At 42.0% G+C, this 144179-nt stretch overlaps 1 protein-coding gene across 6 annotated transcripts; it reads left to right on the top strand.

Moving 5' to 3' along the window:
* The first annotated feature begins 7144 nt into the window (after positions 1-7144).
* Positions 7145-101143, top strand: ZNF462 (zinc finger protein 462). Of its 6 annotated transcripts, none has more exons than XM_056324180.1 (14): positions 7146-7972; positions 47151-47402; positions 47995-53480; positions 54362-54526; positions 56334-56437; positions 59579-59697; positions 63845-64036; positions 79317-79581; positions 81693-81821; positions 83731-83867; positions 89275-89498; positions 91904-92033; positions 97087-97201; positions 98442-101143. In XM_056324180.1, the coding sequence occupies exons 2-14, from the start codon at positions 47183-47185 to the stop codon at positions 98641-98643; spliced, it is 7488 nt and encodes a 2495-aa protein (XP_056180155.1). In that variant the 5' UTR covers positions 7146-7972; positions 47151-47182; the 3' UTR covers positions 98644-101143. The 6 variants fall into 6 exon arrangements, with proteins under 6 accessions (XP_056180158.1, XP_056180155.1, XP_056180152.1 ...); XM_056324176.1 differs by lacking the exon at positions 7146-7972 and adding an exon at positions 30126-30292 and having other exon boundaries at positions 56163-56437; XM_056324177.1 differs by lacking the exon at positions 81693-81821 and having other exon boundaries at positions 56163-56437.
* Positions 101144-144179: the final 43036 nt, after the last annotated feature.

Here is a 144179-nt window from a genome sequence, read left to right on the forward strand (position 1 = left end):
AGGGCCACGAAGATGATCAGGGTGCTGGAGCACCTCCTCTGTGAGGAGAGGCTAAGAGAGTTGGGGTTGTTCAGCCTGGATAAGAGAAGGCTCCAGGGAGACCTTATACCAGCTTTCTAGTACCTAAAGGGGGGCTACAGGGTAGCAGGAGAAGGACTTTTTACAAGGGCTTGTAGTGATAGGACAAGAGTTAATGGCTTTAAACTGGAAGAAGGTAGATTTAGATTAGATACAAGGAAGAAATTCTTCACTCTGAGGGTGGTGAGACACCGGAACAGGCTGCCCAGAGAAGCTGTGGATGCCCCATCCCTGGGAGTGTTCAGGCTCAGGCTGGATGGGCCTTTGAGCAGTCTGGTCTAGTGGAAGGTGTCCCTGCCCATGGCAGGAGGGCTGGAACTAGATGATCTCTATGGGCCCTTCCAAACTATTCCATGATTCTATATGCGGTTATCTTTCACGTTAATATGACTACCCACCTCTCAGTAGATGTGTATTTAATGGGCATTGAAAATATTAATTCACATTACAAATGGTGTCTCTTCAGTTCTAGAGAACACAACTGCTAGCTGTAAAGATGAAACCCAGAAACAATGTCTTCATAAATGGCACAACACTAGCATCGATGAGATATTACAGAAGAAAGGCTCCTTTGAAATATAGCATATTAAAATACATTAACACAGAGAGAAACTCAGCAAAATGCTACAGTTTAAAATGCAGAAAGTCAAGGTGGGCATTAGGAAACTGAAGAACTCTGGAGAGATCAGAAAGGGAAGCAGAGAAGAATTCTAAATTTTAAACACAGAATTAACACTTTATGAGATATCAATGTATCGTAGTGAAAATATCAACAGAGAAAAACATGTGATTCAAATACATAACACCTACATGTAAAAAAAGAAATATCTAAACTACTGAAAATAATTGGTAAAGATTATTAACCCAATTAGATGCAAGAATGAGCCAAGCAGAAGGTTTAAATTAGCAGTATATCCATTGAAGTCAATGAAGCCAGCCAAATTATATCAGCTGAGGATTTGGCGGGTCATATGGAGATGTGGAACAGAAAAAAAAAGTGCCATAAATACATAGGGGTAGGAAAAAAAAATCTTTTAACAGAGAAGAGATAAATGGACAGGAGATGGATGAGGAAGACCTTCATTTTATGTTGTCACAAATCATTAGAAAAGTTTAATGGCATTTGTTGAAACATGTAGTAGATTAGCAGTAGCAGCAACAAGCTCACAGATAGGAAAGGTGTGCCCAAACCAAATGACATTATTTGAAGAACAGTGTTTTAGCTTGCACTTCAGCATCAACTTTCTGCAGTGTCCATCCCTGTGCTCAAAGAGAAAATTACCTGGAAATGACCCATATGTACAACCGGGTCTTCAGCAAAAGCTGAAGAAGAAAAACTTCATTAGGAAATAAACTATATACTGAGGTAGTTCAAAAGTAGGAGATAAAATGCATTGTTTCCTTTTTATATCTTCAAAGACATGCAAGGTGGGAAATCAACTATGCCTGAAATGTTTCCATGGGAAATGAAAACACCTACTGGAGTTGCTTCAAAAAATGAAACTTGGGCTAAATTTGTAATGTATCAATAAAAATGTCATCAAACTGCATATAGGAGACAGATTATTCAGCAGTACCAGGCACTTCCCTAGAAAGCCAGAGATGGCCTTGTTCAATTTTATGGTGGGTCTAGAAAAATTAGGTATCGCAAACACTGACTAGGAAGTGGAACTCAAATGTATCAGAGGCTGTATATTATACAGGTTGATTAGGACATACAGACAAAAATTATTTGACTGGCATTTGATAGCTTAAGTTTTAAAAATAGTGGAGTGCTATAGACACAGCTCAAGAGATGCAAGTGTTGCATTTATATCTTAAAAAAAGAAAAAGAAAAAAGGGGGAAATGCATTTTTCAAGGGTATGTAAGCAAGAATAGCTTTGTATTGAATTGCATAAATCTAGTAAAATATGCAGGGTGGGGGACTGAAAAATGACCAGTAAATATAGCCAGAAAGCATTTGTATCTAACCAATAAATTCAAAACCATTTCACAAATCACTCAGTACCCATCTCTTCTGAAGACAAAATCAACCTGCTTCTCTCTTGAAGTCTTCTTAGTAGCGAGTACAATATAATGTTGGGATATAATGTTCCTATACTCACTAGCAGTTGTCATGATCCAGAAGGTCAGATGTTGTAAAGTGACTGCAGTTTCAATCTCATTGACTCTATCTAAAACCACACTGAGGTTAAATGAAATCCAGCTGTGTCTTTAGGACTGAATTTCATAAAACTTAATTTGCACTTAGAGCAAAGAATATTTTGCTTCTAAAGATTTCAAAAGTGCAAAGTGAATTTAATTAAGCTTCATGGTCACTATTTTTTAACAGTAAAAAGTGAAGTCAAGATTTGCCTTTAGTTGCTTAGCAAACCCTTCTCATGGTAAATACGGATTTCCCCAAAATCAGTTTGCTGCCTGTCTTCTGGTGATGGATAAATCACTCTTTCAACTAGACTGCATTTTATTCTTTTACTAAATCAAATTGATCATTGAAAAGAGTATATATACTGATGAATTACTTACTGGAGATCTAGAGCCATTTGTAATTCACGTTTCAGTTACTAAGGATGTGCTCAAATTCCAACTCAGTTCATTTTAACACTGAAGGATTTTTTTTCATTAACTGTTCTTGGGAGTTTGACTGGGCTCTAAACACAAGGTTTTCTGCTCCCTGCACTTTAGACATGTTAGGCTGGAGAAGTGATGACCTGTGGGACTCACCAAATCCAACCTGAAGTCTACCATAGCCTTCCAACACCATATACTCATTATTCTTGACTCATGCCTAAATTAAAAGGTGGGATGGTTTTCTTTATAAATTGACTTCTGGACTCTCAGTCCTGGTGTACAGTTTCTGAGCAACCTTGGGGACAGGTATGAAATATAACCATGAGTTTACCCAAACATCTGGCTGCTGAAGATTCAGTCTTCTCAAAGAAGCAAAAACTGTATTTCTAACAGTTGTGACCTATACATCTGCCAGTTAAGGAAGTGACTTCCAATAACCAACCTGGTCCTCACCAGTATAATTCTCTTAAACACCCCCAGCAACATTAAAATGTATCTTTCTAAGGGTCTGCAACATGTGCATGACATTCTGAAATGTCCTCGCAGATAACAAAGTGATCTTACAGCAAAGAGCTTGCTCTTCGTGATTTCAGTCTGAGCTCTGCTAGAAATGAAACTTTTCAAATTTTATTAGCAGGTTAAAAGTTATAGAGTTTATTGGAGGAATTTTCTGAATGGTTCTTAAGAACCTAGGTTTGGACTATTTACATGTAAACCCTCTTGAATCCACTGTATTTGCTAAAATAAAATGTTGCTGATCAGATATCCCTTGTCTTTCATGGATTGGAGTAGCATTTCTCTGCTTCCAGCCAACCAGTTTCTCCTCAATGTCCTTCATAATAAGGAAATCCTTGGAGGTTAAAGAAGTACGTTGCTAGGGTAAAGGTCAGCACATTTCTAATTTTCTTTAGACAGGACAGTGAAATTCTCTCAATAGCTGCAGAACATAATGTTCTAGAGAGAGAGAGTGATATTCAGTTCTTCAGTGAGCTGATACAATACTTGCCTCCTGCATAAACACATCAAAACCTTGCTCTTAGGTAGGATAAAATAGCCATGAAAAAGTGTAGAATAAATAGGAAGTTCATCCAAACTTGTTTCAGGAAAAGGAAGAAACTTCCGAGTCTGGGGAGGACAAAGACAAGCCACTTTCAGTTCTGTGAAGGCACATCATTAACAACACTGCCTCACTGTTGATTATGTAAAGTGTGCTTTCCGTGTCTTTCTTTCCACATTGCTTTCCTCCTGTCTCCTGCTCACTAAGGCTGTGTTCACTGTTGGTGCTAAGAGTACCAGTTTCCCAACCTGAGGAGCTAATTACAGCCCAGGGAGAAATGGTTTTGTCGGAAAAAAAATGGAAATAAAAAATGGGAAGGCAGAATAGCACCATCTTGAGCTTTCTGCTGTCGGTTCACTCCTCTGCCTGTGGCCTTGCCACCACGAGGCTCACTATGCAGTCCCCATGGGCTTCCAGTGGCTGCAGGAGTGGGATGCAGGTGTCAGCCAGGGCCATGCAAACCTGAATCACTGCACACCAGTAGAGTCCAGGCCCGTGGATGAAGTGCTCGGGCCCAGGTTGGTCAGATCTTCTGGTTGAGGAAAGATGTAACCAGGTGGAGAGGCTGGAAAATGTTTTTTTCCCCCCACTCCAGGCCCCTGTCCCCTGGATACATGGCAGAACATCGCCCATCTAACCCAGGTCGGTAAGGGAGCATTTAATTTTTCATTTATAACCAAGAACATCCCCTTCCTACGGCTTCAGCCAACACGGCGCTGGAACACAACCCCTGCTGACGAACAGAAGTTGAAATCCCGTCTCGCCCCCCCCGCCCCCCGCCCCGCCGCGGGCTCCGTCCCGGCTGCCCCACTGTCGTCCCGCGGCCGGGCCGCCTGGCTGAGGGGACACCGGCGCCTTTGTCAACACCCCGGCGCCCCGAAAGCCCGCACCCCGAGTGGTGCAAGCTGTCTTGACTCCCCTTAATGGCACTGTTAACCCGCCGGGGTAATTCCGGCCAGGGGGCTGTCCGCAGGGTTAACCTCTTCATTGCTGGGCACGGCAGCGGGGCGAGACAGGGTGCCTGACCCCAGCTACAGCCCTCCCGCCCGCCCACCACCCGTGGAGGGTCCCGCACCCCCGGACTCGCCCCCCTCGCCTCCACTGGACTCGGCAGCCAGAAGCTCCGGTTTCTGCGCGAAACCAGCGGTCCGTGGATACGGGGGGCTGCGGGGAGGCTTCCCCCTCGCTTTTCCCTCGTGGCTGCTTCTTGGTGGGGCTCTCCCAGCACAGCGTGTCCAGCTGTCGCTTGCCTTTCCCCGGCAGCGCTCGGAGCACCGTGGGGATGGCCGAAAGCCTGCCGCAGGAAGTTATGGACCGCCCGACCCCTAGGGAGAAGCTCTCGCCCCGTGCCCCCCATGGCACTGCCCTCCAGCGCCGGGGTCCCCCCGGCCGCCCCGACCTCCTCCCCGGGACCCCGGGCGGGTGCCCAGACATCCACACTCCACGCCGGACCACGGAACAGGGGGATAGGGCGAGAAAATGTTTCCAGGCTACCTCCATTAAGATTTTTTTTTCTTTTTATCTTTATTTATTTCTTTTTTCTTTTTATCTTTTTCTTCCTTCCTACCTTTTTCCTTTCTTTCTTTATTCCTTCATTCCTTTCTTTTCCTTTTCTTGCTTATCTTTTCTTCCTTTCTTTCCTTTCTTTCTTTCTACCACCCCCCGCGGCCCCCGCCCCCACCCCCCCCCACACCCCCCGGAGGTTTGATGCCCATTCCTCCCAAGACCCTTCATTTTGAAACAGGATTGTCGTTTCCCTGGAGGGGAGGGTGGCTGGTCAGAAGTCAGGTGTTTGGGGGTTTGTGGTTGTGGGGTTGCTCTATTTTCCCTTTTTTTTTTTTTAATTTAAAATGTAATGCTGAGAGACAAAGAGGTAAATTATCTGCCTCGGTGTTGATGGTACGTCAAAGATTGCAAAGCCCAGGCGCTCTCTTCCTGCGAAGAGGATGATTTATAGAAAATTGCAGGCAGAACACATGCACATTCTGGCAGCCGTAAAGACAGTCACTCCCTTTTCCTTAATGTTCTTTTATCAGCTTCTTAGGAGGTGTCCGCTTCGTTTGTCTGCATGAAACCAGTAGTCTTAGCAGGAATCCCCAGTTTTGATGTTTTTTCCCCTTTTCCTGAGGAAGGATTCTCTAAATTCAACAGTGCTCCTTCTGCCCAGATATTATTCTTCCTCCTATTTCTCACAGCACTTGTTTGGGGCGAGGAGGGGGGGAGCGGAAAGAGGGGAGAGGAGGAGGGAGAAGATCTTTCTCCTGTTTAGTGATTAACTTGCAGGGCTCAAAGAAAGAGAAGATTTAATGGAGAGATCCTGCCTTTGTGCTCTGTACTCATGGCAATCTGGCGGATGGGAAGATTGGAGAGTGCATAAGTTTAATATTTGACTAGTACCTGGGCAACCGATTTTTGTTGTTTTATTTTATTGCTATTGTTAACATTTCTGCATTTGGTCTTCAGCTGAGCTGGGAGAGTTCAGGCAATGAAGTTCTAACATGCCTGACCTCTCCCAGAGCCAGTAAAATTGGACTCTTAAGAAGATAATCTCAGCTTCACCACTCGCATAAAACTTCCTCAGAGCAGGGGAGGGATCTCCCCCTCCACTCGAACTGGTGCTTTGTGGTTCTAGTCTCTCTTCCACCCATGCAAACTGCAGCGCTTGAGGGCTCGGGAAACCCCAGTGATGTTCCAATACCAGTCATGCCCTTGTGCTCAAATTGATTTTGCCTCACTCCCGTGCATTGATTTACTGAGTCTGCATGTAACCCCAATCACCCCCACCCCACCCCACCCCCCCACCCCGATGCTAGATATAACACTAGGAGGAATCTGACCTGGTGCTGTAGAAAGATTGGAGGAGGAGAGGGGGGCTGTCGAGCAAAAGAAGTAGCTTAGCACAATGCTTAATAGAAAGGAGACTAAATAAAAATGCAGGTTACAGCAGCTTGTCGTTGCCTGCTTGCCTTCATCACCAAGATACCTTTCTTTGTGATCCTTGATCGTTAGTTTCCAGGGTTTTAAATAATCATTCACAAAGGAGTCGACAAGTAGGTGTTGGAAGGCATAAAAGTTATTTTAAGTAGAATTATTTACTTTATTTTACAGCCAAAAACGTTTCACCAATGTAGTAAGTGATTTTGGTGCTCAGCAGTACAAGGTCTCTTTTCTCCTAAATGCTTATGAGAAATAAAAAACCTGGAGATGACTGTCTTTATTTGTGGGAGTAGACTTCAAAATACGTGCCAGAAATGGACAATTCGAGTGTCCTTTCTCCACATCAAATGCGAGCTGGAAGGGGGATTAAAAACCAACCACGTGGTAGATCTGGTTTTATACTTTGCAACCTCCAGCTCCATTTATGTTCTTTACCCTGCTCAGGGAAGATTAGCCTTTAGATGGATGTGTCTGAGGGATCACCTCAGGGGCAGATCTGCATGCAGAAACCCGTTTTTGTCATGGATGGAAGAGAGCTATGACCTAGCAGAGCGCTCCATCCGAGCGGCTCCCGGAGCACTGCAGGAGCTGCTGGGCGCTCCTGCACAGGAAGCTTTGTGAAGGCAACAGCTTGGAAGGGGAAGCTCTTCAGATCTTTCCCCCTTCTTCTCCTCCTCCCTGGCCTGTGAGTGATTCAGTGTCCCAAACCTTAACTTTTTGTTACCACCTTCCTCCTCTTAATCTCCTTAATCTTCAACACCTCCTCCTCTATCACTACCATCTTCTCCTCCATCTGTCTGCCTCCTAGATCTCTCTTGTTTGCTTGCTTTCCCCCTCCCTCTTCCACCTCCCTCCCTCTCTTTCTTCTTGCCTTTTCTCTTCTTTTCTTTTTTTCTTTTCTTTTCCTTTCTTTTCCTTTTTTTCCTCCTCTTCCCCTACACGTTGTTGTTGTTGTTAGAAAGGATTCTTGCACCCCCTGGTGCTCTTGCGTTTTGTGTGGTAGGAGAGGAGATTGTCTTCTTTCTCTCTCTCCCTCTGGTTGCTCATTATTCAGAGAGAGACACAGAGGGTGAGTGAGAGAGAGAGAGAGAGACGGATATCTCAGGTCATCTGCAGCTGCAGCAAACCAGTGAAGGAGAGAGAGAGAGGGAGAGGGAGAGAGAGAGAGGGGGGGGAAAGCAGGGAAAGATGGCGATCCTCCATTGCTGAGACCTGGCAAAGAGCACATGAGACTCACAAAACAACTTCCACAACAATAACAAGAAGAGCTAGGCAGAGAGGAAGAGGAGAGGAGGCAGCAGCAAGAGCAGCAGTGCCGGGACGCTCCTGTAAGTTCTTGCAATTAAAACCCATCTCCGGTTTGGCATTGGAGGGATCATCTCTCGTGTGTGTATGTATATATTGTTTGGTCTTTTCTGTCTCTCTTTTCTTTCCACCGCCTTCCTCTGAAATCCATTCATTCGGTCAACGGAGGAAGGAGGAAGAAAGAAAGGAAGAAAAAAAAAGAGAGGGGAGCGAGAGCGGGGTGTTTTGTTTGAGGGAGAAGTCTCTTGCATGGAGGAGGAGAAGAGGAGGAGGTGCTGGTGGTGGTGGTGGTGGTGGTGGGAGGAGGAGGAAGGCGGTTAATTAATTTTTTGTTGTTGCATTGGGGGGGGGGGGGGGGGGGATATGGGGAGATAAGTGAGATATCAGCCGAGCTTTCGGGGTGGGGGGTGCCCGAGAGGGTATGTGTGTGTGTGCGAGGTCTGGATGGTGCTGTGCGTGTGGACTTGGATCAGAGACGGGAGAGACACGGAGGAGAGAAAAGCTCCGTGCTGGCACGACCCAGGCAATCGGGTGACCTCTTTCTTCCCTTCTTTCTGTCTTCCTGTCTGTCTTTCTCTTTCTTTCTTTCTTTCTTTCTCTTTCTTTCTTTTTCTTTCGTTCTTTCTTTCTCTTTCTTTCTTTCCTTCTTTCTCTCTTTCTTTCTTCTCTTTCTTCTCTTTCTTTCTCCTGCCCCTCTTCCTCTCCTCTTTCTCCTCGTCCCCTCTCGCTGCCCTCCTCCTCGCCGCTGGCGAGGCTGGTCCCTCACCCCGGTGGTGGTGCCCCCACCGCGGCTCTCCAGGAGTTGGGATGCGGGGGTCCCCGGCGGCGTCGGGGCTGGGGGGCTGGTGGTGCCCACAGGAGGTTGCTTGGAGAAGGACAGCGTTCAGCTGGAGAGCAGGAGCCATTACACACGCTTGTGCTCTCCTTTGAGAGAAAGCGAGAAGGGAAGAAAGGAAGGGGAAGGAGCCCACTTCTTGCTCAGTTCCCCGATGTCCCTACCTTTAAACTAGGTGAGGGAGAAGGCGCTTTCTCCCTGCCCCTTTCTCAACCACCCGGACCAGCTTTCTCCCTATCTCTCCCCCTCTTTCCCTTTCTTTATCTCCCTGTCCTCCATTTGCAAGCTGTCTGCTTTGGTTCCAGTCCAGGCTCCACAACACAAAGCTTCTCCTCGCTCTCACATGCACACACACAGTCCACAGGCTCTTTATGTCTTCTGGAGTAACCTTCTTCTCCCCCCCGCCCCCGCTCCTCCTAGCATTGTGGTTTCTATTCTCCACACAGAGAGATCCTCCTGGAGCTTCATGTAGTTGTGATCTGATAGGATTTATCCCCCCTTACGTCCCCCATTTGGGGGAGAAAAAGGAAAAGTTTCCTTCGTTTTTCTGGTGTTTGGAAGGAGAAAGACCTTAAAGTTTGAGTGCTTTCTGCTGCTGCTTTTGTGTGTGTGCCTGTGGGGGTCTGTTTGTCTCATGAAGCTGCTTGCATGTCTAAGAGGAAGTGACTAGTTTGGCAGAGAGCTGTGATCTGAGTCAGGTAAGCCATGTCATGTTCTCTAGCTCCACCAGAAAATGGAGGAGAGAGAGAGTAGACAAAGCTGAGATGGGAAGTGCTTCTAACATCGTGGATGTCTCTCCATGTTTTGAAGCTTTGCTGGCAGTAGCTGGCTTAATCATGATTTTTCCCCCTAAGGTTTCCTTCAGTTTTTTGAATGTACAACATTGTGATGGGTCTTCTCTCTGACTTCATGCTATCAGGAAATGAGGATTGGAGGAAATTGCTCAGATTCTCCTTCACACAGAGAAACACATCCTCAGGCTTTTTTGCTCTTATGCTTTCATGTGGAGGTCACCTTTCTAGATATTTTTCTTTGATTAAAGACCACAGAATTTAGGAGGTTGATCAGTTGGCCAAGGAAATAGTGTATATATGCATATATTTATAGATTTTTTAAAGTATTTGGAACTAAGTGCATGCAGCTTGATGCTGCTGAGGTTCTTCCAGAGAACATCATGAAATGTCATTTTTTTTCTAGGTGATGATGGTGATGCCTGATTTTGGGGATTTTTAACATCTGATTTTCAAGAGCATTCCTTCTTTTGGATGTATTTTAAGTTAAGATGGAATATTTCTCCCCACTCACTAGGTTGCATTAAAGTGATACTGGGAAGCTTTTCGTAGGTTCCTCAGAGCATCATAACTATTATATAATTTATCTTGGAAAAAACAAAACTGTTTTCACAGCTGTCTTTTTGGTGTCATAAAATATTTTTTTTCTGAAAACCTATGGCAACATTCGTGTTGTCATTTTAATGTAATTATGGAACCCTAAGATCTTTAAAGTGAGATAGCAGTTGAACAGGAATTAGTGTGCTGGTTTTTAACCTGCCTTTTAATCGGAAATAATTTGAGTAGACTCAAAATGCACCTCACTCTTTTTCCCACCATCCTGAATTTGCACATCAGTTGCAGAGTAGATGCAGTTCCTCAAAAAATTCAAGCTGCATGCTAAAATGCATGAGGAGGATACCAGAGTGCAGTGCTACTGAGCTTGAAGGCACAGCTCCATAGAAGGGTATCAGTAATGTTCATGCATAGGTTATTCTGAAGAGTGTAAGAAGTAATGTGTTACATATGGGAGGTGTAAGTGGCAGATAGGGGGCTAGTGAATCTGAATTGGAACACACACCCAGAATGTGCAAAAAGAATAGAAGGATTTGTGAATTGCAATGAGTAGCGATGAACTTGAATTCCAGCTTCTACAAGGTTAAAATCCATGCCCTTGTTTTATTTTTGCTGTGGAAGAAATTATTTAGTATGTAATCTAATATACTTGGGAAGGATATTGCATTATCAACTGCGCATTTCTTAAGTTCTGGTTACTGATATGTCACCCAAATTACTGAGATACTGTGGTTGTCTCCATCTTTCAGAAGTGGGCCATGGAACACGCCATTTCAGGTATGTTTAGTCTTACGTCTTTACAAAGTAAAGAGGGAGGTTAACTGGTTTTTTTCCCCTGAGGTGATGTTCTTTCATGCACTTTGCAGTCGCTGTATAGGTCTAAATCAGCAGCCACCAAGGAATCTGACAAAGCCCCCCACTGGCCTTTGCTTGTTTTAGTCAGATCCTAAATATCCATTCCCTGTATAAGACAACTGTACGCAGTCTTCTGAAGTTTCTGCTTGTATTTCATAGTTCAGAATTTTGAATCTACTTCTTAAGAGGTCAACTCAGTGCTTGCCCTGTAGTGTGCCATACAGGTACATTGCTCTTGAATTTGGCATATGCAATCCAAGAATGAGTTTGAGATTTAAGCTGAGGATCTTTATGGGAAGGCCTTCTACCGCTCTCCTGTCATGACAGACACCCTAGAAGACCAAATATTGCAATAGTTTGAGCTGGAGTGAGAGCAGTGTTATGTCTATGGAGGGTGTCTTCCCTATGAGATCTGTTTTATGAGACTAAAATCCCTTTAGAGATAATACTCTTGTTATTAAATATTTCTTGCTGTAGTTCTGCCCAGACAGACTGAAGTTCACCTTGCTGATAAAATACTACCTGAGGGACTTCTTCTGTTTTTAACAACAAAACAAATTTAAAAAAAAAAACCAAAAATCCCAAAACAAACCCACAACAGCCGTTTTAAAGGACCTCTAGGAAGACAATCTTAATTCATGAGATGGTGGTGACTTGAATATTTCTTGTAATCAAGAACAAATTTCTTCATTTGGACAATGGCTTTCATTTGATTCTGGTTTGTGGGCACCCAGAGCTTTCTCATGGTGCAAGCTCTAACAGAAACTGCATTCACAGCTTATTCTTCCGTATAGAAATTTGGTTTTTTTACTTGCTTTCTCAACCCCGTTAGACATAGCCTATGAAACACTGCTTTTAAAATGTTTAAACAATTATTTGATTTCCTTACATGTTTTTACTAGATTCATAATGGATTACATTTTTGAGGTTTAAAATGTCATTTTAGAATTTCCTTCCATAATCTTGAAAAATTATTTTGATACAAGAGAAAACTAAAAATATGTTGTGTATGCATAGACTGTGAAGTGTATGAGTATATAGTTGGATGCTGGAAATGTAGAAGAACTGCAGGTAGAAGTGGAAAGAAAAGATTATAATTTCAATTTAGTAAGTTTATAACAAATTCTTCAGTATTGTGAACTTTGACTTAAAGGAGAATTGATTTTTATGAAGACATGAATGATTGGAAAGAGAGTTGGTATGTAGATAAGTATTGGAGAACTGTGTTCAACAGAGATGCCTGGACATCTAGCAGATGTTGCTGTCGGCCCCAAGGAATGGACAAGTTTAATTTTAGCCTTAAAAAGGAAATGGGAAGAACTAAAGTCTTATAATAGTACAACTTACAGTTTGATGAAGGTTGCTTCAGAAAAGCCCAAAGATCTCTTGAAATTTGGAACTCACAGAAACAAGTGTAAATTGAGTGTTTCCTATTGAGTTTTCCTGTTATGCCAAACAACATGGGTACAGTTACAATATACATTGAGATTGCACCAGTTTGCTGTAACACTTTCTCTGCATGGTGTTGTGGATAATTTCTTAAATTGAGCAGAAGAATACAGCTTTGTAGTAAGAAACTGCAGAAAAAAGGACTTGAAAGTGTGAAACTGGTGAAAAGCAGTGTAGTATTAACTAACATTGCCTTGTTATGAAGCTATCACTAACCAGACGTAGGGACAAAACCTGTAGTATCCAAGAACCCATAGTGAAATACTGAGAAGAATGATTTGGAGAAGCATACTGAGAGAGGAAGGAGATCCTGTTTTGACAGATCAGGAAAGGTCTATGAAGGCAAATATGTCTTTGTGCCTTTTCACATACTTTACTTCCTTATCCTTTGTTATACTTCCAGTCCACTGTAGTAGAAAAATAATGTAAATGCTCTCTTCACAGGTATATCTCTATTTTGAAATGAAATAATATGTTTTGTGAACTTGTTCTGGATGAGAATGGTCTGCTAGTGCCGTAACTGTATGATTTGCTTAACTTCCATACTTGATCGAGATGTGATCAAGTATAAACTTCTGATTGCTGGTTTCAGTAAAAATGTTGAACTTCGTCAGTCTAAATGCTTGCTTGCTTTTCAAACAGTAGCTTCATTCTAGAGTAATCAAGCAATCTGTCCAAAAGGGTTTGTTTAATGGAAAACTTTCAGGTAGTGTTATAAATGTGATAGGGGCCCATAGGAGGTGAGCAGGACATCTGTGAAGTGTTAATTGTGGAGGGGATGAGAAATGCCACCTTGCTCTTCAGAGACTGAGAATAATTTTGAAGGGAAGAAAAGGAGTATGAGGAAAGTGAAGGCTGCTTAGGCGTCTGCTAACCTCTCAGAGAGAGGAACTCAAAATTGTTTAATCAAGAGGTGCTGGAGAAGGTGGTGTGATGCAAGTCTTCAGCTGCTGGCAGAGACACAGTTAACATTGTAAACGGTTGAACTTCAGCATGGCACTTCTCCAAATGAGTTGACTGTTGAAAATAAAATGTTCCAGAAGAACTGGGAGAACAGGAAAGAAGTTAAAATAGCATGGTTTGTATGCCAGTGCTGAAAGAAGAAAAGGGGGGAGGAAGGGAGATAGCTCAACTTATGATAATTATCTTGTTGGTTGTAGTGAAAAGGCTTTAGTAGAAGTTTCCAAATGGGGGGACTAGATTTAACAGAATGCAGTCTTCATTTGTGTCCTGAGTTTTGGAAGTATTCTGCTTTCAGCTTGTGTTTGGGAAGTTGAACACATGGGTAAATAAAAAGTCATATGAGATTGTTTTGGGGTTTGTTCCGTTTTGTTCTTCTAACTTTAAGAACAATACCAAAGATCTAAAGTCTGCCCCTCTCAAGTTTTATGAAGCTGTGCCAGATGTTGCAGTACAAACAGAACTCTGAAGGGGTTTGAGATGGGAAAGGGGTCTTTGTGTCTGATGTCTTATGTACAATTTTAATTTTTCCTGTGTTCCCTTCAGGAGTTTCAGATCGTGGTGCAGTTGCTTTGTTCAGCTTGAGGCAATACATGTTGCTGCAGTAACTCAAAATATCCTTGCCTAATCACTACCTGAAGGAACTTTTCTTTAAGCAGTGTTTGGAAAACGGGTTGTGATTTCTCTGTAGTCATTTCTGAGACACATTGGTTATCAGAACATCAGCCCCAGACCTAGCAACAGTGCTATACTTTTTATTTTCCCCTGATCTAAAAGCCTTTTCGGTTTTGGCTAGTCTTTGCAATATAATTACAGACCTCCACAGCTGCTGTCAAGGGGGAATGCAATAGGTTTGTGGCTTGGGCAGCTTTTTGGGTAGAAGATGGTAAGGTCCCTCAAGAAAAACAATCAGTTTACATTTATTTGGTAATGTAGAGAAGATGGAAATGAGACATCTCAGGGTGTGCAGTCACTATTCTTGAGTGGAGTCAATTCCAGTCTCTTTAAGAATAGATGTTTAATAATGTCAGCATAAAGAGCTGTAGGCACAGCATCAATGTCGTGAGTGATTAGGAAGGACTTACTGAGAGCTTATCGGGGTAGCAATCATTGCAAGGCCAGTGTGTTGAGGACAAATAATTCTGAGAAAACACTTGATTCACTGGACTACCTCTGTTAGTTTTGAGCTAGTAAAATTAAGAATTCAGTTGTTGAACTGTGTTGCTTGTTACTTCATGGTGGAAGATAAACCAGTCTAATTTGGATTATGCAGAAAATTGAAGAGTTATTTCATGCCTTTGGGAGAAGAAGTTGAGTGCTTGCATTGTGTGCCTGTGTTTTTTCTTCTCAATGCCAGGAATACGCAATTAGTAATTTGCTAGTCATTTAGATAATGGGTGGTCAGCAGCACTGGACGGTGTATTCACAGAACTTGCTACAGGTACATGCTGTATGCTGACCTGAAGATTAAGAAGTGAGATGTTCAGCGATGGCATTACTGTTGCTATTAAAAAGCTCTGGAAAGAGGCCTGAGAACCCCAGCTGTTATCATGGTGGAGGAAGTCAGGCCTTCAAAGGATACAAGGATTAGAGTGTCAGGAAAAGCAAATGGTAGCATCAGCACAAGTAGAAAATAGGCAGAGCTATTCAGCAAACAGAAAAGTAGGCTAAGGCATGCCATAATTATGTGTAGTGGAAACTTGCTGCTAATAGAGCAGTTGCGTGGGGTAGAGGCAGGAGAATGATTTTTCAAGGCAAAACAAAGCAGACATTGCAGAGAACTGTATAGGAAGACTGAGGATTCAGTGTACTCGTGATAATGTGAAAGAGAAGATTTTGTTTTGAAAGAGGCTAAAAATGGAATCTTCTGATGTACATGTGGTCACTGTTTCCGTGGCCTTGTAGGACAATAGGGGCTTCTTTGCACTGCCCAAATGAGCAAACTCTTCCTTCCCGCTTGCAACTCTCAAGGTTCAAATAGTGCTGCTTCAGGGTAGTGTCAGTGGTTGTGGAAAGAAGGCATCACAGGATATTCCTTTTGGGAAGAAGATGGGTCATATTGGATTGGACTGTTGTCATGCAAATGTATTCGAAATACAACAGCTACTTATCACTGGAGCCAGGCAAACACATTCCTCCCACACACTGTCCCTAGACCTCTCATTGCTGACAAAGAAAAGAGCAGAACGGGTAAATGTGACACACAGAACCTGTGCTCCAGCAGCCCATATTTTGAGTTTTCTCCTTATTTATCAAATAAACAGGGTAGCTAAGGGAAGACTACATGTGCTGGAAGATTTTGACCCAACATGAGCGTGACATGCAGGGTGGTGCATTACCTTCTAATGACTTTGACTTCCTGAAGACTTTAATTTAGTGTCTAGCTGGGAAAGGGATCATTGATAAAGGCTTTGCTGTGGTCTGAACACCAGAATTCAACTGTCTGATGCTGAAAAGTGTGGTTTCTTTCCTTTCTGCCTCCCTCTTAAATTGTCAGCTCAAATAGGTCCTAGGTCAGAAGTTCTAGAGGGATTGGTGAAGGTGTCTTATGTTGATGTTGGTTGTTTAACAACTTCTTTGTCCTTTCCTTTTTTTAAAGAAGAAAAAAAAAAAATTAAAACAACATGGACACTCCAGTCTGGGCTAAACCTGTGGGACAGCTTGGAGGAGTCCTGGTCTTGACATGGATGCAGTGAATCAGGCATGAGTGTTCACCTCTTGAGCAAACTGCTTCTAGAGAGGATTTAGAGAGGCCCCTAAATATTTATTTATTTTAGCTCAGACTTGGATTCTTCAATTCCAGTCAGACTTGGCTAGATCTGTGGACATGTGGCTCTTTGTAATGGGGTTTTAAGCTTCTTTGACCAAACACCGAGGAGACCAAAGAATTAGTGTCCAGCCCTTGAAATCTTGCTCTTAATTTTTTTGATTCTTTCAAACCATCCTTCCCACTACCCAGTAAAATAGTCATAATTAGGGTTTAACAGGAATTAATTGTAAATTAAGACCTTGGTGCTGGATTCTATTGCTGTGTGTTGAAACAAACCAGTAAGTAGATAAGAAAAGCAAAATCTTCTTTTGGGAGTGGTTCTGGTGTGAAACTGGAGCAGACTTGCTCTGCTGTTGGCAAGATCTTGAAAGATGGGAACTAGAATTAACCTGCCACTTTATTTCTATGTCACTGCTGTCATTCTGACTGATCATGTGTTCTCAGGTGTTGCTGCCTGTGGTGAGTATGGAAGAAGAGACAAACTATATATGTGGTATCCAATTAGTTTAGTTGGTAATACAGCAAAATTTGGAAGTCAGTGGCCTTAAGGAGTCATATTGTTGTGTGTTTTGTGACAAGTGGTACTGACATAAAAATAAATAAATACCAATATGAACAAATCTGGCATGATTTTTCTCTTTATTTGACTGGAACCTCTTATCTTGCATTTCAGTTTTTCCCTTTCTTGTCTACGTCTGGGTGGTTGCCTGCAGGATATAGGACCTTCATCACTGGTGGGCTCCGAAACTGTGCTTCTATCATGCTCAGCTAAATACCCTGACAAGTGTAAAAATGTTAACAAATGGCTGGTGGAAAATTCAGAGCAGCCAGACAGCCCTTGGCCTGGATAATTAGCTTCTTGACTGCTGAATTGTTCCTGCCCTCTATAGCTGTGGCTTGCAGCCCTGCAAGAAGGGGTTTGGGTTCCTCGCCAGGTTTGCATCCCAGGAGTTGAATTCATGTAACGTGAAGTCAGTGTGGACCGATTCATTTTGGTCTAAATGACCTTTTATCTTCATCAGGGGAGGGCAGTGGGGAGAAAGCATATCAGCTTTCAGCTATGTCAGGTTGTGTAGAGGTCAAGTTCTCATGTCTGTGATCAAGCATATGGTGTGAAACAGCCCAGTGTGTGATAGCACCAGGACCTGGGGAGAGGAGGGCTTTGTCAGGCCTTCTGGAGGTAAATGTGACTGAAGGCCATGTTGTGAATCAGCATATATGATGGCTTTCAGCTTGGGGTTTGCAGAATTTGTGTATTTAACCCTCTGGTGGTGCTGGCTCCTGGTGTGTTTTCACCATGGTAGGTTCAGAAGAAGCTGTTGTTTCTCAAGAACATGCAGATTGCTCCTGTGCATGTGTGAGACCTTCTGAAATCCCTGGCTCCAAGGCCATAACTGCATTACTCACTGGAGCTGCTGAGTGAGTCAATATATATGGGTCTCTCAGCTGCATGAATAAATGAGTAAACCTGAATTATTTTTAAATGATCCGATTACAGAGGTGATAACATACTACAATGAGTTTTCCATTCCACACCCTCTAGAAATGTGTTGCTCTTTTTCCACTGTGTAGCAGAGGTGAGAGGGGGATACAAGATTTTCAGTATGTTGCTTTCCCAAGGAACCACATAAAAACTGCTGAAGTTGCACTCAGAAAATGTCTTTCAGACCAAAAACCTTGAGTTAGAAGTTGCTTGGCAAAATGACAGACAGGTTGACCAAAGGTTGCATGTGGTGTGCTCTAGCAAAACAAACATGAAATGCTTGTTGCCCTCTGTGGTTCTTCAGTGCTTCCACAGGTTCACCCACGCTACTTCAGTGGTGTAGAGGAATATAATTTGCTTGCTGGTATTCTGGTCTTATCTCTGAAGATATTTATTTTAAGAATTCATGTCTACATAGGTTTGTTAATACTGTACTGTAATATCAGATGGGCTGCTGAGACCTCAAGGGGGTGAAGTATCTATTTTTAGTGTGTTTGAAGGGTAGATGATGTTTCAGGTTGTGGAATGACTTTCTGGGGAGCCTGTCACCATATACTGAAGTTTTGTATGTCATGGCAGTGAAGGCCAGTCATATGATGATGAGTTAGTAACTTAAGTGGGACATAAAAAAAATGCTGCTGTTTGGGGAATTTTTAAAGATAGATGGAGCTAAAATGCCACACAGTCTGTTCTCATGCTTGTTTCCTTGATGTGCTGAAGACATCTAATCCTCTTCACAGGTGAAATAAACAGTCTGCTTATGAGCTGAAGGCAATGCCTGCTGATCTGTTGACATCCAGATTGGAGGGTTAGTCATGTCTGAGTAAGAATTTTAGTAATGGGTGACCAAAAGATGTTTTAGTTGCCCATGTGGTGTGAAGAAGATGGTTTGTGATCTTCCGCATCAGAAGTTTTTCACATGTGGAAGGCTGGATAATAGTAGTGCTGTTGTATTTAAACATATTTGACACCCCAGCCTGCAGAGATTTGGAGCTTTAGGTTGAGAAGACTGCCTCAGACAAATGCGTGCATGCTCCAGTCTGAACAGTGAATCCAGCCTTGCTTTGGAAGCTCTGCACTGTAGTGGTAGCCACAAAGAACAGATTTTAATGATTTATTATGGTTAGATTTTATGTGAATTGGCTTCCTATTTTCTTTGGAAGGCAGTAAAACTGCAACTTTTACAGGATTCTTCATACATTCCTGGGATTTTGTTTTGTGTGCAGGCATGTATGCTTTATTTTTTTGTTTAATAAATCCTCACTGCCACTGTTAGGAAACTTAACGAAGGCTTTGTAATAGGTCAGACCTCAGATACCATTGCGTTTTCTTGTTACTGCAGTACATTTGGCAGATAATAGAAGATGGAGGCTGAAGCCCTTATACTGTGTAAAAGCTTATTCATGTGAATAGTGACTGTGATCTGATTTCGAATTTTACTGCAGCTACTAGCTGCATGGACTAATCATTGTGTTGTTTTCAAGGAGGTGTTTGGAAATTACATCTTGAATAGAAGATGCCCTTTGCTTTCAACAGCTACCACCTACGTACATGAGATGTTCATTTGTGGTTGCATGTGAGGGCATGGTTGTAGCTGATTTGCAAGAGCCTATGGGAGCTTATGCATTAGATAATTCTTTCACTTTCATTCATTTGCTTCTTTTTTTCATTCTCTTTGTCTTTTGACAGGGGGATCATCTATGTTATAAATACTCAACTTTGACTTCAATTGATGCTGGGATGTCCCTGAAATATGCTTTCTTAGGGGTTTTGAGTGTTCCAGTGAGAGCATTCATGTTGCTATGCTGTTTGTAGATTTTGTTCATGCATTCTGGAGTCCCATTACTAACTGGTGTTTTCAGAAGCCATGGTTTTTCACACTTTTTTAAAAAAAAAATATTAAGGGATTGGTTTGAATAGACACTAATATGGTAATTGCCTGTTCAAGACAGGTCCTCTGGATCAGGGAAATGGCAGCTTAGGCCCTTTTACGATGACAGGAGCATGTACCTTTGCATATGTGTACATAATACTAGTTGCTATCCATGTGGTTTATACTGCTATGGTAGTTCATCTGGCAGATCATTTAAATATTTACTCGAAAAGATCTTATTCTCTGTTGGTGTGAAGCAGCATTTCCAGTTATTTTTAGGTCATTTTCATCTTAGCAACCCTGTTGGAGATAAACCAGACACAAGTGCTGTAAACTGGCCCTGAATTTTGGTAGAAATTAATAAAATAAAGTTTAGTGATTTGATCCCAAGGGGAGAACAGACCATCTGGTTAACAGAAGGTTAGGCCAAGTAATGCAGTGCTGAGAGTGCCACAACCAACCCAGAATATCTGGTAGCATGTCCAGTTGCTGAATGTATTAAGCATTGAAATGGTGCTTTCAGATCTGCAGAGCCAGCAGTTCTGTTACCACTGCTGTGACGCAGGAGATAATTCTGTTGGGCAAGCATCAGCATGGGGGTGGATCTACAGTACAGGATGTGTAATGTCAACATGAAGCATGGGAGCTGGCAGTAAGAAGGAAAGCAGCCATTTCATGCCAGTGCGGGAAGCCTAAATAGATTTTCCTTCTCTGCATCTTGCCCTTTTATTCTGCTTTCATACTTGGTATTAAATGATTACCTTCTGCTTTGTCATCTGAAAACTTCAGCCCAGCAGGGTTTAATTTCTTTCTGGTTTTGAACATGTTTGTTTTTTTTAAACAAGTGAAGTGCACTCCAAAAGCATGTCTGATGGATTATAAAAAGGGCTGGGGGGAGGCTGAAGGGCTAAGCAGATCTGGAGAAAGAAGAGTTCAGTCATGTGAAAGTCCTGAGCTTCAGATGAAGTTTCATTGTAGATCCTTTTGGCTTTAGTGCAGAGACAGTTTGTTCAAAAGCTGTAACCATTTGAGAACATCGTACTGCAGCTGCGAAATGCAGAAAGGTATGAAATACTGCAAGTGATACTGTGTAGACTTTGAAACTGTAATTACTAAGAAACTGTAGAAAGCTACTGTAATTGTTTCTGCTTTCTTTTTAGCAGGTATGTCCTATTAGAATTTCTTTTTTGTATTTGGTTAAAGCTAGTGGCAAATTACTGTGGCATCACTTTTAAAGAGCCAAATACTGTTATATGATTGTCTAAATCTGCATAAAAATAATTTCTAAATAAGCTTGCTAAGCATTCTGTGGACTCCAAAATCTTGTAATAAGTCTTCTGTCAGCTCAGTCTCAGACTGGTCAACTGGTTTGGGTTTTTTTCTTCTTGGTTTTTTTTCCCCCAAAACATTTGGAGATACCTTCCTGTAGCTGCAGCCTGAGCTCTAGAATACCAGTTCGCTTCCTGATGGGCAGGGGAGAGCTAAACTTCATAATCAGAGCTCTCATGGTTTCTATTGCCTGTTCAGTGGGATTTTCAAAGAATATTACGTCTCCACTTGAATGAATCCTTGTCTTACATGCTGTTCTGTGGTAGCCCTGCAAAGGTATGACTTTCTTCGTATGTTCCCAAGAACTGGATTGGGAGTACTCAACCCACAGGTATGTTTTCCCAGTTGCAATTTGTTGACGGGAGAAGGGGATGCATATAAAAGTGGCTTGTGTGTGAAGACTGTTTTTTCTGTTCTGCAGTAACTTCACCCTTGCACGGTCCTCCTTGCTCCATTGGCCCCACTCAGGACATTTTTTGGCTGGTACTTCTACATAGGGCACTCGAAAAGAAATGGTACTGAGGAATTAAATGAAACTTGAACACCATCTCTCACGGCAGAACTTTTTCTAGGTTCCATAGGTAACTCCATGTTTCGGTAGCTATTTCAGCATGAGAAGTATTAAAGATGCAGGCAAATCAAGAGGCTTTTTCTAAGGTATGGTTGCTCTGTTGTGTCCATCCATGTAATTACCTTTGTAGGTTTAATTTTCTAGTAGCTGGTAATTTTGTGGGCTTTCTGGTGGTGTTGAACATTGTTTAGAACTCACTGGAGAACATTGATGAGAAGTGTTCATTCATACGCAAATGAATAATGCTTCTAGATTTTGTCTGCACCTTTTCTTATAGAACATCTTTATACAGCCAAGAAAATACATTGTCCTTGACTTTTTCATACCGAAAAAGGTGCTACTTGCTGAAGATAGTTTATTATAAATAACTACTAAGATGATAATCTCACCACAGCATGCTTGGCAGTCTTCCACTGAGTTAGCCTGTTTCAGCGAGGAGCTGTCGCTTAAGATACAAAGCAATCTGCAGGGACATATGATCACACACACTGACTGTTTTCTCTGTCATCATGGATGCCTCATAATTTCCTGTGTCTGATAATTACGAACTGGAATTATTATCTGGTAGACCAGCAGGATCTAGCACCAGAAAGATGGACTTCAGTTCCTGTCTCATAAATATCAGGCTACAGAGAAGTTCTCAGTTATGGAGGCACTAGTGGGAGAATGTCTGTTGGACATGGTTGTGGATATTTTTTGGGGGTGTTTTGTTTGTTTTATTTTTGATGTCTCAAGGATAGACCTGAGATACTAGGGAAACAGCACGCGTTCCTATTAGAAATAGTGGAGAAACATAAGCCTACCACTGGCAATGGTGTACAGAGGATTTTTTGGTGTTGACTTTGTTTGGGTAAATAATGACTTCAAGATCTCTGAATATTTTGTTTTGTAGAAATATTGTCCAAGAGAAGGACTGTGATAAAGAGGTAAGAGGCTGTACCCATTTTTCTGAGGGTATTAGAAACCTAATATTAATACCCATGTATGCTTAGTGCCAAGATTTGACTGTAGTCATATGGTGATTTTTCTGAGTTTGGAAAGTTGATAATGGTTTGTGGTACGTGGCTGTTGAGTTACCATGTTATTGCAACAGTGACTGTTGATTGCAAACTTCTTTTCAAATGTTTGTGTTTTATTTGTTTAGAAACAATGTGATCAGGCTACCTCTACTGCTTTGTTAACAGTATAATATGAATCAAATGTTTCTAACCTCGGTGTTAACTCGTGGATTCTATTCCTTGGTGCCTGATGCTTCTCAGAGTCCTAACAACTTTTATTTTGAGCCTGAGCATCTATGGCTGCTTAAAAGTATGAAGTGTGGTATTTAGTGGAAGCAATTGTTAAGATTGAGATGGAACAAGTGAAGTTATCAACAATGATTTTAGATTTTTTTTCTCCCTGGTATGACAGGTCGTGTTAAATCATATACATATCTCAACAAGATCGAGGGGAAAATTGGAGGTGAATTTAGTCAGACACTGACTTGCAAGCCTTAATATCAGTCCTTTTCTCAAACCTTACAAGTGTTTGAGAGTCAACATGGAGTTGACTATCACATGGGAAGTAATTTGCCATCCTCTGAAAGGAAAGCATGCAAGGAGGCAGAGGGATGGCAGCTCTTATCTAGTGATGGTATCCCCACAAGCTCTACAAAGGCAAATTCCTGGGTTCTTTGTTGAAATTGTGGAAGTAGATTAATGATGGGATGGGTTCTGCTCACAGATTAGATGAAGAAATATTTGGAACCGGTTCCTGATGTTCAATGACCCATGCATGATTGTGGAGTGTTCTTCATCTCTTAACAGCTGACCTACATGCCTTTACATGCTGGGATGGCTGTTCAGAGTCTGTCATGTCCAGAAGTCGCCTAACTTGAGTGACCTTGTGGCTTTAAAGAAAATCCTGTGGAACTGTTAGTTTCAACTTTACGGAAGGACACATTCTGAAGAGCTAGTTCATTAAGCAAGCTTTGAAGGCTGTGCTCTGCAGAGCAGCTTCCTGTTATTTGGTTAATGGTTGACCTAGTTCTATTGCCATATGCCTCCTGGAACACATTCTAATATAAAATATGTGCTAAAGCAAGACTGGGATAATAGAAGGAAACTCAAAGCCTTTATGAAACAGAAATCATATAATGCTGTTGCATTTTGGAAGGTATTGTGGTTACTAAAAATGGCAATATCTTCATGAAACTATTGATTCTGATTGCAAACTGAGGAGTGTTAATCAGACCCATTTATGTATTTTATAACTGCCCTTGTACAAAGGGGTTGTATCATTAATTCTCCATGCTCCATATGTGAAGCTAAAGTTAGGGAGTTAAGCACTCAGAGTGCTGTTATAGCTGTGAGGAAAGATTAGATTAGATTTGGCTAAAGGGAGGAGGATTTTTCCCCATGATAGGTGTTTTTTTCATTGCAAACCATGGATTAGCAAATTTTTTTCCCTCTTTAAATCCTGGCTAGAAGCCAGAAATGAGGATTCAAGCTTTTACCTGCTATCAGAGATGACACAGCATGCATACTTACACTTAGACAAAAATATAAGAAATTTGGAGGTACTACATGAAGTTCAACCTCCAGCCTGAATCAGTACTTTCTGACAGGCTGAAGTTCTGGAGAACCTGTAAGCTGTGTTTTCTAGTTAGTTTGATTTTCTGCCATAGGAAAAGGAAGGGTGTGCAGTAACAATTGTTTTCATAGGTAATGTCCATTATGGTAGAACAGGGGGAAGGGAAAATTAAAGCCATCCTTCTTAACCTTTTGAGAGCTCCTGACTCTTATCAGTAGATGTGGTGATTTATTATTATTCTGTCGGTGTGGGAGACTGAACTGCTTACCAGACATACTGCTTTGCATATTCATATAACTTGGCAGTGGCTAACATATGTCTCTTCAGTTGCAGATGGCTTGCAAGCAGTCCAGGTGTGAATTCTGGGCAAAGGTATGTCACCACAGTGGTAGGGATGGCTGGGGCCAGCCCAATTTGTCTGTGTGGGATGAAGTAAGCTGTTGGGACCTGTACAGGCAGCTGTTGGGGATCAGCATGGGCAGTGCCTAACCTGCAGAGAAGTGGTGGGATGTCTTGCGAGTCATATCTATCTTGTTACCCCTGTAGCTCCTTCAACTCGAGGCCCATGGTGTGCTTCTTACGACTCTGGGGTCATTTGGTGAGGCTATGAATGTTTTGGCTTATATGGCTAGGATACATGTAGTGACAGCATTACACAGTTTCCCCTTCTTCCTTCGTACGTAACACTGAATGGTATTTTTGTAAGAGAACTCCTGGATCTGGTGGAAAACAAACTGCAGCGTTTTTAGGAGGACACAATGTGTTGTGTGAGCAGTAATCATACTGGTCATGAAAAAAAATCTCTGCTCTAGGGACTGAGACAAGCACAGCTATTTGTGCAACCTGATCAGAACAAAGGATAATGCTTCTGCTGCAAGATCAGACAGATCTGACGTTTCAGCAGGCTGAGCAAATGAATGGAGGAAGTGGTCCACCTCCTCTTATCCATTGTCTCAAAGATGCAGGCTCGTAGAGACGAAAGGGAGGTTGAATAGAGCTTCTGAAGGAATATGCTGCTCTGTGTTCTGAGGGAAGAGAGCAAGCAGGAGTCCTAGAAGTTCTCTGCATTGGCAGGCCGACAAGCCTGTAATAGGAAGGTGTGGCAATGGACTACTGGTATTGAATGAGTACTTTCTCTTCTGTAGCCTGCCTAGAAAATCTTAACTGTCATTAGGAAGCTGATGAAATGTTCCAGGCCTGTAATATGGGACCAAGCCTACCTTGAAGGAAGCTGAGTGGGTGTAGAAATCCAATTAATGTTAACCTCCTAGTAAAGAATGGTTTAAGACTTCCGTATATGAGGAGATTCATTTCCCCCTGACCCCCACCCCCTTTTTCTCCTCTTCCTCTTTTCTCCTTCTGTTTCTCCTCTTTTTTCCTTCTCTTCCTCCTTCTCCTTCTATTTCTTGGTCTTAATCTTCTTCATTGTCTTCATTTTTATCTTCTTCTGTTTCTGTCTCCCCTGAATAACACATCTGTGTGTTCTGGGGTACCTTTCAGTTGTGTTCCTGATGCAATTTTTATGTAGGGAGAGCTGGGCTAATCAAATTACTGGGACAGTCAGAATCATCTTCTGCTTGGGAGAATCCTTCTTTTTCTCTTGCTCCAGCTGTCAAGCTGTCATAGCCCAATTAACCCAAGTGGGCTTTTAGTAGCGTCTCCCCTTTTAAAGGCGTGATGAGGCCAAGGAAGTGTGAGAAGAGAGGGAGGAGGTCAGGGACTTTTGATAAGTTGGGCAGAATTGCGGGTTACTTCACATTCCGGAGCTATAATACTTGAGCTTCCAGACTCAAGGGCACTTTCAGCTGAAAAAATTAATCCTTTAGAGGGAGGGGTGTAGAAGTTCTATCAGTATCACAGCTGGTTAGATTTCTGTATATTACCTTTTTGCATGGTCACTGGGACTAGAAATTGCTAGCAGTTAGGTTTCTGATGATCAGGAGACTTCAATATGGTACCAGTTTTCTTTCAAATCAAGCTTTTCTTGGCTCAGGGACCCATAGCTGTAATTTCTTTAGCAAGGATGCTATTTTTCTTTCTTTAAGTTAATGGGGATTAGATTTGTGTTTGTGATAACAGAACCAGTCTTGGTGATCCATGAGATCCCTTCCATCCTTTGTTCTCCCATATACTGTCTAGAAGGTTATGTCAGTTCAAAAGAGAAGTATTTAGTTCCCCAGGATGCTGACATAAGAGTCCATCACTAGTGTGCAGTGGGGATAAAGATGCTGCTTTAGGAGCCTGCTTATAAAAGCACATCAGAAAGTCATCAGACTCCACTGGAAGCCTGTGTTGAAACTTTCAAATGTGTAATGATTGGGCTGCCATGATCAGCATGTTTAGTTTCCAAAAGCAATTGTGAAAATTCACTGTTTATTCTTAGGAGACAGCTAAACTCCATCCCCAAAGATGTGCCATGCTGGATTTGACCCAAGAGAACCTCCAGTATGTGTTTCCAACTGCTTTGATCTAGTGGAAGTACTGTTGGGAGAGGAAATGATGATACTAGTTACTTTGCCTCCTTTATTCAACCATGGTTACACCATATCAAAATTAAATTGGTGTTATATAGACAGGGTGCCAAAAAATGCATTTATTCCAAAAATATCTAATGGAAAAGCGTTTAGTGAGCTTTCAAACAATATTTGGGTGTGAGGACAAGAGGAAAAATCTCCAGGGTGGCCACAAATCTCACAAATAAACCAAGGAGCATTCTCCCAAGTAATAAAGCTTTGAGTCTGAAAGTGAGGGCTTTCTGAAAGAATCCTATCAGCCTGCTGCTAAGCAAAGATAAAAAGATACAACATTGAGTATTGGTGAAGGCTGCAAAAGAATGTTTTATCTTCTGCTTAGCCACCTCTTCAGGAAGCAAGAGGCACAGCAGAGGATCTTGGCTAATTTTGGAGATCTTCAGAAAAGCATCCTTTGAAATTGTTAATGTTTCCTAGCTTCATATTAAGCAGATCTTATCTTTGTTTTGTGGGATGTTTTTATTACTTTCTTAATGATAGAACCACTTAAGATAGAAGACAGTTGGACCAATCACTGTTTTTTGAAAAGTCAGAGCACTATGCCAATCAGAAAGCAGATAATGTTTTCATAAAAAAGACTACATTGTGGCCTAGATAAAAGAGGAACCATGAAGGGTTGGCTTGCATGAAACTTTGAACAGGAGCAATGTGCTTGGCTTCTCAGTCATCCATCAGGTCAAGCTAGGTGGATGTCTGAAGTTCCTGTGGCTGAATGTTGAATTTTGGAATTCACCTAGTGTACTTAAAAAGACAACAGCAAATTTTTGGGCGGTTATGAAATGTTCACAACGGAGTTGAGCTGAAGAAGGGAATCATCAGAACATGTATTAGTATAGTCTTTAGATCTAAGTCTAATGCCTTTTGTGCTTTATTATTTGCAAGTAAAAGGGACTGAGAATAGGGTCAGCCTCAGGGATCATCCAGATGAAGGCACCTGCTTTCACAGCTCCAGGAGAAGGGGACTGTGGGAGAAGAAAACCTCAGAGAGTGCAGAGGAATCATAGGTCTCATTGGCCATTGGCTTTTCTGGTGTATCAGAAAAGACTTTTGGGTCTTTTCATGACCAAAGTAAATAATGACCTTGCTTTGATAGATCAAACAAATAACACCAGTGTTGTGCCTTTGAAAGCCCTTGATCCCGAAGTGAAAAGCAAGGCTTTTCCTTTTCATTTTGGACCCATTCCATTGCAAACAAAAGCATCCCACAGGTCAGACAAGAAGGGTATCTGACAGGATTTAAAGAGATTTTTCCTTTTTCCTTCTGTTCTCGGCACCAGTAATTTATATGTAAAAATATACCAGACCTAAAAGCTCCTCATTCACTTTATATCTGTAATGGATAGAAAATGTGGAACAGAAAATGCTCTGTGAGTTACTCAAATGACTTGGCTTTGTAGCCTATATGGACTTTTAAGGGTCCTGTCCTTCTTTTAAATCAGAAAACAGTGATCCTGCGAAGTAGTAGGTATAATTCAAAATGGTTACAATAGCTAAGTGGACTAGTACAGCATTAAAATGTATAAACACAGGAGATACTGTCATCATCCCTCTGCTGATCTGTGCAAGTATTGCTCTTGGGATACTAAACCCATTCCTGAAGCTGGCATGTCTGTAAAAATGAGTGTGGAAATGCTGGGGATAGTAATGATTTAAGTCTGGAAAATTGTGCTTCACAGTGAAAGCTTTCAGGTAGTCCATTCCTCCCTTTCAGAGGTTTTCAGAAGCGAGATGTAGAAGACTAAAAACAGTTAATTTGCCAGCCTTTGTCCAATATTATAGGAATCTGGAATCTGTACCAAGCTGTAACAGGATGCAGTGGCTGGAATCTAAAACTAGAAAATGTTTGCTATATAAATAGCAATTCTTTATTTCTAATTTAATAGTGGAATAAGATTAAGAGCTATTGGAATAACTAATGGACTCTGTAACAAAGTCCTAAGGTGCCAAGCCTAAGTGTAGTTTCTCTTCATATGTGGTGGGAGACAGGCTTTAAACTGTTACCATTGAGTTGGACTTGGACAGCTGTCTAGGTGCAGAAGGTGAACTTTCAGCAAGATGACTCCCACTGCTGTTATCTCTTGCTGGGTCAGGGATTAGTTGTCTTAAAAACCAGCTGATGGGAACACTGCAACTTGGAGGTGTAGGAAGTCTGAAGAGGTGATTGAGTTTTACCAGGATGTGCATGAAGACTTTTTCTCACGTGGCAAAGAGGAGGGAAGCAAATAACCAAGTTAAATTAAATTATAAGGCTGACTGCAGGTTTGTAGTTAATAGTTTAGGGTTGATTATCTGTAGTGGGCTTTCCTCCATTTCCCTGTCATAGGCTTAAAGCTATGGAGAAGTGATCTGCACGTTGTTTTCAAAGTGGAATCTGTGCACAACGTTTGTGGAAGCTGCCCTCTTCTTAAAAATTAGGTGTATTCTTCTGTTGTCTCAATAGAGGAAAAGAAGAAATAGAACAAGGTTACTGTAGTTCTGACAGAGGTGCTATAGACGTTCGCATTGTGGTTTCTAAAGGATCAGTAAAACCCCCAGACAGAAGACCTCTGGTTTCCTCTGGGCTCTACAACCCAGCACTTTGGTCACCCAGAGCTTTAGTCCTGGTTTTACAGAGAGAAACTAGAGACTTTGGTCGTGCAGTCACCACAGAGGTGGTTGTGGCATAAAAACCCAGTCAGAATTTGTCAAAATGTCAGTTTCTTAGAGTAACCTATCTTTCTACTAGAGATATCCCACCAATTATACTATAAAAGCATTTCAGTGAATTCAAGGGTCTCAGCCCTTTCAGTAGTAATCTGTTTCAGTTTTCTGTTAGACACCTCTCAAAATACTAGACTTTGGACTATCAAAAAGGATAAATCTAGGAAACTTAGAGAATCTTTTTGTCTTCTGTGCTAACCAAAGACATTAACTTAACAATAAGCATGATCATTACATCCTCTCTTTTTGATACGTGATGCACAAGTCAGTTTCTGGGAAGAATAGTACATTAGCTTGGTTTTGAAGGTCATGCTGCAGTAGAGGCATCACTGTAAATGCTTTTCTATTTAACTTCATAAACCAATTACTACAGCTGGATGAAGGAGAGTTTTGATTCCCTAATTGTTGACAAATTGTTTTCAGTTCTTAATTTGTAGTTTCAGTTTTGGAAGACTGCTTTCAAGATTCAGAACTCTGCATTGCAGTAGTCTGACTGGAGGGGTTAGAAGACAATGGGAGAACAAAGTTGAGTTCAGGAGTGAAGAAGGAGAAAGAAGTCTGAGCTGTTTCCTCTGTTTCTTGGTTTTGAAATGAGTGACTGTTTTAACCTGGAAGTGATGCTGAGATTAGTGGCTGTCTTCCATCATGAAATGCAAGTAAAGTGAAGATAAGAAGGTATCTTCTTAGCAAACTGTTCCCTTTTCTCCCTTGTCTCCCATGTTCTGTGTAAAATCTGTCCTCCCAGGCATGGGTGCAATGGAACCTTCTTGTCTTCAACTTGAAACATTTCCTTTCTTCTAGTAATCAAGCCTACAGATACAGCCCCTGTGTGCTCAGCTGAAAAGGAAACCACTTTTTTTTTGACAGTGAAGCTTCACTGCTAAAATGATCTTGTACTGCAGGTGGCTAGAGGTATATGATACAAGTTAGTTTGTCAGCTTTGGAACACATCTGAAGGGCAGGCTCTTCAGGAAGGGTGAACTGTAGCACCACTCCTATGATTAGGAAGTCTGGTTCTTCCTCCTTCAGCTTCTGAGACCTTGAAGATCCATTGCAGGTTCTGCTTTCAGGTAAGGAGAATCTTATTCCTATTTTGACCCTCCACTTCATAATAAAAGGCTGTACCCACATAAAGGTCTGGTCCTCAGTTGGGGAAAATTGGCAGGACTCCAGCAAATTTCTAGAAATAAAACCCAGGAGAAATCTCTAAAAGCACAGCAGTTACTGGGACTTGCACAATATTCTGTAGCTTGTAAGCATACAGCAGCAGGAAGTTGGAATGACACTGATGGCTTAATATTTCTGTGTTCTCTTGTTTTTTTATGAGGGGATGAAAATCTTTAGGAGAGAACTTTGCTCTTGTTCTTTTGGTGGTATTGGCTTGCATGGCTTTGTTTTTCTTTGAAAACCGATAGCAGAAGACTATCCAACCTTCAGGAGTGGAGCCATTATATGTGGGGCTGTGCAACAGGAGCCAAAGTTTAAAAATAAAATACCAGTCTGCCTTCCTGAGGATCCAGACATAGCATACACACATGCACACACATGCGCAATATCTTGACTTACCACAGTTATATCAGTTACTGAGTTCAGAGCAACGGACAATGAGAACCAAAGAGGGAGTCTTGTTCCTCAAAAAGAAAGAGGAAGAAATGTAAGACTCTACAGCCTCAGACAGCAGTTTCTAGAATGCATGGGAGGCCCCTCAGCAGCAGCAGCGTTCACAGACAGTAAGACCAGATGACTGTCATTCATTCCTGGTGGTGTCTGCTGTACTCCTTCCTAGCCCTCCCTTTTCCCTCCCTCATTTTCTCTGCTCTACTGAGTAATGGTTCTAGGCAGAACAGTCTTTTTTGAAAATGTGCTCCTTAAAAGAAGTGGCTTTTATTTCATACTGAATGCTGAGTAACCAGCACTCGGTATGCTGTACAAACGTCATCAGAAGAAATGGAAGTCCAGCTCCTTTGACTTCAGAGATACCTTACAGATAACACAACACCAGCATCATTCTCTGTTGGGTGGTGGAAACAGCAGATGATCAGTTTGCATTTTTCTAGAAGACCTGGAGAAGGAGGGGCCTAAAGAGGAGGTAGTAGGTAGACCAGGAAGAGCTATTTATGACAGAAGAGCAGAAATCTAAGGATTAATGTCAAGAATACAGCTTGGAAGGTGAGGTAAGTTATGTTGGAAGGGAATGATCTTTTGAAAGAAAAGGTGACACTACTCGGTCTAAGAAAATCGGAAGATACAATTCTTGATCACTTACGAAGGTAGACAGGGATGAAGAAGGTGAAAGATTTAACCCCTTTTTTGCCTGCTTCCCCAGAATGCTGATGTCATATCAACTTTCAGACTTTGCTTGATAATTGTGAGCTGGGCTGACAAGGGTGGGAAGTCAGGGTTCCTCCAGTGGCTCAGTGTGAAGCAGCAGGGAGTGTGCTTCTCAGACATGTGCTTCTGACATAACAGAAACTGTGTGCAGGTAGCAGCTGTGCACATTCTTATCTGCCTGTATGCTGCCTCAAGCTGGTGTGCTAAAGATTGGAGCCTACATTTTTGACTGCATGGAGTGGACAGATGCAGTTTCCAGAAAAAACCCCCGATCCCCAGATGCACCTCACAGTAAATGCAAACTGGATTTTTAGCTAGGCTTTTTCCAGCTGCAGCAAGCATATTTGTGTATCTCAGTTGACAGCTAGAGAGCTACAGGGGGAAGAAAAACCCAAAGAAAAGGTGTTACCACTTTGTGTCTCTGCCTAGGCAAAGTTACGGTCACAGATGCCCATGACACACTTGGCTTTTGGCAGAGCTCAGGCTGGTTATGCTCTGCAGACGTAGGATGAAGTATGCTCAGTATGCTTCCTTCAACAGGAATGTCAGCTAGTGTCTCGGATTACTACAGAGACTTGTTCTGTGTCTGTGAGCTCCTTCTGAAGAGTTTGGGTTCACATTAAACAGGATCAGGAGTCCTTGGTAGGCTCTGAGCACACCCTAATCACCTTTTTTGGACAGTTGTATTTTCTTAGACATCCAGGCTTCGAACTGGAACAGTTGTTTTATTGAAGTTTTTCAGAAAGGACATAATAGCTTTACATGCTAGTTGAACATAAACTGAAGGTGATGCTGTAGCCTAAACATTTTGTAGGACTTGATTCTCTTACAGTGTGAACACTTTTGAAAAATCCATAAAATATGTGCATCTTGTTTGTTGTGATGTCCTAACAAGGGTGGGTGCAACTGTCAGCATGTGAAAACTAATTGCCTGCTTTGTTCTCATAAATTTTGTTAGCCAGGGTGGAGTGGAAGTGTGCACACACTTTGCGGCTCCAGCAAGCATGTATGAAATAGAGGTCTGATTAAATCAAACTTCCTCTTCTTTGGTCATGAATATCTCCTTCTTACAGATGACACTGAGGAAGACCTAAAGTGTTCCTTGTACAGGCATTTTTATAAAGGTGCTATAAAGAAAAGTCCCTGTGATGACTTCTAGTTAGGTTTGATGGTTGCTAGAAGAGAAGATTATTAACATGTTGCCCATTATTTAGAAGAGTACGGGAAGAGAGTAGAAGGATGGAGTAGTTTGGACAGAACTGTATTAAAAGAAAAGCCTCTCGGACCATATAAGAATTTCAGTTTCTCTAGCTGTCAGTCCTTCAAAATAAATATCCTTCCTCACCCCCATATAAAGCTCCCTTTTTGGATGGCCATCCTGTTTTCCATGTACCTTCTTCCACTGTGATCTCAAGTAATATGGAGGTTAGACCATGTTCACCATCTCTAAACTCTGTCTCCCCTAGTATTCTTCTCATCAGCTCTGCAGACAGTTTGCTGAGGTGACCTAAATTCTTCAACAAAAGGCCTGGATTCTCTGCAGAAAGCTGGAAATGGCAACTCCAGTTAAGAAGTAAATGCAAAGATAAATAAAGAACATCAGTTCCATCTTTGTGTGTGGTGTATGATTTACCCCTGCTCATAAAATTCTAACTTCTGTGCTGGAGAACCTTTCATTTGTAGTTGTTGTGGGAAGTCAGCGCTGGGATTTGAGGAATAATGGCACAGAAAGGTAGCGTGGCATAATGGGGAAGGGTCAGAGTCTGGAAACCCACTTTCTGCTGCTGGCTGTGTCACAGACCAGCTCTGTGACCTGGAGCCAGGCTACAGAAGCTACATGTGCTTCTCCATTACCAGGTAAAGGAAGAAGTTTCTTCGTGGTGCAGGCTCACTCACCTTGCTTTTTACACAGAGCAAGCCTACCCCAGCATGGCCTGAAGCTGCATCAGTCAAATAAATACATAGTAACTGTATGGAATACAGTGGCAGTATTGCTACTTGATAAATTTTATTCTGCCTTTTTATTCCTTACATGTTACCTACAGGTTGTTAGTCTTCAGATTTTGTTTGATAATTTTCAGCAGGTAAACCAGGGTAATACTTCAGTCTTTTCTCTCTCTGAGAGCAAGTTACTTCTGCTGACTTATGTGACTTTTTTGTGATAAATGAATGGAAATCTGAAACATAGGATATTGTCTTTTGTCTTGCTTTGGTGTTCCATAAACAGCAGAATGAAAAATGAAATTTCTTAAGGACTGACTGTCAATGAGGTCCTAAATTAATGTGACAACTTCCACTCTGCACACATTCCTGCAAAGAAGAACACACGCTTGAATGGAGTGTTGCATGAAACAATTGAATTATTGCAAGAAACAAGTAAAAATGGCTTTTATTCAAATGAGTTTTAAAGGGGAAAAAGTCTAGAATGGACTACAAACCTCATTACGTTCTTGCTTCATCTTTTCCGTAGTGTTAAATGATGTTAGCTAACATAAATTAAGTGCCTCAAAATACTCTTTGTATGTATTTTGGTGTCATAAGGTGCATGTATGCCTTTTCTGGGATGAAAAAAAAGGAAGAAATTCACCTGACTGGCAAGCAGTATTGCTGAATGCTGTTCACTTAGCTCAACTCTTGTTGATGAGATACATGTGTTATCACTCTGATTGCCGATGTCTCGTCTCCATTTGCGGTTAAGAAGATGCATCCTGACCCTTCCAACCAGCATAAATCTGTGGACATACAATGTTATAACAGTTGAGTCTATGATCTTTGTGGTTTAGGGTGGTTTTTTTTCCTCACTTGCTTGTTTTCATTCTTGTTCCTTCAGTAAGAAGAAGCAGAAGAAGCATTTCTTTATATAGTTCTGCTTTGAAGTAATCCTGCCTTATTTTAAAATCTCTTTAAAAAGCTGGAGGATTCAATGATCTACCTAAAGCATTTATGTGTACCTCTTGGAAGAGCAGTTAGTTGGGAAGTTTGTAAGTCTTCCCTTTAAATCAAACTTTGGTTCCTTTTTTTAAGTGGTTCTACAATCATCAGTAAATCCGATTTCAATTATGTGCCCTTTGCTTTGGAACTGTAGAACACAGCATGTGTGTCTTTGTCATTAATGTAGGTGAATATTCTTCCTCTTTGTTGAAAACACTGTGAGCAAGACTACCCTTCCTTTGCTTACAGAACATTACTTCTGAAGTATTCAGACTAATTGAAAGGCACATTATATGGCATAAATTTGTTTGTATTTCACCAGGTTGAAAGTTCTGTTTGGTGTTTAAACCATCACAGGGCTTGAATCTTCTGGGTTCTTTAGGGTATTTTTAAAGATGGTTTTGCTCTGTTTGTTAGCTCAAAACATATCTTATCCACTTCTGTCTACTTTGCGTGCACACTAAATGTCAAGGTTTATGTACCCATGGAGTTATTTAGAGCTATTGCAGTTTCAAATAACCCCTGTTAAGTCCAAAAGCATGTCCAAGTTTGGGTACAACCTCACTTCAGGTCCTTCTAACACACATGGCTTGGTGCGATATTCAGGATGACCTGGAAGCTTGATGAAAGCATTTGTTGGAAGACATGCCAAGGTCAGTTGCAGAGGGCTTCTAGTGAGAATAGTAACACAAAGTGGATCCTTCAGAACAAGATGGACCTGCTCCATATGCAGATACACAATGACCTCATTATATCTCTGTGTTTTGGTTGTGTAGCTGTTGGCAGTCAGGATGTTCTGTCCCCTCCTCTTTGGACAGAGAATATCCCTGGAGTAGTTACTCTCTTTGCAGCTAAAGCAGTGGCTAGTGTACCACTAGGGAGAGAGGAGAACTGCTGCCCGGACTTGCTTTCCTAGAGCCAAGCATAAATGGCTTCTGGTTGTAGACAAAGGCAGAATACTTCTTCCAGCCTTCACCTTGCTTTAGACAGTGTGCTCTTTGGGAACCTCTGTTGAATTTTCTACGTCCTGCCTTTTACAAAAATCAAGCATTTAGGTTCAGTTTCCAGGTTACACAGATTCCCAAAGGTTAAGGAAACTTAATTTATCCAGATACTTTCTCTGGACTGTACTATGCTTTTTTTTTTTCTTCATAATGAAGATACGCTGCCTTCTTTCAGAATGTTTGAATAAAACATGATGGCCAGTTTTCAAATTGGTGATGACCTTAGGTAGCTAAGATCTTTAATGAATTACTTGTAAATTATGAGAAGTTGTTAGTTTAATTCAATGGGTTAAATAGAACAATAGGATGGTGGCTGGAAAATAGAAGAACATGGTATTCATGGTCTCCTGTTAATATTTTTTTTTTAAGATAACTTTTTATGTTGATGAACTACTCTTGAACTGAACTTTCCTTAGGAGAAGAGACATTATTTTCTTTCTATATTGTTTGGCAATTGTTTAGGTATTCTGCGATAAGGTTTTGGCAACCAGTTTCTCTTATCAGATTTCATCCTATACCTTTTGGGTAAAGTGAGAATGGTTCCACTTTCTTCAAAACGAGAGTAATGTTATGACAAATGGGAACCGATTGTTTTGTTCTAAAATTGGATTTTGTTACCTTTCTGGTTATTTAAAATGCTTAAAAATACTTCAGCTTTAAATGGTTAAATGTAAAGCATTGACAACAGCAGAAGAAACCAAGGTGTTGAGTAATAGACTGGCAGAAATGAAAAAAGGTGCAGTAGTTCTGTTGTGTCTACATACTTGCATGGATTGTAGCTTTTGAAGGATGCAGTTGGTTATAATTTCAGCCCTTCTTAGCCTTGTGCCTTATTACAAAGAAGGTCTTAGTTATTTTTTCTTCTTCATGGTTCATTTCCTGTTTGGGTATTGCTTAGGAGGAAGAAAAAGAAATTGGATCTTAGTGGCTGACCCTCAAACAGCTTATTTAAAGCAAAAAGGATTAAACTAGGACAGAAGAAATCCATCAGGAGCTTCAACATGCTTACTACTTTTGATACAACTCAGCTTTAATAATAGTTTTCTCCTTAACTTGATTATGTCCAGAGTAGTCAGGGGAAAGGACTGTTTATTATTGGAAAGATGAGAAGTAAGGTTAACAAGAAGTTGTTTTTTGTTTGGGTTTTTTTTTACTTTTTGTGAGGGATATAATTCTTAATTATTACCTGCATAACAGAGTATGCTTCTTTTATAGATGGGGAATAGCAGCTTTTTTCTGTTTTTAATGTAATAGTTTCTAATGCCTCTTCGATCCAAACACTTTCTGGTTGGAGAACTTCCGTTAAACTTGGTCAATTTATAGATACGGTGATCCATAATCCTAGGATCACTCTGATTTCCTCTTCCCCAACCCACACCCTTTGAAGTGCATTGTAGATGTTCAACTTAGTTTCTTCTAGAGACTGTCTACTCTCTGTGTACCACATAATGATGATGACTGAACCAGTATGCTATTTTAAATCTTTTATATTTGGGCTTCGTATATTACACCAACTACAAAAACTGGTTTCCTTGGAAGGACGGGGTGGGTGGAGGTGGGGATTGAAGGGGAAGGTTCTCATTCGGACACAGGATACTGCATTCCAGCATGTATCCAATGTAGTAGTTACATTCTGACATGTAATCCAATGGAGTATATGTGTATATGTAAAGTTATTTGGGACCAAGTAAACTATTTTGCACAACATAAGTGTTGGCTGCAACTTACTGTTTCTCCTTTTCAGCAGTACCACTTTTCAGTCATTAGTGATAAGACCAGCATCTTGCAGCCACCATCCCAAACAGACAGAGGATCTTCACTTACACTGGTGGAAAAGATCTTGTGGGAGGGTTGGCAGGGAGAGGGGTGGCAGCCTAGTGATAATCACTAGTCTGATATGTGTCAAATACTGGAAAAGTATATATTGTTCTACCTAGGGCAGAGATGCTGGCTGCCATACTGCAAGTAAGTCAGTAGACAAATAAAACTGTGTATTCTGTCTGGCATTATAAATAGGTCAGTGATGGATTTGTATTACCTGAGGAAATGCACTGGCTGACAGAGAAGCTTCTGCTTACAGTCCAGCAAATGTCAAATGTAGCAGGAAGCTTGGGGGGAGGGGGAGGGATAGCTGGAGACAAAGACGGTGTTAAAATAGCTAGGATGTCAGTGGATCTCCTCAAACAAATGAGTGTTTCTGAGGAGTAGACTGGGAAAGCAGAACAATCTTTAGATGTTCTTAATCAGTGTTTTCTTGTCCTCCAGTAGGCTTCCATCCATGTATAATTAAAGTTGCACAATAGGTGGGTTTGGGTCTGCAGGAGGTGATCTGCTGTTCTTTCTTAGCTTTGTCTGCTGATACAGAACATGACTTCTGGTGCTTTGGCTTTATAGGGTTAAACCCATTCCTCTGAATGCCCTTTTTCATCCTCTCCACATGGTCTCTGCACAGGGTTCACTCTTTAAAGGAGTACTTCTGGAGCATGGAAGATCTCAGGATGGACTGAGGGAGAGGGCTGCATCATCCCCAGGGTCCTTACTAAGGTGAGCTCTTAATGGTGATGAAAGACGGGCAGTGGGCTTTGCCTCTCTTGAATCTGATCCATGCGTTTCTTTGGTTCCCAGCTGCCCTGTGGTTTTCTCTTACTTAGAGTCTTGCGTATCTACCATACTGGCTTCTGCATTATGGAAGTGATCTCTGGCTGAAAGATTACTCCTGTCACCAGCTGATGTCAGTCTCTGTCACTGCTGCTACAACCTAGGTCCAGTCTCTGCAGTTAAAGGAGGAACATGTGTCCAACAAAGCATCTTTTCACATCCGTCTTTCAAGATGGTGATAATATCTCTTTATTTTGCCTTCTTGAAGACATTTTTCAGTAGCAGTCCCAAAGCAGAGCTTTGCCCTTGACTTTTGTGGTTTCTGAGTGCTAGTGACTTGATTTCCACCTCAGTGACTACGCTGAGAGTGCCTGCTTGTGATTCAAACCAGCTGTGTTGGCTGGTCTAATCTCAGATCTCCAAGATTAAAATTCTGCGGCCCCTAAAATAATCCAGCAGTTCATGTGTTCGCATGGTTTAGCTCTGTCACCGGTTTATAAGCTGTGTTTAGCCTCTGTAGAAACACTGTGCTCCTTGCAAACTAACATTGGTCTCTCTAAAGCATGCTTTTATCTCACCAGCTACAGTACTGTATATGACCGTGGAATGGAGTGTGTAGTTTGGTGTGAGTGGCAGGATTACTTCTAAAGGCACTACAGGCTGTGCAACTCTGTTTTAGGGTTCATTTAAGGGCAGATGGCCATCAGGAGATAATCTTTTCTGTCTTCAGTCACAGTTTTTCTGTTTCCCACTTCAGTTCATGGTCTAGCCGGGCATGTGGTTGAGTTTGTCATACCCGATTTGCTACTGGCAGGACCCTCTTTATAACAGCTCTGGCTTTTCTTGGCAAGAAAGAGGTCTTTGCTGGGATCATGCCAAACTGAGGAGCCTGCTCCTCCCCCTGCTCCTTCCAGGATGAGGCTGGTAATGCATCTTTTGTGTAAAGACCTCGGAGATGTTATTTGCAATGCATGAGAAGGAATTAGGTTGTTTATGGAGTACCCAGGCAGAGTGCTGCCCTGTTCTTCAGCACCACCTACTGACATCTTCCTCTCCCAAGTCCACGTATAGGGGGAGCGCACCTCGCTTAACTCGCAGGAACTGGATTTCTTGAGGTAATTAACAGTACACTTTTGGCTGGAAATTAGAAACCCCAGACCCACTGCTTTGAGTTGCCTTATGCCATATGGGAGCACTAATGAGCAGGGTACAAAAGCCAAGTTGTTTGGCTCTGGTATCTCTTTACCTAGACTGGGACAGCCCACTTGCCTCTTGAACAAGTATGTCTATGCAGAAGGGCACTGGTTGGGTTGTGTCGGTGAGGTTGACTTGGCTTGTTTCCTGAGAGAATTCAGAATGGGAACCAATGGCAGACTGCATTTCTACTCTGGAGTTTTGTAAGGTTAGTCTAGAAGAATGGTTTAATGCTTTTTTTGTGTGTTTTCATTTTCTTCCTCTTCTTCACCTTCTGGCAGGAAAAGAAACAAAGTTTGTTCTTAAAAAAAAGGAGCCTATCTGATCAAAATTCTCCCCTTCCTAGTAAAATTGTTGTTGCATCTTCTTGTAACACAGGGCCAAAGCAGTATCCTGTTTATTGACTCTGGGGAACCACAGGAAAACTTGACAAAACTGTCTGTCTCTGTATTTGCACCTTCACAACTACTTTTGTGCAGTAAATTAAGTACCTGCCGTACTTAATAAGGGGAAGAAGTCCTACTCTGGCCATTTAGTTGTTCAGATTCTCACATATATTTAGAGTCTTTGATTTCTGTAGGGATTAATAATTTGCCTGGAATGTAATTCGGAAGATCAGAAAACCCCAACTTGGTCTTGTTTGGAGCAAAAGGCATTTAATATTAGAGAGCCTTCTCATATGTAAAGATCTTCATCCTAAGACTTAGCTGCCCATGTTCTGTACCATGTAATGCCTCACAGCTAACCTTCAGGAGGAAAACACAAAAAAAATGTTAAGAATCATACTCTGCATGACACTCTTAATTTGTCTTATAATTAAGTTGTGGCATTTTATTTGCAATCTGCTTTTTTAAAAAAATATTTGAAGTTTGAAGTTATTCTTCAGGCATTTAGATGGCTTCTTCATGTATTTTTTTAAGAATATTCATACAGATTCCAGGAGCCCAAAGAAAGAAGGAGATGAGACATTATTTCTGAAAAATGGAAAACGAGTGATCAGCATTTAGGTAGCTTGAATGAGTATAGCCCCAGCCTGATGCTTTTTGTACTTTGGTTACTTATAATTGTCTTTATTGATTTGATTTCCTTGCAAGTAACACATGGGTATAAGATCAAGTATTCCATCTTGGACTTTTGTCTTCCTTGCTAGTGGAGTTTGTGTTTTCCACAGTGAGATAGCTATTGGTTTGCTGTGTCTGCTTGAGGCTGGGGTCTGCAGTTTTTTCTCAAGACACCTCAAAGAAGCTGTCATCGTGCTCCTGTGATTCTCTTTTCTTTCATACCTCCCTGCAAAATCCATAGTGTGCCTTTATTCTGCTAGGGTCTTTCACTGAGATGGCTAATATGCGTTAATGTTCAGTAAACCTGTTTTCCTGTTTGTATTTTGTCAGTTTTTGTTTATTTATTTGGTTTGGGTCTCTCCCCCCCCATTTTTTGAAAAGTCATAGTCTTGGAGAATCAGTTGAGCGGATAATATATCCATCATTTGAACCCATTACAGGTTATTTATGTGGTTTTGTATTGAGTTCCCCAAAAGAAAAGTAATGAGAGGTTCTGTGATTTTTTGTTGTCCTTTTGAACTGAAAAACCCATCTGTGCCTCAGACAGCTCCAAGTACTGTGTGGCCTCTTTTCCACAAGCTTTAAGAATAATGTGGTTTATACTTCCTTTAAAATGTAGGAGATTTTGCAAGCTATGTGGTAGCTTTACAGTGATGCATAGTGTGGCATCAGGTATGTTAAATGAATGCATGTATTCAGGAACATAAGTAAATAGTAACTGTATAGGTACGAACAAAGTTGATCATCCTGTTTTCTGTGACTAGGAGATTTCTGAAAAGTTTAGAATATACTGTAAAATGAATGTGTAGTAGGAAGACCACCTCTTGTGGAATTGGACCTGGAGCCCACCTCAGGTTTAAACAGTCTTCCAGGTGGCTGCATAAGTATATTTTAGGAAGACAATGAGTCTGCCTTTGCTCAGCTTAGATCATTGTTGTTACTGTTGAGTTGTACTACATCTCTAATAGAAGTTCTTTCCGGAAAATATCTTACATTGTAATATGTATTTCCATGTAGGTCAACACAGGTATTTACTGGTAGAAATGGTTGACAGGACCACAGTTATCAGCTAACGTATTTCTCTCATGGGTATAACTATTCAAAATGTAATAAACAACCCCAAATCAGACATCAGTGAATGTGGAAAAAGAAATGGTCTTTCAATTTAATTTATTTTGGTACCAGCTTGGAGGAGTAACTCCAAAGACAACCCTCAAAGGACCAAGAATCCCAGAAGCTTGACTGGAATTTGGTTATTGAAAAGAACCATGAGTTGAGTAGGTTTGCCTGGCTGTATCTGAAAGTTGAATTTATTCTTTGAATTCCTCATTAATTAGGTTTTGGGATTTTTCCTAAATGAAAGATGAGGCTGGCTTCCTACAGTTAGGATAGCCTTCAGGTTCCCTGTTTCTCAAATGTATAAATTTTTGCACTGCTCCTGTGATTTTATTTGGTCAGACTTAATTTTCCTTGCTGTGATCTTAGAAAAAGTGTTTAAGAAAAAAAAAAAGGGGGGAGGGAGGAGTGGCAAAACAACCCCAAACCCAAGGACACCAGAGGAGCAGCCTGTTGTCCATGAGCTGAACCTGGCCAGCAGCCCAGGTGGCACGGCTGGAAGGTCCTCACTGCAGCTGTAGGCACGGGTGCCTTGTAAAACTCAGGCTTCTATGACAGGGAAGAAGGCCTGCAGTGCTACTCATGGCAATTTTGAAAACTTGTCATGTCTGTAATTAGTGGCTTCTGAATTGCATTGCCAGAATGTTTGATAGTTTATTTCTTGAAGGTTGATCTCCAACAGCAAGAAAAAGGTAGTGGGGGAGATCAGACCAACACTGAAGCTTTCTGCATGTTTTGAAGGAAAAAAGATGTCTCTGGGGCATGACTTCAGCCTCTGCTAAGACATTTTGTCCGTGCTGACAGGCTTTGACCCAGTGTGCTGTGCAGGAGCCACCGTGGCTCCCCACGGAGATTCAGGTCAGGGCCTGGCGGCCTGGGCCTGTCCCACTGCCACAGCGGGGAGCAGGGCAGGCTGAGGGGTAGTCCTGGGCATTGCTGACCTCCCTGGGGCCTGGCTAGGCCTTGGGCCTGTGAGTGGGCCTGGCTTGGCCGGGTGGCATTGCTGGGGCAGGGGCTGATGGTGCCAAGTTGTGAAAAAGGGTCCTGGGCCATCAAGGAGCCCCAGGAGGACTGTCTCAGAAGAGCAAGGCCTGAGAGCCTCAGGAACCTGATGCACACTGCATCTCTAGGTGGATTTTGTCCAGTTGAAAGGGGTTTGGCAGTGTTTCTGGTGGTTTAACGGGGTGTGTAATGAATTGTAGAATCACAGAATCATTTAGGTTGGAAGAGATCTTTAAGATCATTAGACCAACACTAAACCTAACACTGCTAAGTCCACTGCTAAACCATGTCCCTAAGCACCACATCTACATGCCTTTTAAATACCTCCAGGGATGGTGACTCAAGCACTTTCCTGGGCAGCTTCTTCCAGTGCTGACAGCCCTTTTGGTGAAGAAATTTCTGTCAGCTCCACCTTGGCACAAGGTAAAATGAAAGTTGTGTGTGCAACCTGCATGTATGAGGTTGGGATGATGGTACCACTGATGATCTGAGCAGGGGAAGGCTTGGAGAACTGGAGGTTTCTTTGTTATACATGCAGTATTACTAATACTGAGCTGGAAGTTCACTTAGTGTGTGCGGTCTGACTGACCTTTTCAGTTGTGGTTGTGCATGTGCATATTAACTTTTAGAAGCTCTGCTGACTCCATCTCAAAATACAACGGATGGGTAGTCAAACCACAGAAGCTCAATTTTGAGGTCAGTGCCTTGGGCTTCACAATTAATTTTGTATTTTGAAGCTTTAAAACCAAACTTAAACATAATGATTTGTACTACTTTGGCTGCTGCCAAATTCTGTAATGACTGTTGTTCAACAAGCACAATTATCTTTTGTTTTGGGTTTTTTAAAACCTAGGAATCTAATGCAACTATGCCTCTGATATTCTCATGCATCTATGGGTGTAGAGAATGTTGACGAAGACAATTGAGACATCACCTTGGGTCTTTAAAACTGTGGCTTTGAGAGTCTCATTTGCCCAAAGTTCTGGAAGCTTTCCACTTTTAAGAAAAAATGAGAATACCTCCATATTAAGCACTAAAGCTGTAAATATAAGAGGTTGTAAATGCAAATTAGTCAGACAGTGGTATTTTAATAATTGTTCGGTGATGTTAGCATTGCATTAGTAAGGGTATCTTAGAAGTCACATTGTCTGTAGGTCTTAGAGATTGGTTGTGAATATGTTAGAGGGCATGTGGAATTTATGGGTTTGTTTCATGCTGGTTGTGTTTTGTTGGTTTGGGTTTTTCTTCTCCAGACTTCCTTTTCTGCTGTTGAGTTAGTGGATTTGGTAACACCTCTCTCACTCCACCTCCATTCCCCTCTAAATTTTCCTACCGTGCTGTTTGAAAATGTAAAGGATTATTGAATGAGTTGTCTTAGCTTGATGGAAACGTGCAAATCTTTGTCTCTTTTGCTTGGGGTGTGTGTCTTGCCAGTGTGCTAACATCTGCACTTGAAAGTGCTCTTTGCTGGTGGGTAGGTCGGTCGGTCTGTTTCATATCCCATGCAGACAAAAGACATAAAGATGTGTTTCAGTTTCTTTTGATATATGAGCTCAAACTAGCAGTTTGTGTTTTTCTTTGCCTTTGTGCAGTGCCTGAATTTTAAAGAAAAATGCAGAAATGGTAGAGAATTCCTTACAAAAATGCTTCATCCTGCTTTCAGTGTGATGCATGGTAAAAACATCAAATTTAAGTCCATTCAGCTGTACCTGATGTTTGTTCCTCATAGCCGCAGTAAGGTAAACCTCTTCTCTGACTTGGTGCCTTTGTGATACAGACCCTGCTGAGGTTCAAGCTGGAACCTATTAGAAAGTCTCCATCAGTTTTTGCAGTCGGCAGCTATTAACGATCTCTCAACTGTTCCTTCTCCTTTGTAGCAGAAGGGTACTGTTAGTTTAAGATTGTCTAGACGGCATCCAGCATCCTTGAGGATACCTTCTCCAAGTGTCAGTGTCGTGACTGCTGGAGATGATGGGGATGGTGGTGGTTGTTTACCTCTTGAAGCTGCCAGGATGATCTTTATTTGGAAGCTCAGGTTTGCTCTCACTTCTGGTTTTCTATTTTGTAATCTGGCCTGAAGTTTCCAAGAGAGACAGAGCTGACAGCGTTTTGCGGTGGTGTTTCTAAAGGGTCTGAAGTTTTCCAGGGGTAGGGGGTGGGGTGGGGTGGGGGGGCGTGAGGGGAGAGAGCCAGATTTGTGTGTGTGTTGTTTTTCCTCTCTTGTATACAATGGAGCTTTCAGAGAACCTCTCTTAAAAGGCATAGCTACAGCCTTTGTGTGAAGGGTGTGTCTGCTGGCAGGGTTTGCTGATGCAGACAGGCTGGCTGGCGATTAACAAAGGTCATTAGACTTTGGAATCTGGCAGGGAAATGGGGTGGTGTGTCTTCTGCGCCAAGCAGGAGTACTCCCCAGGGACAGGGCAGGCTGGAGGCCCCCCACCTGCCTCCCCCCCACCTCCTCCTAGTGGGGCTCAGCTGTGTATTGCTTCTGCCTGTAGGACAGCTTGGACCAGGGTCTTGATGCTGTAATGTTCTGTTTCTGGAATGAACCGTCACATTTGTCATCCACGGGATAGGGGAACCAATCCTTGGAGATGGTTGCGGGCGATCTGCTTAGGTAAAGAAGGTGCTGCTTGGGCAGCACAGGGGGACAGTAGCAACATGATTTGGGGGGCAAGTCATGCAGGAGATGGGGAAATGTGTTCTGGGAATGCTGATTTTTCAAGCGTTGCCCAAGGAGGCGGAGGAAAAAAAGAGGAGAAAAAAGGAAAAGCCTGGTGTGCTTGAGATGAAGCTGAGATAAGTGAGGCCATGTTGTGCACAGGCGAGAAGCTCTGAGCCTCTGAGTGCAGGAGTTGTCTGAGCTAAAATGGCTGCTCCCAAAGCTCAGAGGACTAGGGCAGCTTAGTGAGTCTTAAAGCTTCAGTGACGCAGGGGCTCATATCTCTTGAAAGTGTGATAAACACATTCAGCAGAGCTGTGGCTTGTTTGGCTGAGATGAAAGGACTAAGCTTGGGGGATGGGTAGTGAAAACTGGATGATCCGCTTTTCTGTGAAGTGCTCTAAATGCAGGAGTCGTCTGCTCCATGGAAAAATTTGTTTTCAGGTCTAATGGACTGTGCTAAAGGAGACGTGGGGTGGGGCTTCCCTCACTGCTGTAATTTGATCCAGAGCAGATAGCAACCTCTTCCACACAATTTGGTCTGGTGCTTGCACATAAAAGCTTGAGTATCTCGATTGTTGTAACTTTGTTAGCTGAAAAGAAGTTGGTGCAGCGTTCATTTTCTTTATTGGTGGTGGGAGGGAGTAGGGGGGAGAGAAAGGACACGGTGCAGCCTGCTAAGTAATGTAGGTAAATATGTGGAGAGCCTATGTGCTCAGACTGTCCAGAATTTGACTTGCTAGAAGTTTATTTTAGCAGTCTATCAGAAGAAGCATTCTTTCACATAAAATCTTGATGCAGTACCCTCTCTGTGCCTTAGTGTTTTGGAGCTTTCTCCTTGCTGTGGAAATAGCTTCATACGCCACCTACAATAAACACATGGAATTTTCAGTGCTTTGGGCTGCCCTTGTGTCTTGGACCTCTGAAAAACTCAGTTTATCATTTTTATCCAGTGCAATGAATGGAAGCTTAAAGAACTAATTCCTGTATTAATACAGGAAGATTGCTCTTGTGCTTAAGTACTGGACAGGGTAAGAGTGTCTAATTTTTTTTGTTTTGCTTGTGCTTTGTATCTCCTTCATGGTGGTGCAGAAGCGTACAGGTCTCTGTTGCAGGATTAACTGGTCACAAGCTGAACCACCATACTTCATGTTACTGTATCTTATATTGCTTGTACTTCAACATATGTGCGGAGCTTTTGGATAAATCAAGGAAGCCTGTCTCTTGAGTCGTTGTAACTCCTGTTTTCATTGTACTTTTTTAGTATTCCTATTCCTGTTGCTGCCCTTTTCTTCCTCCAGCCCTCTCCATCCCCCAGACTGCTAATATGCAAAGGTCATGTGCCCAAAATAGACTGAAATGAAACTAATCATTTTAACAAAGAATGGAGATGCTCCTACAATGCTTGGTGGAAGTAGGGCAGAGCAAAACATTCTACCTTGGTTCATGTAGCTGCATCTCACCATGCATTTATGTCTTGGTTTTCCACCAACATCAAGACTGTATGTTGACGAGAAAGACATGTTTCTTCCTGGGAAGGCTTTTGGTCTGTAGTAGTGAATCAGGCAGGACTTGGCAACTTCCAGGAGGGTTAGAGTCGGTCTCATGAAGGCAGAAGCCACTGTCTTCTGATTTTAAATTTCAGTGCCTGACTGGGATTAATGTGCTGTTTCTCGAGCATATAGTTTCTGGTCTTTGAACAAGACAAACTCCTGAAGAACTTCTGTGTCCTGTGTAATAGAAAAACTAAGAGACAGAGTCCCATCGAATCAATAGTCACTTGTCAGAAAGTTGACTGTAGGGTTGAGTCAGCAATTTGTGAGCTACTTAGGTAGGACTCCATGTGAATCTGAATTGATGCCTCTTAATAGGGTAAGCAAAGCTTGAGTTTTGTGCCAGTGTCTTTGTGGAATCTCTGGAAATGACTGAATCACCATAAACTTGGTATTGCCTGTTTTCAGGATTTGTTACAATGGCATTGCTGTAAAAACATACCTCTTTCTTCTCTCCTCCCCCTGTTTTCTTGCAGAATTTTCTAATGTAAAAGGTCATCCCTGAACCATGGAGGTGCTGCAGTGTGATGGCTGCGATTTTCGAGCTCCATCTTATGAAGACCTGAAAGCTCACATTCAGGATGTTCACACTGCTTTTCTGCAGCCAACTGATGTCTCTGAAGAAAGTCCTAGCCAGCCAAGGTCTGGTTCCATAAATGCTAGCAACCAGACTGAGGTTGAATTTTCTTCTGTAAAGGATGAATTTACAATTGCAGATGAAATAGCAGGTAAATCTCAATCGTAAGATTGATCTCAACTCTAACCCCCTATTTTACATGTGACTTATTTCTGTGTGTTTTAGTTTCTACTTTTAATGTGATCTAAAAAACTCCTGTTATCTTTATTGCTATGTCAGCAAAACAGATGTGTAGCTTCAGCCATATTGGTTCTGACCACAGCTTTTTCTGTAAATGCAAACATGGAGGATGGTTTTATTTCCCACCTGCTTTTCATGTAGTTCTTCATATTGCTTTTTTGGTTTTCAGATTTACATTGTGGTTCTCCACTGCCATGAACCACTTGAAAATTTTCAACATTATTAGTGTACTAGCTTTATTTTTTCCGCAAGATTATTTCAGAAAAGATCTATCCCAGACTGTCCACCACAGTCATACATACATGTAGAAATTATGCATAACAGTAATTTTTTGTGACCATTGCCAGATATGTAGATCTCCCCATAAGTAAGTGAGGGAATCCTTGTGTGACTATTATCTATGCAGGATGTGATAGCATTCTTATGCATACAGGGTGGGTGGAGAAAAAAGCCTCTTTATTTGATTTTATTTATTTACATATACACCTTAATTCTTGTTTTAGGGCAAAATGCAACAAGTCAGATGGGAACTGGAAGTTACTACAGCCAGAGCCAGACTTTCTATAGTCAGCACATGGCTCCAAATCCTAAACCAACCAACAAGTTTTTCCAGTGCAAGTTCTGTGTCCGTTACTTCCGTTCCAAAAACCTTCTGGTAGAGCACACGCGCAAGGTTCATGGAGCACAGGCTGGGGGGAGCTCAGTGGGGCCACCAACTGCTAGTTCCCTAAATTACAACATCATCATGCATGAAGGGTTTGGCAAAGTTTTCAGTTGCCAGTTCTGCACCTACAAGTCACCCAGGCGTGCAAGGATTATTAAGCACCAGAAAATGTATCACAAAAACAACCTGAAAGAGAGTTCAACTCCTCCTACTGCTGCTGCTGCTGTGTCTGAATCAACATCTGCTTCTGTGCCAGTGCAGGAACCCTGCAAGGAGCTGCCTGCAGAGGTGGTGGAGCGGAGCATTTTGGAATCCATGGTCAAGCCCCTGACAAAGTCTAGGGGCAACTTTTGCTGTGAATGGTGCAGCTACCAGACACCTCGAAGGGAGCGCTGGTGTGACCACATGATGAAGAAGCACCGTAGCATGGTAAAAATACTGTCAAGCCTGAGGCAGCAACAAGATGGAACTGGTGCACCTGATGTACAGAGTAAGAGTGCCCAGAATGCTTCCCCAAACTCTAATTATATCTCCATGAATACAACAGGACGTGAGATGTCAAATGCTAATGTCTCAAACTTCAGGAGCTCTATGGGCAATTCCCTTATCAGGCCCAACTCTTCTACATCTTCCAAGTTTTCTTCTATGTCTTACCCTCAAATGAAGCCTAAGTCACCTCACAACTCAAGCATGGTTAATTTGTCTGACAGATCCCGCTATGGAATTGCTGATATGACGAATTCTTCTGCTGACCTGGAAACAAGCAGTATGCTAAATGACTCCAGCTCAGATGAAGAGCTAAATGAAATGGACAGCGAGAATGGCTTGAACTCCATGGATCACCAGACCTCAGGAATGTCTGCAGAGCAGCTGATGGGATCTGATGGCAACAAACTATTGGAAACAAAAGGAATTCCCTTTAGAAGGTATATGAACAGGTTCCAATGTCCTTTTTGCCCTTTCCTGACGATGCACCGCCGAAGCATTTCCCGTCACATTGAGAACATCCACCTGTCTGGGAAGACAGCTGTGTACAAGTGTGATGAATGCCCTTTCACCTGCAAGAGTTCATTAAAGCTTGGTGCCCACAAGCAATGTCACACAGGAACAACATCAGACTGGGACACTATGAACTCTCAGACTGAAAGCATTGCCTCCTCTTTGAATGATAGCACAGCATCTTATGAGAGTGGAAATATAAATGGCAGGAAGTCTGCTGGGATGATGGATCCAGTGCAGCCACAGCAGCAACAGCAACAACAGCAGTCGCCCCAGCCCCATTCACAGCATCCATACAAGTGCACAATGTGCAACTATTCCACCACAACTTTGAAAGGCCTCAGAGTTCATCAGCAGCACAAGCATTCATTCTGTGACAACTTGCCAAAATATGATGGACCGCCATCATCACAAGAGAGTGAGGCAGATGCTCACCCCTCTGCCAGCACAGTGAAGAAGAGTCAGACCTCCATCCTTGGGCTCTCATCTAAAAATAACTTTGTTGCGAAAGCCCCTCGGAAGGTGTCAAATGACTTCCCTTTAGATCTCTCCCCAGTGAAAAAGAGAACTAGAATTGATGAAATAGCAAGCAACCTGCAGAGCAAAATCAACCAAAACAAACAGCAAGAAGATGCTGTGATTAATGTGGAGGATGATGACGAGGATGAGGAGGACAATGAGGTGGAGATAGAAGTGGAGCTAGACAGAGAAGAAGAGCAAACAGAACCAATGATAGAGGTTTCCAGTTCTTATGCACCCCAGCAAATGTGGGGCAGAGAGGCTAATGATTCCCAGAAGGAGACAAACTTTAGAAGCTTGCAGCATGACTACAGTTCCACCAATGGAGCGGAGATTGAGCTCACTTTATCTGAAGATGAGGAAGACTATTACTCGTCTGTCAGCATGAAGGACCATCAGAGCCCCAATGCCTCTGTTTTGGGGAGCCAATCAAACATGTATGGTACCGATCAGAACAATGAGAATTCAGAGTTTAATGACTCTGGCAGGCTTTACTATTGTAAACACTGTGATTTCAGCAACAAATCTGCCAGGAGTGTTAGCACCCACTACCAGCGAATGCATCCTTATATTAAATTCAGCTTTAGGTATATCCTGGATCCCAATGATCACAGCGCTGTGTACCGGTGTCTTGAGTGTTACATTGACTATACAAATTTTGAAGACCTGCAGCAGCATTATGGAGAGCATCATCCTGAAGCTATGAATGTACTGAACTTTGATCATTCTGATCTGATATACCGCTGCCGCTTCTGCTCTTATACAAGCCCGAATGTTAGAAGCCTGATGCCACATTACCAAAGAATGCATCCTACAGTGAAAATTAACAATGCAATGATATTTTCAAGCTATGTTGTTGAGCAGCAAGAAGGGCTGAACACAGAGTCTCAGACACTGAGAGAAATCTTGAATTCTGCTCCAAAAACTATGGCAACCTCCACCCCTGTGGCTCGTGGGGCTGGTGTGCCAGCTGCTTTTAACAAAAGTGCCGCCAAGAGTTTTAGTCCTGAATGTGAAAATCAGAAGGAACCTTCAGTCAATACTGTGGTTGTTTATGACTGTGACGTGTGTTCATTTGCAAGCCCTAACATGCATTCAGTTCTGGTGCATTACCAGAAAAAGCACCCTGAAGAAAAAGCATCATATTTCAGAATTCAGAAGACCATGCGTGTAGTCTCTGTTGACAGGGGCTCTGCCCTGGCTCAGATGTCTTTTGAGTTGGGGACACCTGTCTCCCCAAAATTGTCCAACTTGACTTCTCAACCTCCCCCTCCCCCACCACCACCCCCAGACCTTGCTACTGAACTCTACTATTGCAAACACTGTTCATATAGCAACCGCTCAGTTGTAGGAGTGCTTGTCCACTACCAGAAAAGGCACCCAGAGATAAAGGTCACTGCCAAATATATCAGACAGGCACCCCCCACTGCAGCGATGATGAGGGCTGCTGAGTTGCCACCTGGTATTCAGAGGCCACCAGTGTCAATGCAGCAGTTGAGCCGGGGTGGATCTGAGACCTCTGTGAATCCTCCCGAGAATGAAATGTTCTTCTGCCAACACTGTGATTATGGAAATCGGACCGTGAAAGGCGTGCTCATTCATTATCAAAAGAAGCATCGTGACTTCAAAGCTAATGCAGATGTGATTAGGCAGCATACAGCCACCATTAGAAGCCTTTGTGATCGCAGCCAGAAGAAATCGACTGGCAGTGTGCCTGCTCACACCTCCAGCACTGAACGGGACAAGTCAAAGCTGAGAGCCCTCAAATGCAGGCAGTGTAGCTACACATCACCCTACTTCTATGCATTGAGGAAGCATATTAAGAAAGACCACCCAAATCTGAAGGCCACGGTCACATCCATTCTGAGATGGGCATTTTTAGATGGCTTGATAGAAGCTGGTTATCACTGTGAATGGTGCATTTATTCGCACACGGAGCCAAGTGGTTTGCTTGTGCATTACCAAAGGAGACATCCCGAGCATTATGTTGACTATACATATATGGCAACTAAACTCTGGGCAGGTCCTGATCCTTCCCCTCCTGCCCTAGTAATGCCAACAGAGATAAAGACCTATAAATGCAGAGACTGCATTTTTGAAGCATCTTCCATTTGGGATATTACTAATCACTACCAAGCATTTCACCCTTGGGCCATGAATGGAGATGAATCTGTGTTGTTAGATATCATAAAGGAGAAGGATGCTGCTGAGAAGTCCATCCCACAGCCTGATGAAGCTGGGACAAGGATGGATTCTGAAGACCAGATAACAACATCACAGGTGGATCAGGATGCAGAGTGTGCAGAGGATCCCAGCCTTTCCCAGGAAAAAACTGTTCAACTGGCTTCTGCAAACCCTGCCATCTCCTCCACTCCGTATCAGTGTACAGTTTGCCAGTCTGAGTACAACAACTTGCATGGCCTCCTGACACATTATGGCAAAAAGCATCCTGGCATGAAAGTGAAAGCTGCAGACTTTGCTCAGGATATAGATATTAACCCAGGGGCCGTATATAAATGTAGACATTGCCCATACATTAATACACGTATTCATGGCGTTCTCACACACTACCAGAAACGACACCCATCAATAAAGGTCACTGCTGAAGACTTTGTACATGATGTGGAGCAGTCAAATGATATAGCTCAGAATGACGTGGAAGAGACAAGTAGGATTTTCAAGCAAGGCTATGGTGCTTATCGGTGCAAACTCTGCCCATACACCCATGGAACGCTTGAGAAGCTGAAAATTCACTATGAAAAATACCACAATCAACCTGAATTTGATGTTTTTGCCCAGTCACCACCAAAGATGTCTGCCTCAGTGGAGCCAGACATGGTGACTGAAATCAAGGCTTCGCCAGAAATCACTGTTGAGGATGTTGGGGAAGTCTCTGTGCCAGCACCTCATTTCTCCAGTTCTCATTTAGTGTCTCACACAGTTTTCCGGTGTCAGCTCTGCAAATACTTCTGCTCTACCCGGAAGGGGATAGCGAGGCACTACCGCATTAAACATAACAATGTCCGGGCACAGCCAGAGGGAAAGAACAACCTCTTCAAATGTGCATTGTGTTCATACACCAACCCTATCCGCAAAGGGCTTGCGGCACACTACCAGAAAAGACATGACATTGATGCTTACTACACTCACTGCTTAGCAGCCTCCAGGACGGTAAGCGACAAACCCAATAAAGTGATTATTCCATCTCCTCCCAAGGATGACACTCCTCAGTTAAGTGAGGAGCTGAGGAGGGCTGTAGAGAAGAAGAAATGCTCGCTCTGTTCCTTCCAGTCCTTCAGCAAAAAGGGTATTGTGTCCCACTACATGAAGCGTCACCCTGGTGTTTTCCCTAAGAAGCAGCATGCAAGCAAACTGGGGGGTTACTTCACTGCAGTGTATGCTGATGAGCATGAAAAGCCAACTCCAGCGGAGGAGAGAAATGACTATGAAAAACCTGAGGTGGAGACGGAAGCTCAGGAAATTGAGTGGCTTCCCTTCAGGTGCATAAAATGTTTCAAGCTGTCCTTCAGCACAGCAGAGCTGCTGTGCATGCATTACACAGACCACCACACCAAGGATTTGAAGAGGGACTTTACTATACTGGGAAGTGGCACCCGCTCTCAGAACCCTGTCTACCAGTGCAAGCACTGTGATACGAAATTGCATAGCACTGCAGAGCTGACTGCACACTTGAATGGTCACAATGAGGAATTCCAGAAGCGTGCCAAACGTCAGGAGAGGAGGAAGCAGCTTTTGAGCAAGCAGAAATATGCAGATGGTGCTTTTGCAGATTTCAAACAAGAGAGGGTAAGGATTTGTGTTTCTGGTCTCCCTCCCTGCTCCCTGCCAGGGAGCCCACTAATGCCCACTTGCATGTTGTCTTTGACAGCCAAATGACCAGAGGCTAATGAATGACTCAGCATGGCAGTGAGCTCCATAAGTCAGTTACACATTCTGCTTTAATTTCCTCATCCATCTTCCACATCTCTCTAGGTTCTGTAGGAAGCCTTGCTTCTTCCTACTCCTTCCTTCAGTATTTTCTCTTCTCTGCTTTCCTTCCTCCCACCCTTGTGGAAGGCCTTCTCTATCAGACAGTTACTTGTTCCTTTGTGGCAGGGCTGCCATGTACTTTGTTGCAGATTCTTTACAAAATGTCCCATTACCCTCTTCAGTGTACCTCTGAATAAACACATCAGTTTCCTTCTCAGCCTTCTGACTGTCTCAGGACTTCCTCTGATTAAGGATTCCGTATTAACATGAGCGCAGTCTGTCTGGTAACTGAAGCTCTAGGCAAGTGCCTTATAAGCAGAAGACCAAATTGTGCTCCTTTCCTTGCCCACTTACCCCCTTTCTTCTGCTTCAGTTTGAAATATACTTGCTGTGGAAAAGCTCCACACAGCTGTTGGGGAAGTCATAGTGTCATGGGAGAGCATAGTTTCAGGCCAGACTGAATGGTCTTCTAAAGGGCCACTGCTACACAGAATCTGAAGGTTTCTCCTGCACAAATGTCTTGTCCACTTACTCTGGAGGCATTAATAGATGTCTACAAAAATCAGCCTAGCAGTTCTACAAAACAGGATATGTGTACATCAAGTGTAATCTCCTTTCTGGTGTAAAATGTGGTCTGTGTTCCTAAAAATGAGATAATAAAGCATACTTCACTGATACATGATTGTGTACTCAAACAGGCTTTTGGACACTTGGAAGATGTTTCAAAACTTAAGGAGAGGAAGGTGGTTGGCTACAAATGCAAGTTTTGCGTGGAAGTCCATCCAACACTTCGAGCCATCTGTAATCACCTCCGCAAACATGTCCAGTATGGGAATGTCTCTTCTGTGTCAGCTACAGTAAAGGTAAGAATTTTAAAAAGACAACTGAAGGTGATTGCCATTTCTTGCATTGTTTAAAATAAAGGACTCATTGAAAACTTATGGAGGACTCTTGTGAAGTTGAATGGTTTTTGAACTGTATATTCCAGTTCAGTATGATGTTTTAATTTAACACTAACGTTTCTGAAGTGCATTTTGTTTATTTTAAGATGTTTTAACTTTTTTCCACTCTTGATCTAGGGACATGAAGACTATTTAATTCTCATTTCTTCTCAGCCACAAAGGAGTTGATGTCGTTGATGACCGAACGGCTTGGTTTATGAGCAGGAGACTTCTTTCAGCTATTCTGGGCTACATCTCTGCTTAGTTAAACCCTAAAAGGGCTGCTTGTTTTCTTTTTGTTTTTGTTTTTGTTTTTTTTTTTTAAAGAAGAGGAAGTTTGCACATGCAAAATGTGTGAAGTTGCTTGTGGTACACCTTTTCACATGATATTTGCATACTCTCTCCAAACAAAACATTCAGTGGCCATATAAGCCAGTGGTCCCATTCAGGTGAATAGGTAAAAATGTGTTATTCCTTTCTCCCTGTGAAAGGGGATGCCTTCTAGGACATACCCAAGGATAGGGCCTGCTCTACAGCCTGATTTCCAGGATATTGGCAGGGGCAGTGGAAGTGCAACAATGCTGTGGGAACTAGCTGTAATCTTTCTCGTCCTGTGGTGAGCTCATGGGGAAGACTTCTGCTGCCTAACCAAGGGTGCTTCTTTTGTGACATCATCTGCTTGTTGTGAGGAAGCCGAGTCCTTCATAGCCTAGCTCATGCTACCTGAGAGAACTTTCATTGCCCTGCCACTGACCATCCTTTACCTTACCTGGTACTACTGACAGATTCAGATGCTTCCCTCCTAGCAGACCATTTCCTTTTCTCCTTGCTTCTCAAGTGAAGTTCATGTAGGGTCAGTGCTTTCTTTTGAGTAAATAGAAATTTTGCAGCATGGAACAAAAGCTGAAATTGTGGCCAAAAGAATGGCATGGAAAAACTCTTACAGGTTCTTGAAGTTGCTGCAAAAATGCATTCTCTGGTTAGAAGAGAGAGAGGAGAGAGAGGAGAGAGGAGAGGAGATGAGAGGAGAGGAGATAAAAAAAATTACTTTTGCTTTTATTTTTAAAGAGAATTCTAGGGTCTTAGAGTACTGGCTGCTTTCTTGTGAATTTGACACTGATGGACAAAGTCTACTATAGCCTAGACTACTGTATTAGTCTGCAGAGTAGCTACACTGTAAGCTAGAGCAAAATAAAATAAAATTAACTTGCTCTGTACCTTAATAGTATTTATCTGATCAAGTTTAGAAGATTCAGATCAAGACCATTGAAAGACAGTTGATTCGATTTCTTGTCTTTTTGTATTATCTGACACAAATTTGATGAAGGAGTGAGATTCTTTTTTTACATATGCATGTTTGATATGATAGATACAATTACATTTTTCCCTCCCAAGAGAAGGCCTTTTCTTCAGAAAGCCATTGATGTGGAGTTTGTGTAGGGATATATTTAGAAAAACAATGCAGTGGGAACCCTAGGCATTATAATGAACACGTGGGAAAGACATAGGGCAGAAGGGAGAGAGAATTGATGGCTTTGGGGGGATATGTGTTTTTTAGCAGGAAGCTGAAGATCCTTCAAACACAACTTTGATGGAGGGTTTTGAGGGAGCCAAAGACCCTGGCATTATGGAATTTACAGAAGCTGAATCTGGAGCATCCTTGGAAGATGAAACCAGGCCTGGGGGCTACCACTGCAGCCAGTGTGACCGGGTTTTGATGTCTATGCAGGGTCTGCGATCTCACGAGAGGAGTCACTTGGCCTTGGCCATGTTTACCCGGGAAGACAAGTACAGCTGCCAGTATTGCTCCTTTGTCTCTGCTTTCAGGCACAAGTAAGTTGTGACTTTTATTTTTCTTTTCAAAAGAGACACAAACTAGCACTACTGTTTTGTAGGTTGACATTGAAGAAGTCTGCACTCAACGTCTTCTTGAGCAACACATTTCTCAGTATTTAGGTATTTTCCATGCTGCAAAATGTTTGGCCATTGTATGTGGCTATTTATAAAAGGTTGCATCTTTATATCTTCTTGAATTTATTTAAGCCCTATGTTTTTTGACGTGTAGGGGAGAAGCATGCAAGCAAAAGAATAGGACTTCTTTCAGTAGGCAAACAGAGAAGGCCACCACTTATGCAACCTTCTCAAATGCATGAGACTTAACAAGCCAAGAAGAGGAGAGAAAAGTATTTGCTTTCTTAATCTTTCATACATAAGGAACTTCTGCTGCATATAACTACCTTGTTTATAATTACTACAACTTCTTGATGATTGAGATTTCATTTCTAATGTTAAATAACTTACCTTAAATTTTTTTTATTAGTTATGATATGAAATGTCAGTCTACAAATATTTCAAGTTCACACTAGTGTGGTATACTAGTGACTCCCTCAGCCTGTTTCTTTGATGTAGCATGTAAAAAATACGTAGTCTTCATTAATAGTCACGTTTCTTATGATTTGTTTCCCTAAGGTCGACTTTGCCTTAAGCTGGGTAGTTTTTAAAATTACTTTTTTGTCATTTTACATATATATATATGTGTGTGTATACATATATATAGCATGGCCCCCAACAATGGGGTTTGTGGGATTTTTTCCACTGTCATCTTGGACTGACTCACAGGTGCATGTTTTCTTTAATTTCTGGGGAAAGAGCTGCTTATTTATTGTTTTAACAAAATAAGTGAGATCCAGGTGCTCATTTGATGTATTCATAGCACTGTCAGTAGCACTCTTAAATTTGAGGGTGCTGTTTTGCAATCAAATGCATGTAGCAGAGAAAGCATGATAAAAAGCATTTTTTAACTCCATATGTTACAAAGCAACATTTCTGCTACTGTCACAGCAATGCAAATTGATTCCACAGTTTCTTCCGCTTTGTTGAAAAGGTCTATAGGATTGAGCAGCCAACAGTAAGAAAGGGACTGGGAGAAGGATGGGTACTACTGGGTGTATCCCACCCTGCTTTGGCAAGGCTGACAGTGGGGTACAACCCTACCTCAAATAGCTCATATAACCTGTTATTTGCCTAGTAAACTGGTTTGCCTCTAAAATCAGACTTTGAGTTTGGTCTCTAGTCATTGTTTCCTACCTAGGAAGTGAATAAAGTACTGTCCTACAAGTGGAAGGACAGGTAAGCCAGAAAGTGGTGGATGGCAGCTAAGAATTTTGCAGGTATCACCTCACCCTAATAAGGGTTGTCACTGTTGTTGAATTGGTCTTCATCTTTTATTTTGTTTCTCGTGCAATTACTCTCTTGGGAGATGAAGTCTGTAAAAGAAACCAAACCAGCTATTTAAACAGCCCACTGTTATCCCAGTTCTGATCAAAACTTTAAAACCTGCCTTCAGAAGAATTTTGCTGGCAAAATACGTGGTTGTGAATATATTTTTAATTATTACTATGTAGAATACTGTAGAGTATATATTTAGAATAGCTTGATATGTATTATATACAACTTTGGCAGCCTGCTTTAATTGTTAAGTAAGTTCATTCCCTGTCAGCTGTTTAAAACAAATTTTGTTCTATGAAGTATTCACTGCAAGTGTTTAATGTCTTGCTCATTTAGGAGACTTTTTTCCCATTTCTTTGGAAAAACTGTCCATTTTATCTTGGTATGAACTCCATCTCATATTTCTATCAAATTGTATTTATGTGAAATGGCCCTGAGAGGAGACAGAAGTTTGTTTTTGGGGGTTTTTTGCTATCATCAGATCTTTGAATACACAGGCTTCAGTGTTAGCTCTCATAAACATATTTTCTGGCTCAAGCTCTTGTCAATGTGGGACTAAAGATCCCATGACAATGTTGTGTAGTCTGTAAGGGCTGGAACAACTTCCACTTGATCTCTGTGTTGATACTCAGTAAAAAAAGAACAGGACAATTTAGGAATAATAAAAGAAAATATGCCTGAAATACATCTGGAATTAAGGTGGCAGGAGGGGGATAGTTTTGGCAAATTGCCACTCCTCCAGTGTGCTGTATCTGTCCTGTTGTTCCATCACCATGTATAAGACGACTCAAACTTAAGATTAGATCACAAAGCATGAATGTGTCCAAAGAAGAAGCTGTACTTGAAATGTTTACAATCCAAGCTGAAACTACCTGCCTGCCACCTGGAGACTCTGAATTCATAGCTGTCAGCCACAGTGTAGGAGCTGCAGAGCTCTGCAGGACTCACTCAAAATGAATTTGATCTTCTGTTAGAACATGTGGAAAACATCCTTTTACTCCCTTCCAAAATTTACTGAGCTGTTATAAAGAACTTGGGAGAGAGAGCACTGATCACTCTCCAGTATTGAGACTGTTGGTAGCTTCCAGTTTTCCTCAAGAAAGTAGAGGCTGGACTTTAGCACCCCGTCTTCTCTTGGTGAGCTTCAGGCAGAATCTGCCACACTTACTTCTGAAGCTCTGCTGCCTTTTAATCCCGGAACTCATCAACTCTAGCCTGCTGGCACCCTCCCCAGAGCAGGATCTCTAATCTGCTTTTGCTGCTGTAACCAAAAGGCGGCTTCCTCAGTAAAGCTGGTCAAAAATACTTCTTCCCCACACCCCTGCCCCTGCTTCCCCGATCAACAGAACAAAAGGGGGCATATTTTCAGAAAAATGTTTCCCAGGAGAAAAATTCTGTAATGGTAATTTTTACTATTCTTGTCTGTTTCTTGTTTCTTCAACTGGTCCTTTAAGTCTGAATCAGGTATAATTTAATTTATACTGATCTTGCCCTGTAAGTTTATTTAAGTGGCTTGCTTTCTCCATAACAGAATTGGTGTCAGCTCTGCTCCTTTTCCTCAGATTAGATTCTACTTTATTCTGTAAGCAGACCTATTGAATTTTAAGAGAGAGTATGAGAATGGATAGTTGAGCCTGCTCTGCCTCTTATTTATGGTTGCTATGAAGTGTTTTGCTTTGCATCTGAGGGAATAGTTGAAATGATTGACTCTTTTGTGTTTCCTTTTTCTGTCTTTCTCTTTTCAAGTCTGGATCGACATATGCAGACCCATCACGGACACCATAAGCCATTCCGTTGCAAACTGTGCCCATTCAAGTCCTCTTACAATAGCCGCCTGAAAACCCATATACTCAAGGCTCATGCTGGTAAGTTTTCTCTCTCAGTTTTGCAGTGCAGCAGCTGAAATGGCCCGTGTATTCTTGTTGCTGATCAGAGATGCTGGTTTGAACCACGTGTTTTGTCACCAGATGTGGGTAAGATTTTCAAAGGCAAGTCAGGATTGTCCAGCCTACACGCCTGTTGGAATCTGTGGGAGTTTGGATAATGTTTTTAGAAGGACAAGAAAGGACGGGGTACTTCAAGAATGTCTTAATTTTCTTCTATTTTCTTTTATATGAATGATTCTTATTATTGTTATATCTGCTTGTTTCCAACAGAACTCAGTAAGTCCACTTACACCATCAGTGTTTTAATGGATTGGTAGTGAGCTTTGCTCTGCTATGTTTGTATTTATGTACGTGCTTTAGGTGACTCTGGGAAAAGGACTGTGGATTACACAAATGAAACACTGCAAACTTTGGGAGTAAAGTCTGTGTAGCAGACTGAGAATGGCACGATTCCATTATTGTACATGGGAAGTTGTCTTGCAGATCTCTGTATTGCAGTGTGGAATCTGTACAAGCCAGCAAGCAGGCAGACATGCTTCTGAAGAACAAGAACAGGGAAGGAGTTGCATCATACAAGATAGGTCACCTCAAGGTGTTGTACCTTTGCTTGTTGAGAAGTGCAAGACTCAGAATTTCCTCATCTTTATTCCTTGGCCCTAGACTCTTGGCACCGTCACACATCATGCATTGAAAGCTTATCAGAATACTGGAGTCAAAAACCACTGGCTCCATTGGTTACAGTTGCATCTTTGTTATTAAAAGGACAAAAAAATCAACCCTCAAATCACAGTCCAAACATGCATTCTGGTGGAAATAACAGAATACCGACCAATCAAAAAAACTGCACACTAGCCCAGTTGTTAAAAACTGGCAAGTAGAAACTCCTGGAACAGATGATAAAAGGGCTAGAAGTATGCTCATTTATTACTTGTTTGCACTATGTCATATAGTCAGGTTGAGGTGGAGGAGGAAGATGGGAGAATAGGGAGAAAAGGTTGAAGGAATTTATAGCTGTCTGCTGATGAAAAAAGGTAATTGTCACCATTGATCCAAAGGTACTTTTCATCTACAAAAATATAGGAGGGATTGATGGTCACTTGCACTGTGTTTTCTGTATTGATTTCGGATTTCACAGAGCTTGTGCCAGGACCCTTTTCTGTACTTGACTGGGTATTGTGGATTAGCTTAATTTTTGCCAACCTCCTGTTGTATGAGACCGTGGCATTCTGACCTTTCATGGAAATCCAACTGTATGCAGCAGTTTCAGTTCACAGTCCCACATCTGGTACAGAGGTGACATGGTTCTTTATCTTCGCCAACCGTAAAATAATGTTTTGTTTATGCTGTTTTACAGTTGGGCTACATTGTGTTACCTTGTTTGAGCCTGCCAGATTTTTAGAGCCAAAGTTAGCATGCAACTAGTATTTACTTCACACTCCTCTTCATGTAAGCCACTGATTTATTTATCATGAATTCATGCTCTAGACCTTGATTAGTGGACACGCCACAAAGGACCATGTTTTGCATCATACAGGAACACAATTTCATGGCTGCCTAGATAGTGTTTCCATTACTTGTGTAATAGGATTGGTAAAGGTTTATGGTCTGTTTCTACCTCAGTCCATTTCTACCAAGCAAATAAATTTTGCATCACAGAAAAATTGCTTGGTATGTTTTTCAGTCAGAGCTTTGCTTTTTTGTGTTTTGAGTCAATCTCTCAGAAGTATGTACTACTGAATAAACCTGTTATGAAGACTTTTCCTCAGACTCCCCATTTTTGCAGTAACATGGTGGTTCTCTGAAACTGTTTTGATGCCAATTTTTTGTTAATCATCTCATTATCAGATTGTTTAGAAGTGGAAACTTCAGTCCCCCTGAATTTATCTGAAGTGTCCCAGAGATCTTTAAAATTCAGTAAAATCCTGAAGTCTTCTACTCAGTCTCCTTCTCCCTCATTTTCTGGGCATGGGTCAGATTTCAGTGGAATACAAAATGTGTTGTTGCCTAAGAGCTGGTACCAGTCAGTGTTTCAGGCGTTTGTTTTTAATCCAGTATGTGCTATCTCCTTTTGCATGGAGCAGAATAGTTTGCAGTATCTCTAAATTGGCTGTCTGTTGTTTTCAACTGAACTTTTTCACCTGTTCTTTTTTTTTCTTATTTTTTTGAGGGGCTTTTGTTAGCATTTTCTAGTGTCTTTGCTTCATTAGTAATGACACCAGATGTGCTGTGTGCACAAATGGATGATTGTAAGAGCGTATTGGCCCTGCTCAATTTCTGTGCAATCTGGAACATAATGCTTAGAGTTGAGTGTTGAGACGCACTACATAAATTTTGAGATGTATTTATTTGTGTGTTTGTTAATACAATAATTTTATGAAATGCAAAACTAGTGGTCAAAAAAGTGCAGAAGGTTTCTTTTGAACCAGACTGTAGTTTTTCCTCTGCAATCAAACACATCCTTTCATGCCCTGTTATGGTTGAATAGTGGGTATATTTATTAGTTGTGTCTAGACTGCTTAATATGCAATCATCCTTTATTTCGTTTAATGTCTTGTGGTGCTTTTAAGTTAACAGTTGGTGCCTGTTGTTGTCCAGGAATCTCTTACGTTAACAAACCATGAAGGTCTATATCTGTATCTCACTGGTATCTTGCACCTTGAAGTTTCCTTTGTCCTTTTATTATCCTGTTCCATTGAACAACTTGTTGTATGTATTATACAAAAAATGTTTTCTTTCTATTGCTAAAAATGTAATGTATGACTGATGTAATATACAGGTGAGGATTACCATTTGAAAAAACATGGGACAATTTCTTGTTTCACCATTTCAGACTCTTAAGTGATCTGTTCATTTCCAGATGCACCCAAAGAGGCTTTTTAAGAGTTTTTATTTTGTCCCCAGGATTAGCGTAGTTTTTCTGGAAGAGAGGGGTGGGAGTTATTTTTATGTAGGATGGTTGCTAGTCTTTTCAGATGTGCTTACTCTGACTTGCTGCAATACGTGTGTTTTCACATTCTCTTTCGGTTCACTTATTTCCTGTGTTGGAAACAATGCTGTTTGGGAACCTCATTTGCTAAATTTGTTGAGAGATGGAAAACGTGTTCTGCTTCGTTCATTACCAGAACTCTTGTTCTGCTGTTACTATTCATTAATATATCTCTCGTATATTAGTTTTGGCACTTTATGTACAACTCATATATGGCCAGTGTTACTCTTGTACATGGAAGTGGCACTTCCAAAACAATAACTTGGCACCTGTATAATATCACATTCTTTGTGTTGGGACAGTTTCACTTTGTGTTCCAGTTGCCTCCATGCTTAATGCAAAACAAATCTTGTCTCAGGATTTGTTTCCCCTTGTTTGCTGTCTCTCTGGCTCGGAATGTATTCAAAATTAAATTCACTACTGTTCATTACCTCTGTTCTTTCACTTCTTTTAGTGCTTTTTCATAACACACATTCACATAGCCTTATAGATATGCACTGTTCTTGGTATTGCCATGTTCACTTCTTGTAGTAAACCGACCTTGACTTGGTTAACAGTTCTATGAAGATTATTCCTGCTAATAGCAAGTTTTTCATAAGGAAAATGCAACCTCCCCCAAATATAAATTCCACCCCCACCCCCACCCCCCCCCGAGGTTTGTTGGTTTTGGGGGTTTTTTTTGAGAGGTCTTTGTTAGCATTTTGTAGTGGCCTACTTGCTTCATTAATAATGATGTTGGATGTGCTGCATGCAGAAAAAGATGACTTCACCCTCTATAGTTGCTATGCTCCCAAAGAAATTTGGAAGTGTTACAGTTAAGTGATTCCATTTTCATCCCAGAGTCTGTTTTCTTCTCATACCATGCAACATAGGCATGCTAAGAGTTTGGTCTCTGTTTTTTGGCATCGGTCACTTTACAAGGATCTGCAGTTGTCAGAAAGTGATACTTCGGTCCAAAGCAGGTGTCTGTACCACGGACTCCAGACTGCTCCAACGAGGAGATGCACATAGCTTGTTTGGGATCAGTTTTTCACTGAAGAGTCCATGTGAATTTTACTGCCAAGTTCAGTAGGAGAAGTATGGGGGCCCCATTTTGTTTCTTTTGTGAGCTGATGACTTGCCTGTATTTCGCTCACCCAGGTGAACATGCCTACAAATGTTCCTTCTGCTCATTTTCCACCATGACAATCAGCCAGCTGAAAGAGCACTCCTTGAAAGTGCATGGGAAAGCACTGACACTACCAAGACCCCGCATTGTCAACCTTGCAGCCTCACACGCCCACCACACCTCCAAGAACCACACTCCTGCTGAAGAAGTGGAGGACTCTAATGGTAAGAGGTGCCTCAGAGCAAGAATTAATTGTCTAAGGTGCCACTTAATATTTTTATTACAAAAAACCTTACATCAGGCAGCTTGCCCAAAAAGCAGCTTCATTTGATCATTAACAAAAAACCAGAAGTTGCATCAAAACCAAATCATAAACATGGTGTTGTAGGAAGTGACCTGCTTTAGATCCTCACCAGTTCACACAACATTAGCTTAATCCTGTCGCCAGTTGATTTTGGAGTATGTCAGTGCTGGCTTTACTTCTTAGCAGAGATTTAAATTGTAGAAAATTTTCAAAGGCAGAGCTTCTATTGATAGCCAGTGGGAAAGGGATCATCTAATTCTGTCCATGCTCCTGAAAAACACCCCTTTATCTTGTTAGCAGAGCACTTCAATGAAACCACATGGTTAAGCTTAAAATGTGAACCTGTAATGATAATAAAAGTAATTATTCTTCTTGTCCTTGCTACAGAGGACACCAAATGTACCTTCAGATATTAAGCTGCATCTGCAGGAAGGAGAATCTGAGAACTGTTTTCTTTTCCATGCTTTCTTTGAAAGCTGTTAATCCCCTTGTACTGAAGGAGTATGCAGAAGATATATTTAGAAAGAAGTAGAGGAGAGGACACTGTTAGCAGGGAAAATTCAGACTCATAGAAGATGTGTAGTTTCACAGCAAGCATTAAGGCTTTTTAAGTGGTAACTTATGAAGCACATTTTGGGTGTGGCTTCCTGCCAAATAAGAAAAGACCTGGGTATCACTTCCTGCCAGTTAAGAAAAGAGGTGGACTTGGGGGAAAAAATCTTAATTCCTGAATGAGTTGCATTGACATGGGAGGAGAATGTATGTGACTATAAATAAAAGGTTAGACCTGCAGATGTTCAAATAACTGGGATGGATGGAGAGTGTATTAGAAGAGGGGGAAGAAATAGCTTTTTTCAAGAAGTGTGAGAGGTTCTTAGGGGTTTTTTTTGTTGTTACTGTTTTTCTTGGGTTATGGGCAAACTAAGGATGGTAGGTAAATATTATCAGTAATCACTTTATAGCATTTTTGGTCTTCCATCTTTCCTTCTTTCCTTTCTCACCAGAAAAGAGCTTGAAATGAGGCTGAAAAATAAGAAATTAGTTCAGAAAATGTCACAAATGAATTTGAAGAAAAAAGTAATCACCATATAAATATTTTATTGAGGAACAAGAGAGACATGAATAATAATTTTTGTGGTTTAGCATGTCATTTCTGGGGTCAGAATCAGAATCTTACCAGAAGATTTTGACCAGCTGCCCTCAAGACTACCTTTTGTCAAAGGGTTGTCTGGAACAGTGCAATGAAGACTTACTAACTGAGCTTTTATTTTTGATAATGCTAGTTTAAACTAATCCAACAAGCAGAGTACATCTTGTGATCTATTCTGCTGCTTTTTTATTGCTTTTAAAAAAAAAAAGTTCCTTTACTGACTAAGAAGTAGAGAATAATTTTCAGTGGCTCTCCTAGTCTTTCCTGTGTGTTAGCCATCTTTTGGTAGCAATGAAGTGTTGGGAGATACAGAAGGATGGTATTTGAATTTGGGGAACAATGTTTATGTACTCCTTTTTTTGCTTATCCCAGGAGCTAAAAGTCGTGGTTAGTGAAGTTAAAATTCAAGTGCAGATCTCTGTAGAAGATAATTTTACAGCTTCTAGGGACTTTAATTCAAAATAGACAAAATGATTACTCTGTTAACAAAACCATTTCATGAAGTTGACTACGTTACCTAGACCTGTATTGCAGCCTAAAACCAAGGCAGAATTTGTCCCAGTTAGCTTGATCAACTTTAAACAGGGTTAATGGTTAAGTCACTTTGACAATAATAGAAACCACCCACTGGGGAGCTAGTCAGAAGCGTACAGGTGTTATAGTAGTCGTGTTAACATTTTCAGCATTGCTTGAGGAAGGAATAACCTGTTTTAAGTAATTTTTTTACGTTAGTAAGTTGGCTGCAGATCAAGTTTATTTTTGGTTTTTAGAAGGAAATAAAACAATGTGTCTGTGGCCTAGGCCTGCAAGTTGCAGGTGATATGTGGTACTAGATAAAAAACTGCTCCCAGTAGTAAGAAATGTAGGTCTGTCTGACAGGCACTGTTATGTCCAGCTGGAGCCAATGTTAAGTGGAGCTCCATGGTGTAGTGTAGTGTAGTTGGATCGTGCCTGTGTTAGTGTGTATAAATAACCTACAGTGTGGGCTGTGATCAAGTTAATTCACTGGGGATGCAAAATTGAATTAGGGCTGGGGTGAAAGGCAGACAAAAGGTTGTGTCACATGGTTATGAACTTGCTTTGTAGGTTGGTAGGTATGCAGCAGGCTAGTGTAATTGAAATGGTTGCAGAAAGGGTCTTTTCTTGGATGAATATTGTGGTTGGAATAGGAAATAGAGCAGGATGACTTGGGGAGATTTGAGGAGCTAGTAGAACTAATTTTGTCAATTGTTGAGCCCTGTAAAAATAGAGAAAAGGGAAAAGGGTAGTGAATTGTAATAGCAGAGCGCGTGTCTGAATAGAACTGTTTTGGGACAACAGCCCAGTGAAACTTCTGCTTGATGCTTTTTTTCCCTGCAGAAATTGTTCCCTGAGGGACCTTTCATAGAACATTTCTTTTGTTCTTTTAGATTGATCCATTCATTAAAAGATGTGCATGTATTTAAATTTCTGTGACTCATCTCTTTTTGTACTGTTTGGTAGCAGCAAGTGTATCTGAAGTGTTCCACTGTATATCCTGGAGATGGTTTGATATATATCCTTGGTATACTTTTTGAGGAAGTGAAGTGAAAGTGGAGTAGATGCTGAATGTTTTAGGTGGGCCCAACCCTGGCAACTACATTGTCATAGAAAGCATAACAACCACCCTGTTCTTGCATGCCTCTCTTAAGGCAGTGGTGTAAGAAGGTGATTGCATTAGTCTTGGCAAGCCAGTAGAGAGGGCTTTCTTACAGAGACATCATTGGAAGATGCAGCTTTTTGTATCCTACCTCTCTTTGCATGTTGGACAATATTTTGATATGCAAGGAACCTGTTTTCATTGTGTCCTAATCTAACTAGAGGTAAAGCACTCCTGGTTTTTTGGCAGGAGTGGGGTGATGATGTTTTGTTTTGAGGGTGTTTTTCTTACAAACAACCACAAAACCTCCAGCAAATGTTGATCACCAGTGCAACTTTTCTGTTTTGCATAGCATGGGAACACTGACTAGTTTGTTGTGTCCAACTCTTGTTGAAATGACAAGGTAGCCATTGTGGTAGAATGTCCTTTTGCTCTCCTGATGGCTTACAGGTATTTTTCCTTTCACAAGAAGGAAATGGTGGTGTTTATTTGCATTTGAGTAGTTGGCTTTTTGTCTGTTTGGGTTTACTTACTTCCCTTAACACTTTTGAGAACTTATGTGGTAGAAATTCAGTGTAAATTGAAATATTACAGACTACTAGGAGGATTGGGTGAATCCCCTGACAAGATCTGTTGCTGTGTTCTTGCGTAGTCTTGTGAGAATCAGAAATTCTATTCATGTTAAGTTCTGCCAAGAAGGGTTGTATGCATTTATTGATGATACTGTCATCCTATGAGGCAGTATGTGTCACTGATAAGGGTTTCCAGTGCTGCACTGTGCAGGGTCAGCTCCATTCCTGTTGACTTGAGTGCAAGGATCTGCATTGTGAAGGTGTGACATCAGAAGACTATAGTCTCTTTCAATAAGAAAGAGTCAGAAGCAAGGCAGAGACAAAAATTGTGTGACTGAACGCTAGAGAACAGGAATAGGAACAATAGCAACAGGTGTTATATGCAAAGTAATCATCAGCTAAGGGTAAAGCACATGGCAACAGATGCTGTTTGTCTAAGCACTGGTGTTATGCATGTTGGATTGTATTCAAGGGCTGTGGAGGTGGTGGACTGCCTTCCTCTTATAAACAGGGGAAATCCATTAGTGCAACCTACTGTCATAAAGCCCATAAAGTAGAATGAGTCCAGATAAACGGTTTGGTGTTATGACTTCACACAAAAGCGTCTTGGGAGATGGAAAATACTTGCCCTAAATTGCCTGGCTAGTACTACTGCTTTTTTGAACAGCTGTTTATTTTGTGAGGATAACCCCTTTGGCCTAACTCTGTTGTAGAGCAAAGTACTACTCTTTATTCGTATGGCTAGCAGATTTGGAGCCTCATGAATTTGTTAGTATCATAACTGTATGCAGTAATTAAAACTAATAGGCTTTTTAATTTTACTGATTAAGAATATTGAATTGTCAAAATAAAAGTGAAGTGCAAGTGATGGACTAGACAGACCTGGATGTGGTTTCTAATGTCTTCTCAGTCATGCTGCTGTTGTACAAGATCATTCCATTTTAGTGGTGACCAGTTTTTGGAATGTAGAAAACAGCACACTGTATTTGTGCCCTTGAAGGTTAACAACGGTGCTTTTCACTGTTGTGCAAACAAAATGGGATCTATCATTAATACCAACATACATCACAAAACACATGCAGGGTCAGAACGAGAAGATTTTTCGAGTTTCCCAGTACATGGTATGTCAACATCTTCATTAAATTTAATAACTTGCAGCAGCGAATGCGATGAAAACTGCTAAGTGAAACACCCCGTCCCCTGTTCCAGCTTTTTCCTGAACTTTAGTCCTTGCCAGTGGAACAGAACTTTGCTTCAGATAGAGACTGTAATATAAATACATTCGCTTGCTTTGCCAGAGCTAGGCTGGGTACAAAACTGCTTGACTAAGTCCTGTTTCTGGGACTGTTGTTTAAGAACTGTAAATCCCTTCCCATTTCTGTACACTTTTTCAAAGTGGATAATGTATAATCAGGGGGTGTGTCTTCCATGCCACTTGACAGATGAAATCCTGAGTGGTGCAGAGGGCCTTTAGCAGGTTTGCTAAAGCAATTTCATGTACTACCAGAATAAGAGAGAATAGTGAAAAGCAAGGAGACTTTTCAACAAAAATGTCTTAGCTGGTGCCAATGAGGCAGGTTTGTTACAGTGATCCACTCAGCCCTAGAACCACACATCTCCCTCTTCCTTCCACCTTTCAGAAAAAAAGGCAAACACTCCATATGCTCAGATACACTACCCCTGATTTTAATTTTTCTTTTCAAATCCATATCATAGTTTGTGGCTGATTTGTTTATTTCTATTTGTGGGCACTGTTGCTCTTGATAAGGGATATTTTTCTAACCTTCCAATCAGGGCAGAGCATTCCTAAGGTTGTCCTCTTCGCCTTTGGTGCTGTTTCTCTCATTGTTGCTATTGTGGGTGCTGTTTCTCTCATTGTTGCTCTTGTGTCTTATCGGCTGCTGTTTGGGGAAGACCACAATGGTCAGAGTCCTCACAGCCTGGAAAACTTACGTTGGAACAGAATAGCCTGCTCATAGTTTGGAGTTTGTTTTTTTGTTGGGTTTTCTTTTGGTTTGTTTTGGGTTTTTTTTTGAGGGGGGGGGAGGGGGTTTGGACCCCACTCTTTTGAAGTCTGAGACCCTATTGTTTGACTGAGGAGGCAGCGAGCCTGTAGTAACTACAGGGAAAATTCGGGCAAGTCTTCAATACCTAATGGCTTTAATTGCAAGGTGAGTTGGAAGGGTAGCATCCATGTTAAGGATGCAAGGTGGTGATTTGCATGCTGCAAAACAGAAGGTGCCTCTGCTTTGGTAGTTGCAGGCAGGCTGCAAAGAGCTGTGTACTTGTTCTGCCTGTTTCCCTCCTTTTGTGCCCCATAGGGGTGATGTTGCATGCTTACTCTGAAGTATCAGATTAACTCATCTTCCTTGCAGGCTGCTTTTTCCCCTGGCTGTGTTCCTTCTTTCTCTAACCTAGAGCAAGTTTCTACTTTTCCCTCAGATGTCGCCTTTCTTTCTTTCCCACAGTGGCCGCATCGCCTGCCAATGCTTGTTAAAAATCCCTGGTACTTGCTGTTGTGTCCTACTTCTTGTGGTCAGCATTAAACTAATTACCAGATGTTGAATCAGATGGGAACTTTTCTCCAGCATCAGATTGGCAGGGACTGGTGGAAAAAGTGCAGGGTTTGTTCACCTCCAAGTTTACTGAACAAAACTCCTCACCATTTCAAGGACCTAGGGCACTGAGGATGACCTTGTTCTCTGCAGCTCTCTTCCGCTGGCATGTAGTTGTTTGAGGTTTGGCCTTTTCCTACAGCATGTTGAGAACAGTTTTTGGCTAGTGGAATGGAGGGAGATGTTTATTCTGTCGTTGGCTGTGCTCAGCGAGGTGTCAACTTGCTGTTCATTGTACTTTTTTCTGGTCCTGAGCTTTTTGTGCTGGAACTGAATGGGTAAAGGCAAAATTGAGACTCAACAGGATGGAGACAGGAACTCATGCAGTTGGGAGAAGTTTGCTGTCAGTCTTTATGGATTTGGCTGGCCTGCTGCAATGGGATTGGTGTGATACTGGAAGACTTGTCTAAGGTAGAAAGAAGACAGAGTTAAGTTGTTTAGGTGGATGAATTAATAAATGAAAGAAGAAACATCTTCTGGATTCCTTCTGGGCAAACAGAAGTGATGTGATTGCACCCACAGGGGAAAGAAAGAAAGAGGCATATCTATACTCTGGTTGGTTTTTTCCTGGGGTTTTTTTGCGAATTTTTTTTTTCTCTGATGTTTATGTTTAGGATAGGGGATGAAGTGGTAGGTGATGCTTTCTTAGCTGTCAAGTGCTACTGCTGTCCCTGGAATTTGTGATCACTATGTACAGTGTAAAAAGGATGCTATTGCTGTCAAAGTATGTGTGGTATAACTTGACCGGTGCTGTGCAAGAGAGCATTTCTGTAGGCTGTTGTTCCCACGTGTTAGTAGCCTTCTTGTGTAAGATAACTGATGCTCTCCCTGTCTCCTGAGACTTCAGTTACTTTCTATTGATCTAAATGCTGCTAGAGGGATTTGGTGCTTGACAGAGAGTAAAACTCCTTTGCTTATTTTAGCTCTGGTGAAGTGGACATATGTCATCACCATAGTTGATGGCCCAAAGTTTGATGTTTAAGTAGCTGGGTTTATTTCTTCTTTAAGGGACACTGTTGGTACATTTTGGTACCAGTCCTTGAAAATACTGCCTGAAGTGATCTGAGCTCAGAGCTGGTGATAGAGATGAGGCTTTTCTGTTGCTGGTAATAATGATAATAATGATGTCAAGGTGTATGCTGGAGGTCTCCAAAACAAATTTCAGGTTACTGAGCTCTATGATTAGGATGGATCCTCAGTACCCATATATTGTCACTGTAATTTTAGGGCCAGTTTTAAAGCAGGATGCAAAAATGTAGCACTTCATAAAGCTGTATTTCTTTCCCCTCTTTATTTCCAGCTTAGAGGCCAGTGAGCATTTAGGTGACAGCAGCATGTGTGTTTGTGGCTGTATGTTTTTATTAATACAAATACATAAAGGGTCAGAGTAATAAAGAAGGAAATGTGGAGTGCTCCTGAAAAATATCTGATGAATTGCCCTTAAAGGTGAGAAGGAAATAATGGAGCGTAACAGCATGAGGATGGTTCCGTTACCAATGCCCCCAAAAGTGGCTCAGTGGATTATTGTCTGAATGAAGAATCAATCAAAGTAGGAAATCTTTGTAAATTCAGAAGCAAACCTGTTATCATTAAGTCCTTTTGGCAGAACAGTTAAATGAGCATCTTGCTAGAGCTATTTCCAGATCTGTTTGTGTTCCTCTTTTCTGTAAGATGCTTCCATTTATGGGGTTTGAGTTTAGCTCACAGAATAAGGAATAGCTAGGCAACTTTGTATTCTATGCATTTTATGGAAATAGGTAAGCACATGGAGATCCCAATGTTTGACATGTTACAGAATTCTTGTTTCAAGTGCCATCCTGTATTTGGACAATAGAATTTCCTTGAATAACAAATTATAAGAATATAGGTTTAAAACTTGACAAACAGATCAAACTCTTCACCTGTTATAAGCCAGTGGCAGCAGATTCTCAGCCTGCAATATTCTTAAACGGAACACAGTGGATAAACACAGGTAAAACAACATGAATGCTGGAGGAAGGGGAACACAATGCACTCCCCATGCATCATCTCTGTGTTGTAAGTGAAAATGGCAATGGGCAAAGCAATTGGTGTGCTTAGAAAGCTGTAGTGGCTTGGCACTGATGTTGCAAAGGTTGCAAGTGGTGGAGCAGCTACTCAAAGAACCTAGTTTATGAGAGGGTTGTGTGCAGCCTAAAGGTGACTAGTAAGTGGCCAAGTCACCTAAAGAACTGCAGAAAAGTTAAACTGAGTTGAAGCCAGGAAGGAAGTTTTGTTGTGGGGAGGACAGGTGAAAAGAAGGGATAACTAGAAATTAAATGGCTTTATGATTAAGTGTTTTCTGACCACTCAAACTGATCCTTCCAAATCAAAGCATTAACAGAGCTGGGTAATGATTCAGGCAGTATTCATGACCATGTTGTGCCTGTCTTGAAAGCTAATGCTAATAGGAATCCCTGGTAGTATTGCGTACTCAAAAACAGAATGGTATGGGAAGCTCTTGGACTGATCCTTCTCTTCTGATGGAAGTAATAGGATGTAACTTATTTCATCAACTACCTTACTGCTTCCTAAGTCTTACGTAATTCCTGCTGATTTCCTTTGTATCATCTTATACAGACTATTTTTTTTTTTATAATTTATATATGTTATACATTCTTTCCTTGATCTCAACTATGAAATGCCAAGGTTCTTCAGCAGGCAGCAGTATGAGACTCTCTTTGTAAATTAATTCAGATGATAAAATTATTATTTTTTTCTTCTTAGATTAAATTTATGTCCCTTTGATATTAGCACAAGAAGCTGCATAGCATATATCCAGTTCTATTCAGAGATAGGTGTGCACATGACTTAAGGAGATTCAAAGTTACAAAGAAATAATATGGATATAGTTTCTCACCTGTTTTGAATAAATAAGATCGCATAGGCCATGTATCTTTATGGTTGCCCACTTATGAGCCTTAGATGTATGTATAATACCTTCCTCACAAAAGCTGGTCCAAAATGATGCAAAAAATGTCCTTTACAGATAATGCAGAAATAAATTCCTCCCAGCAAGGTTTTTGGGTTTTGGTGGCTTGGTTTTGGTTGTTTTGGATTTGCGTTTAGGGTTTTTTTGTGTGTGTGTAAATCCTTTAACTTGCAGTTCCTCTCTGGTTACTCTTTTCTTTTGTCTTTTGCATTGTGTGAACAAGGACACAACATTTGTTTCTGTAACTTCTTGTTCACAACATCCTAGCAATGTAGAAGTTCTTTAGTAGAATTCAGAATTTAGCTAGAGGAGTAGGTTCATATTCTGTTTTTAAACATGCAGTGAATAAAATTTGTGAAAAAAACCAAAAAAATGGTTCCCTAAGCTCCTTCATGAATGTTTTCTTGCATCCCTCTGAGTCTTAGTCTCTCTGTCTTCCCTTCTCCTCAGCTTAATTTATTGCCAGCTCATTTCACCCTCCCACATATTCTTCCTTCCAGGTCAGTGCTGCATGGCATAAAGTGAACAAATGTGTGTAGTCTTGACAATCTTTATATGACACCCTGCTTTGCCACCTTCCCACTTTTCAAGCTGTTGCCATTCATGACTGTATGCTATCTTACTGCTCAGTGAGCTGGTAATTTTGAGTCCAAATGAATTTTGGAAAGGATTGTGTTCCTAAATCTTGTAAATTCCACTCTTAGACTTATCTTATGCCTTTAAAAATAATAATTATTATTAGTTCAATCCCCTGTGCTTTTGACCATGTATTTTGTTTGTTCATGTTTTTTGGTATAGTATTGCGTCTTGATTTGGTTTCACAAATACATTTCTACCTGGAGGAAACCATTTGTCTGCTGCTTTTCTTTATTCTTTGGATTTTTTTTGTCATTCTTCACAGAAATCTTCTCTATATGAATGAATTCAGAGAAAATTAAAGAGCTTTCCAAATATTTTCCTTCTAGTCTCTTTAGGACTTTTTCTATAATGTTCTAGGCCTGTATTATTACTAATTCCCTTTTGCCCCCCAAAGCATTTTTAAGCACTTTTTGTTATTTATACGTTGTCTTCAGTTCTTTTCTTATCTCAGGAGCCAAACATCCCCTTCCCCAGTTTCATTTTGTCGTAAAAATGCTGATCTCTTGACTTTGGTTGATGTTTCTGTGTGGATGTATCAGGAAAGCTTGGTATCTTCGTTGTTGTCTCCTACTGTCTCCTTCTGGTCATTGAGCTATTGAATTATTAGTAGTTTGCAAATGCAATAAACTTGCTTTCCAGTGTGCTCAAATGGCTGCTTTTCCTGAACATTGTTTCTTCCTCCATCCCTACCCCTCATTGTACAGGCATATAAATACTTGTAGTAGATGAGTCTAGTTCTTTTAACCCTAAAAGGATGAAGGAAGAGTTTGATTTCTTTCCTTTAATAGGAACTTCTTCCTCTGGTTTCTCAACTGCTGCTCAGTCACTCTTACTTAGACATGTCCAGGTGTATTTCTGGTCTGTTGTTTGGTTTAGATGTCTTGTTTTTAGTGTGTGCATATGTTCATTGATAGCTCTGAAAATACCTATGAGGTACTAAAACACCATTTAGTTTTTGAGTAAATTTATGTGTCTGGATCAGAATATTTAGTTACTTTTTTCTTCTGAAAAGATCTCAAGTGTGGGTTTTTTTTAGGTATCTGAAACATGTTGTATGCTGCAGTGGATCCATGAAAACTCGGGTTTTCATTTTGTTTCTGTGGTAGGTTTTCATTGTATATTTTTCCCCAGGGTATGCAGATGTGTATCAAGCTGCATTTTCACAATTGCATTGCATTGCATTGCACTGTAGTAACTTCCAGTACCGTTGACAGACTCATTATGCCAGTCTTTGTATCTTACTCTGAATAAAAGTTTTCAGAGTGGCAGCATCACTTACTGGGCATTTAAGTGGTTTAGGTACTCTGGAAAGCTGTCTCTCTTCACCCCATGCAGAGACACAATGAAACTTAACTTAGTGTTATTACCAGCACACAGTAGTAATTTAGATACGGCTGTGTTGATGAGTCACCATGTGGACAATAATTTCTACTGCTTTCCTTTCAACTAGTCATTTCTGCACTTGGATATGAGAATGCTGTTGTATCCTGAGGGTAGATTCTGTAGTCTTTTAGATCCATAGGTGCTGGCAGGGATTACACTACTTGCTAGACTTGTTATTCTTCTTGTGCAGGTAGTCTGTAGGGTAGATGTGATATGTGAAATCTCAAAATTGGGATTTGCAGCATCACTGCTGTTCTTCCATTCTGACTACATCAATACTGATAATTTTTGACTCTTAACATGATTGTAGGTGTCCTTCCTTTTACGTCAGATTGTCCCATGCTGTTACTTTGCTTTTGGAGTGGTATGGTGAAGTCCTTCCATTCATTTTGGATAAGATTACTTTTAAAAATGGATCTCAGTGTTTTTGGTGTGGGCTTTTTTTTGTTTGATGTTTTAAAATCAGTCATAGCTAAGTATTCAGTTTTCTTTCCTTGCATTGCATATATGAACATACTTTATTTTCTTCTGCTGTGTCAAGGCTGTTCATAGAAAAAAATGCCTTTTTTTCCTTAACATGTGATCAGTACTTCCTGATGTTTAATTTTTCTTTATTGTCTTCCCCTTCATGTTTTCTCTTTGCATTTATGCTTTACATTATTTAATACAAATTCTCTTAACTCTTCCCTTTTCTTATTTTAATGTCTTCCTTCTGCTTTCTGACTTTGATGTAGGCTTCTAAGGCCATTTTACTTTTTTCAGACACGGATGGCTAGACCCTCTTCCCTGCTCCAGGTCAAAGCTGTTAACACTTTGCTGGAGTGCCCCCAACCGTTTGTGCTTGGGGTGCAGGAAAAAGTCTGAGGTGGAATTTGCATTGTTTACAGCTGGGACTGAATTATCGGTCAGTTCTGAGGGGAACGTTTTCTTGTCTTCCTCCTTCATTCTCTACTCTTAACATTCAGGCATCCTGTGTTGTTGCAGCAACACCACCAAAAGGTGTCCAGCAGCTTGAGACTTGTGTAAATGCTAAGGCTTGCACTTCGTCAACATCTTAAGTTAGCCCAGCACTGAAGTACATGCAGAGCTGTTTGGAACACCAGTCTGTTCTTCCAGCAGAACGGAGGTGGTGCCTGTGTAGAAGTGCTCTGCCAGTTTAAGGCAGTGCTTGATCCTTGACTGAGGGGATTTGCCTCCCTCCTCTCGTCCTTCTCTCAGGTACTGCTTTTGAAAAATAAATAAAAAAATCCAAACCCTTGACTCCATCATGTTTCTTATTTGCTGGCAGTTCATTATGTGCTGTGTGCTAAACTGCATGTTTGGAAGCAAACTCGAGTCAGTTGCTGTCTTTCCACTGCCTTCAGTGGTTTTGGAGTGGGCATCAAAAAGTGTGGTTCAGTCAAGCTGGTGGAAAGCCTCCCATCCCATGCCTTTAGTTGGCTTCAGACTCTGACCACAGTGTTCCTGATGGAGCTGGTTTGCACCTGTATGCTAGGGTAGTTGTCTGGCAAGCTGATTCTCAGAAACTTAACAGAAGCCCTATACATGTGTTAATCCTGGGTGGGTTTCTTCAGGAAGTGCTAAATCTTGCACTCCAGAAGGATTGCAAAATAATGAAAGCATTTGACAAGGGAAAAGGAGAAGAATACACAGGCAGAACTAGGGACATGCATGATAACATTGTTTATGTGTAAACTTTCCGTATAAGCTCTTTAGGTGGCTTTTTTTCTGTAAATATCATAACTATCTTAATTGTAACAGAGCAATACACTAAAAATTGCAAGGTGGCCAGCATGAATTCTGGTTGAAAGACAGTAAGAATTCAAATTTTTAAAGGTAGAATTTGCTTTTGGCTGTTCCTGATGACAAGGAAAGCTACTTTGTGTACTTTTTTTTCTGTGGGAATAGACATGTTCTTTTGCAGTTTTCATATACCAGATTCCACGGAAGTAGGTAAGTATCAGATTGGAAGTATGAAAGCTGGAATAATAGACACCAGATGACAAGGGAAGTGGAAACATCTGAAGTATAGTAGATCTTCCAAATACTAAGAAAACTTCCTTGTTCTGAAAATAATAATTTTTAAACCTGTAATGTTTTTAGCAATGGACGTCACTGAAACTTTTGCTAGGAACCTTGATGATGTGATGGAAATTTTTGATCCTTTCCTCCTGAGGAAGGGAGCAGTAAGCTATAAACTAGACTTCAGTCAGTACTCTACAAGTAGTTTGGCTAGTACACGTACAAAAAGGACACTTTCCAGTGTGATTAACTTTTTTCAGGCAGTCATATCCTTGTCAGGAAATTGTCTTAACTGTGTTTTAAGCTTTTAGAAGCATTGAACCCCGTAGCCCAGACACCAGGCTGCAGATATGCAAGTCAGCAGATCTGCTCTGAACTATGCATTGTTCTGGGCCTCAAGGTCTGGTTCCAAAACAGGGTGAGTGCACAATTGCTGCTTTTGAGGGAGAAGAGACTTGTGCAGAGGTTTGCAGCTCCTCAGGCCTGGCCTGTGCCAAAGTAAATGAAGTGAGGAGTCTGTTTCAAACACAAGGAGAAGAAAGCCTTGACATTTGAACAGGTGGAGCTCACTGTGAGCACTCATGGTGAGCAAACCTGCTGTAGAAGTGGTGGAAACAAGAGATGATAAATGCTGCATTGTAATCCAGCCTCAGTTCATGAGGCTTGGGTAGGAAAAACAAAAAGTATTTCATTCAATTTACCAGTATCTTTTATGTCTCTGCCTTTGCCTTTACTGTACACCTGGTATTGAAGCCAGGGGAGCCTGGAGACATTTATCTCCTGCTTGTGTTTTGGGTTTTTTTGATGTTGTTAGTTTGTTTTTCATTTCTCTGGCATGTATAACCCCCTTCTGTGGTAGTGAGAAAAGAAAGCAGGCCTTTTACTCTTTTGGAGACAGGTGGAGAAGTCCCCACACTGAATGCTGTATTAGGCCTGTTTGCCTTTTGTTTCTACATACTAATTGGTTAGAATGCATGGTGCTAAGTTCCCACAAGTATGTCTGTTGGAGAATTCCTACATATCTAGCTTCGGGAAATTAAGCTTTGGAAAATGAAGTACCCATCAAAGCAGGAGGTAGCTGGTACAGTTTGTATCCCAACTTCCCTCCCCCCTAGCTTTTTTCCCCCTTCTTCCAGAAAGCTTAAGAAAAGAGGCTTTTGTCTTCTTTTCAGGAAAGTTACACTGAAATTCATCTGTGCTTTATTCATCCGCTTTCATTTGTGCCATTCATGGGCAGCTGTGGGTTATATAGGACAAAGCAGATGAATTCCTAACCTCCACATTCAAGCAATGTGCTGGGAAAGGTTGAACACCACCCTCCCCCTCTTGTGTTTTTTTGGGTCCAACTAAAGTATTATAGCTTTCAGTTTCAGTACTGAGACATCTCCGGGCTGTGTTTCTCCACATACCATTAAAATGGTGTCACAGAGTTCTGCTGGGTTGTAGAAGGGATACATCTATACAGACATATCTATACAAAGAGGTCTCTTTCTCAGTGCAGCAAACTTGCAACTTCTAAGGAAATGTGGTTTAGAAGTTTGCTTTAGTGGAATTTATCATTAAATACCTTTTTTTCTAATGATGACTTAATTTCAAATATCATCTGCTGAGGGAACTTGGAATTACCTTTTGTGAAGACTGCTTCAAATGTGACAAAGTTACATTGCATCATTTCGCTGAAGTGAACTTCTGATGTGTGTTTCTTCATTGAATAAGAAGGGAAGGGTATCCATTTATTTTCCCTTTCATATTTCCACCCCCCACCCCCACTTTTAGATAGGCTATTTACATGTATCCTGTGCCAGATCTTCATCTGGTGTAAACTGGCATAAGACATTTGAGAGGATCTGATCTGGTTTATGCACCAAACACATAAACACTTGGCAGTATGATTCATGTGTTTACCTTCACAAATTACGTGTCTTAAAACCAGACTTCTTTTTAGACTAATTTTAACTCAAATCATAGAATCATAGAAATCTGTCACCTCTTTCCTACCTAAATCAGATCTAAAAAGCAGAATTTATATTGATCACCTTTTAAATTGTAGAATACATATTAGATTAGTTTAGATTAGATTAAGAAGTGCTACACCTGTTTTTCTTAATCCCTTCAGAAAGCTGTCGGCGGATTTCATAACCAACATCTCGATCAACTCCCTTTAAGAGCCAATAGCTTCTGGAGCATGCCTCAAACCTTTTCAGATCTGTTTATGCACCTGGAATAACAACTTCTCCCTGTTTCTCTACAGACTCTTCATACTCTGAGCCTCCTGATGTTCAGCAGCAGTTGAACCACTACCAGTCTGCAGCTTTGGCCAGGAACAACAACAACATCAGCCCAGTCCCACTTTCTGGGAGTGCTGCAGGAATGGAAAAAATGGAAGCCATCCTTAACTGTGAATTTTGTGAATTCTCCTCGGGTTACATACAGAGCATTCGGCGCCACTACCGTGACAAGCACGGAGGAAAAAAACTCTTCAAGTGCAAAGATTGTTCCTTTTATACAGGCTTTAAGTAAGTACTGTGCAAAACAGATAAACTGAACTCATAAGGGGGTTTTTAGCACTTGAAAAGACTTCTGAGATCTTTGAGAGCTGGCTGTAGCTAACAGAAACATGGCCACTGCTGACCAGGGAGTGGAACATAGGAAATGCCATGCCAGATCACAGCAGCATCCATGTAATCCATTTTCCTCTCTCCCACAACAGCCGGTACCATCTGCTGCAGACGAAAGCACCGTAAGTCCTTGCAGCAGGTTTTAGAATCAGAATTGTTTAGGTTAGGAAAGACCTTTAAGATCATAGAGTCCAACTGCTAATCTAGCACCACCATTAAACCATGTCACTAAGTGCCACATCCACACATCTTTTAAATACCTCTAGGGATGGTGCCTCAACCACTTCCCTGGGCAACCTCTTCCAATGCTTGACAAGCGTTTTGGTGAAGACCTTTTTCCTAATATCCAATCTAAACCTCCCTTGGCACAAGTTGAGGCCATTTCCTCTTGTCCCATCGCTTGTAACTTGGGAGAAAAGACTGACACCCACCTTGCTACAGCCTCCTTTCAGGTAGTTGTATAGAGGAATAAGGTCTCCCCTGAGCCTCCTTTTCTCCAGGCTAAACAACCCCAGATCCTTCAGCAGCTTCTCATAAGACTTGTTCTCTAGACCCTTCACCAGCTTCGTTGCCCTTCTCTAGACACACTCCAGCACCTCAATGTCTGTCTTGTAGTGAGGGGCCCAAAAGTGAACAGTATTTGAGGTGCAGCCTCACCAGTGCTGACTATAGGGGGACAATAATTTTGCCAGCCTTATTGGCCAGACTGTTTCTGGTACAAGCCAGGATGCTATTGGCCTTCTTGGCCACCTGGGCACACTGCTGGCTCATGTTCAGCTGGGTGTTAGCCAGCACCCCCAGGTCCTTTCCCACCGGGCACTTTCCAGCCACTGTTCCCCGAGCCTGTAGTATTGCGTGGGTTGTTGTGACCCAAGTGCAGGACCCAGCATTTAAGCCTTGTTGAACCTCATAAAATTGGTCTTGACCCATTGATCCAGCCTGTACAGATCCCTCTGCAGATCCTTCCTAGCCTCAGGCAGATCAGCACTGCCACCCAATTTGTTGTCATCTGCAAACTTAATGATGGTACACTCAATCACCTCGTCTAGATCATTGATAAAGGTACCAACAGAACCAACAACCAACCGGATTTAACTCCATTCACCACCACTTGTTGGGCTTGGCCATCGAGCCAGTTTTTTACCCAGCAGAGAGTACACCCATCTGAGCCATGAGCAGCCAGTTTCTCCAGGAGAATGCGTGGGAAATGGTGTGAAAGGCTTTACTAAAGTCCAGGTACACAACATCCACAGCCTTTCCCTCAGCCACTAAGTGGGTTAGTCAAGTAGGACCTATCTTGATAAAGTCATGCTGACTGGGCCTGATCACCTGGTTGTACTGTATGTGCTCTGTGTTGGCACTCAGGATGATCTGCTCCATAACCTTCCCCAGCACCAAGGTCAGGCTGTGACAAGCTTGCAGTTCCCCAGATCCTCTTTCCTGCCCTTTTTGTAGATGGGTGTCACATTTGCTAACCTCCCCTTCTTCTTTGGGACCTCCCCAGTTAGCCATGACTGCTGATAAATGGTGGAAAGTGGCATGATGAGCACTTCTGCCAGATTGCACACCTGGGTGGATCCCATGTGGCCCTATAGACTGGTGTCTGTGTCCAAAGGTCATGACTGTTTCCCCTTGCATTATGGGGGCTTCATTCTGCTCCTTGTCCTTGTCCTCCAGCTCAGGGGGCTGGGTACCCCAGCAACAAATGGTCTTACTATTGAAGACTGAAACAAAGAAAGCATTAGATACCCCAGCCTTTTCCTCATCCTTTGTCACTATGTTTTTCCATGTTTCATCCAGCGAAGGATGGAGATTCTTCTTAGTTCTACTTTTGTTGCTGATGCATTTATAGAAATGTTCTTTATTGTGTTTTGCAGCAGCAGCCAGATTAAGTTGGGCTTTGGCCCTTCTAATTTTCTCCCTGCATAACCTCATGACACCCTTGTAGTCCTCCTGAGTGGCCTGCCCCCTTCTTCCAAAGCTCATAGTCTCTCCTTTTTTCCCCTGAGTTCCAGCCAAAGCTCCCTGCTCAGCCAGGTTCCAGCCATCACATCACCCCCAACTCCTTCTGTGTTTGCCAAGAACAATAGGTCCAGCAGGACGGGACGTCAGTTTACTTGCCAGAGGAAACAGTACAGGTAGTAGCTTTCCTCAGCATAGGCAATTAGAGGGTTCTCCTTATCGCCAAGTCTGAAAATGTTCTCTACAAAAATAAGGTAATTTCTTGGTATAACCAGCATGAAGCATGGGACAATCAAGTGTCCTAGGGTGACAGGAGAATCTCTATCACCTTGCTGTAGGAAACCTCTCTCATGTAATTTTATTTCTCCCACCGTCTATCTAGCTGAAATTGAAAGTATTCTTTAGCATCCCTGATAACATATAGAGGCACCTCAGAAAATCCAATTAGATGTGCAAAATTTAAAAATTTGGTGCTGTGTTTGTTTGTTTGTGTGTATGTGTGCTTTTAGCTACTGTTCCATAAGGAAAAAAAGAGCCTGTGCACCTGTGCTATTCATCATTTCTTCCTGATATGCTGGCCCCTCAAGCATAACTCCCTCATCTGACATTTGATGTCTCAGACTTAAGTTCTTAGGAGACTGATGACTGTAAACAGTATGACTGGATAAAGGAGAGTTTTGTTGAAGAAAAATGTGGAGTACAAACCTGAGAGAATCCACAAAAAAGCAACTTCTAGTTACATGTGTCTAACCTCTTGCTTGAGCCCCTAGCTGCCTCTGTGGTAAAATTTGCTGCTTTTGCTTTATATCCTGATTGCTATCTGTCTGTAAGATTACCAGAAATTGCCAGGTCCGTTCAATATGTTCATATCTTGCAAGTGCCATTTTCTTCCACCTGGATGAAATGAAATCATCTTAAATCAAGCAGCATTTAAACACATTCATAGTTGCATAAGGGAGTAGTGTTCTTTCATGTGGTGTCTCATTCAGGGATTAAGTCTTGCTTCTTTTAGAAGCACAGCATGTTTTCTGTCTTTAAAAGAAAAAGGAGGGCGGAGGGAGGGGGGCAAAAACCCCCATACCAATCCCCCCTTCAATTCAGAAACTTAAACCTGTGAAAACTCTCACTGAAGTTGACAGAAATACACCTGTAGAATTCAGTGATCACTGGATTGGGCCTGTATCCAGTTGTGTTAGTAAGTTGCTTTGTGTTCAAGCTAACAGTCTTGAAGACTTCAGAGGCTTCTGAGTTTAGGTCAATGTGGCAAGCTCCTTAGCTTTACCACTGCTTTAGGAAGAAAATAACCAAATGCCCCAAGTTTAGAGACATTTCTCATTTCAGTAGCTGAGCTTGTGGTTTCATAGGTGTACAGTTAATTTCCTCTGTATGCATGTCTCTTGCAATGTTTGAGTATGTAGCCAATGTAATGCCAGCATGATTTTTTTTTGTTGAAAAGTGCTGTGGAGTATTCGCTTATTCCTCCACATTAATAAATAGAGTATTCTTAGGCATGGGTTTTCAGATCTTGATAGCTGACACTTTAAAACTTAACTGCTTGGTGCCAAACTCACTGTGAACAGAAGGCTGTTTTGTATCCTGAATCTAAACTTTTTAGCTGGTTTTGGGCTTATACTACAAATACAGAGATGGTTAAGGATGTTATTTGCCTGCAGAAATAATTCTGTCCTCACCTCTGCAAGTCCAGAATGGTTGATAGATTTTGTTCAACTTGCTAAAAATTTAATCTTTGCCAGAGAAAGTACACTGAATGTTTCAGCCTGAAGACAACAAGCATGAAAGATGGGAATTCTTTTGCTATCTTAACTATAGCAATGTGACTTTAGAGCAACCCATGCAAAAGAGTTAGAATGAGTGTTTGTTACTTGAGGGTACAAGCCTGCAAATACCTCTGCTCATGTGTTACTCATGTGAGTAGCCCCACTGAAATGCCATGTGGTACTGTGAAGACAAGGCTGAGTGGTTTCTGTACTATTTTACATGACACATCCCTTATAGAGCTGTGACACTTCACCATTCCCTGCACACCTCTTCTGACTGCTTCCATCTCTCCCTCCTGTTTCACAGATCTGCTTTTACTATGCACGTGGAAGCTGGGCATTCAGCAGTTCCTGAGGAAGGACCCAAAGACCTTCGCTGTCCTCTTTGCCTATATCACACCAAATATAAACGCAACATGATTGACCATATAGTTCTGCACAGAGGTAACAATATCCCTATATGTGTCTGTATCTATGAGGAGAATGCTGAGCCATGCCCTTACCTTTCAGACTGGTTTCAATATATTTTCCTATTTCTGTACATGAGGGCAAGCATGTTGAATTAGTCATCAGCCTTTGAATATCTTTTGTTTCATTTCTAAATTATGCATCTTATTTATTTCCTGTAAAATTCAAAGTTAGCCAGTCCTGAAACAGGGTAGATATATAATGTTTTTTAAGCTTTTCCTGTAGAGGGGTTATCAGTCATCAAACACCTGTTTAGCAAGAGTTGCATAATTTACAGCTCTCATTTAGGCCAGATTTGTTTCCTGCTTATGTCCTTGTTATAATAAAAGCCCTACTGTCATAAAATCTGTGACAAGGTATATCAACTAACCATAGAGGCTCCAAAATAGCCCTTGATTACTTTCTTGATTTTTTTTCTCTTTACTGTTCTTAGGATCAAAACAAGAATTATTGTATTTTTGTTTTTCTTTAAGACTCCTATTTCCACCTCTCCCTTCTTTTTTTAAAATAGCTAAAAGCAGGATTAGGGATTTCTATATTCTATTAACTGCGGGCTTACTAGCTCAGAAGAGACAGCTGTTTGGGCTCTCTGGGCTGGGATTCCTGCCCATAGCTATCACACTTGGTGCTTGTAGATGGTCTGTTGGCTGCCGAAATCCAAACCCATGTGTTGGGATGGCACTCTGCCTGCTTGCAGGTTGGGCAGAGTTTCACAGTAGGGTATTGGTGGTGAGCAAACACAAGTTTTGCATGCCATCTTTTTCCTGGAGGAGATCCTGGTGTGACAAGCGCTATCATAATTCCTTGTAACATACCACTTTTAAGTGTTAGTAGCTTGAAGTCCTTCTTATACCAAAGCAGTGAGGTTGGCAGAGTTCATACAAATTTCTGTCTGGTAGCAGGGCTGTTCCGAGGGAACATCTGGGGAAAATGACCTGTCAGTGATTCAGAAAGCACATTACAAAGCTGCCTTATTTGGTTGTAAGAGTTTGGCAGATGCTTTAGGTTTTACTTCCTGTCTTTGAAGGTGTTGCTGTGTTGGATTTTGCCCAGCTTCAGGGTATACTCCAGAATTAGCTCACTTTAGAGGAGAGGAGGGTTTAGTTAACCCCTTGCAGGAGACCATGTTTTTCCAAGTGCTGCCGAGTTGTGTTCTGTTTTGTGGCTGTGCCAGGGCTCCAGTGAACACTGCCAACCCTTTAAAATACAGATAAACAGGGATAACTGTTAGGGCTTAGTTAGGGTACTTTTCATCATGCATAGAATTGACACTGGGAACGTCCAGCTGCGGAATTGGATGAGTACTTAATGAGCTGAAGCAGCTGCACTACCTGTACAGAGCTATTTCTGGCCAGTTGCAAGGAGGTGGTTACCTCCTGGGTAATGGAAACATATTTGTAGAGCTGTTGCTTCAGTTGCACAAACCAGCCTCGAGCCTTTGTGCTGCTGAAACAAAGCTGATAGCAAAGGACATCACGGTATACCTACTAGAGCACTGGGAGAGGTAAAACAAAGTAAAAGAAGTTTTAATGTAAATGGGATTATAGCTGATAGAGAATCTCAGAGGCCACTGAGGGAGGGGCAAGAGTCTCCTAGCATCAAGCATCCAGGTAATAAAGTAGGGTCCTTCCTTAAAGTGCTTTCTGGTGCACATATCCAGCTAAAAAACCCTCTACCATTGTGTTTATTTGTGTGGCAGCTGAAGCAGACAATTTTGACAACTTTTAATATGCAGTGAAAGACTGAGGGATGGTGAATGTAGCCTGAGATGACTTTCCTTTTTATAATGATTGCATTTATAAAACAAGGGCATAGCCCTGAGCTGTGGTCCAGGAAAATTAGTTTTGAGGTAGATGGAGTAGTGCAGTGTGTAAAATCAAGGGTGAGAAGGATTTGATCCATTCATAGTTAATGTTCCTTCTGTGTAAAAAGACATGTTTACAGATATGTGACTATTACATTACTTCCAAGTTGCTTCACCCCTAATCCTTGGTGAAACAGCATGTGCTTGAAATGGAGAGTGTATTTGCCGCTTAATGAGTGGCTATGGAAGCTGCATTTTATAGGGCTGAATGCCTAGTGAGAAAAAATCAGGCAAGGAATTTGCTTCCTATTAAGAGTGAGGGCAAACAGGAATCTTCCAAGAGCCTTCTTCCATTTATCACTTATTCCTCATCAGTATAAAAGTGGTTCACCATCCCTTCTGTGGGTACAGATGAACCACAGACTCATTATGGGTGGCCTGTAGCAGGGGACTTTCGCAGCTAGAGGCTAGTACGCAGGTAGATGAAGAGGTTTGGCTCTCACGTTCTTCCTGGCCTTTGTGGCAGGCAAGCCTGGTGAGAGGAAGCACAGAGGGGACAGTGAACTCTTGTTCTGTGTCCAGCAGAGGTGCTGGCCTTTAATTTAGTCCAGACAATGCAATTAGTTTTCATTATCCCTTCCAGTAGTATTCCTGTCACACGTTTTGAAACATGTTGGTATTTTCCAGGGCTGAATGCAACTTACCAAGAATACTATTGGGTCTACTTTAAAATTCTTGGGGCATAATTTTTTCTTCTTTTAGTGATCATTTTATTCTCTTCTGGTACAAATAGTGATTTCATTGTTCCATTTATTAGAAAACACACCTGTTTCTCTTGAATGGTAACTTCAAGATAAAAAAGTCGAATTTTCAAATTCATCTACCTTCCCAAAGGCTTCATTGCTACATAGCCTGATCCCTTGCATGTGGTTGTTACTGGCATTATTCCTTGTGCACACAGCTTTGTTGATACATGCAGAATCCTTGTGCTGTGCTTGCTTTTGGCTACTGGAATGCAAATGCTAAATGTTCTGTGACTGTAGCTTGGATTTGCAGGCAAAAATGCATGTTTTCAAAAACCCGGCATGACCAAATAATTGGTGTGTGTCAAGGTAGTAGGACTGTTTTGTTTGTACTTGGTTTACCTTTAAGGGAAGGAAATAACTTGTATATGCTGTGGTGTTTTGCTGAGTAAAGACTTTTCCTTACAAAATAAGGACTGGTAGACTCATGGGTTCTTTTATGCCTTCAGCAAAAAAAATGTATTATCTGCTTTGAGTTGCTGTACTGCCAATACCTAGTATGTTAACGGCCTTTCAATTTAATATCTGATCTGCATTACAGTTAGCCTAAATACTTCAGTCTAATGGAAGAGTTGGATTTCTTAAACCAAGATGATGCTTTGTAGGTGTTTGTTTTGTTGTTGTTTTTTAATTACACCTCTTGCTACATTGTTCAACAATTCAGGACGCCTGTTTGTCAGGCATATACAGTACTCTTCGTTTAGACAACTGCTGAACTTTGAAGAAGTCTACACATGCATAAAGCAGCCTTTTTCAACTGATGTATTGAACTTTACGGTTTGCTGTCATTTTGTCAGTTGCACAGATATGATAAGCATTCTAAATGAGTAATTAAATAAACAGGGCTTTCTAGGAGCAAGCTGGAGATGAGTGCATCACCTTGCAAAATGTGAGGTTCTGGATCGAAATAACCCTGTAAGTTCTAAAATCGTTGATTGTAGGAAGCTCACTGACATGAATACATCATGTAAAATTTTTAAATCATCCCCTGAAAGTGAAATCCTTCAGACTAGAATTGACATGTTTATTTTACTTTTCTCTTGTTATTGTGCTGCCTGTGATTTGGGGAGCATGTGTGTGATTGTGAGATAATACGTTTTGCTAATGTGAATTAGGGAATGCTGCATTACTCCAGACTGGTAGATAAAAAGTTTTATATCGTCCCATATTTTAGCTTTTTAAATCTGTGCCAGGTGCTAGAGGAAAAGTGAATTTTCAAATATTGTAATTAGTATTTCTCTTTTTTAAAACTTCACTTTTTCACTTTTGAAACCAGCTGCATGACTTGCTTCAGTGCGTTCAAAAGCACACAGTTGCAACAACCTTGTAAAAAGTCATCTTATGACCCCAGAACCACAGCTTTAAATTCTGTTGTCTCCTAGACCCTATTTATCCCTCTCTTGTTTCCCACCCTGAATGGCCACAACTCACTGTCTTCATAGCTACAGAAGGTATTTTCGGTGTAGAAAAGAATTACATGTCCACAGGGGTTTTGTTTAAGGTATAGTTTAGGGGAAAACTTCCACTTTTTGAAGTGGCCAGAGAGGAAGTTATGAGATAAAATAACACTTGTGTTCAGGGAGAAGCTGAACAGGATGGAGTATTTTGTTGGGTTCTAGAAAATACCTTGTGAGCACAGTGGCATATGGGTTGGCCAAAAGTCAGTGAAAAACCCTAAGGGAGCTGGTATATCTGTAGTTGTCTTTGGATGCGATGTTACCCTCCTCACTAGAGAAAAGGGCCCATTGGCTCAGATCTGAATGTGGATTGCCACATCTCACATTCTCCTGGCCTTCATGTCTACCATCTGAGATTCAGGCCTGGTTTTTTTGTTCGCTTGTTTTAATCTGTTGTTAGGGTTGAACCTGCATGAAGAGGATCAAACTCCTCCTTTAATCTGCAGTCCATAAGGAGTAACAGTACTAAATTTCAGTGTTCTAGTTCAAAAGGCCAGTTGAGTAACAAAAGCCCATAATGAGGATCTGCTGCTGACCCTCAGCTGAAAGGTCAAAGTTGAGGTTTCTCTCGTGTGTACAGGTCAGGGAACCACAGTGGATGAATGTTACGCACCTTGGATTCTGGGTCTGTCAAATGATTGAAATTAATTGCCGCTCTATTAAATGTCAGTGCTTTGTTTGAGAAGTGGAGGGTTTAAAAACTCAGCAAGAACAGCAAGAATCATGCTTGTGGATTTTGAATCTGAGCTTTCTGAAAGCTGTGGGTATATTGGGAAGTTTCTGCCCCTGGCTGAACTGCACAGCCTCTTCCAGGAAAAGGTGCTGCCTTGCTTATCCTCTCAGTCCCCAGAGAGTAGCTATTAAATGTGGTCATGAGGATACCAGCTCCAATTTTTATAAAGCCAGCAGCATGATGCATTGGGAAGCGCCCTGCAGCTTCCCTGTTTATTACATTTCTAGCAGCTGTTCCTGGCTGCTCTTAAGTACTGAACCAAAGTGGACTTTTGCACTGGCTGATTTATGGCTGGGTTTGTATTCCCAGGCTCTGCTACTCTGACTCAGAGATGGGGGTCTCATTTGCCCCAAAACCTCCATTCCCATCCTCTTCACCCAACAAGCAGTTCATGAGGGCACCTGCATTTATAGACTTGGTCTTGTGCTTTTTTTGTCAGCCCAGCTTAGCTCCCATTCCTTTATAGGTGGACTGCCTACCCATGTAGCATTCCTATTCCTTGTGTGGGTGGTAGTGCCCAAACTGTTGACACGTGGGCCTGGTATTTCATAAAATTTGTTAAGTGAATGTTGTCCTGTCCCTACAGAAGAGCGGGTCGTTCCCATTGAAGTCTGCCGTTCCAAACTGTCAAAGTACTTGCAGGGAGTTGTTTTCCGCTGTGATAAGTGTACCTTTACATGCTCCAGTGATGAGAGCTTGCAGCAGCACATAGAGAAGCACAATGAACTGAAACCTTACAAATGCCAACTCTGCTACTATGAGACCAAACACACAGAGGAGCTGGACGCTCACCTTCGAGATGAGCACAAGGTAACATCCTAATAGTTTTAAGTTGTAGCAGTCTACTCTTTGCAAATGCTTTATTAGTTTACTTGCATGTCAACTCTGAGTAGCCAACTTGCCATTGGGGTTTTTATCCCTCCCTCCCCAAATCTGGAATCTAATCCCATGCTGTTCTTAACTTCCTCCGTTTTCTCTCACTTCTGTTTTTTCTTTAGGAACTCATAATCAAGGGTTTCTAAAGCTGTTCATATTGATAAGAATTGGTAGACTGTTGTATGCAGACATGATTATCTGGAAAAGGCTCTTGTGTATGCTAGGTTTATTTAAAAAGGAGGGGGAAAAAAGGGTTGTGAAACAATATTATGGCGATGTGATTCAGCCTTTCTAAAAGGCGGGAGATTCCAAACATAAGATTGCTCTGGCAACTTTAGCAGTGTGACATGCCATGCATATTTTAATAACAAAGAGGGTAATACATCCCTGTTTACATTTAACAAGGCAAAGATAAACAGCAAGTATAACCAGGTCCTAAGTTAAGACTACTGTGGAGTTTTTATGCAGTGCAGACCTGATTCAATCTTTGAGCAGTCATTAGAGGCTTTCCACGGACTGTTAGCTTTGAATTTCTGTAACCATTAAGTGTGTAGCTGAGAGACACTTTAGTTGTAGGACTGAGATGTGTTTTGGAGTATTTTGTTAGAGTCCTTCCTTGTCGTGTTTCCAGGGGAGGCAGCTGTATGCCTCCACCTGTTGGAGCTGAGCTGCCCAGGTCCTCACTAAAAACTCTTACTTCATTGACTGAATGACACTTTCCTTACAGTCATAAACATTTATGCAGCAGAAAAGTCCCAACAGAACTTTCCATGATTAACAAGTATTTGGCTGTCTTACAAAAAACAAACTGTAAAATTAAGTTGGTCTGCTATGCTTATCTGCCCTCTTCTCTGTTACTCCTGGGGAGTCTTCTGCAGTTCAAATAGTATGTGAGATGCTCCACACCTCCTAGTCACCCCAGCAAAGTCCTTGGTGTATCCAGGAGGCATTACTCCTCATTCTTTTGACACAGTGCATCAGGTTTGGAAGATTATCCCCTCTACCTTCCCTTCTTACTTACCTTTCCAATCTGGACCTGCAGTGATGGTGCCGGTAGTTTAGGGTATCTTTTCGCCATTTCTCCTTGGTAGCTTATATCTTGCTAATTTGTGTCCAAGTTCTGGGCTTAGATACCCAAGTCATATGTTGCTCCTTAATGAGTTCCTGTGCATGAGCTGAGTTGAATTAAGTGCCCTGCATGTGATCTTGTTTGTTTAAATCTCAGTAGATAATGTGTTAAGTCAGAGGACCTCATCACAGCTGTCTGTATGGAGTAGCGCTAGGAGTCTGCACACCACTGCATTTAGGATAGTTTGCTGCTTGGAGATATACTACAGTCTAATTCACATGCTCCTTAGGTTCATTCACATTCCCTTTCCCACGGAGGGATGAAAAATAAAAATAGTGGTTGTTGATATTTCATTCAGCATCTTGCAGGAGGTGGTGTACTGTGCTCATTCCCCCATCTCCACTCTGTCTGCCTCTGTGGCTCAGTGCCTGTGCTGCTGGAGGGCTGTCTCTTTGCATGAAAGATTAATCCAAAATCCTTCCCAGCAGTGATCAATGAGCTCAGAGGGCGTTTGTCATCCAACAAGTATTAGCCCTAGTGTCCTGGTCATGCTTCACACTTTCTGCCTCTAGTGTAAATCTGGACTTTTCCTCTGCTGTTTCTGTTGGATGTGGTGGAGTTCCTGACTTCTGTGCCCTAAGCTGCTCCTTTCTGCTGCTGTGAGCTGTGAAGTAGCTAGTGCGTTTCACCCTGGGGTTAGCTGAATTTGGCTGCTGGGTGAAGTGTTCCCATTATAGTCTGTGTATCAGTTTGCAAAGCACTTTGCAGCCCTTCATAATGGAAATTAATCTGTTATTAGTGCGTGAAAGTGTATGTGGCACACAGCAGCCATGTGCATAGTAAAAGACCCATACTTTCATGAATGAAGCTGAATGAACCAGTCACAAAGAATTTTTCTGCAGTGTGGATGTGCAATAGCAGTATTTGATCACAGCAGTTGAATGGTGCTGTAAGAGGAGGATACAACTTAAAGTGTTTTGCATTTCTTGGAAGTTTGTTTTTTTCTTTTTTGATACATCAAAACCAGGCAGAAATGAGAGGGGTTTACTGGATGTCATTATTTTTTGAAAAGCAAAAATGAGAAATGCAGAATAAACAGCAAAAGAAGAATCATAATTGAAAAGAAATTTATGTTAATTTAATTAGGTAACTGCATATCACCTCTAGCTGAGCAGGCTTTGGGGTGCACTGGATTTTGTTTTGCATAAGTGACAATTTTTCTGATTAGCTGATGATTGTGCTGATTGCTGACAAAGTGTTTCTTTCAAAGGTGAGTCGTAATTTTGAGCTGGTTGGACGGGTTAACTTGGACCAGTTGGAACAAATGAAGGGGAAAACAGAGAGCTCCAGCAGTGATGAAGAAGAAAAAGAAGAGTTAAGCCCCAAGACTGAAGACGGAGGTTAGTGCAGCACTCTTTTCATTTTATTTATTTATTTATTTTATTTATTTATTTTACTCTTTGGCACTGCAACATACCCCACCAGTCCCACCAAGCAAGGTTAGCTGTTGACTCTACAACACATTCCTATAAAGCCAGGCTGGCATGGCAGCAGGAGCAGAACGGGGCTTTTGTGAAGACACTGCTCCAGGAGGAATCTTGTGTTTCTAATCCTTGTTGCAAGTTTTCTGTCTGTTAATAAAATACATACTATGAGAAAACACAGATAACATCTGTGACTTATCTGCCCAGAACAGATATCTGCCCTTAACAGATAAGGGCTTGGCAGACTGTGTGAGTACGTGGAGTGGTTTAGTGGTCTGTCAGATTTTCAATTTTGGCAACCAGCTTTCAACTTTTCACTTGGCATTGCTCAAGTGAGGGATGAAGGGGTTTGGCCAAACTTTTTTACGGGCTGTTATTAACTGTGCCCAGCATTCCTTGACAGAGTGGATCAGTCCTGTTGCAATTGGCAATCTGCAGTTGGCAGCTCTGGAGCCAGGGTAGGTACCATGCTCCACCTGTACCATTGTATATTTAAATATGTACCTACATTCATATTTGAGACTAATCCCACCAACTTCAGCAAGGCTAGGCTACATGCTTGCTAATGCTTTTGGGTTGGTCAAAGTTAGATCAGCAGAGAAAAAGTTCTCTACAAATTGAACTAAGGGTTTCTTGTTGTTCCTTTTCAACAACCTTCCCCCATGAAAACCAGGTTATGGCAGTATCTGTTGTAAACGGTGTGTTGTCTAGTCTGCTGTGGTGCACAGTTCATCAGTCCAATGCATTATGTTCGCAGCTCTTGAACATCTTTAGCCCTGTGATGTCTGAATGTCAGGGTCCTGGGGTCAGTCATCTTCTTGATGCTGACGACCACAGTTAGCCAAGTTCCATGTACTTTAACTAAAGGCACTGCACCATGTTTACCTTTTTCTTTACATTTTCAGCTTTCAAACTCACTCAGGAGTTGTTCACAAAAGAAAATGTGTCTTCCTACACCTTTTCAGATGCTGAAAAATTCCAGTTTCTGGATTCATAGGTTGTTTATGAAACAGGAGGGGTTCATATCATGCTTCTTACCTTTTAGCAGAAAGATCTCAGTGTCTTGGCTTTTATCTAGTGTCCCCGCAGCATAAATTAAGTCTGTGCTTTTCACCAGCACTTCACTTCAAGTGGTTTAGTGATAGCTTTTATTTAGATGAGAAATGAAGTGAGTTGGATAGGAAACCATTTATGTTTTTAATGAAAAATATTCAACACAGTATCTCAGAGCAGAAGAAAACTCAGAGGAGGACTTAAAGGAGTATTTGTTCTATATATGTTTTGAAGTTCAACATTAGTAACGCATGGTGGAAACATCCTTGGGTGTCCGTTCAGGGACGTCTTCGACCCTCGGCGCCTCATGGCTGGAGCAACGATTTTGTAATGATTTGACTGAAGGACCAGCTCACCGTAGCTGCAGATGTAGCAGGCTGATTAATGTTTTGTATAGACCCACAGCTAGCAGGGGATGAAGAGAGTCATGCTGTCCTTGTGAGGATTACATTAATATTACATACAAGCACAGGTGCTGAAGTGACCTTTGAAGCCATGGTATCTGGACCAAGGATAAGAAGGTGCTATCTGCCAAACCTTACAAAACCCTGTAAATGCACATTTGGAAGGGGAACAGACTAAGGTGAAGTTCATTGTTTAAACTGGCTTTAGGTTCCACTGTGAAAATGCAAAAGTATCACCTTCTGTGCTGGAGATTTAAATTTGCAGGAGTAATAAATGTTATCCCCATGCATCACTCAATCAATGGTTAAGTAAGGGATAGCGTCTTAATACTTACAATTTTTATTTTGTACTTTTTTCACATATATCTATGGATTTTTAATCTCTTACAGACTAAAATGATTTCTTCATGCTTTTCCAGATGACCAGTCTAAAAAAATTGTGCATATTTCCAAGTTTTGCAGCTATTGTGTCCTGACTGGTCTGTAGGGTCAATGTTTCACCATTGTTATTTTTATTCCTTTTTAATCTATTATTATTTGTAATACATTATACTAAAATAGGTAGAAAATTCAGCAGAACCGTATGGCTACCACAGCAAGGGTATTTAGAAAAGATCCAGTTGTATCAACTATATTTTTCTAGACAAGTTGTGAATTACCACTATAAGGTACAAGATGCAAGGTACACTTTCAGGAAATGTCCCAGTGAGACAGGAACTGAAGGCATGGTTGGAAGCAGAGTTGCATGCTGACATCTCCCTGTGATTTACAGAAGATAGGTCTAACACAGAAATGGTTTGCCCTGTTACCAGAGGACCAGATCTATGATTTTAAATATCAACTGTCACAGTGGCTGATGCTGTCACAGCTTTCAAACCACATCAGCCTGCGTAATCCAGTATGCCAGTTGGCTGCTTTTGACAATTCTAGCCTTTGTGGCATTAGCAGGAAGTGGGATTTGCTGAGAGTGCCTCTGTGTGCTCAGAGTATCTGGAAGCAAATGCTGTCTGAACTTCTGAAATCTGTGGCTTTGGCAGAACGAGGATTTCTTCCCATGAGTCAAACAGCTGCTAGATTTACCACTTTGCCTTCAGGCTGGTGTGTGCAGTACTGAAGGTGCAAAGAAACGTGGGTTTCTTCTCCAAATGAGCTGTTGGACAGTGGACCAAAGAAGAGATGCTGCCCATTTGAACAGACCAAGCTGGGCAGCAGAGCTCAGCAGAACTAAACTGCTGTCTTGGACATGAAAGAAAGGGTAGTCGTCAGCTGCTTGTGAAAGATAGTAGAAAATATATTGACCTGGGACAAAGAAGGTGAGGCAGAGAAAAAGAAGGTGTGTGGCGTACACCATGGAAAGAACAGCCTCCCCCTGGTAGGGACTGCATCCCAGAAGGACTGTTTGTCTTTACTGACCTTTATGTCTTGGTCTTAGCAGAAACTGGAATTGAGAGGTATTTTTCCACAGTAGATTAAAATAAATGTCCATGAGTAGCTGTACATGTGATGCAGGAAACTGCAGAGATGTTGGGTGTCTGTGCAGTCTGTTCCCTCTCTTCTTCAGGCCCAAAGAAGAGAACCTTCTGATACTCATCCAAGAAAGCAGCCCAAATTCACAGCCCTAGAAGCAAAACTCATCAGGAAGTAGGGTGAACAAGACAGTGTTTCCTGAAGAAGTGATGGATTTACTGGAGTAGCACTTGCTAATCTTAGTGGAAGTTGCAAGTGTAAATCATGGACTGGTTTGGGTTGGAAGGGACCTTTAAAGATTATAGTCCAGCACCCCAGCCACGGGCAGGGACATCTTCCACTAGATCAGGTTGCTTAAACCCCTATCCAGCCTGGCCTTGAACACTTCTAATGATGGCACCACACCTTCTCTGGGTAACCTGTTCCAGTGTCTCAACACCCTCATCTTAAAAAATTTCTTCCTTATGTTCAACCTAAACTTACGCTTTTCCTGTTTAAAACCATTACCCTTGTCCTGCCACTACTGCCTTAGTAAAATATCTCTGTCCATCTTTCTTATAAGACCCCTTTAAGAATTGAAAGGCCACAACAAGGTCTCCCCAGAGGCTTCTGTTCTCCAGGCTGAACAACCCCAAGTCCTCTCTATTTGAGCAAAACGGCCTCTGTGTTGCATTATCTCCTCTCTGCGGAGGCCGAGAATAAACTTCCTATTGTGTATTATATGCTAGGTAAGTTCTCGCACAGAACAGCAGCATTTGCCTCTAAAACTTTTACCTTCCCAGTACTGTGACTAGGCTGTGTGTTATGGTGTGTTCATAAATTTGGACCACACATAAGGTACTAAAATCCAGATGTAAACTCAACTAATGGCATTGATTGACTTTCTGGTGTTCTTCTTGACACAGCACCTTGCTTTGTGATATTTAACCACTTAATAAATCACTGACAGTAAGAAATACAGAGTGGGTTTTTTTCTTTCAGGGACATAAAGCAAAAAATGATGTTAAGAGCCATTCTGTGTAGAACTTTAGTAAAGGCTAACTAGTGAGAAATGTGTCACAAAAATACATTTACAGGACTTACATACAGATAGTAGGGAATGTGTGGGCAATTTTAAGTTCATAGGCTGATCTTGAACAGAGAAATCTGAGAGTGAAGAAATCCAAGTGAGCAGGGATCAGAACCAGAATGAAACAAAATCCCTTTTCTTTTATTATGTCTTTTGGGAGGAGTCAGAAAGACATTCTGTTGATTTCTTGCTTAAGATAATCCCTGCTAAGGAATTAATGCTCTGAGCAGATGGTGCTGTCTCATTTCCAGCAAAAGAATCAAGTGAGATAGTCCATGCAATTGTTTTTAATGGCTTGTGTGGTGATCATCTTAATTTGTGAGAAAATGTTTCATCTTTTGTTAAAGCTTGCTGTGTTCACATGGAGCTTGGCTTTCAGAAATACAGCTCCCTGAGCTGCCAGTGGCTTCATTCGTATTACTAGGTGCTTGACACTTCTGCAAAATAGGCCCCTAGCACTTTGTATAAAAGATTAGGATGGGATGAAACACCTATGCACTTAAGATGCAGAACTTAACCCATGAGACTTCATGATGAAGGGATATCCATTTATTATGAGGATCACATGTAAATATACCAAGTCTTTGTTTCCTGAAATCTGTACTACCAATACAAGAAATCTAGGTGGGCTTCAGTGGGTTTTTGATTTTGCTTTCAAGCCCTTTCAGCCCTAAACTTCTTGGTTTTGGTTTTGACTTAAACTACACAGTCTCTTCATTTATTGGAATACAGGAACAGGGAGTAGTAACTCATTACCCTTACTTGCAGAGGAGCTTTAAGACTTGGGTTGACATTTGTGGCTTACAGTGCCACTTTGCTTTGGGGGAGTTAAATTTTCACAAACAGTTATTTGATTGGTAAGTCCTTTTGCTTCTCAGGGATTAGAAGGTGCAACAGAGGGGATCAGAGTGGGATCACAGCGGGCCTTTCTTGCCCTGGTACTTCTGAATTCATGGGCTGTGCTGTCTTTTCCCAGTTCCCATGATGTTTCCTGACAGCGGTGCTCCAGAGAAACGCTTCCCGTGTGAGTTCTGTGGCCGATCATTTACAGAAGGCTCTGAGTGGGAGCGACACGTGCTGAGACATGGCATGTAAGTTGGTTTACATTACTTTGCCAAACAGCCACAGGTAACAGTAGATTTCTATTCATCCATCGCCCACCCCCATCCCATTCCTCAGCTCCTGAAAAACCCTGTGATGAAGGCAACTGCAGTTCTCTGAAGAATAATTCTGTCTATCATAAGTGTGGATAATAAGTCATGCAATGTCTCTGCATGTGAAGTTCCTGTTCATCCTTTTTGACTCTGCTGCACAGAGTGGCTGTAGACTGTAAAGTTTAACTGTGATTCTAAAACTTGAGATTGTCCCAAGGTGAATACCACTTGGCCAGGATTAACGTTACCTGACTGTACTGTTGATTTTGCCTGCCAGCAGAGAAGCATAAAAATGGGAGAAAATTACTACAGAATGTTCAGGGAAGGAACTGCTGGGGTTCCCCCCCCTTCATTGTTATATCTCTTTCACATGGTTACAGCTAAACTTGCATAGCAGTGCAAAGAATTATGTACAGAAAAATGTCAAGACCTTCAAGGGAAGTAAAATCAATTTGAATGAACTTCTCCTAAAATGTGTACAGTGAAGTTCACTAGTTCACAGTGAAGATCCTTGCCTTTCATTAGCTGTTTGCACACTGTGAGTTGATACGCGTCACAGATAAGATAGGCGTCTCTTGAACAATAATTTCACTTATTTTGATTAAGATCTTAGTGGTAGTAGAGATGTCTTTGGTGACCAGAGTCGTCAATTTCATTCAAGGTTGCTGACGTGCAGAAGACATTTGAATACAATATTGTAGATTAGCTGTGATGGGAAGAGAAATATTAGTTCTGTTGCTCTTAATCTTGTCTGCCTAAATATGAGTACTCAAAAAGCTGCAAGCTATAAAAAGTTTTATTGGTTCAATAACTTTGGGAAAAGTACTCTTTTCCTGTGCCTTTGTTTGGTGCCTCAAAGTCTTGTTTACCAGGTACTGGGAAAATGGGAATAAAATTTCAAGCTCACAGTTGGGGTTCTTCCCTCTTCTCCCATATCTGTCCCCGTGTAGAGCAAATAAAGATTTGGTTTCAAAGCTAGAATATTATGGGTCCCACTGGTAGTTTCATTCCACTGCCTCTCCTTTTGCACATGAGGTGGCAATGGTGTGGCTGTTTAGGTCCACCTTTTTAGAAAGTGGTCTGTTTGTTTCTCCGTCGTGTCACATGCACAGATTGGCTTTGCTGTTCTCTGTATCGACTGTAAGTGTTTCTGCTTTCTGCTGCTTGGCTTTCCCAGGGCACTGAATGAAAGCAAGCACAGGAGCAGTGAGGACAGCCAGCCAAAGGAGGACATAGAAGAAACTGTTAGCACACTGCCAGAAGAAAAAGAAGGCATTGAGAAAATGGTGGTGGACTATTCCCACAACAGTGAAACAGCAGTCAGCGTGGTAGTTGCTGACAAACCTCTCCAAGACAACTCGGAGGCCAAAACCGAATAAGCATTTGATGTGATTCTAGTCAACGTACTTGAACAGTGATGAACGGGGTGGGGTGGGTGGGTGGGGTGGGCAGAAGGAAGAAATAAAGCTGCTTTTAGGACTGAATGATCTATTTTCAAAGCACTGGTACCTGTGTGAGTGTGTGTATATTAAAGTTATTTAAGTGATGGAATAAGTGGCTCCATTACATCACTGCATCTTTTCTTCTGGATCTTGACAATGGGAAGTTACGTTCATCTTGGACTAATGAAACAACTCCCGGTATTCCTACATTACACATCGTGCTTTGCAGTGGAGACTTCGATTGTCTGTGAATGGAAGCGTCGTGAGCATGGAAGAAGTGGGGGGGGACAACTTTTCAACGCACAAATTTGTGTGCGTTTTTCTAGTTTTAATACATAATGCTTTTCCAGACTGAATGCAACTGCTTTAGAAAAGAAAAAAAAAGAGAAAAAAAAAAAAAAGAAAACAAAAACAAAACAGAAACTGCTTTGCTTAAAACAGTCACCTGTTTCCTAGTACCTCAGAATTAACCAAGGGAGATCTCTGCATTTGTCAGTACTACCTGTTGTTGTTGTGGTTAAATGTAGAGAGACTGCTGAGCAAGGTGGTGAATGGAGGAAGAAAAAAAGTTTTAAAGAAAGGAAAACAAATTGTGCTTAAAATCCCAGTGTGGGTTTTATTTCTTAAAATACTGTGATTTTTTTAATTATTTTAGTAAAAAAAAAAACAAAAAAAAGAGAGAGAGACTTTAATTCCTAGATAACTGTTTGTGAATTGTCATCCTTTATTCCAGGTAAGCTGTTTGTTAGTATTCAGTTATAATTTTAGGATTTGGTAGATTTCATGTGACTAATTGTGCGGTTTTGTTTGCCACATGTTTATTTTCTATCAGCTTGAGGTGTTACAAATACAGCACAATTAAGTTTCTCATGTAAGATGAGTATTTCTTTTCGAGGGGGGGACAGGGAAAGGAGACTAGAACTTGTGAATAGAACTTTTTGTTGTTGTTGTTGTTGTTAATTTTAAACATATGGAAATAACAAAGAAGTTTTAACTTTTTTTTAAAAAACTAAAGAACCAAACTTACGGCACAGCTATGCAGCTCGCGGGCCAAACACATAGGTCCTCATAACCGTTCTGTTGCTTGTCATATTAACATCTATCAGTCTCACACCAGTAACTTTTTGTTAAGATTGGCTGCCTTTTTTTCTTCCGTCTGTGGTGTGCATGTTTTCTTTTTGTTTTGGTGTGGTGGGAGGGAGGGGTGTCTGTTAACACATCTTTTTGCAAGCGGAGGTGAAATAGTTACATACGACATTGAGCCTGGAGAACTACTTTTACTCGATTCAAGGTGGAGTTGCTAAGTTTTTCCCCTCCTCCTTAGCTTTTAGCATGAGGGGAGCAGTGTAGAATGAATAGGAAACCTGCGTACCTAAGTGGCTGATCCTGCACTACTTCTTGGGTGGAAAGCCTACCAAACTGAACAGGAGTTTTGCCTGAGCAATGAATACAGGATCTGGTGCCCATGGTATGTTCTGATTGTGAACAAAAAAAAAAGAGTTTCTTTCCAAAAAGTAGAAAGTACTTGACTGAAACCTAGTTTTAGAAATGCATGTGTCTTCGTTTGTTTTTTTTGTTTTGGGGGGGATCTGTGGGAGGGGGAGGGGGGAAAATAGGAAGCTGCTGAGGAAACGGTGTTCTAGAGAGCTTCACATGAAATTGATGGCAAAAATGTTGCATTTGTGGAATAAGTGCTACTTGAGAAGCATGGTGTTTTGCTTTTGGGGATTCATCAATTGTGTGTTAGGGCGATTCTTATGATTTTTTTTGTTGGGGATTTTTTGTTTTGTTTTTTGAAGTAGGGAGGGAACATGGAAAAACACATTGGAGGGACAAGTATAAATACACATTTTGTGTCTGTATTTGTTTTTTAATTGGCCTCATTTCAAATGTATTTAAACAGTTCCATACCTGGATTGGGTGTTTGTAATGGTTACCAAAAATGAAAAAGAAAAAAAAAAATGATTGTGACATGCTTTTATCACTACTTAATTTTTCAAATAACATGTAAATATTGTAATCCATTGGATTTTGTTTTGCTAACCTGTTAATAAAAAATATGGGACCATTATCCTTTTAACAAGCCTAGAATGTCATATTTTTTTTCCTTTTTTTTCTTTTCCCAAAAATGTATACCTGATATATTGTGGACACACATTTTAGATGCATTATTATGGTTCTGTTGACTGTAATGACATAGAATTGAAAATAACATTTTTTTCATTGTTTAATTTATACAGAGGACTTTTTCAGAGTTTGACAGAAGGAAATAATAGCAAAATGCTAACCCATTGGCTTCAGCACTCGGTATTTCCTGATTTTAAAATTACTGCTTACTGATGGGGGATAGGAAGGGGATACTGAACTGTTGCACTGACGGGTTTGTTTTTTTTAAAAAAAAAAAACAATGAAAATTAATAAAAACTTTTTAAGAGTGTCTGCTTGTGTGTGTGTGTACTTTTTTATTGGCTACTCTGATGATAGGTCTGCACAAGTGACTGGTTCTGCCATTGGCAGCTGTGGGAGGGAGCACCATTTTCCCCTCTCTACCCTTTCCTTCCCTGTTTCACAGAGAATTTTGGACCTACAGGCAGGAGGAGTGACTACTCCTTGCTCACACAGGTCTAGGGTCTACCACATCCCTGAAGAATGCCTTGAATATCCACCAGCCCAACATACATTAGAGGTCAAGGGCACACTGCCAAGGTCTGCTGACTCCTGAACCCAAACATAGAAATGAAGGAGTTTTGCAGGCTGTCTTGAAAGATCAAAGTAGATGGAGATGGGCTGGTATCTGGATTAGCAACTCAGTCTTTTTATCAACTACAGAATACTGTATGCTCCAGCCTCTGATGACCTGCCGGTTCCAGCATTGAGGCTGTGCTTAACTGGAGTTGAATATACACCCAGTAAGATGGAGCAAGAGCCATTAGTTTTTCCCCTTTCACCACTGGAAACTTAAAATGATGCTTGTGGTAGTGTCGTGGAATCTTTCTTTGCTAAATAAAGATTTTTAAATGCACACTCAGAAGATGTCAGGGTTTTTTTTCTGAGTGTGTTTTAATCGGGTCCTGTTTCCAGTTTTAAGTTGCTTTTTGATTGCACTGGAACTGGATCTCAACTGAATGTGTATGATGTTAAACACTATGAAAGCTTTGATCACCTGATAGCTTTACATGCTTCCGCCTTTCTCCCTAGGAGTCAAAATAATTCTCTTGAAATACTTACGTCCTTATCCTATGTTTACAGAGGAAAAGGAGAAAAAAAATATGGATGCCTTTTAGGCCTTAGACTGCCTTTTTGCAGTGGTCTCTGGAGACATTTGCTCATGAGGGACACCTACCAGTAATTTGCATGTTGTGTGCTCTAGCCCAGAGCTAATCTGCACTTCCACAAATTTAAAAAGAAAAAGGGTTGCTCAATGTTACACCACTAATAAGAACTGCATAGCCAATGACCTTGGGATGATTTCTAGAGTATTATTGTTGCATTATCCCGTTCACCTCAGCAGCAGGATTGTGTGAGTTTGAAACAAAGCCCTCAATCTCCCCAGCGTTAGGTTTCTGGCTGAACATGACTGGATCACCTTCCTTGAGATTCCTGTGCTGCACTGAAATACAACAAGGGGGTGGGAGGAAGAAGGCAAATGAAATAGTTACTAACTTGATCCTTGACTGATGTTACTTCTCTGCCTTGCCAGTCAATTCACTGACTTATAACTGGGAGCCCTGGGCTTCATAAGGAGCATTAGTGCCACAGGATAACTGGTGTTTGGTGCACACTGCATTCCCAGGCTCATTGTTCTTCCTTTTCTTAAGGAGTCTGGGTAAATGTTTGCCATGTTATTGCTAGCTGACTGCTGGCATTTTCTTTTGGTCTAGAGGTACAGTGCCTGAATGGCCTCCGTGCAAAGATCTTGCCTTTGTATTCACACCAGTGCAAAGGCTTTGCAGGAGTTGCTATGGGAAGACAGACTGCTATCTCCCCCCCTTGCAAACACGCAGCCTCCCTGGAGCGGAGTTGAGCAGTTGAGGTTACCCTGTGATTCAGGGACCAACACAGAGGATTGGCAGGCCCATTCTAAGTAAGGATTGTAGGTCTGGAAATGTAGGGTTTCCAGTGGAAAGTCGCTCTTTGTGAAGTGATAGGGTCATTGATACTTGTGGCACAGTTATCTTGGAAACTGGTGTTGCACAGAAGACTTCATGTGAACTTAAAACAGCACAAGTCAGTCTCCAGGCTCCAAGAAAGTATCTAAATACAATTGCAGAGGTTCAGTACATTTCAATGAAAACTGCCCCAAGTTTCTCCACCCTTCCTCACACTGAAGTCTTTCTTCAGTATTTTTCTGATAACACAGGGCTTTTCCACCATTAAAGCCAGCTGTCTGTCTCCAAAGCAGCAAGATTACTGAACAGGAAATGATTCTGGGTAAGATTATGGAAAAGGGAAAGTTTTAGTCCAAGATAGGCTTAAGATGTTGGAATAACCTTTCTTTGTTTACAGCATAGTTAATTCCACATCCCCCACACCAGCCACTGCTGGAGAAGGTGATTTCAGTTTGGGCAGTCTGGAGTACAAAGTTTAGCCTTGCAGCCTGCAGTCCTTCCAGGATGCAGCTTGTAAACTTTTCATTGTCTTCTCATTATGTAGGAAACTGTCCTCAGATAAATGGGTAGGTGCAAACATGCTGTGAACAACAGGTGGGGCTGGGTGGCTTAAGTCAAAGCACAAGCATCCTGGCCAAAGCCTTGGCAGAGAAGGTTGATGCTGCCTCTGGGTCAACTGATGTTTGGAGAGCTTAGCTGAAGGCATAGTCTTTCCTGCTGCATTTGCAGTTACTTACCTGTGTGTGGAAATACAGTGTGCATTTTGCAATGGTAGACGGTAAGAAGGAAGCCTGATTCATCAGACATGCAGGTCCTATGTGTGTCTGGCTATAAAGGAAGAAGACATTTAGGCAGGAAAACAGGATTATTTTTTCCTTTGGGACAGTGGGGCAGCGCTGGGGCAGGTCAACCCATAAGCGTGTGGTATCTTCACTGTTGGTGCTGGTTTTGGACTCCTACAAAGCCATGACTGACGTGGTCAAATGTCAGCAATAAACCTGCTTTTGGCAAGAGGTTGAGCCAATGGCCTCCAGAACTCCCTCCCAGCTCTGTTTTCCACTTCAATTTCACATTTTCGTATTTCTTCAGTGTTCTGTTAACCTTTGATTTCTCTAGCTTGTCTCTTGACTTTTTGTAAGCCCATGTTTTTGGTGAAGTGTGAACTACTTCAAGGATGTGCTCACTGACTCATGGACTTTTCTCTATTCAGCATTTCTGCCTGTCCTATGTCCAATAATTTTTGACAAAAAGGCATGCCTTCCATCTAAATGTATGCTCAGTGACATATAATGTACCTAAGGAAATGATCTCATAGCAGAATCAAAGCAAATTTTATCAGATTTTCTCTGTGGGTTTATATGCATCATTAGCAGGGAACAGCACCACACAGCTCTTAGACATAGAAAATGGCCATCATGTAGGAGAAGTTATTGATTTGTATTTCTGTATTTCACCTTGGCCCAAACTATTTAATTAGTTCTGACTTGAATCCTACAGTTCCTTTTCTCCAGCATTCCCACCATATACCACAAATCAAGTAAAATACCCAATAAAATAGTGTCAGTGTGGTGGGGTTCTTTCTCCTTTGCTTTTGTGGTTGATCCAGTATTCTTGCTTGTTACAGCTGGAGGAATCCAATCCAAAGTTCTGTCAACTTGGAAAAAAAGGAGGAAAACAGCACGAAAAATAAGCAAAAGAAAATAACTTCTCATGCAGTGCACTCCATTGTGTAGCAACAGTTGGAATGTGCAGCTAAGTGTCAGGTAGCACTATTGACTTTTCTCTCTGCATTTGAGTTCTATTTTTTCGTAGCAGAATGTGAGAATTGATCAGATCAGTTCTGTTCCCTGTCTAATTCAGCGTCTTGACTCCTGAAGGAAAAAAGCAAGAAATCCAATGAGGGTGAGCAGGAAGGGAATAATCTGTCCCTAATGAAAGTCTCATCTTAATCTGTTTTGATAATAGCTTTGTGCACAGAAACAGAAGGAGTCCTACCTCTTTCACTTTCATTTTATGTTATAGTATACAGAAGTTCAAGTACTTTTGCTACCAATTCCATTTTAAGTTTTACTGAACTCTTGGTTTCTCTGATGAGAACTGACAGGTAAAAATTTTTTGTGTTAATGTATTTTATTATCCTAAAATAAAAGGTTTCCTAAAGTTAGCTGTGAGATCTCCGTTATTCTTACGTAGTTCACAAAATGTATTCCTCGTGTACATAAAATAATCTGTCAAGAATTCCAACTGATTCATTTCAGCTAAGATGCTTAGGAAAAAATGAAGTCAGCTGCTGGAATGAGAAGAGACACACTTCTCCTCAAATAATTTGCCTCTTTGAATAGTTGCTGTAAAAGCAAATATGCCTCAGCTTGATTCTTGAATTATCTATTGAGTTTACACTTCTATTAATGAGGAGCTTAGCTCAGTCTAGCCAACTGTATATGCATGACTTCCAAATCTAAGTGAAATGTGTCTCTTTGCAGCTGTTCTGTTGTGCTCTCAGTAGTGTTTAAAGAAAGAAATATATTAACCAGCTATGCCTCAAATTAACTTAGCTTGTGTTGAACTGAAACTTTGACTTTTCTCCTGTAACTGAAGGAAATCGTATTAAACTGCTGGGCCAAATGATTCAAGTTTTTGTGGAATCATTTAGGCTAAAGTCACTCAAGATTTCTAGCAGTCATGTTGCAGTAGAAGGAGTGGTAGTTTTGGTCTTCATGTAGGTAGTTAGATAACCAGTAGATAATTAGAAAGCAAGATCCATAAAGCAATGAGTCTTGGATGTGTTATTTCCAGATAAAATGTTTTCCTCTGCTTAGACTCTTCAGGACCTCAGGTATGTGATTGTTGAAACCACATGATTCAAGTAAAGTAGTCATTCAGAAATAGAAAAGAATTGGTTCATCGTAATATGCAGCACTAAAAGCTTGTTGCCTGCAGAAAGAAGTGAGGGTTTTGAGCCATCTTGCTGCAGCTGCATGGTATTTTTTGCCATTACTATAGGAGTCTCCTCCTGGAAAACAGGTTAGAACAGGGGTCCTCAAACTACGGCCCGCGGGCTGGATACGGCCCCCCAGGGTCCTCAATCCGGCCCCCGGTATTTACAGACACGCCCCGCCCCCCGCCGCCCCCCCCCCCCCCCCCCCCCCCCCCCCCCGCCGCCGGGGGCTGGGGGGGGAACCAAGCAGCCGCAGATGGCTGCCTGCCACTGCATCCGTGCCGGCCCCTGGTTAAAAAGTTTGAGGACCCCTGGGTTAGAAAATGATGTTTGCTTCCCCCATTCCTCAGCTGCTCCTGTAATCACCTCTTCCACCTTCTTTTGCAGGATTTCTCCTAGTAACCAGACAACAAACTCTGGCCATGCTGGAGCTGGTAGGAGTCAGGCTATTGTATTTAGGATACTGAGAACACTATTGTGGTTGTTGGTGCTAGAGGCACCCCGGGCTCCTGTGCATGCAAGAATGAGACTATACAGAGAGCAAGGCAAGATAACAAAGCTGTCTGTCAGTTAGAGCCAGACATAATCCATCTGGTGATCAAACGAGTGTCTTTGTGCCTGCCTTCATCAGTCCTTATGATCTGTTCTGGAGGGCAGGTGCAAACAGGATATGTGCTTTTTTGGCTCAGTCACAGAAAAAAGCTTTCTTGGGGTGAATGAATATAGATGTGCCTGAACTTTCTCTGAGGAACTGGTTGGTCTTCTGTCTTATTCATCAAAAGCAGGAGGAACAGGTGATCAGATGTAGATATCATACCCATTGTAATTAACTAACAGCAGCAACAAAGCATAATTATATTCTTGTTATCAGATTAAATGTATGTTGTTATTTAATCCATTTAACATACATGTTAAGCAATTAGGACCTCGTTCTGCAGGGATTCATGCTGTAACTTAGATTTCTTTCCATGTAATCTAATTGGAAAGCTGACAAGGAGATGTTTTCCCATTAATTTGTGTCAAATGGATGATGTCCCTGCATGAGTGGGCTGTTCTCAGGGACACTGTGCAGTCTAAGGGAGCTCAGAGTGAGCTGGAAAAGAGGAACAAAGGATAAAGATCTCCAAACCAATATGCTGGTTACACACATGGTGGAAAAAGTAAGCAAATGTATTTCTTCCTTGGCAGCCTCCTTGCCTTTCAACATTCATAATGGCAGAATGAGATTTTCAGAAGTCTTGGGGGGCCTGTTGGCATCCTTTGACATCTGAATGGTTTTGAAAATATTTGAAAATCATATTTTCCAATGCAGGAGGTGTGAGTTAAGGACTTAGTGCTGGAGTTTGTATTATAGGTGACCAACAGGATCTCCTGGCACCTCTTCCTGAGTGCAGACATGGAAAAGTCACTTTCGTGGGGAGTCTCCATTCACCTGGAGCAGAGGACTTCAGTTACCTGCTGCAGCAATTTTGGTCTTTGCCTTGGGGAAAAAAAGTAGACCTTACCCTCAGTGTCATCCTTGAGAGCAAACTCTCTGATGACACACTCTGCATTCAAGTAGAAGCATGATCAGGTACCACCATCAGTTAGCACTGGAAAAGTGCTCTGCTCATAGATGGTTAATCTCTACAGGGAAGAAGTGATCATTCTCATTTTCACACAAAAGGGAAACCTTGAATAAGATGACTCTCCACGATTTCTCAGTTAAAATGTTCAGATTTGATTTCAGAGAGCCCCATCCTGATATGAAACTAGCAGAGGCTGTAGATGAAATAATGTGAGTGTCATATAGATGAGTGCTTCTCCAACACTCAGGTGAGTTTCTGCTCTCTGAGAGTTTGCTGACTGATTCAGTGTTTTAGTCATACTTCCTGCAAATAATAACAACTTCATTTCATGGTTGGTTCTTATGCAAATATAGCTGGTTTGCTTTTTTAACAAGATGTATCTCAAACCTGACCATTATGCTTATATTTTCCAGATGTCTAATGTCATCTAAAAGCTAATGATAGAAAAGGGAAAATGCAAAACCAGAGAGTCATCATACAAGCTCGCTTCCTAATTTTTTTTCTGTCCATGGGGTTAGCTGTAACTACCATCCATGTTGACATGGTGCTTTTCTTCACAGATGTCAAAGCAGGGGATGAAGTGAGGTACAAGGCAAGTACTACTTCTTTTCAGCACTGAGGTGTTCGATGTCTTGGAGCTGGAGCTGGGTACAAGCTATCCTCTCAGATCCAAACTGTGCACAAGCTTTGGAGGAGTTGGGAGCTGAATACTGCCCAGTCCCCATGATAGGTCAGACTGAAAACTTACTTACAGCAGATATGAATCCTGATCAAAACTTCACGGCTTAGATTCATCTGTAATCCAAACATCTGAATTGATGGTTCCTAAATAACCTCTCTGTGCAGGTGTTTCATTGCTGCATTGCTTTGCTCCACACAAGGTCTCCCAGACATCTTTAGTTGTCTGTGAGAAGTAAGGAATCTTGTCTTCTTATTCAACAGCAGGTTTCCAGCAGAAACTAACTTTACTTAGTTAGTTAGTCCAGATTGTGTCCTATTTCAGGCTGGGATTTCTTTCTTTTAAAGGTACTGATAGACCTCTCTTGACTAACTTCCCTGTGTCATGTGTAGCATTCACTAAATCTGTAATATTTAGACTTTGAGCCCTTGCAAAGCGGGAAGAATTATACAAACTTGCATTCAAAATTCCTAAACCTTAATTCCTGTTTATATTCCAGTGACAGGCAAAGGCTTAAAAATATTTATCAGTATCTCCTATCACCATTTCAAGGTCCCCCTCATAGAGGATCCATAGCGCTGGGGAGCCTTCTGTTATTAATGAAGTATTTTGATTAATTCTCATGTTCCTTTCCACTAAGGTAGTCATCATTTGAGCAAAAGCCTGTTAGTATTCCACGCTGTTATCCTTTCTCACTAATGCTCTCTCAAAGAGAGTAATTTATAGTTAGAAGATGGAATAAAAAATTGAACAAGGCACTCATCTTTTTGTACGTGACAATACATAGAGAAGTCATGGGACACAAGTATTTTTGTAGTGCTTGCTGTAGTATGACCAAGGCACAAACCCTTCACCAAAAAATCTTACCATCTAAAGGACAAACAAGTCACGGCTTACTGTTGGAGCAGAAGGAGTTTTTAATATCTCCATTTGCTAGATGGAGAACTGGTGTAGGAAGTAGAGGAAATGATGTTGTCTTGGGGAAGTCTGTCATAACCACAGAATAAATTCCGGTATGTTGGGTCCTTGTCCATGGCCTTGGCCTGAAGACCTTCCCTTCTCTTTTACCAGAATAAAAATGTAGTACCTGAAGGGACTGTCTGCACCACAGAGGTGGATCCTGCCAAACTAAGCTAACCATAAAACTGTTCAGCCCTGAAAAATCCACTGAACATCTGCTCCTGTTCATGGGACACTTAAACACACCTCAGAACCAGGCAACAAATACCAGGCCAAGAATAAACACCCCTGAACAAAGAACACAGACCTGACATGCTGTGTCATAGAGTAAAAAGATTCACTTTTCTCCAATGATTTCCAATACATGTTCAGGTCCAGGAGAGAGGAGAAGTATGTTTTTTTCACAAACTATTTGTTTCTTTTGAGCAGCTTCATGTTGTCCAAATTAGTTACTTTACAGGTTAGATGATATCAGGATTGCTGGTACAGTTGCTGTGCTGATGATTATTGAAGATAGGGATCCGTTTCCAGGGATTGGGACTGTCTTTGGTTTATGTGGCAAGGTTTTGGTAGTGGTGGGGGGCTACAGGGCTAGCTTTTGTGAGAAGACACCAGTAGCTGCCGCCATGTCAGACAGAACTAGCTCAAGCTGAGCCCGTCAGTGATGGTGGTAGTGCCTCTGTGATAACATGTATCAGACAGGGTAAGAAACACTGCACAACAGCAGCTGTAAGAGAGGAGTGAGAAAATGAGAGAGAAGCAGCCCTGCAGACACCCAGGCCAGTGCAGGAGGGATAGGAGGTGTTCCAGGCACCAGAGCAGAGATTCCCCTGCAGCCCACGGAGAAGGCCATGATGATGCAGGCTGTCCTGCTGCGGCTTGTGGAAAAGGCCTTGCTGAGTCAGAGGGATATGCCTTGAAGGAAGCTTCAGCCCATGGAAAGCCCATGCTGGAGCAAGATCCTGGCAGGAACTGAGGCCCACGGAAAGAGTTTTTCTGGCAGGACCTGTGACCTTGTGGGGGATGCGTGCTGGAGCAGTTTGTTCCTGAAGGACTGCACCCCATGGGAAGGACGCACACTGGAGAAGTTCATGGATGTCTGTCTCCCATGGATGGGACCCCACACTGGAGCAGGGGAAGAGTGTGAGGAGGAAGGAGCAGCAGAAGTAATGCATGATGAACTGACCACAATCCCCATTCCCTGTCCCCCTGCACTGCTTGTGGGGAGGAGGTAGAGAAAGTGGGGGTGAAGTGGAGCCTGAAAGAAGGGAGGGGTCAGGGGCAGATGGTTTTAGTTTTGTTCTTGTTTCTCATTACCCTACTCTGTCTGAATGGTAATAAATTAAATTAATTTTCCCAAGCTGAGTCTGTCCTGCCCATGATGGTAAGTGGTAAGTGATCTGCCTGTCCTCATCTCGACCTACGAGCTTTTTGATATATTTTGTTTCCCTGTCCTGTTGAGAAGAGGGGGTGATGGAGCCACTTGGTCAGCACCTGGCAGCCAGCCAAGGTCAACCTACCACAAGGAGCTATCCATCTCTTGGTCCCACAACTGCTCATATTTAAACCTGTCCTCTTGGTAGATGCACTGATATAGTTACCTCAAAAGAGAAAATGCTTTAAGTTAAATATATGCTTTAAATTTAACCTTTGTACATGAAAGGCACACAATTATTTTTTGTATGACATATCTTTAAAGCTGGTGGCATACCATAATTTCAGATTTGCTATCAAGATGAGAAAAAATGCAATCAAATATAATCAAAGAATTTAGGCAAAATTAGTGAGTGGATGCTCTTCTTCTGAGGGGGAATAGATCTGCTGATCTCTTTGGGGTCTGTTAAATGATGCTTCTGAGGAAAGGGAGGCTTTTCTACCCACTCGGGTGAGAAGCAACCATGCATCTGTGTGTCTGGGGCCAAAGATGGCCCTCTCTTTTTGGACCTTCACCTTGACCAGGCACTTTCACACCTGCCCTACAAAAATCAGGGGCCTGGTTGGATGTCTTTGCTCTACTACCTCCTTCTGCAAGCGGAGAAACACAGTACAAGTGTCCCTCCAATAACCCATCCAGCTTGTCAGAAGCTCTGCCTTCCTCTGTGCTGACTGTTTAGCAATCCCTCCTTTTCTCTGAAGTGGTGGTGCAAGTCCACTGTCCTTCACAAGCCCACAAGAGTGATGGGCTGTGCTGGCTGTGTGCAAACCCCTTCTAGACCTGTGCCTCTTCGGTAAGTCTGCATGCAGTAGCTGAGAGCCTCTGTGAAGAAACCAGTTTCTTGACTTGATTTGGCATTCTTAAGCTGTAAGTATGAAATGAGATGTTATCTTGCCTGGAAAATGGAATTCATCTTTTCAAAACTCATTGTGATGGGGAGGATAGTAACATTAGCTTGGGCAGCAGATGGCTTTTTCAGGAAGACATTCTGGGAACGTGTTCAGGTTTCGCCTTTCATGTGGTGTATGTGCATACTGGCAGCTGATTTAGACTAAACAAAGGGTAATTCTACGTTGTGGTTTCCTTCTGTCAACAGACTGCATGATTGGATGAAGTTCCCAATGGCATATATTGGCTATTATTTTCCTTCCCTCTGGGATCCCTAGTAAGCATTCATCTTGACTGCAAGTCAAGTCTGAGGTGCCCCTCCCCCCTTCCTTTTTCTACTCTTTCAAACTCCTGTTGTGATATCTAGCCACTCATTTTCCTTCTGGCAATGCTGGAGGTCTCCAGCTCTCTGGTTTCAGCTCCCCTCTCCCCTGGGCTCTGCCACAAACCCGCCTGCTGGTGTCACTTACCACTAATCTTCTCCTCTTCCATGTGCAGACCTTCACTACATATTTACTCACCTGTCTCTCCTGATGTGCTTATAGCTACTGATGAAGTTCTCCATGTTGTGAATCACTGTTAACATACCTTTTACTGGCCGGGTTTTTAAACACAGCTTCATGGAGGTGAGAGCTAAAGACCTTCCTCAGGAGTGCCTCTTCCTGCTGTCCCTTCTTTGCCTTCTGGCTTTCTTGGGAACATCCTGCATTGTAAAAAAGGTGATTCTGGAGACATTGACACTGGACAATATACCATAGCTCCCAACAGAGCATGGGACACAGCTAATACAAAATCACTGAACAGTAGCTGAAAGGACCTAATGGCTAGAACGACCTGAGCGCTGCAGGTTAGAGGGTTGTTTCACATGGTTAATGAAGAGCTCAACAGTATTTTAGTGATAATTTGATACTTAACTTTTAGCCTGTTATGTAAATGCTAATTAAATGTTTTAACATGCTGTACATGTTTTATGTATTAATAAGCAATAAGTGTACAAGTTACAACTTTTATGTGATTTAAAATTAATTTCAGGGTGGTGAGATTTTCTCCTTTATATACCTATTAAACCCACATAACTGCTGTTTTTACAGTTGATGGGTGTTCAGTTAACACACAGTAATTGCTCTTTAAAGACTTTAGTAAGTGCATATTTGAGACAATTTACAGCGTTAGCAATTTCCTGGTACTATTCCTCAGAGGTACAGGGAAGCTAATCACGTTCAACACTGGAATTTGCTGGGAGTCTGCCATGTGTTCCCCACTGTGTGAGCTACATTCAGCCATGAGGGATTCCACTTTCAAGTATGATGAACACGCATGAAGAAACACTTCATTGGCTATCATAGAATCAATCATTTCAGCTGGAAAAGACTTTTAAGATCATCAAATCCAACCATCAACATAGCACTTTCAATCCACCACTAAACTATGTCCCTAAGTGCCACATCTACACATCTTTTAAAATACCTCCAGGGATGGTGACTCAACCATTTTCCTGGGCAACCTCTTCCGATGCTTGACCACCCTTTCAGTGAAGACATTTTCCCTAATATCTAATCTAAACCTCCTCTGGCGCAACTTCAGGATGTTTCAGCTTGTCTTACCACTTGTTACTTGGGAGAAGAGACTGACACCCACCTTGTCCTTCCTTTTCCCCAGCCTAAACAACCCCAGTTCCCCCAGCCGGTCCTCATCACACTTGTTCTCTAGACCCTCCACTGCACAGCATGCTGCAGTGAGGTGAACAGCTAGGAGGCAGGGACACACTGTTAGAAAAACAAATCAGGAGGGGCATCATTCGCTGTTTTCTGGTTTATCCTGTGAAGCCACAGAAGAAAACAACTGGCTGTCCTCTTTTCTCTTGGTAGATCACACAGTCCCTCTCTGTTTGCTTCCAGTTCAAAGATAGGAAGCTGTAAGCCTGAGTCCCTGCTTCTCCATGCAATCTCAGTGTGACCTCAGGCAAATCACTTAGAGCCTCTGTGCCCCACTTACCCTTCTGTGGATGTAAGTAACACTGCCTATCTTTACTCTGAGGGAATATTGTTCATTCCAGACTACAGGCTCCAACAATAAGGAGATCAAATGCATATTTAGGATAGATTTAAAATCAGGCAAACAGCACCACCCTCCTGCCCCATTAATTTGGAAATTCTGAGGGCAGCAGAAAACTGCTGCTTCAGAAATGGCTGAAGCAACAAGGTCCGCAAAGTGCCTGCCATTTAATTGACAGCCATCTGAAATCCAATCTGCCAGGCAAAGCAAAGGAAGTATATAGTTTGAAATCTGTATGGCAGTGAAGGAGAGTGCATGGGAAAGAAAGCAATTTTTTATTCCACATCACTCCTTTTGAATAATGTTGTATCTGTTTGACAAGGCAGCATAATAAAGCTTAACTCCCTCTTCGCTCTCCACCCTCCAATCACTGACTTAAAAGAAAACAGCAAAGCCCTGTCTTTAATGTTAAATGAACAATGGGCACTCTTCCATCAAGAAGAAATGAGCTGCTTTTGAAAAACTTGTGGAAGAAAGTGCAAGATGTTCTAACTTCTTATGAAATAAATATTTGAATGATCATCATTTGGTTCATCCTCTGCCAGTGCAGGCTTTGCACTCCAGGTTTATGTAAGATGTTGGTTGGAGCAGACAGGGGAGCCAGAAAGCCCGTATTGCTGATAAGAAAAGACAGGCGTACAACAACATGAAAGATTTTCATGTTCAATACACTTCGGAAACAGTAACTAATCAATATTTCCACTACAAGATAACATATTTCATCCTATCTTGCTGATGAAGCTTAGCCAAAACTTTCCAGGCTGCCTGGAAGATATTGAGACATTGATCTTAATGAGACTTGGGAAGCTTGGTCCTTTGGGCAACACTGCGTACTTCAGCAGAGTCTTGGGGCTAAGCTGTAGGAAGTCAGCACACAGTAGTAGGGAAAGTGTTTTCACCTACAGGGTGCTGAAGACTTAATGAAGAAGCATGGGCTGAGACCGGCCAAGAACCTGTCTGACAAAGTTCAGGGCTTGATCCGAAGTTTTGCTGAAGCCATGTGGCACTCAGAACAAGTGTTAGAAGCTGCCACCACAGAAATGAGGAGAGCCTTGGTGCTCTACTGCTTTTCCCATTCTGTCTCTTTTTTGTTGCTTTTTTTTCCCTTAAACTGTTCAGCATGGAAAAAATACTTTGTTTACAGCATTTAGGCTTCTGTTGTTGTTGAAAGCCAATAGAAGCTTTTAGAAAAGTTTGGAAAAGCTAATTTAATAGACGTTCTGGCAGGCTAAGGGGTTGTGTAATTCCCTGTATTATCATCACAGATGTAAAAGTTTTGAAGGATTGTCTTCATTTAACCCACTTTAGAGAGTCTGGGAGGGACTCCACCAGTTTTCTTCCCCTTCCACAAAGAGTCACTGGCGAAATGGAGTTTTCAATACTTTCTACACCAAGTGATAATAATAATAAAATTTTCTTGTATGTTTGTGCTAGTTCTTGCACCCAAAGGAAGATGCAGATAAAAATGATAATTTGTCTGGGTGTACATAATGTCAAACCGTAAGAAGTTGCCCTCAGCAGCTGCCATGGTTCTGGCAGTTCTGCATTGTCTGTTATTACATGTCTCCCATTTATTTTCCTCCTTTGATGCAGTTACATATTTCCCACTGATGATGAAGTACAGAGACTTGCCTCATACAACTGAAAGACAGAAAATAGTCTTAAAGGTCAGGCTTGGGGGTAAATCCTTGGGGGTCAAGGCTCAATGTCCAGGTGATCAGTGGCCTTCCTCAGGGCTCAGTACTGGGACTGGCACTGTTTAACATCTTTGTTGGTGACATGGACAGTGGCATTGAGGGCAACCTCAGCAAGTCTGCCGACAACACCAAGGTGCACGTGCAGTTGACATGCTGGAGGGAAGGGGTGCCATCCACAGGGATCTGGATAGGCTTGAGAGGTGGGCCTGTGTGAACACCATGAAGTTCAACAAGGCCAAGTGCAAGGTGCTGCCTGTGGGTCAGGGCAAGTCCAAGCACAAGCAGAGGCTGCACAGGGAATGGATTGAGAGCAGCCTGAGGAGAAAGACCTGGGGGTGTTAATGGATGAGAATCTCAACATGACCCAGCAATGTGCACTTGCAGCCCAGAATGCCACCCGTATCCTGGGCTGCATCAAAAGAAGTGTGACCAGCAGGCTGAAGGAGGTGATCCTCCCTCTCTATTCGACTCTGGTGAGACCCCACCTGGAGCACTGCATTCAGCTCTGGGGCCCCCAACACAACAAGGACATGGACCTGTTGGAGCGGGTCCAGAGGAGGGCCACGAAGATGATCAGGGTGCTGGAGCACCTCCTCTGTGAGGAGAGGCTAAGAGAGTTGGGGTTGTTCAGCCTGGATAAGAGAAGGCTCCAGGGAGACCTTATACCAGCTTTCTAGTACCTAAAGGGGGGCTACAGGGTAGCAGGAGAAGGACTTTTTACAAGGGCTTGTAGTGATAGGACAAGAGTTAATGGCTTTAAACTGGAAGAAGGTAGATTTAGATTAGATACAAGGAAGAAATTCTTCACTCTGAGGGTGGTGAGACACCGGAACAGGTTGCCCAGAGAAGCTGTGGATGCCCCATCCCTGGGAGTGTTCAAGGCCAGGCTGGACGGGGCTTTGAGCAACCTGGTCTAGTGGAAGGTGTCCCTGCCCATGGCAGGGAACTAGATGACATTTAATGTACCTTCCAACCCAAACCATTCTATGTAAGGCTCAGATGAACTGTGTTCCGTCTTCTGCACCACATCATGATTTGTTAGTCAGTGGGGACAATACTATCCTATAACAGAAATACGGTGGAAGAAAATTCCTTAGAAGATTCAAGGCAGGCAAAGGGTAACTTTTGAAAAGCATGTAACATCAATCGGTCTGTGTAAACTTGGTTCACAAAGTGGACTGGTATTTTATGTGGTTCTTTTCTTACTTCTTGCTACCTACCTTCTGGTAAAACAGTGACTGTGGAACAATGTGTGAAAGGGTGAAGAGCAACAAAGTATGTGCTCAAAGCAATTTGCTTTTACAAAACTAGGAAGCACCTGATATTCTGGCATTTTCACAAAATTTACAATTTCAGCTTGTTGGTTAAAGTTTTTCATTGGGGTTATAGCTAAATATAACCATTTATCCTGTCTGCTTTTAGTGCTTCTAAAATTGTTTCTTGCAAGTAATTAACCTTACCTGGAAGCTCCTATAGTGGTGAGGGTGGTCATGTTAATTTGGCAGAAAGCAACAATACAAATACTTGTAACAGTGCTCATTGCCCTTTGCAAGAACTGGAAGTGGAAAAAATATTTTTATGAAGGGTGTGGTTTAACAACGTGCTCTGGAAATCCTCTAGATTTCTATCTCCATCTGAATTATGATTCAGTGTTGATGTGGCAGTGTGATTTGCCCTAAGCACTGTTTCCAAAGCAGAAGTGGTTGGAAACTTTCCAGCTGCCAGGCTTTCTGTTGGGAGGTGCTGATTCAACGAATGCAAAACCTGCCATGCAAGAGCATTGCTTTGGCTGGAATCTCCTTGAGAATCAAAACAATTGGTTTCAATTGTTTGAAGTCCTGAAAGGGATGGCCTATGGTTAGAGGCAATATGCTGCTAAAAGTTCAACTTGAAATGGAAGATTTTAATTTTGATTAAAACACTCTGTTTCCTTTCTCCTGTTTGGAAGGGACCCCATCACCTTTTCCCTGGCTGCAGCTGTTCATCAGCACATGTGAGGAGCTGAGGCTTCATCTCAAGGTGGCAGAGGATAAAGAGTGGTTCCAAAGATTCACTCTGTGGATGTGTGGCATGTCACCCCTGCCTGCACACCGGCCATGTGTGCAGCCATTGGCAGGGTCCTTGGCTGGAAAGAGCCAGCTGCTCAGACCTGTTACAGAGCTGGTGCTGCTTTTTTCCTGGGACTTGGCACTTGCTCTCAGCTTGGCTGGGGACCCCAGTTTCTCCTTCCCACTGCCTGCTGTGGGTCATGCCAGAAGCCTCCAGTACCCTCCTTGGGGAGCACTGGGAAGGGTCACCATGGGCTGGCAGGGTCTGGTCCTGTACCTGTGATAAATGTGACACAAAAGTCTGTGCCTCCTCTCATTGAAGCTGCCCTGCAGGTGTGTCCTGTCCAGGGGAGCAGGCAGCCTCATCTGAGCAGGTCCCCTCACTGTCCCTGCTTGGTGGTGATACTCTTACCTACCCCCAACCAAACAGGCCAGTTTGGTTTTGTGCATTCCTGTTTCATCGGGTCCTACAAATCTGCCTGTCTTGGTGCAGGGGACACTCAATACCCTTTAACAACTGCAGACTTAATTAAAGTGAAACGGATACTCGGTGGTAGGAATCCATGTTCTCCAATTTCTATTAAAGGTAGTGCAGGGGGCAGGGGTATCTAATGGGAGTAGAGCAGACAGGAGGGATTAAAGCTGTGTTATCTCATCCCTGTGGACCTGGAGTGGAGGTGCAGGGAGAAGTGGGCTTTAAAGGTTGATCTCATCTCAGCCACAGCAGCAGCAGAGGCGAGGCATCAGTGCCTTCATACCGACTGAAGCTTGGTAAAGTGGCAGGCAACTGAGATAACAAGCTTCCGTTACCATCTCTGGATCCAGGCTGGACACCAGGGAAAAGGATGAGGTCAGGATTACAGAAACAGCACAGGCTGAGGAAAGACAGAGCATGCCAGGCAATGTTTCCCTGGTGTTTTTCCATGACCTCACTAGGCTTGTTTCCTCACCTTCTGAAGCCCAGGAGGCATACCAGCGATTCACAGGAACTGTGGATCCTGAAGAAATGCATACACTTCACATTATCCTGCTGAAACATACCAATGTGTCTAGGGAGCTGGAGCATGCTGTGAGACATGCAAGCATCCCACAATAGCTGTATCCTTTCCCTATTGCCTCCTACCACCAGCTGCTACCTGAAAACTGGAGCCTTTTCCTCTCTCTATGTCTTGCCAGAGATACAACCAAGGGCAATAAACAGTTTTCAACTGTCAGTGACCTTGCTCTTCTTCAATATTCTTTCTTGTTACACAGAGTTTTCCTTAGTTCAGGGAAGGCTGAAGATCACGTAATACCTAGACCAGTAATACTCCCTTACAATGACACCTACCTTGCTCAACTGCACGGCTGTGGCCTTCTCTCAGTGAAGGAGACCACTAAAATACCCAGAAGTTTTTTTCAGCATCTCCTTCCTCACCCACAATGGTCAGCTTTTGCATCTCTAACACTTCGTGCTGGTGAAGAAAACGAGGGATGTTGAATTCTGTCAAATTATCTCTGTGAAGACTGAACAAATACAATAAAATCTTAAGCACTATTAAAAGGGTTTTGCAAAAAGAAAGAAAATAATGCAGTGGGAGGACACCTGAAGGCATTTCCCAACCTGTGACAGTATAGCTGGTGATCTCTGATGTGAGAAACTGTGGCACTACATTTTTGTTACACATTGTGTTCTGCGGTGCCTGAGGCATGACTAGGACAAGTGCTGCATGACAGGTGTGGCATGTAGGTAGTGCAGGACACAACATTAAGAAGATGTATTGGGCAGGGAAAAATGAGAAAGGTGAGGTCCCAGCAAGTACAGGCTTAGTAGGGTCATGAATGTGGAAAGGTGGGGACTCCATAGAATGCAATTAGAAGGTGGAAGAAGACCTAGTGTTTGAATAGCTGTCATTGAGTCCATAAGCAGTCTGGGTAAAGCTATTCCAACCTAGAGGCAGAGTGGAGAAAAAAAAAAAAAAAAAAGGCTTTATTAGCTTCACACATGAACACACATGCATCTTGCAGTGTCTCTGCAGGAGAAATTTCCTGATTAACTGGAATGTGTGACTAAAGCATTTAAGTTCCCCCAAGGCATTGATTCTTTCACTGGCATAAATCAGCACCTCTCTGTTGACTCTGAGGCGCTTACTTCCCTTTGTGTTCCCCAAGAATCTGACCAGAAGCATGCACCACTCTTTGCTGCCCTGTCAGGTATGCAGAAGTGCAGATTTGCATGGTCAGGTACTTTAAAATTCCATCCTTTGGTTCCAGTGACAAAATGAGTCAGTCTGTAGCTTTTTCAGTGATTCAGAAGGTGCTCAGATGTTGCTTTATAAATACTTAGATAGGTCTAGCTCTTTAATGTCTCTAACAGTAATTGCAGTGAAGGGAATTATGGCTCATGAATCTGCGAAGGTCTGTGAGTCGTTGCTCCTAGTACCTGGAGTGCAAAAAACTAAGGATCTTTAAGGAGCTTGCTGCATACATAGTTTCAAAAGCACAGAGTACTGCTGGAGCTTCTGCTATGCTAAGTGGCCCCAAGTCATAGTGCTAAGCATCTGTATGTGAAGTGGAATGAGTAGTGTGGGCTCAAATATGTCTGAGCATTGCCTTCTGAGGTTGAGTGCAACTTGACACACAGGATTCAATGCATGGTAGGACAATGGTAGCACTTGCATTGTTCTGCTTCTAGCTGATATGAAAACGAGAAATGCGTACTTCTTTACAAAGTGATGTCCCCGACCTTACAAAGTGATGTCCTCAGCCTTGCCATGTCAAAGTACAGCTCTGGTCTCAGAATTGCCTGGAGAAGTGTGCTGTGGAGTTGTCTGCTCAGTTTGCTGGTGACCTCCCCATCCTCCAGGCCTCAACGTGCAATGACATGCCCCTTATTTCTCACCTGCCAGGCTTGTGTGCTCTACCTCAAGTGCTAAGACCACGTGATATGTGTTCATCCTCCTCTGTAAGCAACAGATCTGAGAAGAAAACTGCTTCCCATTCAAGGAACTCAGGAAACAATTTAGTGACTATCCAGTCACAAACCAAACCTGTATCCTGCTGTCTCAGCGATGTCATCTGTGTGGTGCCTATGGAAGAAAAAAAGCTATGAAGTACTTCTATAATTACTTGGGGCACCAAAGTAGCTGTATATATACAGAGGACCTCTACTCTGCAGCAACTGCCTGACAGATGGAGAATAAATGTAACCATCAGAACTGATGAAACAATAACAACAACAACAATAACAGTAATAATAATAAAGGTAGGGGAAAACCACTCATAAGTATTTTTGATTTGGGATTCTTATCAGATTTGTGTGTTCAGCCATGCTCTGACTTTGCCTATTCAGTCTGCGTAACACCTCAAAAATCAGCCTTTTGTACCCACCCATGCAAATAAATCTCTTGCATGTCAGTTACTACCAAAACATTTCTCTGACCTTAACAAACACTACTTCACCATACTCATTTCTTTCTAGACCATTGTGGCAGCAACTGTTCAGCTGTTTAACTGTCTTTGCACCTTTTCATTAGCTGCTTTTTCTTCCCAGCATTAGATACAAGCCTGCTGCTTCCCATGGCTCTCAGGTTCTGCAGAACATCCCATTCAGCCCATGCTCCTGCTTGGGAGGCTTCTAAACAGCCACCTTGATGCCTTCTCCCATACCTTCCCCACTTGCTGTATTGCCTGCAAAGCTGCTCTCTCTCCTCCTCCAAATCTTTCCTTAAGACTCTTTTGCCACAGAGTCCTCTAAAACCCCCTTCAGAATGCTCGGGTTTCTGTTACGCTAAGATCACTGGCTGACTTATGCTGACCATTGGCTTTATTTTCTCCGTGCTCTTCCCCATCTATATGTGCCTTTTTCATGTTGAATACCTGCACTGATACTGATGCTTTCAGCAGGAGAGGCTGTCTGCAACCTTGGCACAGAAACCAGGATGGTTGGATCCAGGACCCTGAACCAGGCTTCACTTGCCAAACAATACAACACAGTACAATTTCTAGAGTTTAAGGATTTTACCAAGTTGTCAGGATCATAGCGTCTGCTTTCTAGAAATAAAAGCTGTGTTACAGAGAGAGGGAGTGGTAAGTCCAAAGGCAGTTTTTGTGCCTGAGGATTTTGGTTTCTGCAGTTCCAAGCCTATATCACTGTATTCACCCAACACTCACAACCTGTTGAGAAATGGGGGTGGGATTAGAAAGATTTTTTTAAAAAATAATAAATAATTGTATATATTTTTGCATTTAATTTCAATTTTGTAAAATATATCTCTGCTTTAAATATAGCTTTGATGAACTCCTGTGGCCATCTCTGTGGTTCAGGATTTTAGATCCTAAATCTTCATCTTGGTGGGCGGACAGGGTGCTGCATGACCTTTTAGAGTTTCATTCTCATTTTCTCAACATGAAAAATATGCTTTATGGTCACATTGTGTAGGTACAAAACCAAACCAAACCAAAAAACCACAACACCATACCTTCCATTTACCAGCCCACTGAGTCTGAAACCATTGTTCTCTGGATTGCACTGGTTTCAACCTGGATGCTATTTGATCCCATCAGCCAACTGACAGCATTGTGTTTGGATGTATGGGATGGGTGTCAGGAGATTACTAGGCAGGTTGGGATGGATCTTTTGGTTTGTATTTAGTGTTTTATATTACTCCTGGAAATCAGAAAAGCCCAAGATTTGTCCTGATTTCACAGAGGTGTTGAATGACTACAGGTGCCTTTGATTTATGGGAACTGGTGAGTTCAGAAAAATCAGTTCAGCCTGGGTTTCCAGTGAAGTAGATTTCACTTTGGGTTTTTTTGATTGGAAGGATAAAACTTCCTTAACAGAATTAATCTGTATGCAGGGTTTGAGATTCTCAGCATCTTGCTACTTTGTTACCTTGCCTGCTCCAGAAGCTTTTGCTGCCATGTTTTAAGTTGGTAAGCACACAAAGGCAGTTTCCCCACTGAAAGTTTTGCAGCCTGTTGAGCTGTTTTTTTTTTTTTAATTCTGGAACTGGGTGAGGGAAAAACCACCGAGTTCTCGTCTTGGGAGCTGTCTAGCATGGCAATATGTGGCCCCAAAGTAATTTCTCTGGCATTAGAGGGGATTTTATCTACAATGGTAGGTGAGCAACGTGAGAATTTGGCTCTGTGTCTTATGAGGCCTGATGGCAATTGTGAACACGAGAAGGAGATTCCTGAAGTGCTATCAGTCAGCTCTTTTATGTACAAAATGTTTTTGTCTCCCTTAATTGTGTTAGCTGGGGTATGACACTGATGGGGTTATTCCAATGCCAGAGTGAGACTGGCTGGCACTGGTTTGAACACCTCTGAATGTTCGGTTAATCTCTGAATGAAACCCAAATGTGCAATTCAGTAAACCTGTTATCTCTCACACAACCGGTTACAGTGCAATAGGCCAGCTAACAGCAAGAGGAATGACAGGTTTGGACCCAGTTGCACAATGGGCTCCATCTTCCCAGTGGTTAAATTTGCAGAGCGTTAGATTTCCACCAAGGTACACCGGTTCACCCCATCTATCGAAATACAACAAGGCATTCACAGCTTGAGGTGCTGATGTTGTTTCACACTAAATTGAATTATTGTATTGTACTGAATGAAGTGCTGCATCAGCCTTCTGCCATTTTGTCTCAATAAATGGATTTATGGAGTCGCAACAAGTCCAGATGATGAGCACCAGTCATTGCACCTGACACTTCAAATACTAGAGGCTGTGGTAGGCTGTGGCACTGTTTACTCAGAACCTGATAGCAAACAGGTGAGAGACCTACCTGACCTTGTCCTTCCTCAACAGAGAGGCAGAACACAGACATTTTTTTCAAAATCAGAAATCTTTCCCACTGCCCTCATGAATCAGGGTCGTTAAACCAAGGGTTGCAAATGGGTATACAACTTCAGGCTGCCATCATGCACAGCCTTGTTTCCAAAGCCCACAAGTCTCCTCTGCTCCACCATTGAAGAGTGGGAGTAGCTGTTCCTTGAGTCTTGTTATTTAATTTCTTTCCCTTCTTGTTTGCCGATATTAATGGTAACATCCCAGAGAATGAGATGTCTGTTCTGGAGGAATGTGATATTTAGATAGCGTTTGGTTTTAAAACTGAGCAGGCAGGACAGCATCAAAACTAAAGACAATGATGAAAGCAATAGGCTTGGAAAAATGGTATCTCAGAATATGGAAGGAAGTGATAGAAGACATAAACATTTTCTTCTAAAGTGGATAGTTCATTGTAATACAGGAGAGAAACTAAGAAGGAGGGAAATTAAGGTTTCTAATGATCATGTTGATAAGGAAAATGCTGAAGTGCCTACTTGACTGAATTCAGGATCCAAGGACTGTGTGCATGTTTCTTTACCTACTTTGCATGTGGAGCAATCTCAGCTGAACTTGCACTTGAACATTTGTATACTGTCTTCTGTTGGCATACAAGGGTACCTTCTGCATGCACGTACAGGTGAGAATTGGATCTCCTGATACTATGAAAAAATGAAGCAGCATGTGATAATCACAGGGTCCTGGCAAGATACTCCCTTTCCAAAGCACATTCCTGGAGGTGCGGTCAGTGCTGTTACACACGCCAGGTCAGCCTTGTGTGTGTGAAGAGTAACTAGTTGGTGTAAAGTATCTAAGCCCTTGGTGAGACACTTCGGGGTGGCACAGACTATGTTGTCTGAAGATGACTGCTCTTCTCCTCCTTTTAGTCCTAAACAATTGGGGTAATAGATGAGGTTTCCTGGATGGATGAGTGTGACTCACCCAGCTTGATGTACAGAAGGGAGAGGAAATGAAGTAAGGGGCCAAAAATAGTCCTAGAGACATTAGCTTAGAAGGAAGGACAAAACAGAGCACAGACTAGAAAATAAAAGACCTACAGTGATGTGACATTATGACCATCTGGACAATGTTTGGCAGCAGTTGAAAAGCAAACAAAGCCCTGAGAAGGGTTTCTAAAAGAGAGGGGAATATAAATGACATACTACCCAGCAAGCACTTAAAAAGCATTGGGCTCTTCTGATCTATCTGCATGGATGCATCCATTTTGAAAAAAGGCAGCCCAAAGGCAAAAAAACCCTGTCTCAGAGAATATGACAGTTTATAGTTATAAGAGACATTCATATATATATATATATATATATATATAAAAGATACAGTTATAAGAGAGATTCAACTAAGTCTTGGCTTGCTTATACTTAGAGAAGCTCTCCAAGACATCTGACTGAGACAAGGGTGTCTGAAGAGCAGGTAGCATAGTAACACTAACCAGCTATGCAAATAACTCCCCACAATAAAAGAGGAGCTCAGTGGCTGACATGCAGAAAAGTGTAAATGGACCTATATGTTTGCATAACATCTGCCAAAATGATTGAGGTTGCTAGGTGCTATTGCCAGAGAAATGAATAATAGTGATAGTATCAAATGTGGTGTAAGAAGAACTTCAAAGCTTTGGAATTCTTAAGAAGAAATAAAGTATCAAATGCGGTGTAAGAAGAACTTCAAAGCTTTGAAATTCTTAAGAAATAACACTGTTGGGGTAGTTCTTGATAGTTGCTGTATTTATCAAGTTGCTTTAAACATGACAAGAATCGACCATGAGAAATGCTGTATTTGGAGGGAGAGAGGGGTTGCTGGATGCTTTTTTGGACTGAAAAAGGTGATTTCCTCCAGACATTTTTCTGAAGAAAATCCCAACACAGAAAGTTTTCTGTGCTTTCTGAGCTAGTGTTTTGGAGTTTTTGTCTGCTGCTTATTTTTTCCTTTAAAAAAAAGCCCAAACCATATTCTAGCTACAACTTTTCAGGCTGTGAGACAAAAAGATGAAGGTAAAGAAGAGATGTTAGGAAAAAAGCTGTCCAATTCCTCCTCCACCTTCCCCTGATAACACTCATTTTGATCCAAGTGCTGCAGCAACACTGCTGGGAACGTTTCTCCTATCTCTAGTCCAAAATTAGAGTGAGGGGACTTCACTGGCAGGCAGCTAAGCTTTGTGTTGGGAAAGCATATCTGTACAGACGATCATGAGCTGTTCTGCTTTTGGACAACTAAGTATGTGGGCCCTTATCCACCCAGACTGATGGATGGAACAGAAGTTTTCCTATCCAACAATTGCCACAAATCAGATAAAGCCCTTAAAAACACTATGACTACTGATGCAGATAGATGTTTTTCCATTAACAGCAATGGCTTTGGATAGGGTGATGGTCTGCCATCCTTCCATACAATGTATGCATCCCTCTCTCCTGTCGTTTAAGGAATTATGAAAGTGAATATCAGCTTTGGGGTAAGCCATATGTTTTGTGGGTTTCTGGCTGCCACTCTGTTTCTTCTCTGTGTGTGTGTGTGTGTGTGCTCAACAGGAAATTCCTCCTACCCCTTCCTTCTTCTGACTGTTCTCATCCCCTCAGCACTGGTTTCTGGATTCTCTGATCACACAGCCCTGCTGCAAAGTTCCTTCTTATCTAAATTAGTGTGTGTGATCTTGTATCTGAACATCCAGCACAGAGGAAATGATCTGTTGCAGAACACAATCCACAGGGCTTCAAACTGTTGATTTCACACTGATTTCCCTGCAGTTGGCAAGCAAGCATGTAATTTCCATGTTGGGCACTCCCAGTTACTAGACTCACAAGAGCTGGGAGTAGGAGTTGAGTTATGTGAGGATATTTAGGGAGGGGAGTAAAGGTTCATTAATTAGAAATTAATCTCTAGCAAATATAAGTGAAATTTAGAGTTACCTCCACTTAGACCTCTGGCACCAAAGTGTCGGGAGGGGTATGATCTTTCCAAACACAGCTGCTCCAAGGTTTTCAAGCTCTTCATGAGTAAATAGAGTTGGGGAGGTAATGTCAGGATAGCTGGAACTCAAGCACTTGACCAACCATGGCTTGTGGAGATGCCTTGTACCAGCTGAGCTGTGGTCATTCATGGCTGAGAACACTTGGCTTGTTCCAGCAGAGGGGTCAGGCTGCCCATCTCAGACTCCTCACAGCAGATCTCTTCCTTCACTTTTGGTTTTGTTGTGGACTAGGCTGACACTAAGGAACTCATTAAGCAGAAGTAATATCACTATGTGATTGATCTTGGAAACTTCAGGATTCCTCCACCCTGCATATCTTGTCTCTGGTGCTCTGAAGCTACCATCTTCGGCTGTATCAGTCTTCGAACACGAAAGTCTGCTGTCAGGTTGTCTGCGATGTGAAATCCACAAACAAGCCTGAGAAAAACAAAGGAAGTGAATCTAAGCATCGGTGACCCATTCATACAGAAAAGAGTAAAATAATCTTCTGATGAGGGCGATTTATTTAAGAAGTCAATTTGTAAACAGGAAAACACAGAATAGAAGCCTGGACAAGGTATCTACTCCGTCGCTGTGCCTCGAGGCTGGTTCAGCCTTGCCCAGGTTATCCAAGATGGATGCTTGTCTAACCTCTTTTTCTGTCTTTCCAGTGGTGGAGGTGTGATATGTATACCCTAGGACTCACCTAGTCCTGCTCTTTGAATGTTCTCAGAAGCTGGAGCTAAAGGCCTTTCCTTGCAATTCACATCATAATTTTGTATCCCATCTGCAATGGAAATGGAAAGCAAGTTATTCCACTCTTCCCTCAGAGCAGCCTGGGACATAGCTGAGGATTGCTCTCATACCTCCTTTCGCTTTCCTCTAGCTGAACAACCACCAATGCTTTCAGTCTGTCTTTGCAGGTCTTAATTTCCTTTTGTGCCTTTCAGTCACCTGTCACTCTCCTCTGCACTTACTGCAATAGATTCACATTTTTCTTGACATTTGGTACCCCAGAATGCCCAAATGAGTAAATACATGTAAAGCCTTACCACTGTGAAGAGGGGGAGGGATGGCTTCAGATGCCTTAGACATCACAACCATATTCCAGGCATGTATTGTCTGTATCATTCTTGGGTTACACTTAGTTTGTGACCAGATATAATCCCCAGGAATTTTTATCCTACATTTGCACTACTGATTATTTTTACATTATTTTATTTATTATTTTAAAAGACAATTAAGTTGTTTTTTAAATCCTTTTCCAGATTACTTTTCTATTTTGTCAAGATCAGTTGGAATTCTCAGCCTATTTTCAAAGCCCAAAGGACCTCTCATTTACCATCTACAAACTGATGAACGTACTTTCAAGTCCTCTAATCAATAAAAATATTGAATAGTAAAATGCTGAACACAGCCTTTATCTGAACATTGTTGCAAATTGACTTTTTATTATGCCAGGATAATCTCTATTTCACTGAATAACATCTCCCTAAAAGGAAGCACACAAAGATATCTCAGTTTTGCCTCATAGAGGAAAATGTCAATTTCAGATAGGCATCATAGGAACAGAAATTTGTTTAAGAAAAGGAGGCAGAGTTTAGACACAGACCTGGTTTACAGCTGAAGTTTCACCCTGGCTTTCGGTCTTACCAAACTCGCTAAAGACATTAGAAATCTCTTTCTCACCAAGCAATACAACCAGGAATGTGACTTTCACAGACTGCCAGAGTACGGTGACTCACTTAGCATTGAAAAGGGACAAAACTTTAGAAGTGTCATTCCTTCACTATCTTTAACTACTTGACAGTGATCCAAAACTTCCTATAATATCCACCAATAATTATACAGACTGCCCAAGACTATCCATTACTACAGGTATTTCATATGCATAATACAGGGCTTTATGTTCCCCACTGCTCCTATGAATTCCTTTGATTCTTGAATCCATTCTTACTGCAACAGCCAGAGGTGGAAGGGCTCATACAAAAAGAGGAAAGGTGATAATGGATGTGTCTGCCTGTTCTGCCAGCCAAAGACATGGCCTAAGACACCTATTTATTGCCTATTCTTTTAGCTGATGGTTTGTTATATAAGAAACCTCTAATTTTTTCAGGACTTGAACTAGTTTGCTCAAGTTCAGAACTTCTTTAAGCAGCGGTATCTATGGTTTATCTCACTTTTTTAACAGAATTGCTGAAGTTGTAGATGTTTTGCCTTGGCAGTCTGAAATTGTGTTGTTGATTCAGCTCTGAAGTATGTATTTCATTACAGAAAAACACGGCTTTTTTTCCTGATGCAATAGTAATTAAGTCCTGATTTCCAGTGGGGTAGTAACACAATTAAGTGCATCTTGCAAACATCCAGAAGTGTTTCAAGAGTCCCATTTTTAAGTATATTGGAATTTCTCTACTATGGGCTTGTAAATAGCCACCTTTGGAAAGCGTGTAGGCAAGATGTCTGTCCTTTAAAATGATCTGGGCTGGGCTGGAAAACTGCACTATAACTCATGTTGCCTGGGAAAAGTATTTGGTGCCAGAATCTCTACCTCTTCATAACCTCCTTGCATCATACCCAGTGCAGCACGCAGAAGTGGTTAGAAATATGTGAAGAACAAATAGCTCTGTCTATATGTTTTGTTTGCAGTAATCCAAAGCCTTGTTTAGGTTCTACTAAGGAGTGAGACAGTATGTGCTACTTTCAATGGGAAAGGTGCCTTAGATTCAGTAAGCAGTAGCTGAAGTGCTCGACGGCAAAATCACTGCTGTTCACACCAGAGGTGGTCTTTTGATACTGAGTCCAGTATCAGAAGACAGCAATCAGCCAAAATTGCCACAGTGTGAATGTAGCTTGCCCCTTCCAGTAGTTTCCAGCCCTGTGCACTGTTGACAAAAACCAGTCAATAGTGACTGGGGTGGAGACCATCAGGTTTCAGCAGACCTGATCCATAGCAGTAGTGTGAACTTAACTTTCTATGGTACTGGTTTATTTTCTTACTGGGGAGAGGACATCAAAGAGCAGAGAATTTCTTTGATTGCTGTTATTTTCCGCCCATCATGAACATAAAGATTCTTCCAGGTGTTTTGAACTCATCTTGTTCTTCTCAGTGAATGCTACCTTTAACTTTTAGACCATTACTTACTGTGTCATTTGGGATGTTGTTTGATTGTTTGTTCTCTTGCAAATACTTGTTCTGACAGCATTAATGGTGTTGCCCTATTTTGGGTAACCACCGAGCCCAAAATAAAAGACTGTGCTTAAGTTCAAGAGGTCCAAGCATATGTGGGAGGAGGTCTAGGAGGTCATTTAGACCAGCACTTTCCACACTACAGCTATGTTTTAGTACTGTATCTGCACAGTGACAGTCACCTCCCAGTACTGGAACGACAGGTGTTTTCATTGGACCTCCTCATCCTTTCAGGATATATGCAATCCTCAAGCAAATTATCTAAGGCATCTTGAAGACCTTACCTACCTTTTTCTTGCTTGTGTCTTCACAGCCCCTATTAGAGTTTGTGTACATTATGAGCTTTCTGTCAATTTTTTAATCTCAGAAACTGCTGGGAAGAGGAAAATACTTTGCCTTCTATTTTGTAAATAAGAAGATCACATTATGGATCTAGATGAAACAGATCTTAGCCTAACTTTGGATTTCTAATAGTCTAACATGGTCATCTTTACAGTCAACAGACACTGCAGAATGTAAACAGTGAATCCAGCCCTCTGTCAGGAGGAATGGCTGTAGCATAGCAAAGGAGATGAACTGGGGTGTCTCCCACAACAGCGGGTTAATCCCCAGGCTGTTCTTTCCATTAGCATTTTGGAGATAGGTATTGGCTGGGCAGAGAGGAAGAAGGCTTAGTGTGTAATCCAGTAACTGGCTGCCCCCAGGGCATCTTTTGAGTTACCTCCAACAGCTCTAGTCCTCTTGTGTTTGTGTACTCCTGTGACCATGTGATGACTTCTAGTTTGCATTAATTTCTTTCAGTGGTAGGAGAAGCCAACCCATGCAAATGAAGCCACAAAGAGAAGGAAGGTAGTGCTGGTAATGTTGCATGCAACAAACCAAGGGTTGCTTTGTTATCTATTTGAGGTTGGCATCATCTGGTCACACAAGGAGATGTGGAGGTAAAAATGAGGCTGTGAAATCATATGATTAGGAGATTTTTATCCCTGTGACAAAAACTAAATTAAAAATAGATGTTAAACTGTTCGGTTAGAGTGCAATAATATAGTCTGTTCTCATGCTCTAATTTGTGCCATGTTGAAAGTAGCAGCTTCTTCCCCCTCCACCTCCTTATAAATAAACCATATGTTTTCTAAATCAACTCATCCAAGTATATCTTAATTGTTTCTAGGAGCAAACGTCACTACTATATTAATTATTGCACAAGGATTTGTTCACACATGGCCAGATTCAGGTTACAGTGCAACCGTGGACTTCAATAGCTTATGAACACTAGAGGCTTTAATAAACTTTTATCAGCAAATACCAGACTGGGTGTTTCCTGTGAGAAGGTTGGTAACCTCTTTCCTTATTTCTTTATAACATTTCTGAAGAAGCTGGAAACCTGAATAGGTCTCAGAAGCTTGATTTGGGTATTGAAGATACATCTGGTGATGTATCTTACACCACCAACCCTACACTGATGTTTGATGTGGACTATATACGCACTTAATAGTATACTGTAAAGACAGACAGCATGTAGTGAAAAGGAGGAATTATTTTCTCATGTTGTTACAACTACATTTCTGAAGTGTAGAGCTGCACATAAAGTTTAGAAACAGCATTTAGCCAGGTAGCTGAAGATTTAAATTGAGGAAGAAGGCTTTGGTGTTCTGAGCTCCCATTGACACTGAATGAGGCTTTATCCTTCTACATCACTTTGGTACTGTTGAATCTGCAGTTCTTCTGCGTGTATTTTAGCATATGCCAATAAGTTTTGTGGTTAAAGATAGGGAGAGGACAAGAGATGCTGAAACTTGCAGTGTCTTATCTATATTAGAGTTTGGCAAGCCTGGAACTTTGTGAAAAATAGATCTTTATGCTTATTTTAGTTTTACTGGGCATGTGACAATTTTTAAAACTCTTTTATTTGACTGTTCTCTTATAAAACAAAAAGCAATGGGAAAAACTCATTTAGAGACAACCAGATCTTTAAGCTTGAACAAAAACATTTTTCAACTGAGAGCTGTGTTTTGAAAGCAAATAAATAAGCAGAAAGACTTTTGGTAACAGATGTCATTTCAACATAAGAAATCAAAATGTGATGTTTAGGCAGTAGTAGATCAAAAATAGGCTTCATTTCGCTTGATCTCACTCTCCTCCTCCTTAAATATTCCCTTCCTAGTAAGTTACATCTTAAGCTGCTCTGTGCTGCAAACCTAAAAGCTTTGGTTGACTAGGTTTTGCATTTTCAGTGATGGGGTGGGAGAGATGAGCTCCACCCAGCCAGAGCACATTGTGATGCTGAGAAATGAGCATTCAATCTGCAACCACATCCTTCAAACTAGCCAAAACCATCCCCTCCACAAAGCAAGAGCAGGAGTAGTGTGAGCTTCCTCAAACCTGCCCAGACAGGTTTCTCAACCCATCTGAGAAAGAGCCTTTTCTGGGGCTGGGTGGATAACCCCCCTCAGCCCCTCCCCTTCAAAGTCTTTGCTGAGTTTGGGTGATGACCACTGTGACAGCAGGTTTACAACACTTAATGCATGTTAGGAAGATCCTGAAAATATTCATGGATGGGAATCATTTAATCATAACCTGGATCTGGGCACTCCCAGTGTGCCCCCGCTGCCTCCCACAGCATTATGGCATTCCCAGTTTGCATCAGGGTGAGAGTAGAGAGAATTAGTTCCTGAAATATTATTCCATGCATGAAGAAACTTACTGAAAGATGTTGGGAGGTGCTTGTTCTCCTTCTGCTTTTTCAACCAAGCTGGTCTGTTCTCTTTATTTTCTAGAAGGAGAGGCTGGCGGCTGCCAGCTCTGTACTAGGATACTGAGGTTTGGGCTCCAAACTCAATTCCTCATCATTCAGGGAATGAGAGGACTTTGCGTGGGGCCTAGTGTGGTGAGGCCATATTCTTGGTTTAAGGACCATCTAGGCTACTTCACTCTAATCAACACTGATGCAGTTAGAAATAAGACAAAGAACAGCAGCCTTCAGAGTGTGGCAGCTGCCTGGCTAGCATAGCTGTGCACGTGATGTGGCTCCCTCAGAGTTAAAGAATGAACTTTTATCTAAAGTTAAGCCTAAATACACTATTATTTCTCTTTCAGTAATTCACTAGGAGATAATAAAGTAAATGTGGCATGAGAACAGAGGGAGACTGTTGACGCAGAAGGCTTGGACACAACTGATATGACCAATGTGATCAAGTTAGTGCCACTTTATTAAGAGATACACAGCAATTTGTACTCTACAGCTAAAAATACACACGCTACGCACGCTTTGTTATGTAAAAGGTGACAGGTTAAAACTACTTGTTCACACGCTTCCACCTCCCCTATGACTGGTCCTGGTGTGGTGCCCACACGCTGCTCCCCCCTTGTGCAGGCATCCTCTTTTTTTCATCTTTCTGTCCAACTCTCTTACGTCTCTGTGAATACACAGTTTCTTTGTCTCCCTTGGCCTTGCATATGTTCTTCACAACACCTGTAGCTTGTTAGAGCTGTGGCCTGTTATTACAACCAAGTTTTTTGGTCTGGATTGCTCATAATATGCCCGTTTTCTTCCAGCCACTCCACAGGAGACCTATTGTTGGTCCATAACTTGAGCAGGAAAGCAAGACTGGAGACTAACAATAAAACACAAGTATCCAGACTCAAGAACTGGACTGGGGTTAAGCTAAATGCCAGTCTCCATACACGTGTCGCACAGCTGAACGGGTGCTGCAAGCTGCCCTGGCTGGGCGGAGGTACAAAGGTGGATGGAGATGCAAAGGGGTCAAAGTGCCAGCAGAGCCCTGGCCAACTCTGGCTACCCCACGATTGTAGACCCCCTCCTCCCTGACTCACCCCTCAGCAAGGAGGAGGGACACGTGGGGCCTGGCACACAGGTGATCTCACACCTCACTGTCCCGCAGGAGTCACTAACCAGGCAGCCATGCTCCACTGCCACCTCTTGGAGCCATGTGAGTAGCACAAAGGGGCCACAAAACGGAAAACCATGCCTAAGGAAGGGCAGCCTGTCATTGCACATGTTGCATCACTCACTGGAGCTGAGCTGTGGTATGTGCTGTTCAGTAGTGCTAGCTCTGCCACCAAAATATTGCCTGGTAGAAGACACCAATGAGCATGACAAGTGCAATATTAACTTCCAGCAGAAAAGACAAAAAAAGAGGAAATTTTAAAGGTTAAGGTTACATTGTCTAGGTTTATATTCCTGTGAGGAAGAAACTAAGGAGAGAGACTTCTAGCTCTTTCTAGCTGCAAAGACACCCTAGCCTCTCTAGAAAGAAAGTGTAGACTGACTCCTTGTGTCTACAGCCAGATGAACTAATTTAGTAGCACTCAGGAAGGCAGACACTTGTCCTTTTTCAGTGGTAGTTCCCATGTCAGAAGAGATCCAGCTCATGCACTTTTGTTGGGCGTGGACAGAGATACCACCACAAAAGCTCTATTCCTGTGAAAGGATACTGTGCAGGCCTATATCTGCAAGTCAAGCATGCAAATAGTTTGTCAAATAGCCATCCACTGGCTTCAGGAGCTGTGGGTGCTTGCATAAACACCACAGGTGGCTGATGCATCTCTGCCTTCTGCTGGGGTGCATGTCGAGGAGGGTGGTTGGCACTGGAGGATGGGGGGCAAACTCCACACCTCAGCTCAGCCCTCTGCTCCACCTGTGGGTGTTTCACATAACACTGTTTGGTCCTTTGGTGCAGCAGTTCCCCACCTGAAAAAAACCAGAATATTACCACTACCCCATCCCAAAGAAAATGAAAGGAAAATTGAAGGCATGAGGTATTCATATCCTGCCGTGGAGGCACAGCAGTATTATGCAGAGCTGGGCTCATTACAGTTTCTTTAAGACTTGTTCGTGCTGCAGTAAGACCCCTCACAGCATCTCAGTTATTAACCTAAGGAAGACAATCTGGGCCTATTTTTACGTTATTCAGTGTCTGCTTTTTGCTGCTTTGATAGCACGAAGGAGCATTGTTTCAGGTGGGGATCTGTTTTTTGAGGTCAATACCAGAGATAAAACCTCTGACAGTCAAAGATTTTGTAACCAAACAGAAGACGCCAGAAACCCAGCTATGGACCTTGAGGAGAAGAAGCTGGAGGAACACTGATGAGGGCTGTCCTATGGTTCAAAACCCTCTGCACTGTTGTCCACAAAACCCCGACGACCTGGCTCCCCCCTACTCCACCCTGCTCCAGTAGCATTGACAAGCAGAGTGGGGAGACCAGTTAAAGTCACTTCTGAAGACACCAGCCTACCACAGGTCAGAGCGCCCTGTGCATAAGCTTTTCCTCAGGACTATGTGTGAGGCACTTTGTAATCCCACCCTAAAATGTTGTTTTTAAGCAAAACAGAGGTGTGTGATGCATATTAATGATAGACAATATCCTTTGGCGTATAGCCAAATGGGCACAAAAGGACACTTTATTTAGAGTACACTTATACATATGTATAGTTGAATTTAAATTTCTGTCAGTGTTTTGCCATCCTTCCTTGCTATTTGCTTTTCATTTTCATCCCCTTCCTAGTCCACACATGTCCTTGCAGTAACAGTGCTCTTCTAACGCTTGTGTTTCTTCTTTATTTTCAAAACAGGGACTTTTGGCAATTGGAGGTTTAAATAGAAAATCTTAGGTGCTTCACTGTCATTTTCAAAGCTAACTTAACCTCCCGGGAACCTAATGCCTTACTGAAAATGAAAGGACTTAGGATTTTACATCTCTGATTCTCTTTTGGAAAGAACACATAAACTGCCTATCTTCAAAGTGCCATAAATGAGATGAATTCATGGGCCAATCCTGTTCCTAATGAGAAACTCATGTGTTACTGCAATGATAGGCAAAAAGAAGTGGTTGGAGGTAGAAGTTTTTTCACCTAGATTTCTATCTTAACCTTTCCCAGCTTCATGTTTGTAAAATATGCAAAATCTTTCAGGTGGGCAATTCTACAATGCTGTCGCACTGCTTTGAATATGGATTGAATCTTTACTGATCTTCTGCACTGTTTCAGACTCTTTCACATTTCAAAGGTATAAATTTCAGCTTCAAGAACAACAGCTAATCTCAATGCAATTGCAAAAAAAAAAAATCACACAAAACCAAAGCCAAATCATTTTAAGAGGCCCAAAATGAATCACAGCTATTGGGAGGAAATTTTCCACTGTTTTTCACAACTAACACTATTATTTGCTCTGACAAAACCAGTAAAGACTACTGGACAATTAATAGCACACAGTGATACTCATGAAGTTGCTATTCACAAGCAAAACTCTTTTGTTTGATTACTTAAGGTACCTGTTCCTCACTTTCACCTTTGTTCAGATGTTTTCTATCTACACCGTATTTTCTTACCCAAGGACTTAGTTATTCTTGGTAGGATATTTTTACTGTTGCCACTAGAGGTCTATTCACCACTACAAATATAAAAGAAAGAGGCAAGAAATGCAGTTTCTTCTCTGGATTTTATTTCTTTTAATTACTGTTCAGTGTTAGGGTTGGAGTAACAATCTAAAGTAACATGGCTGTGGACACATAGTAATAGATGTTAAGTTAGAAAGTGTCACTTTTTTTTTAGGGTGTATACAATCTGGTGTTCCTAATGTCATCCTTTCGGTTTGGTAAAGAGCAATTCTTGGGTTTCATTTTGTATTCCTTTTGAAACAGAGCAGTTTTTTGCTGCACCTAGATCTTTGCGGTCCAGCTACAACACCTGATAGGTGTATACATTCCCCTGTGATTAAAAAAAAAGGCATGTGTTCCCCTCCTCCTCAGATTTGCTCCCTGGCAGACACACTCAGTTATCACAGACTTCAGCAGGATTTTTTTGAGCTCAGGTAAGAACAGAGTGGGTCCTTCTGTTCCCCAAGCTTTTCTACTCCATCTCTCCCTCCTTCCATCTTTCTTTGTCAGGGTCTGTGTGAACTCGGTCTTTGCCCGATTCATCTTTTCATCCCTCACTCAGTGCAGCCTCCTGTTTTGGTGGTACATCCCAGGGTTCCTATGAGGTTTCTAACACTTTCCTCCCTTCAGCCGACATTAAATGCAGGCTTTATTGCTGATTATTGAAAACATGCCTCTGCTCAGCTCTGGAGGGAAAGAGCAATACTGCCTAGTAAAAGTGGGGTTTGTTCAGCCCCAGTGTTTTTCTGTTCCTATTGTTAATCGGGAACAAAATCCCTGGTGACTTCAGTGAGACCAAAGTTAGGCTGAAACTCATTGCCTTTGAAAATCTGCTCTTTACATCCTTTAGATCCATTTTTCTAAAGAATCAAAATTAGAGGGCACTTACTGAACTCAACCACTATTTTCTGTGGTTGTTTGAAAGCTATCCTGCCCATCCTTTCTTCTTCAATCTGTGTAGATGATCATAGCACAGGATAGGATCATATCCCACCTCAGAAGAAGTAGGAGGAGGAAATCTCACATGGGAGAGACACTTCCCTGAAGCAGTTTCCCTGCCTCGTTCTGGAACGGAGAAGTGCCAAAAGCACAGGGCTGGCTCTCACATTTGTCCCCAGAGCCATTGTCCAGCATGCCTTCTCACTCTGCACTGGCCCCACACCTGCGCCTCTGTCTTCCCTCGACTCACCCTGGCTCCGCTCCATGCACGACTCACCCTGGCTCGGCTCCATGCACCACGTCCTCAGGTCTGTCACCCGGCCTCCTCACACAGTCCAGAGGCTGTAGGAACAGTGTCCCAGAGACTAGAGGAGAGTAGGACAGCCCTGCTCTCTGAGCCTCTCACTCTTAGTGTACAAATGGGACTGGGAGGAGGAACACCATCTGGGCCAAGGCTTGCTGCCTGAGATTTACAAAATATTAATGCAGATCTGGATGTTAAACTTGTGATTCAGACACTGAGAATGTCTTGCTTGGGTTTACTCCCTGCTCTCTTCACTTCTCTGATTTTTTCATGTGATGTGTCACCAGGAGCCTTGTACACTTGGCATCTGTGCAGGAGTTTCCTCTTTGGGAATTGAGCAATTGCTCAGCTTCAGACTAAAAACCCTCAGGTCAGCCCATGCTGCTCCAGACGGCCCAACACCGAGAGTTAGTTATGCCACATTTCCCAGTCCCCACCCCTGAAGTCTCTTGACGTCTGGAAGAAGATGCTGGGGGTGGTTCAGCAGCAGTCTCCCAGCCTCCACCTCTTTATTCCACCCTGCTCAGGCTACATTACTCCCCCTAGCCTACTCACTCCTTTTTTGTCCTGTGGGCCATAAAAGCTTGCAAAAACTGTTTGGAGAGCAAACTCACTTTTATCTAAGCTGCCTCCCAAGTAAGTGAATCTCAGGAATTTTAACCATTTAAGTACCCACTTATGTATTCCCATCCTAATCATTGGACCGATTGATCAAAACATCCCTTTGAATGGATCAGTTAATGACTTGTGGACATTTTCCAAAGGAATTTCCAAGTTTCCTTTTCCTCTACCAATAAAGATTGGTAATGAAGCTGATCACAAGTAGGCACATCACCTTAGGCACATCACCTCAGGGTCAGTGTTCTCATAATTCACAGTAAAAATGGCAGAGTTTGCAGCAGGGGAGGCTCAGTGCTGTGCACAAAGGCCTCTTGTTTATCAGGCATTTACACTGTGGAGAGACTGTTCTTACACACAAGAAGGTGTAGATGAACCATCCCTGGCAACTGGTGGTTCTCAAGATATAAGTCGAGATTCCTGGTCAAATGCTGGTGAGCACTGGGGCTGTCTTACATAACCTCTGTCACTGCACACAATCTTCCCTTCCCTTCCCTTCCCTTCCCTTCCCTTCCCTTCCCTTCCCTTCCCTTCCCTTCCCTTCCCTTCCCTTCCCTTCCCTTCCCTTCCCTTCCCTTCCCTTCCCTTCCCTTCCCTTCCCTTCCCTTCCCTTCCCTTCCCTTCCCTTCCCTTCCCTTCCCTTCCCTTCCCTTCCCTTCCCTTCCCTTCCCTTCCCTTCCCTTCCCTTCCCTTCCCTTCCCTTCCCTTCCCTTCCCTGCCCTGCCCTTCCCTGCCCTGCCCTTCCCTGCCCTTCCCTTCCCTTCCCTGCCCTTCCCTTCCCTTCCCTTCCCTTCCCTTCCCTTCCCTTCCCTGCCCTTCCCTTCCCTTCCCTTCCCTTCCCTTCCCTGCCCTTCCCTTCCCTGCCCTTCCCTGCCCTTCCCTGCCCTTCCCTGCCCTTCTCCCTGCCCTTCTCCCTGCCCTGCCCTGCCCTGCCCTTCCCCATAATTCTTTGTCTCACAGCAGGTAGTTGTGGTGATGAGGGTGCAGAGACCAACTTGGACAGCATGAGAAACTTCTGCTTTCCTGCTTCTTTTGAGATGGGGCTTGGAACAGACTAGTAACAGAGCTCTGGATGCTGCTGGTGGATGGCTGTTGTGTCTCCTGCATTGCTTGATGCAGAGGTATGGTGCCTCCCCACTGTCCCACCACGTTAGATCGTTGCAGAGAGAGAGACACAGTAGGAAGCTGTTACTGCCTGCCAAGCCCAGCCCTTCTGGTTCAGGCAAGGTGCATGCCACCTTGAACAAAATGTTTACATGACCCTTTTGGAGCATTTGTATGACCTCAGCCACTTCCCCTCCCTGGCCACAAAGCTCCTGCATTCAAGCTTTGGCATGAGGTCTGGTGCCGGCTTCTCACTCCCACGTGCCTGCAGAGCTGAGGTCATGACGGAGACTGGTGCCTGGCTGTGCCTTCACTGTTTCCTCATGTCATTTGCTCATGGGACAGATGACTCATTACAGCATTGTGGTGCACAGCCATTCCTATATTTGAGTTTTCTTGCTTCCCTTCTACAGTGCTCAGAAATGTTCCTCTCTGTGTTTTTTACAGGCATGCTTCCGACTATGTGTGCGCAGAAGCGATAATCCTGCCCTATAACGCTGATATACAATCGCTCCTTTAGGACATAGGCATCCAAAGCAGCCTATTGAGACTCAAACTAGCTTCAGTGGGAGGTGAAGTGCTCCTGTTTTGCCAGGCGTCTTGAGGTGCTTTTTTAGGGTAGCAGTAACCCTACCATAGCCATACGGATCAGATAGGCACTGACAAACACAAGCCTCTCCATTGGCTTGTATAAATCTAAAAACAGGCCCATGGAGAACTGGCAGGTACCTTCTGGTCCCCTGTCCCACAGCAGATTCAATAGATCAGAACCGCTCCCAGTACACATCTCCCCGTACTGCTTCTCCACACTTAACATAATTCTTTTTTTAAAAAAAAATCAGTTCCCATGCTTTATGCCCTTTCTCTCCCTTTGCTTCCCATCCTGTGATACCCAAAGCTGTTGCTGGAATTCCCACCCATTTTCTGTTTATATTTTGGTGGACCATGGGGAGTGGTTCATTCCTTTGCACACACAGCAGACCCCTGAATATCTGAAGACTTACTCTCCAGCTCTCTTTGGGCTCCTGGTGTGCACATTGAACAAGCACAGGTCTTTTAACCCTCCCTCACAGGCTGTGGGAAGGTCAGCTGGGAACAGGGACCAGCACACTCAGTGCCCTTCATGTGTCAAATGGATGCCCCAGCAGACTTTCAGGTGTATTCAGATCACAGACTTACATGCCACTGTTTTCCTCTCAGCCTGCCTTCTCTCAAGCACGGCAACATTTAACAGCAACTGGCTGTGCTGTTGGTCCTCTGATGTTTCTACCCAAAAAAGTCAGGAGAGGTTACCCACACCACAGGCTCAGCCAAGAGGAGAAAAAAGAAGAACTGAAATTTAACCATGTCTTTTGTGAAAATGCTGAGAGGACAGATATTCAAAGTGCTTTGATTATGGCTGATACAACTCTGCTAGTAGGCTACTGCATTAATCAGGATGGTTATGAGACAACGGTAACTTCAAATATCAGAGGAAGAAAATCTGATCTGTACATAATAGGAGACAAAGTTTGGTTTCTTGAGTAGCAAAAGGTTTATGTTTTTAAACGTAAATGTGTTTAAAGTATTTTTGAATTAAATTTGAATTAAATCTGCATTAAAAAAAAAAAAGTAAGAACCTCTATCCACAGAGATTTTTAATGCTGATGTTGGGTTTGACATTTTAAGGATCTTGTTTGTTTTTTTTCATGGCGCGTTCCAAGTGCCACTTCTTATGCTGTAACTGAATATAAATTAGCAACAAAATATTGAAATAGAAGTGAGCAGAAAGGAAGTACATTCAAGGACAATCAAGACACAGGGAGTGTTATATTGCATTGGATTTTAAAGGATTGGCCTGTGCTGAAGGTCATTGAAAGTGTCCATGCAAAACCTCCACGGAGTTTTAGGGAAGGTAACCCTCAAGAAAGATGCTGAGGCTGAAGCTTTCCATGTTTGTGCTAAGAGATTTCCATCTGCTGTTAAACTTACGTGTATTTGTGGCCAGAAATACTGGACCCTGTCCACCTCTCTGCTCTGCAGGAAAGTTGCTCTGTGTGCAGGCTTTTCTCATCCAGCAGAGGCAGAGCCGATTGTCTCATACTTTCTCCTAGCTGTGTGGTTGGGAAGGTCTGCCCATGCAGTAGTTGGAAAGGGACATGTGGTTAGCTCTGGGACCCTCAAAAGAAGCATGTCAGTTGAACTTGCTTCTGCTCTGACAGAGCTGTTTCATCCTTGCCTTACTTCAGCACAGCTGCCCAGATTTACATGGGGTTTCAGTTTTCTTTTTTTTTCCAGTTATCCACACCCCCAACCCCCCATCCCATTTCCTAGCTGTTTGTTTGAACAAGACAGACCTAGAATGAAAATCACCTGTTATCTTTATGGCAGTATCACCTGAAGGTCCCAAACAGTACCACAGGATCAGTGGGATGAGCCCTTTACACCCCTAAGCAAAGAGAAATGTGCTACCCTGAAAAGCTTTTAATGTAAAGCGGGATTTCTCAGTCCTGTTAACACAGTGTGTGTTACATTACAGTCACTTACTGGTTTTGCAGGTTTCTTCACAGCACGGACCTCCACGGGCCAACAGAAAGATGCTTTCCACTGTGCTCTCAGTTCCCAATGTAATACAGCACATAGCTGGAGAAGTGTAAACCTATACAGGTAATACAGGTACGGGTTAGGTGCTACATCTGTAATTTCCAGAAGACAAATAAAAAGAACACAGAATTTATTCTCCTCCCCTGAAATCTTCACTCTGTTCAAACACACCTCTGGATTTTTTACAGTCTGTGAAGAGCTGAACATGTCAAAGAGCATGTCCCCATGGAGGCTTAAAAGCATGAGCATTGGTTGTGCTCCTCAGTGGAAAGCAGAAGCCCAGTGTCAGCTTTTTTTTTCCTGTTTGACATTTCTTTGAAATTTGTTGGCTTTGCTTTTCACCTGACCGATAAGTCACATTTGCATATCAGGGTAGGCCTTGTGCTGTTGATCATGAACAACGGAAAAGAAGAGGTCTGCATGCCCATGTGGGCATGAACACCAAAAACACCCCACCACATCACCTTGAGCCATGCCACTGATCTGTGACTTAAAGCCTTTCTGAGTCATGAAGGTGAAAAAAGGCAATAGTTCAAATCTGGAATGGTAAATTCTTTGCATTCATGTTCCAAAATAGCCCTCAGTAGGAATATAACGGTAAAAGGGTCACATCTTCACTACATGTGGATCAGGGCCACCCCAACAGGCAGCTGCTGGGAGGCAGCCCGGTGAAAGAAAGCAGGGCACTTGTCCTGACTTACTTTGTTTTGCACCCAGACGTTTAGAGGATACGCTGCTGGTCTTGATGCTGGAGCTGTTTACTGGTTTTAGGCTTGACAGCATATTATTAACTGCAACAGCAGAGAACACCATCTGTCTTTTCCTGAGCTATTTGGTCAGTCTGTGAGCTGGAGGTTTTATTACTGTTTTCAGAGGAAAAGGTGTAACTGTCCTGATTTGGTGAAAGACTTTGAATAATCATATTTAAAGCAGAAATTTAAACTCCTAGATTTTTTTTCTTTCCTTTATGTCCTTTCAATATCCTGAGACTATTTTATCTTGACCATTTACTACTTTTAGTAATCATTTGTAGGCAAGCCAAGGAAATATAAAAAGAGAAATAGGATGACAGACTGGGGCTTGGAAGGTTTTGGAGCAGGTCATCAGCTAACAAGTCTAGCTTAGTTAGCGATACTGGTTGCTTCTTTTCATTACCATCTGAATTTTGATTTTCAATCTTTTTCCCTCTGCAATTATTAGGACCAGAATTTTGCTTTTCTTATACATATACATATACATATACATATACATATACATATACATATACATATACATATACATATACATATACATATACATATACATATACATATACATATACATATACATATACATACACATACACATACACATACACATACACATACACATACACATACACATACACATACACATACACATACACATACACATATACATGTACATACACCTACACATATACATGTACATACACATACACATACACATATACATATACATATACATACACATGTATATTTAATGTACTGTTGTCTATGGGTGGTTAAATTTGGAGGTCTTAGCACCTGCCAAGAGACCTCTGACAAAGGCTGTTAGTAGGAAGGTAGACTGGCTAGGCTGAGGAAGAGCTTTAGGATAAGTATCACAGAAACTGGAAGCATTATGAGCAGATGTATTTGGTTTGTGTGCCAAGGTTTTGGTACCACACGGTGCAGCGGAAGACTGCAGTGATGATTTCTGTGAGAAGACACCAGAAGCTGCCCCCATCTTGGACAGAGACAGTTCCAGCCAGCTCCAGGACAGACTCATCACTGGCCAAAGCTGAGCTCATCAGTGACAGTGGTAGTGTCTCTGTGAAAACATATTTAAGAAAGGGTAAAAACTGCTGAGCAAGAGCTGCTATGAGAATATGTGAGAGACAAAACCCTGCAGACACCAAGGTCAGGAGGAAAGAAGGGGAGAAGGTGCACCAGGTGCCAGAGCAGACAGTCCACTGCAGTCCGTGGAGAAGATCATAATGACTAGGGTGGTCCCCCTGCACGGAGGTCCATGGTAGAGCAGACATCCACACTGCAGCCTGTGGAGGACCCCACATCAGAGCAGGTGGATGTGCCCTGAAGAAAGCTGCAGCCCATGGACAGCCCTTGCTGGAGTAGGGTCCTCATAGGACCTGCGGCCCATGGAGAGGACCCCACATTGAAGCAGGGCTTCTGGCAGGACTTGTGACCTCACGGGGCACCTATGTTGGAGTAGTCTATTCCTGAAAGACTGCACCATGTAGAAAGGACCCATGCTGGAGCAGTTCATGAAAAGCTACAGCTCATGGGAAGGATCCATGTTGGAGAAGTTTGTGAAAGACTGTCTCCCATGGGTGGGACCCCATGCTGGAGCAGGGAAAGGGTGTGAAGAGGAAGGAATTGCAGAGACAATACGTCATGAACTGAATGCAACCCCCATTCCCTATCCCCCTGTGCCACTGGGGTGGGATGAGGTAAAGAAGTATGGATTGAAGCTAAGCCTGGGAAGAAGGGAGGGGTGCGGGAAGGTGTTTTTAGGTTTGTTCTTATTTCTCATTATCCTCCTCCCTTTAATTGGCAATAAATTGCATTAATTTCTCCAAGCCAAGTCTGTTTTGCCCATGATGCTAACTGTAAGTGATCTCCCTGTCTTTATCACAACCCACGAGCCTTTCATCATATTTTCCTGCCTCTGTCCAGTTGAGGAGGCAGAGTGATAGAGCACCTTGATGGGCACCTGGTGGCCAGCCAAGGTCAGCCCACCGTAGTAGGCTCAAATTTCTTAGTGGTTTTTTTTTGCTCAAAGTCAACGTAATTCTCAGTAGCACTGCGGGTCTCTTTAGCTCTGCACCAGGGTGAGAGGAGGAGCAGGAACTGGTTTACGAGTGAGATCAGGCTCACTCTGAAACTGACTTGCTGTCTTCCCAAACAAAAATCCCTGCAATTTATCCACAGGGAAGATACTCTCTTTGCGCATGTTTGCTCCCTACTGTATTTATCAACAGTTAAACACTGCGCAGTTGTTGTACATGTATCATGCTGACTCCGTACAATTCCCAATCACCAGGGTACAGTGGTGGTGCTTTTGCAAAAGCAAGGAGAAACTTCCATGAGTGAACAGGTGTGGAGTTTTTTCCAAATAAAATGCAGACCAAAGTAGCAAAACACTGATTTTTACATTCCTACACACCTTTTTTT

This window comes from Falco biarmicus, chromosome Z, assembly GCF_023638135.1.
Source record: "Falco biarmicus isolate bFalBia1 chromosome Z, bFalBia1.pri, whole genome shotgun sequence".
Lineage (NCBI taxonomy): Eukaryota > Metazoa > Chordata > Aves > Falconiformes > Falconidae > Falco > Falco biarmicus.

What these genes read in the sequence shown, in the direction of transcription:
- ZNF462 (XM_056324176.1), top strand. Translation starts at nt 47,183, where the DNA reads ATGGAGGTGCTGCAGTGTGATGGCTGCGATTTTCGAGCTCCATCTTAT. An exon ending in CCATATAGTTCTGCACAGAG is followed by an intron (nt 83,868 to 89,274) that starts GTAACAATATCC and finishes CTGTCCCTACAG; the next exon opens with AAGAGCGGGTCGTTCCCATT. An exon ending in CCCCAAGACTGAAGACGGAG is followed by an intron (nt 92,034 to 97,086) that starts GTTAGTGCAGCA and finishes GTCTTTTCCCAG; the next exon opens with TTCCCATGATGTTTCCTGAC.